The 120,791-nt window shown below is 41.6% G+C and overlaps 2 protein-coding genes and 1 long non-coding RNA gene across 3 annotated transcripts in view; 2 read left to right on the forward strand and 1 right to left on the reverse strand.

Moving 5' to 3' along the window:
- Positions 1-7,029, forward strand: part of LOC117513405 (stonustoxin subunit alpha-like) — a 15,683-nt gene extending 8,654 nt beyond the window's left edge. The window contains exons 2-5 of the mRNA XM_034173589.1: positions 4,177-4,350; positions 4,565-4,720; positions 5,762-5,808; positions 6,506-7,029. Coding sequence (XP_034029480.1) covers positions 4,177-4,350; positions 4,565-4,720; positions 5,762-5,808; positions 6,506-7,029 — 901 coding nt within the window. The remainder of the gene's footprint in view (positions 1-4,176; positions 4,351-4,564; positions 4,721-5,761; positions 5,809-6,505) is intronic.
- Positions 7,030-27,745: 20,716 nt separating this feature from the next.
- Positions 27,746-75,667, reverse strand: LOC117513727 (zinc finger protein 180-like). Its single transcript, XM_034173965.1, has 5 exons — positions 75,591-75,667; positions 62,011-62,255; positions 56,333-56,454; positions 56,074-56,254; positions 27,746-29,184 (listed from the first exon to the last, which is right to left on the reverse strand). Coding segments are annotated over exons 1-5 (1,653 nt in total). The 5' UTR covers positions 75,593-75,667; the 3' UTR covers positions 27,746-28,081.
- Positions 75,668-80,460: 4,793 nt separating this feature from the next.
- On the forward strand, positions 80,461-103,825 carry LOC117513732. The gene is made up of 3 exons (XR_004561694.1): positions 80,461-80,474; positions 96,637-96,643; positions 103,681-103,825. It is a non-coding gene; the product is annotated as an uncharacterized LOC117513732 (long non-coding RNA).
- Positions 103,826-120,791: the final 16,966 nt, after the last annotated feature.

The raw sequence follows: 120,791 nt of genomic DNA on the forward strand, positions 1-120,791 counted from the left end.
TAAATAAAATTAATAGATAGAATAACTCCATTAATGTCAATTCTGTCATTTGTAGAAAGTTAAAATATAACATATCTTTTAATTTTAACCCTATAAAGCCCACCCTGTGAAATAATTGTCAGAAAATTCAAATTTTTTGAAACAAGAGTCTTTATTGGACCTTTTAACAAACCCACCAAAACAAACAAACAAAAAAACAAAAACCTTTTTACATATGTTTTATTTGTATCATATTTGCTACATTGGGCGTTCTAGCATAAAAACATCCATTTTAAATCCAGAGCAAACATAACATTTCAAACCTATAAAATGCTGCATTTTCTTAGGGAAATTACTGTGGATCACTTGTTTCAGGCAGCCATTATGAATGCCTCATCTGAAGGCCCTCTGATGCATAAGATACTGACATCTGGTGATTTGTCTGTGCACTACAAGTATCTCATTGTATACGGTGGGTTTTTTTGGGGAGAAAATATCACACTGATGAAGCAGACATCTCAGAAAATCCTGTATCAAATATGATACACTTGGCGTTATAGGGTTAAATAATGCATAATTCTGAAGTTTTGTAACAGACAGATGCCAAAGGGATTATGGGTAAAATATGCCTCCGCTAACACTGATTGGTTGACTTGTTCATTCTATGTAAAAACAAACACATTAATGTGAGGTGTGTGTTGTTTACATATTAATGTGCTTTTGTAAAATAGGTTATTTTTTGTATTTGTTAAAAAAAAAAAGGCATTTGCAAAACAAAGCCAAGTTGTGATTATATGTATAACCAGTGTCAAAATAAATACAACACTGCCATCTACTGGTGCCCAGACACTTAGTACTTAGGGTGAATACTGCCATGAACACTACTGGCCAGTAGATGGCAGTAGAGACCCTGAAAACTTGCTAAAACAAATATTCTAAACAAATAATCCCTCCGTGTCTGCTACGTTTAAGATGCACGGAATTTAATAAATGCAAACCGAATTTCAGACATCATATATATTACTCTGGAACAAAGAGGACAGTCAGTGTTTGACAAAAGCAAGACGTTAAAGAACAAACATGAAGCATTGCAGCTCACAATGATTCCAATTGAAAATAATGGAGAAGCACCCTGAGCTGCTTCTGGCATTTTTACATAAAACAAACACAATAACAACATTAATAAACCCAGAGAATATATTCACGAGAGCTTTAGGCACAATATACCAAGGGTTTAATGCTGTTGTCTGTGTGGAGCCTGATCAGAGCATCTCAAATGCATTTCTCCTGTCGTGAATGTACTGAGATTACCCATAATGCACTGGATACAGCAGGTCCACACTAAAACCTTCAAAATTAGTGCATTACTTTAAAACTAAAACATATATCAGATGTTTTCACTTTATAAAACTTCAGACGTGACGGTAATTTAGATAACTTGTCAGAAATTAGTTTGGTTAAAATTCTAACCATAAGTTAAAACTGTATGCCTCTGGATGATGTGGGTGATATTGCCAGAAAACTGGTATGGGATTAAAAGAAATGAGGTTTTTTTTTTCTGTGAGCAGTTCTCCTTTCTCTGCAGAGGATAGGGCAGTTTCTTCTGAAACTAGCTCTCCTCTGTTTGCAGAGGATAGAACTGCCCATCTGCTACACTCAAATCTTTGATGTCAGGTTTTATAAATGTTGGCGGTCTAAAAATGATCAGACCAAAATTTATCAGAAGATAATTAGTCCACTGATAGTTTTCAAAATTATCTCAAAAGGTAATCCGATAATGAAAACATTAGCTTTGATAATTAGCGGAACTGTGCCCACCATTGCATTTAAACCATGTGGTCCAGGCTGCTAAGCTAACATTAACCTCTTTATCAGGACCCTGGAATCTGAATGAGACAGAATCAGGGTTGTATCATCTGCAAATATTTGACAAATCATTCACATCAATAAGAAATAATGGACTTTGTATGATGGACACAAAAAAAGGACGGGGTCACCTGGCTGGGTTGTCCAGGTGTGGGTGGTGTTGTTTTGGGGTTTCCCCGATGAAGCAGAGGGCTGCCTGAGTGTGACGTCATGTGGCGGAGAGGAATCTGATTACCGTTTGTGACCTTCAGAGGATCTAGCCTTCTTGGAGACTCTGAGTGGGATCCTGGAAAAGGTTCCTGCTGGAGACTCCTCAGTTCTAGTGGGGGGCGTCAGCGTCCACGTGGATGACGAAGAAGAAACTCAAGAGACTGTTTGTCATGGATCCCCCGGTGCTTCCAGTTTTTAAACATTTGGATTCATCTGTCAGTCACAGAATAAACAGACACACACAGAACACCATGAGTTCCAATCTGGTGGATCCTGACACAGATTTGGAATCAACTGATCAGAAAGACAGACATGGCTGTTCCACAACGGGGTCTGGCACACACGACCTGTCAATCAAAGAGAGACACCCCCCCCCCCCCCCCCCAATTATTCAGAATGTTGTGGTGTGAAATCTGTCAAACTGAAGAAGAATCTTCCCCAGAGGAAACTATCTATAGAGACCAAAACCGTTTTAGTACCAGGCTGTAAATATGTTTATGCTGGACATTTGAACATGGACTTCAATGGAAAGATACTCCTTTTTGGAGCTGAACTCATGTGGCCATTTAAGGAACTGCCAGACTTTCCACTTGACGTTTTCTTCATTTCAGACAGTTGGAGGTTGAGGCTTGGTTCTTGGGTGTTGTGATGTACGCTGCCCCCTCGTGGTTACACTATTTTGAACAGTTGATTAGAACACGTTAAATGCGTGGGACTAATTTAAGATGATCTGATCTTATTTCTCAGCAGATGAAGAGATGGAATCTTCAGGCACCTCATGATTCCATTCAGTTACCATCCAGAGGGCTGTGGTTCAATTATCAATCAGTAATCAATACATTTTGATTGATCTTTTTTCTTTCTGTGTGGCTGCTTGATACTTTTCCAAGCAGAGTTTTGTATGGCTTCACAGTGAATTGATCCCCAGTAACAGCTCAGGAATATTGGCCGCTGTGTGTCATTCAGGAGTTCTAAATCCTAAAACCCAGGGGGTCCTGGGGTTTAGTCCCCCAGTGAAAACTGCCTGTGTGACTTCAGACTGACTCGTGTTTGGAATACTGCTACTCCAGCAACAAAAGGTCACACTCACATCTGCAGCTTCTTCCCGTCTTTATGTGCACTTCATTGTGATGCACGTGCATGCCAGTTGTGCTGCACTCACGCACTTGTGATTTGTGTCAGAATAAAATAATAACGACCAAACTTTGTTGCACGGCTGATTTGCTGCAGAAATGGTGACACCAGGCCTCTGTTCTCTTCTTGTTTCCTTTTCATTGTACTTTGGGAGCTTGATGTTCTCCAACACACTGCTGCACAGCGCACGTTCAAATGGAAATAGTGGTGAGATTTTAGGTAATCTGCCATGATCCACAGGAATCACTGATGTGAATGATTCTTGCCACTTTATGAAACAAAAGAATGAGTCCCCTTACCAAAAAATAGTACTGATAAGTATATAAAAAGTAAACTGGAAGTATACTTGAAACATACTTGCATGTACTACTTTTTGGTAAGGGTCTGCTTTCGGCGGAGCCTTTTATGTGCTGACTCAGTGTGAAGATAAAAACAGAGATTTTGCTGATTGGTGCAAACAAACACACAGTCACACAATTCTTCTGTGTGTGTTTTTAGATTCTGAAGTCCAAACTGTCCACATGCAGCCAGAACTTGTTGCTCAGTGCTTCTTGTCCTGTGGTGTGTCACATTTATCACAGTCTTGTTTGGTCATCAAGCTGCATGGCGTCTCCTCCGAGATTTTGGAACAGACCGGGTGAAGTGAAGGCTGATGGCAAATGTTCTGAAATCAAAAGTTTATTACAGTTTGAAGAAGGACCTGAGTAAAAGCAGAAACAGGTTTCCATCAGGAAGGTGAAAAGTTTAATGGTGGCCAGCAGCCGAATTCCAACTCCCACAACCAACATTTACAAAATAGATGATTGACATTTGAGAATCAGTTTCACAGCACATGACTATAAACATCTAATCCACTGAAGAATCATGTTGGACTGAATAAAAACACTTTGTGTCCAAAGCTGGTTTCTGGATCCTGTCTGAAGTGCAGAACGATCTGAACCTTTGCATGATGACACAAATCTGTTTCTTGTTGATTTTTGTCTTCAGGCTGAGTTTGTGTGATCTGTCAGAGAGAAGCTGTGAAGTTTTGAGCTCACTTCTCAGCTCACAGTCCTCCAGTCTGAGAGAACTGGATCTGAGTAACAACAATCTGCAGGATTCAGTATTGAAGCTGCTGTCTGCTGGACTGGAGAGTCCACACTATCACCTGGACACTCTCAGGTCAGGACTCATCCATGTGTGCAGCAGCTCCATAAATCAGAGTGAAGGTGCAGCTTTGCTCCCTGTCATGTTGTGTGAGTGTTGATAGATCTCAGTGTTTGAACCACAGTCATGAGCTCATCCTGCAGCAGACTTCAGTGTGTCCGTGCTGCTGCAAAGTGGGGACGTCCTGACACTGTCCTCACATTGTGTCTGCTGGTTTGTGTGTCTGCAGGCTGTCAGGCTGTCTGATCACACATGAAGGCTGTGCTTCTCTGGCCTCAGCTCTGACCTCCAACCCCTCCCATCTCAGAGAGCTGGACCTGAGCTACAACCATCCAGGAGACTCAGTCAAGCTGCTGGATCCACTCCAGACTCTGGACTCTCTCAGGTATGGACTGGGTCTGGTGGAGAAGCTCCGTATGCTTCCTGTGGACTTGACACACCGAGCTGATCTCAAACACCTCACACTGACAAACAGCGACTCAGCAAACTCTCTGTGCCGACTCATTGTTCCTGTTTGACATGAACACGTGACAGAGATCCAGCTGATGGTCAGCTGACCTCTAACATACATGTGTGTATGTTCTGCTCACGTGTTTGAGGAAATCATTTGTTAGTCATTCACACATTCTGGTGCAAAGACAAACAAAAACAGTCGATCATTTTCACTGTCAGTCTGTTCAGAGTCACATGTTTCAGACAGGAATTGAGACAAAAAGCTACATTTCTCTGAAGCAGGAGTCACCAACCTCCTCCTGGAGATCACCTGCTGCCTGCATGTTCTCCTTGTGGACCTGCTGCAGCCACAGCTGATGAGTCCAGTCTGGTGTTTCCTCACAGGCGTCACATGAAAGCTTCAGAAAAGCTTCTTCATGGAACATTTCTGAGCTCCAACAAAACTTTGAATTTTTAGGGTGAAGAATTCAAAGTTTGAGGTTTGTGTCTCCAAATTCCTGCAGTTTTTCCAGCTTCTGGACCATTAAAGGTTCACTTGTTCTGAATGATAGAACATCTTAAAGTACCTTCAGTGGTTCTGCAGTAAATCATTAGTTTCACAGCCAGTTTTCTTTGGAGATGAACACATGAACATTTTCTCGGACTTCATTTCCATCAACCCTTCAGAAATCCAGTCTGATACTGTGGAGTAAATCTGATCTGGTCCGTGTCACGTGACCTCCAGCAGCAGGGTTGGTAAGCTCTGATTGGTTAAACCCACTTCAACAGATTTTCACCAGAATCTTCAAACCTGAAAAAGCCAAAAGTTGTTTGCTGCTGATCAGCACAGTTAGAGGTGATCGATAATCAATGATCCATTTGGAGTGATGAGTGTGTTAGAAGAGAAGAACTAAAGTGTGTGGATGAGATCAATGTCATGTTGATGTTTCCATGATTAAATACCATGCGTTGCTCCGCCCCCTCCTCCTTTCAGGGTGGATCCTGGTGGAGTCCGATGGCTGAGACCAGGTCTGAGGAAGTGTAAGTGTCTTTGTACTTTGATACATCTGTTTCCATAGAAACCACCCTCTGTGACATCACTCATTCAAGTCCTACTGACACTGAAGCAGAGTTCAACATGAAGGCTGCTACAAATGATCAGTTGATAATTCCGGCTGTGTCTTCATGTTGATCAATGAAGTGACTGATTGAAAACTCCAGCTGTGTCGTTGTGTCGATTGATGAACTGTTCAATTGATAACTTCGGCTGTGCCATCGTGTTGATCAATGAACCATTCGATTGAAAACTGTCGTGCTTTCGATCGGTAAACTGATCGATTGATAACTGTGTCATGTTGATTGATGAACTGATCGATTGATAACTGTGTTGCGTTTTGTTCCATCAGATTTCTCTGAACTGGTCGATTGATAATTCTGTCGTGTTGATTGATGAACTGATCGATTGATAACTGTGTTGCTACAAACGATCAATTGATAACTCCGACTGTGTCGTCATGTTGATCAATGAACTGATCGATTGATAACTGTCGTGTTTTGTTCCATCTGATTTCTGTGAATTGATCGGTTGATAACTGTGATGTGTTGATTGATGAACTGATCGATTGATAACTGTCCTGTTTTGTTCTATCTGATTTCTGTGAATTGATCGATTGATAACTGTGTTGTGTTGATTGATGAACTGATCGATTGATAACTGTGTTGTGTTTTGTTCCATCAGATTTCTGTGAACTCTGTCTGGATCCAAACTCAGTGAACAGAAAACTCAAACTGACCAAAAACACAAAGGTGGAACATGTGGACAAGGATCAATCATATCCTGATCATCCAGACAGATTTGACCTTTGCCCTCAGGTCCTGTCTTCAGCCTGTCTGACCTGTCGCTGTTACTGGGAGGTCGAGTGGACAGGAGACGTTTTTATATCAGTGACTTACAGAAGAATCAGAAGGAAAGGAGACAGTGTGGACTCTGTGTTTGGATGTAATGATCAGTCCTGGAGTCTGTTCTGCTCTGATGGTTGCTACTTTGTCTGGCACAATAACAGACAAACATTCTGTCCTCGCTGCCCTTCGTCCTCTCACAGAGTCTCAGTGTTTGTGGACTGTCCTGCTGGCACTCTGTCCTTCTATGAAGTCTCCTCTGACTCTCTGATCCACCTCCACACCTTCTGCTGCATGTTCACTGAACCTCTGTGTGCTGGGTTCGGGATCTGGTCTGATCCTGGTTCCTCTGTGTCTGTGTGAACTGTAGGACAAAGAGTCTCCTGCAAACACTTGATCATGAGTGTTTGCAGGAGCGTGTGCAGTGTGCAACTAGTGTGTGCAGTGTTACCACACAGTCCAGAACAACATCTGGACATCGGCAGCTCCGGATACACGTGAGCGACGAAGCCGGCGGAGCTATTCATGGAACGTCCGAAGAGGAGGCGAGGGAAGAGAAGCGAGCTACCAGACCGAAGCTGCCTAGTTTCAGTTCCAGCTGATGTCCACTCCTCGGCTAAAGCCAAATAATTAGCTTTTAACTGCAGAATCAATCACCGTGGAGCTGAGTGTTTGACCTGTTTTTGTTTTTACCAAATAAAGCTACACAGTTTTTATTGTTACTGCTGTAACTAAAAGAAAACTCTCAACTTTAAATAACTTAGATTTTTTTTTTTAATTTACAGTTTTTTAACCATCAAGTAATCAAACAAAATAGCACAGTGCTGTTTCATATGTCTTTATATTTTAAGAAATATATTTCTTGACCCACATCAGAAACATAATTTGCTGAATGACTGAGTGAGTATTACATTACTATAAGGTGACCAAGAATTTTAAAACAGAGATCAAAGGTTGAACAAGTTCATGTATTAATGTGCAATAAATACCCCTATTGTTGCATTGGAATTGATACTGAGGATAATTATTATCTTTGAGGTCTTTGAATTGTCAATTCTTTAACGATGTAGCTTTCTGAACCTGTGTGTGTGTGTGTGTGTGTGTGTGTATATATATATATATATATATATATATATATATATATATATATATACAACCCCTGGCAAAAATTATGGAATCACCGGCCTCGGAGGATGTTCATTCAGTTGTTTAATTTTGTAGAAAAAAAGCAGATCACAGACATGACACAAAACTAAAGTCATTTCAAATGGCAACTTTCTGGCTTTAAGAAACACTATAAGAAATCAGGAAAAATAATTGTGGCAGTCAGTAACGGTTACTTTTTTAGACCAAGCAGAGGAAAAAAATATGGAATCACTCAATTCTGAGGAAAAAATTATGGAATCACCCTGTAAATTTTCATCCCCAAAACTAACACCTGCATCATATCAGATCTGCTCGTTAGTCTGCATCTAAAAAGGAGTGAACACACCTTGGAGAGCTGTTGCACCAAGTGGACTGACATGAATCATGGCTCCAACACGAGAGATGTCAATTGAAACAAAGGAGAGGATTATCAAACTCTTAAAAGAGAGTAAATCATCACGCAATGTTGCAAAAGATGTTGGTTGTTCACAGTCAGCTGTGTCTAAACTCTGGACCAAATACAAACAACATGGGAAGGTTGTTAAAGGCAAACATACTGGTAGACCAAGGAAGACATCAAAGCGTCAAGACAGAAAACTTAAAGCAATATGTCTCAAAAATCGAAAAATGTACAACAAAACAAATGAGGAACGAATGGGAGGAAACTGGAGTCAACGTCTGTGACCGAATTGTAAGAAACCGCCTAAAGGAAATGGGATTTACATACAGAAAAGCTAAACGAAACGCATCATTAACACCTAAACCGAAAAAAACAAGGTTACAATGGGCTAAGGAAAAGCAATTGTGGACTGTGGATGACTGGATGAAAGTCATATTCAGTGATGAATCTCGAATCTGCATTGGGCAAGGTGATGATACTGGAACTTTTGTTTGGTGCCTTTCCAATGAGATTTATAAAGATGACTGCCTGAAGAGAACATGTAAATTTCCACAGTCATTGATGATATGGGGCTGCATGTCAAGTAAAGGCACTGGGGAGATGGCTGTCATTACATCATCAATAAATGCACAAGTTTATGTTGATATTTTGGACAATTGAAAGGATGTTTGGGGATGATGAAATCATTTTTCAAGATGATAATGCATCTTGCCATAGAGCAAAAACTGCAAAAACATTCCTTGCAAAAAGACACATAGGGTCAATGTCAATGAGCAGATCTGATTTGATGCAGGTGTTAATTTGGGGGATGAAAATTTACAGGGTGATTCCATAATTTTTTCCTCAGAATTGAGTGATTCCATATTTTTTTCCTCTGCTTGGTCTAAAAAAGTAACCGTTACTGACTGCCACAATCTTTTTTCTTGATTTCTTATAGTGTTTCTTAAAGTCAGAAAGTTGCCATTTGAAATGACTTTAGTTTTGTGTCATGTCTGTGATCTGCTTTTTTTCTACAAAATTAAACAACTGAATGAACATCCTCTGAGGCCGGTGATTCCATAATTGTTTGCCAGGGGTTGTATATATATATATATATATATATATATATATATATATGATTAAAGTCTGGTAGCACAATAAAAGTTGTGTGAAAAGACTGGTGGAAAAATGACCCAACAAAAAAAAAATTACTTTTTTTTTTTTGGTGGGTAAATAGACCTCAAAATGCACCAGAATGCAGCTGAGAGCTAAAACATTTTTCAATGGCCCACTTTCATCACTGTCTGCTCCCAGGCTAAAGGCTAGAGCTACCAGACTGCAGCTGCCTCGTGATTGTTTCAAGCTGAAACAATCGATCAGTTCACCATGAATTTGAGGATGCAAACACATACACATACGAGGTCTCTTAGATAATAAACCGACCCTTTTATTTTTTTTTTTAACTATATGGATTTGAATGACATGCGATTACACCAATCATGCTTGAACCCTCGTGCGCATGCGTGAGTTTTTTCACGCGTGTCGGTGACGTCATTTCCCTGTGGGCAGGCCTTGAGTGAGATGTGGTCCCGCCCTCTCGGCTGAATTCCTTTGTTTCACACGCTGCTCGAGACGGCGCGCGTTGCTTTATCAACATTTTTTCTGGACCTGTGAGGAATATCCGAGTGGACACTATTCGAGAAATTAAGCTGGTTTTCTGTGAAAGGTTTAACGGCTGATGAGAGATTATGGGGTGTTTCTGTCAGTGTAAGGACTTCCCACGGAGCGGGACGTCCTGCAGCGCTTCCAGGCGCTGTCGTCGGCCTGTTTCGAGCTTAAAACATCCTAATTTAAGGCTTAATTCACCCAGGACATCGTGAGAGAACAGAGAAGATTCAGAAGAGGCCGGCATGAGGAATTTATGCGGACATTCCACTGTTTAAGGACATTTTTTTAATGAAAGACGTACGCGCAAATTCGCCGAGTCGTTTCCGTGACGACTCGGCAAATCTGTGTGCGCCGCGACAGGAAAAACACCTCCGTGTTGAAAACCATTTGTAGAATTCAGGCGGCTTTTAATGGCTTTCAACAAGTGAGTAACTGAGAAATTGTTTAACAGCTTGGGCATGTTCCAACTTGCCCGTTAAGATTTCCAACGGAGGTGTTTTTCCTGTCGCGACCCCCCGCGGTCGGGTCCGGCCCGACATGCGACTCTGCCCGCACGTTCTTTCATTACAAAATGACCGTTAACAATGGAATGTCCGAATAAACTCCTCATGCCGACTTCTTCTGAAAGTTCTCTGTTCTCTGACGACTTACTGCGTCAACAGAGCCTGAAATGTGGAAGTTTTCAACTTGAAATGGCGAGACGCTGCCGCCTCGAAGCGCAGATCGCCGTCAGGCGCCGTGGACCGTCCTTAAAGCGACTCTACCAGACCAAAATCTCTCATCAGCCGTTAAAATTTTTACCGAAAACCAGCTGAATTTATCGAATGGTGTCCACTCAGTTGTGCCTTACAGTTTTGAAAAAAATGTTTATCAAACAAAGCAACAGTCTCTGAGCCATTCCTAAACAATGAAAAAAATCGACGAGCGGGTGGACGACTCCTCACTCAAAGCCTGCCCACAGGCGAATGACGTAACCGACAGGCGTGAAAAAACTCTTGCATGCCCACGAGGGTTCAAGCATGTCTGATGTAATCACACATGATTCAAATCCATATGGTTTTTGAAAAAATAATAAGGTCGGATACTTTTCTAATAGACCTCGTAGTGTTGAGAAACCACATTTTTGCTCTGCTCCTGAAAAAAAAAATCAGACAATTGTGAAAAACAGATAAAGAAACCATTTGGCTGTTTACCTCTTAAAAAATTTTGTGATGGATAAGTTTGAGGATGCAAACAAGCGTGTGCGCGTACACACACACACACACACACACACACACACACACACACACACACACACACACACACACACACACACACACTGTGCTGAGAAACCATGTTTCTGCTCTGGTCCTGAAAAAGTTCAATTTTCAAAACAGAAAAAAAAAAAAAAACATTTGGCTGTTTTCCTCTTTGAAAAATATTTCCATGAAAGAGAAATTTGAGGATTCAAACACACACACACACACAGTGTTGAGAAACCACGTTTCTACTCTGCTCCTGAAAAAAAATTCAGAAAATTGTCATAGCAGAAAAAGAAACCATTTGGCTGTATACCTCTTAAAAAAAGTCTTGTGATGGAGAAATTTGAGGATGCAAACACAAGCACACACGCAAATGCACACACACACTGCTGAGAAACCATGTTTTTGCTCTGCTGAAAAAGTTAAATTTTCAAAACAGAAAAAGAAACCATTTGTCTGTTTTCCTCTTTGAAATATATTGCCATGAAAGAGAAATTTGAGGATTCAAACACAAGTGCACATGCACACATGCACACACAGTGTGTGTTGAGAAATGTTTCTGCTCTGGTCCTGAAAAAAGTTCAGACAATTTTCAAAACAGAAAAAGAAACCATTTGTCTGTTTTCCTCTTTGAAATATATTGCCATGAAAGAGAAATTTGAGGATTCAAACACAAGTGCACATGCACACATGCACACACAGTGTGTGTTGAGAAATGTTTCTGCTCTGGTCCTGAAAAAAGTTCAGACAATTTTCAAAACAGAAAAAGAAACCATTTGGCTGTTTTCCTATTTGAAAATATTGCCATGAAAGAGAAACGTGAGGATGCAAACAGACAGAGACACACGCACACTGTGTGTGCTGAGAAACCATGTTTCTGCTCTGCTCCTGTAAAAAAAAAAAAAAAAAAAAAATCAGACAAAGAAAGAAAGAAAAAGTTCAATTTTCAAAACAGAAAAAAAAAAACATTTGGCTGTTTTCCTCTTTGAAAAATATTGCCATGAAAGAAATTTGATTCAAACACAAGTGCACATGCGCACACACACACACACACACACACACACACACACACATACACACACACTTTTTATATAAAGCAGCATCCAGCAGCACACAGCATGGCATCCAGCGGCTCCCATTGGCCTGGCAAATTATGCGGCAGTGTGGGGGTTAAATGAGTCATGCCGCTCTTATCATCCAGCCAGCCTGACTCGAGTTCGGATATCGGATTGGGGAATGATTTGTCGTCATCTTCTTTTAAGTGGGCAGCGTAATCTGTTGCCTTGCTCTGTTGTGATACAAATCAGTGCGTTTTATCCCACCTGTGTTCATTATTCATTGATCCAAATCCCAGACTCATGTGCCTATAAACCTAATAAATGACACAGAACATGCAGGGAAACGTGCCAGGCAGTTACTTCATGATTATTTACTAGAGACACCATTCAGCTGCCATTCACCAACCAGATCCATGATTACTTGTATTTTATTCTTCACAAATTATTTATTTATACTCTCGGAAATACAAATGTAGTGTACAAGATTTACAGAGGTCCGCAAAGCGAAACAGTGATCAGCTGATTCTGTATTTATGAATAGACACTGCCTGGGTCAGCAGTGGGTCGAGTCGGGCAAAACCTGAATTTTCAGTTCTTGTGCAACATAAGCTTCAGTTTTTCTTCCTTGGACACCAATACCATGTTTTCACAAAACGTCTTTCAAGGAATCAATGCTCCAAGAGGAAAAATAATCAAAGTGGTGGTTCTTGGTCCAGTGAGACATTGGCATCAATTTGACCAGTTAACGCTCAGCCTCGGGTCGTGTGTCATACATCACACTGACAAAGTGAGGAACCTTGGGGTAATTTTTGATCCTTCATTGTCCTTTGGCCTCCACATTAGAAATATTACTAGGACTGCTTTCTTCCACCTGCAAAATATAGCGAAGATTCATCCCATCCTGTCTATGGCTGATGCTGAGACCCTGATCTATGCATTTATCTCTTCTAGATTGGACTACTGCAATGTTCTATTTTCTGGTTTACCGCAGTCTAGCATTAGGGGTCTCCAACTGGTTCAAAATGCTGCAGCCAGACTTTTGACACGAAGCAGAAAGTACAACCACATTACACCCATTTTGGCATCCCTTCACTGGCTTCCTGTCCCAGTGAGATCAGATTTTAAGGTTCTGCTACTAACCTATAAAATTATTCATGGACTGGCACCTCCCTACCTAGCTGACCTAATTAAACCTTACGTACCGGCCCGGGCTTTACGTTCTCAGGGTGCAGGACTACTTTGTGTCCCTAAGGTGAATAAGAAGTCTGCGCGTCACAGAGCTTCCTCTTATCATGCCCCTGTTCTGTGGAATGATCTCCCTGTGTCAATAAAACAGTCAGATTCTGTGGAGACTCTCAAGTCCAGACTTAAGATGCACTTATTTCCCCTTTCATATGGCTAGCATACTGGTACAGTTTTGTTTTACGCTTTTTACTCTTTTAATTCATTTATCAGTAATTGGAGCGGGCTGCGGCCTCAACTTTACCTAAATTCTGGGTCTTTTAATGAAGTTTAGGGCTAGTGGCCGGGATCACCTTGGTATTCTGTTTTTCTTGTTGTTTAATGCTTGCAAATTATACAGTATTTTTTGTCTTTCTGATGCCTGATTCTGTTTTTTCTCTCTGTTTAAGGTGCAGCTTCATCCAGAGATGGGAGTTGTATTTGTGTTGGTGACCCTCCTGTCCTGTGTGCCAATAGTATTTCTTGTATATTCGTCCGTGAATTGTTCTGTGAATTGTTCTGTAATTTATGTTTGTAGCATGATCCAAGCAGAGGGTCACCCCTTTGAGTCTGGTCTGCTTGAGGTTTCTTCCTCAGAGGGAGTTTTTCCCTTACCACTGTTGTTCTAAGGGTTGGTAAGGTTGGACCTTACCTGTGTGAAGCGATTTGAGGCAACTCTGTTGTGATTTGGCACTATATAAATGAAAAATAAATTGAAAGTCTCTGTCATTCTCGCTGCCATCACAGTCAGTCATAATGCCTCAAGACTGCAGTTTACACCTCTTGCTCTTTGACCTCGCACATCAGACCCAGAAGAGAGCAGGAGTGTGAAAAGGCGTACTGAGTTCAGCGATGTTTTAATCGAGAAAACCCGCCCCCTCGAAGCTTAATGCCCGGATGGTTGACCTTGAGATATATATAAAGAACATACGATTTTTTTTTTCATCCAGTCTCCTGCTCTTCATATTGACTTGTATCTCTGTTCATCTGTGCAGTTGGAACATCAGCAGTTTCCTTCAGGATAAATTAAGTCTTCTGATTGTTGTTGTGTGTTGGGGGGGGTTTGGCTGGACAAGGTTGGGTTGTTTTGTGTTTATTTTCCTTCCCAGGTGATTTGGGGCTGTTCTCTGAGGAAAATGTGCTGCAGAAGAGTCTCTCTCCTCTGTTACGATGATTGGCTGCACCTGTTGCATTCTCGTGCGGTTCTCTATCAGGACAATCCACGACACCTGTGATGTTCACGTGCAGATCTGAGGACTTCCAGCTGGTACCAATGTAGTGATGAAGAACTACATTTAAACCAGCAGTGAGTTGGATAAGATTGCCGGAGAATACGACCTTGTGACGACCGTGTGGGGACGCTGAGGGCCGTTTCAGAGTCTGACATCGCGCCTGTGAAGGAGGACGAGGGTGAGAGGCAAACGCTGTCAGCACATGACAGAGGTGAATATTCTGAAAAGTTTATCCGTGAATGTAAATTGGCGTTTATACGCAGCTATAAGTAATTATTGGTGGAAATTGTTTGGCGTGCTCCTCACAGCAGTGGCGTGCGGATTAATGATCCTCCACTAGCTGAGCAGCAGCCTCTTTGAACTAAGTTTTGAAACCAGACCTAAACTGCTGATAAGTTTGCCTCTAAACAATATTTCGTAGTAATACGTGTTGAATAATCTCATCTCTGTTCCTCCTTCGCAGAGTACAGTCTGGGAAAGTCACCTGGGGGGGTGTTGGCGGAACTCCTGAGTCCTGAACGTTCGGACTCCGACTGTTGAGACGCTGAGAGAGCGTGCCGCCTTTTCACCTCACCAGAACCCTAATTATTTAGTATTTCATGTATAGCACAAAGGGAGAAAAATAAATGTGCTTTCTTTTTGGAACTGCTTCTGATTATTTCATGCTGGGTTCAGTCAGATACTGGACCGCTCCTCAATCCGCGTCTTATCCATAACAATTGTAACTGGTTTGAGCAAAACCTTGGTGTTGTACTCCGAGTTCAGCAGTTTGGAGTCATGATGTTGCTTCAGATTTTATGAATTGTATGTATAGCTCCATTTTTGTGTGTATAAAATGAAAAAAACTGTAATTGATAGTATCGATTGATCAACTTCAACAGTCCATCACCAAGCTGAACTGTCCTTCATTTAACATCATAAAGCACACTTTGGCTTATTTATTTTTGCTGCTATTTGGTGTTTAGTCTATCATAAGAACGCCAACACAAACTAACAGCTATCATTTGGATGTGATGGAGTTGGCCTGAAATAAAGTTTACTGGACAAATCTGCTCTGGATCAGCAAACTTCAGGCTTGAAAACAGCATCCAGCACATTGACTAGTTTCTTCTCTTCTTTACATCCATTTGTTTCTTCTTGCTGCTCTGCGATGTGTTTGTTTCTACCAACTCAATTATCTCAGCATTAGCAACAGTTAGCCACTGTTTCAACAACCTTCTCACCTGTTTCACCTTTTCGCACTAACTTTGCCTTTTCTTCTTCTTCCAGTTTATTATTGACCTTTGTGCTTCTGGAGCTCTTCAAAAAACATACTTGAGGATCACAGAGTGAAGTTTGATGAAGAATTTCCAGCGTCTCCAGCTAAAGCCCCGGTCACAACCCACCGTGCGTTTTTTTTTTCGCCGTATGTTTTCTGCGGATGCCACGGCCACTACGTTTTTGTGAAAACGTACAGAGGCAGTAGCAAGAGGAGGGAGGGAGTACGTTCAACGCACGTCTCTAGGAATGTAACGATAAAGAGAGATGACAGTAATGCAGTGTGTGTGTGTTGGGGGGGGGGGGGGGGGGTGTCGTTTTTCTTTTTTTATGAGCGGGACCGGAGCGGCAGGTGTTTTTCGGCGTCGGCGATGCATGAGCATGTCCAGCCTGCAGTGGTCAGTTGTACGAGTGTTTACTTGCCTTGAAAAGTTACAGCTAGTTAACAGACTGAAGCTGTGGAGTGTGTGTTGCTGACGTTTGGAAATAAAGTCCAAGTTCAAGTGAGAAGCTGCGTTGCGCATGCAAGTCTGTCGGCCTCCAAATCCGTACTGCCTACGTACGGATTTGGTTAATTCAATAGTAATTGAATGAAAATGTGCTGCTTTGAATCCGTACTGAGGCAGTACTCACAACGTGCGTCATCTGTACTGCTGGTGAATCCGCAGCCTGACCGCAGCGAAAGTTCTGCATGCACTAAAACCTCTACGGCGTGTCTGCGTGGGCTGCCTGCTCCTAAATTCGTACTGAGGCAGTACTTACGAAGTACGGATCTACAAATTTAGCCCACGTTTTTGCAAGTAGACTGCACGCACGTGCAAGTACGGCGGGTTGTGACCACAGCTTAACTAACCTTAACCTTTGGCGCTGACGGAAAAGGTCGTCTTCATTGCATTTAAATGCCGTTGACAAATTTATTGTTGCATTACTGCTCCCTGCTGGACTGGATCATAGACAAGAGATTTGCAAAGATGAAAGAAAGAAAAACCTATATTCTCTCATCAATCCTGTAATTCTAAGATGTTGAACTGCTGGGTTCTTCAGTGTGCTCTTCACACTGCTGTCATTGTCAGAGTGCAGCAGATAAGCAATAGATGACTGTGACTTTGCTCCTGTGAGCAGTTTTCTTGTCAATCAATCAATCAAATCACTTTATTTATCCCCGAGGGGCAATTTTAAAAAGGCACGACAGTAGCTTGGAAGACTCTAAAAATAAATAAATAAATAAATAACATACACACAATACACAACCATCAACAATACACAGACCATGCAACCACATTTAGCAGCTAAAAAGGTTATACGTGCTGGATTATAAAGTGCTTTTAAATAAAGTGCTATTAAAATGTGCTTCAAACATCATTTTCAAGCCATGAGGAGGTTAAAGTTCAGCGTTTAGGAGCTGGACAGCCCTGGGGATAAAGGTTGTCTTTCTCTTCTAAGTCCGACAGCCTGGACAACAAAGTCTGCATCCTGAAGGGAGCCACTCACACTCTGAAGAAAGCACATGAGTGGAGTCATGTAATATTTTAAGAGCAGTTTTTACAGTGAGTTGATCACATAATGAGGTGAGAGACCGAACAGGCTGCCCAATGATTTTAGTCCTGCAGAGCTGAGCCGTGCTGCTGAGTGTTACTGGAGAGCAGAGACAAGAGGACTGTGTCATCAGCAAATTTCACAAAATGACAGTTTGGCTTGGTGGATCTGCAGTCATCAGTGTAGAGAATGTAGAGAAGTGGAGCGAGGACACAACCCTGCGGAGAACCGGTGGAAGTGGAGAGAGTGTCAGACAGGATGTGATTCAATCAATCAATTCAATCAATCAATTTTATTTATATAGCGCCAAATCACAACAAACAGTTGCCCCAAGGCGCTTTATATTGTAAGGCAAGGCCATACAATAATTATGTAAAAAACCCCAACGGTCAAAACGACCCCCTGTGAGCAAGCACTTGGTGACAGTGGGAAGGAAAAACTCCCTTTTAACAGGAAGAAACTTCCAGCAGAACCAGGCTCAGGGAGGGGCAGTCTTCTGCTGGGACTGGTTGGGGCTGAGGGAGAGAACCAGGAAAAAGACATGCTGTGGAGGGGAGCAGAGATTAGTAGAATTTTAAATTCTATTCTAGAATTAACAGGAAGCCAATGAAGAGAGGCCAATATGGGTGAGATATGCTCTCTCCTTCTAGTCCCCGTTAGTACTCTAGCTGCAGCATTTTGAATTAACTGAAGGCTTTTCAGGGAACTGTTAGGACAACCTGATAATAATGAATTACAATAGTCCAGCCTAGAGGAAATAAATGCATGAATTAGTTTTTCAGCATCACTCTGAGACAAGACCTTTCTAATTTTAGAGATATTGCGTAAATGCAAAAAAGCAGTCCTACATATTTGTTTAATATGCGCATTGAATGACATATCCTGATCAAAAATGACTCCAAGATTTCTCACAGTATTACTAGAGGTCAGGGTAATGCCATCCAGAGTAAGGATCTGGTTAGACACCATGTTTCTAAGATTTGTGGGGCCAAGTACAATAACTTCAGTTTTATCTGAGTTTAAAAGCAGGAAATTAGAGGTCATCCATGTCTTTATGTCTGTAAGACAATCCTGCAGTTTAGCTAATTGGTGTGTGTCCTCTGGCTTCATGGATAGATAAAGCTGGGTATCATCTGCGTAACAATGAAAATTTAAGCAATGCCGTCTAATAATACTGCCTAAGGGAAGCATGTATAAAGTGAATAAAATTGGTCCTAGCACAGAAACTTGTGGAACTCCATAATTAACCTTAGTCTGTGAAGAAGATTCCCCATTTACATGAACAAATTGTAATCTATTAGATAAATATGATTCAAACCACCGCAGCGCAGTGCCTTTAATACCTATGGCATGCTCTAATCTCTGTAATAAAATTTTATGGTCAACAGTATCAAAAGCAGCACTGAGGTCTAACAGAACAAGCACAGAGATGAGTCCACTGTCTGAGGCCATAAGAAGATCATTTGTAACCTTCACTGATGCTTCACCAACACCCTCTGAGTCCTGTTGGTGAGAAAGTCTAAAATCCATCAGATGAGTTTATGGTTCAGATGGAAATGTGAGATGAGCTTTTCAGCCAGGATATGAGGCTGCATGGAATTGAATGCTGATGAGAAATCTGCAAACAGAAGTCTGGCAGAGGAGCAGATGCTTGTGAATGGTGTTGAGTATAAATATTTTTGCATCGTTGACACCTCTGCCAGTCTGATATGCAAATTGCAGAGGGTCCATCATTGAGCTGGTTGCCTTGGTGATGTGATCTTTGATGATCCTCTCCAAGGCTTTCGTGACCAGACCAGAGAGGTGAGAGCCACAGGTCTGAGTTCATTTAGAACCTTGGTGGTGCCCTTCTTCAAGATAGGAATCACTGTTGAGTGTTTCCATATCATGGGGACTGTGCTGCTGGTCAGAGAGCCCTGGAACACACCTCCCAGCTGCTCAGCACAGTGCCATAGGGTCTGCCCACAGATGTTGTCTGGCCCTGGAGCAGTGTTTTTCTTGGTCTTTTTCAGCACTTTCACTGCTTTCACCACCTCTGATATGCAGATGGTGACGACAAGATCGCCAGCTCTGAGATTGGAGACAATAGATTCCACCTGGGTGCAGTTATCCCTTTCAAATGTGGTGAAGAAAGAGTTGAGGTAATTCGGGAGGGAAGTGAAACTATGACCTTCCACCTGGATGGGCTTGTGGCTTCTGCAGCCATGTTTTTGAGGCCCTGCCAGGCTGTGTGGAGGTTCCCTTTTGCACAGCTCTGCCCACTTTGTTCTTATATTTCTGTTTAGCAAATTTTATGGCTTGTTTGACCTCTCTGTTGACCTTCTTTTTCTCATCTTCAGAGCCAGTTAAAGAAGAAGTTCTTTAACTTGATTAATTATGTAATCATTCTTTTGAAATTATGCTTTTTTCCCACATCACCTGCCTTTTGTGCTTTGGCTGCTGGGATAAGCTCCAGCTTCCCCATGACCTCTGATTGGAGTAAGCGGGTATAAAAAATTAATGCTCACCACTGTATTAGGCTAGACTTCCTCTGAAAAACATATGTACATATTAGGGATGAACGAGTACACCACTATCTTTATCTGTATCTGTTCAACCATCTAAATTATCTGTATCCGTATCTGTACTCATAGTGGGCGGGGCCTAAACCGGAAGTGGGCGTGCTTTAGCCTGAAATGGCTGGAACTTAAATCAGTACATTATTTTAAGTCTGAAATTGATATGGATTGATCAGAAGTTGTTATATTTATTGTTTGTTTGAAAACTATTTACAGAACAGCCTCAAAATTGAGATTCAAATCAATGTTTTTGAACTTGAATATTCTTAAGTGTATGAATGAATAACAGAACAGCCTCAGAATTGACATTCAATGTTGTAGGAAATTATGAACTACTAAGTATACATGAACAAGAGTTGTCATACTCAAAACAACTTTCTTTTTTTAATTTTATGATCAAACTGTGATTTTTTTTTATTATTTATTTATTTTTACTACCTGACGTTCTTGGGATTTTTTTCACACAAAGTTAACAATATTGATTAAGGTGTGTGTGTCTGTGCATGTATGACTGTCTCTGAGCACATGACTGTCTGTCTGTGTGTGCATGTGTGTGTGACTGAGGGAGAGAGGTTGTTCGACTGACCAGTTTATTTTTATGAACTGCAGTGGGAATGTGTCAGATACTGCATGCAGCCACTTCAATAAAAATATTAATATAGGCTACTTTGTGTGTTCAGCAACATGTGTGTATGTGTGTAAGTGGTCTGTAAGACTATTTATTAATGATCTGTGTGAACTTGGTGATTCATGTAAACATCCAATGATGGCAAACAGGGAAATAATATGTCAGCCTTGTTCACTGTATTCTTCTCAAAAGCACCGCGTTCAGTAGGAGCAAAGTTTTCCAACTGACTTTATATCACCAAGAAAACGAAGAGCAAACAAATGGTTAAAAAATAAATAAATAAAAAACCAGACCGAAGGCAGGGACCGACAGGACAGGAGTAGTTTTCAGCTCTGTCTTGTTAAAAGCACGACGTATGATATGAAACAAGTTCACCAAATAACTTTAAATATCAGACAAACCGAAAAAGAGGCAAGCTGAAGAAAACTTAAGCTAGGCAAGAGTACTGACAGAGCAACATGAGGCAGAATCCAGCCAAGCACAGAGAGAGATCCTGTGTGTGTGTGTGAGAGAGAGAAGCTGCAGTGAGACGTGTCTGTGTATAGGGTTGGCGCTGTGTGACTGGCCAATCACAGAGCATGAAGACAGTCAGTTAGCCAATGAGATTTTTATTTCAGCATGAGCACAGATATTGAGTTTTATTCGGCTCATGCTCGTGCTCATCAAAAATGCTTTATCTGCAGTCGTAACAACACTAGTACATACCAACTGAACTATGTCTGAGGAACACACATTCTCACCATGTGTTCTTTGTTGAAGAACTCTGTATGTGGAAAAAGTGCACTCATTTTTCTGTGCATATATATTTCTTTAATGCGGGCCCTACAATTGTATCAGTGCTAACATTGTGCCATAGAAGTAGAGAGATGGAATCCCAACTTCTGATCTCGGGGGCTGAGGTTGTGCCGCGCATCCGCGAGAGGACTTGGGGGTACTTCACTTCCGGTCTTTTGCTCTGCAGCCAGCGCTTCGTTCACAGGTATTATAACCACAATATTCTGTTGGGAATCGACAATATCAAACATCACAAAATAAGGTTAATGGGTTTGATCAATTAATCTGAATAATTTACTGAGCCTTACATTTTGTAGCTGCCCTGATTATCACTCACAAAGTCACTCTGCTCTCAAAATGAAAATGCTTCATTGGTACTGAACTGTTATTGCTGCAAAGGTTTGGAAACAACCGGTCAAGTTGAAAGATCAATATATAGCCCACGTATCAGGAATTATTCAGATACAATATATCTCATATAAAATATAGAGCTTGTGGTCAATTAGCAACAAGGCAAGTTTTAAAAGAAAGGTAATTTTATTCAGTCAACTAAGGGAAGAGGAATGCCACCCTTGTCCATTTTCTTGTCTGAAACTTGGTGCAAAATTTGTTGTCGTCTACACTTCTACAGGGATACAGTTGCTATTTATTTTATTAAGATTTTATTTGATTTTAATTTTTTTATTATCCAAGTGTCGCCCATTGAAAATGTGTGGCGCATTATGAAGCGCAAAATACAAGAACAGAGACCCCGGACTGTTGAACAACTGAAGTCGTACATCAAGCAAGAATGGGAAAGAATTCCACCTACAAAATTTCAACAATTAGTGTCCTCAGTTCCCAAATGCTTATTGAGTGTTGTTAGAAGGAAAGGTGATGTAACACAGTAGTAAACATACCACTGTCCCAGCTTTTTTGAAACATGTTGCCGGCATCCATTTCAAAATGAGCAAATATTTGTACAATACTTTATCAGTTTGAACATTATATACCTTGTCTTTGTGGTGCAAATCATTGTATTCTGTTTTTTACATTTTATACAATGTCACAATTTCATTGGAAATGGGCTATATATATATATATATATATATATATATATATATATATATATATATGTCAAGGTTCTAGCTAGCGCAAAGTTGCGTTACAGCCCATTATGCTATAATTTTGGACCGTTACGATTTTTAATACAGAGTATGTAATCAACCGTTTCTGCAGCGCGACTCCAGTTTGAAGCGTGAATCAAAGCAATGCTTCGATTCAATGGTTCGTGGCCCTTTGATTCGCTGCTCTTCAGAAGCGGTAAGTCCGCTTCTTAACCCCTCTGAAAGCCATTAAAATATCATGAGTCACTTTTGTGTGGATTAAAGTCACTAACTGGGACTCTTGTCTTGTTGTAGTCGAGAAACGAGAATCGTCCTCCGTTCCGTTGGCACAGCTTTAACGCTGCGCGGCTCTCTGCTGAGACAGAGTCCGGTCAAAACGAATTGCCGCTTTAAATAAAATGACACCTCTTACAAACGTTGTAAAACAGATAAGAAACTACAATCGACTAAAACGTTTTTTCCTCCCAAAATGAGACATCTTGCATTCTTTATAAACCTGAGCTCATAGGTATTGAAAGACATTCATGCCAATAATGTCTGAAAGGAAATGCTTTTGAGAAAAACAGATTTTAATTCTGTTTATGTCCAGAGATCAAGGATCCACCATGTAGAGTTTATTATGAGCAGAGTTTAAGGATCCAGTAACCAATTTCATATTTATTTACTTTAAGACTCAATAAAATGTTGTTCAATTTCAACTTAATCAGCTTATAAAGTGCCAAATTACAACAAAAGCCATCTGAAGGTGCCTCACACAGAACAGTTCAACATAAAATAAATAAAAAAAAAAAAAAAAATTCAAATACCTAATTAAAAACAGAAGTAAAAGAATAAAACATAAAATAAAAACTACTCATAAGAAAGAGAATTGGTGAAAAAACAACTGCTGGAGCAATTATTAGAAAATGGAAGAAGCTAAACATGACTGTCAGTCCCCCTCAGACTGGGGCTCCATGCAAGTTCCCGCCTTGTGGCATATCAAAGATCCTAAGAAAGGTGAGGAATCAGCCCAGAACTGCACGGGAGGAGCTGGTCAATGACCTGAAGAGAGCTGGCACCACTGTTTCCAAGGTTACTGTGGATAATACACTAAGACGTCATGGGTTAAAATCATGCATGGCACGGAAGGTTCTCCTGCTTAAATCAGCACATGTCCAGGCCCGTCTTAAGTTTGCCCATGACCATTTGGATGATCCAGAGGAGTCATGGGAGAAAGTTATGTGGTCAGATGAGACCAAAATAGAACTTTTTGGTGTTAATTCCACTCGCCGTGTTTGGATGAAGAAAATTGCTGAGTACCATCTCAAAAATATTGTCCCTACTGTGAAGCATGGGGGTGGAAGCATCATGCTTTGGGGGTGTTTTTCTGTACACGGGACAGGACGACTGCACTGTATTAAGGAGAGGATGACAGGGGCCATGAATTGCGAGATTTTGGGGAACAGGCTCCTTCCCTCAGTTAGAGCATTGAAGATGGGTCGTGGATGGGTCTTCTAACATCATGACAATGACCTGAAGCACACAGCCAGGATAACCAAGGAGTGGCTCCATAAGAAGCATATCAAGGTTCTGGAGTGGCCTAGCCAGTCTCCAGACATAAACCCAATAGAAAATCTTTGGAGGGAGCTTAAACTCCGTGTTTCTCAGCGACAGCCCAGTAACCTGGCTGATCTAGAGAAGATCTGTAAGGAGGAGTGGACCAAAATCCCTGCTGCAGTGTGTGCAAACCTGTTGAAAAACTACAGGAAACGTTTGACCTCTGTAATTGCAAACAAAGACTACTGTGCCAAATATTAACATTGATTTTCACAGGTATTCAAATACTTATTTGCAGCAGTAACATACAAATAAATTATTAAAAAATCATACATTGTGATTTCCAGATTTTCTGGAAAATGAAGATGAAAACTTCAGACCCCTCCATGATTTCTAAGTGGGAGAACTCGCAAAATTGCAGGGTGTTCCAACTATTTTCCTCAGTGTGTGTATATATATATATATATATATATATATATATATATATATATACACGACCCCTGGCAAAAATTATGGAATCACCGGCCTCAGAGGATGTTCATTCAGTTGTTTAATTTTGTAGAAAAAAAGCAGATCACAGACATGACACAAAACTAAAGTCATTTCAAATGGCAACTTTCTGGCTTTAAGAAACACTATAAGAAATCAAGAAAAAAGATTGTGGCAGTCAGTAACTGTTACTTTTTTAGACCAAGCAGAGGAAAAAAAATATGGAATCACTCAATTCTGAGGAAAAAATTATGGAATCACCCTGTAAATTTTCATCCCCAAAACTAACACCTGCATCAAATCACATCTGCTCGTTGATATTGACCCTGTGCCATGACATTGACCCTATGTGTCTTTTTGCAAGGAATGTTTTCAGTTTTTGCTCTATGGCAAGATGCATTATCATCTTGAAAAATGATTTCATCATCCCCAAACATCCTTTCAATTGTCCAAAATATCAACATAAACTTGTGCATTTATTGATGATGTAATGACAGCCATCTCCCCAGTGCCTTTACCTGACATGCAGCCCCATATCATCAATGACTGTGGAAATTTACATGTTCTCTTCAGGCAGTCATCTTTATAAATCCCATTGGAACGGCACCAAACAAAAGTTCCAGCATCATCACCTTGCCCAATGCAGATTCGAGATTCATCACTGAATATGACTTTTCATCCAGTCATCCACAGCCCATTGTAACCTTGTTTTTTTCTGTTTAGGTGTTAATGATGGCTTTCGTTTAGCTTTTCTGTATGTAAATCCCATTTCCTTTAGGCGGTTTCTTACAGTTCGGTCACAGACGTTGACTCCAGTTTCCTCCCATTCGTTCATTTGTTTTGTTGTGCATTTTTCGATTTTTGAGACATATTGCTTTAAGTTTTCTGTCTTGACGCTTTGATGTCTTCCTTGGTCTACCAGTATGTTTGCCTTTAACAATCTTCCCATGTTGTTTGTATTTGGTCCAGAGTTTAGACACAGCTGACTGAACAACCATCTTTTGCAACATTGCGTGATGATTTACCCTCTTTTAAGAGTTTGATAATCCTCTCCTTTGTTTCAATTGACATCTCTCGTGTTGGAGCCATGATTCATGTCAGTCCACTTGGTGCAACAGCTCTCCAAGGTGTGATCACTCCTTTTTAGATGCAGACTAACGAGCAGATCTGATTTGATGCAGGTGTTAGTTTTGGGGATGAAAATTTACAGGGTGATTCCATAATTTATTCATCAGAATTGAGTGATTCCATATTTTTTTCCTCTGCTTGGTCTAAAAAAGTAACCGTTACTGACTGCCACAATCTTTTTTTCTTGATTTCTTATAGTGTTTCTTAAAGCCAGAAAGTTGCCATTTGAAATGACTTTAGTTTTGTGTCATGTCTGTGATGTGCTTTTTTTCTACAAAATTAAACAACTGAATGAACATCCTCTGAGGCCGGTGATTCCATAATTTTTGCCAGGGGTTGTATATATACACATACACACAGGCCAGATTTCTTTTCTCCCAAAATAGAGTTTATTCATGTTTGAGAGGTCAAGCTCGCAATTTTGAGGTGCAACACTGCAGATATGACTTAAGAAAATATTTTTTCAAATACAGTTGTAACTTAGTGGAACAGCCTCAGTTCTATACTGTTATATTTATGATAGATAATCTTTATTTAAATGCCTTGCATACAACAATGCCCAGCCCCCATGGGCTTATAGGACACTCCAAACAAAAGTGAATATAAACACAACCATTTCATATGTGCGAATACAGCTGTCTCCACCGTAGCTGCCACGCTTTCTCCAAAAATTTACCCAACGCAAATACCTCTTCTTCAAACAGCCAACTTAGCATATTAAATTCGGACAACCAAAACAAACCAGGATTCCTGGCTTGTATTTTTTTCAAATAAAACATTTCTTAAACTAGCATACAATGGACAATGGAAAACAAAGTGTAACTCATCCTCCACATTCCCTAAATCACCTAAAATACACAAATGTTGATCCTCTGGTATCCCTTACCTACCCACCTCAACTGCCAGGGGGAAGACACCAGCTCTCAATTGGGCACAAAGGGATCTTTGACCTTTCTTCAGATTGGATACAGTGCCATAACTGAACATAATTTCTTAGCTTGGGTTTTCTCCAAATGTCCACCTCCCACTGCTACTGACATTTAATTGCCAATTTCTGTTTAATAATGTTTATACCACACTGTAAATTATTCATAAAATATATACTTGACCCAGTACTAGAAAAAAGAGACTTCCCTTATCCAGGGATGGTTGTACATTCTGCTCCAATTAAAAATCTTTCTAGTGGGCCTTTCCTCTGGCAGTTGGGTTAGGCGGTTCCACAATCCGACCACGTCACATCTGTTTTGTTAAGCAGCTGTCCCATCCCATATCCCCTTCAGTAGCTAACTTGGTAGTGTACTTGTGCACTCCAAGGAAGCACCTTATGGCCCGAGTCTGAGTGGCCTTACATTCTTTTGCCTCCTCAAAGCCCCATAATCCTGCTGCATACAACAAAACTGATTCAACATACAACTATACAATTTTGTAAATGTACCAAAACTATGATCTGGGCATAACTTGGTTTTACTCAACACAGCTCCCAGTGCTCTACCCACAGAGTCTGATAATGCTTTCCTTCCTTCAGAAAAACTACAAAATTCATCAAAAACCCAAGTACTTATAAGAAGATGTATACGTTTTGAGTTATAAGATTTATGGGTTTTACTATGATGCTTTTTTAAAATGCTGAATGATGTGTGCTTTTATTGTCGTTTTATACACGTTTTATGAATAATTAGCGATAATTAACCGTGATTTTTGCCTCAGTTGCTGACAGTCTGCATGCTCTTATCAATAATATTAGCACGTTTTGTTCTGAATATGATTTAAATTCAACAAGAACTTCATTCAAGCTACACTTTGAACATACTTCGAGGGGATAACTTGCTGAACCCATGGCAGAAAATGCAAGAAACACGCAGAAAGTGTCCTTTACAAATGCATCTGGTGATATTGCTGGCAGATGACCGGAAGAAAATTACCCCATCTCCCGTGGCCGAGTGGCTGAAATCTCGGCATCGCAAGCTCACAAACGGAACACAATGAAATGAGATCTTGAGTTAGCTTTCCAATATCTCTACTTCTATGCATTGTGCCAAATCAAACTGTAAATCAATACCAGATCTACTGTGGCGACAACAAGCAAAAACAGAAGCAACAAAGGACAGATGTTCATAACATGAAACCCAGATTCATAGTTGGTCTGAAACTTTTATTAAATACCGAACAAATAGTTTCTCTTTTGTATGAATTATCAACATGGGAAAACAACATGTACACAAGGAAACATTGTACAGTGCTATGTGTGTGGTGGAGTTACAGATGTAGGGTTTAAGAGCCACATGATTTTACTCTTTCATTCCATTTTCTTGGGGTTTACTTTTAACAGAGTGCAACTGGCCCCAGACTTGAGGTCTGCAGTTGCTGCCATTATGTCAGAGATGTCTCTTCCAAATGGTGACCTTTTCCTTCAACTGCCGATAACTGCACCTCATGGACACATGGGCAATAAGGAATCCTATTGTTTTGTTCTTGTATGAATTCTCAAGTGTCTGACCAAATCACACTTGTGTGGAAATCTTTTATCACAGACAGAACAGTCAAATATTTTCTCTCCTGTGTGCATCCTCAAGTGTGAAATAAGTTTGCTCTTTTGTCGAAAAGTTTTTCCACACTCAGTACAGCCATATGGTTTCTCTCCTGTATGAATTTTCATGTGGAAAATAAGATGGCTCTTCCGCACAAATCTTTTATCACACTCACAACAGCTAAATGGTTTCTCCCCCGTATGAATTCTCATGTGTGTGATCAGACTGCTCTTTTGGCCAAACCTGGTACCACATTTAGAACAGTCGAATGGTTTCTCTCCGGTATGAATTCTCACATGTGTGATCAGGCTGCTCTTATGGGCAAATCGTGTACCACATTCAGAACAGTGAAATGATTTCTCTCCCGAATGAATTCTCATGTGTGTGATCAGACTGCTCTTTTGGACAAATCTTGCACCACACTCAGAACAGTGGAATGGTTTCTCTCCTGTATGAATTCTCATATGTGTAATAAGATTGCTCTTCCATCCAAATTTTGCACCACACTCAGGACAGCTAAATGGTTTTTCACTTGCTTGCATTCCTTTCTGTTGTTGTGAGTCATTGCTATTTGTCTGACTGTTAAAACTTGAATGATGTTTTCTGCTCTGTTTCCACTCACACATGTTATCGATGGCAGCTACAGAACTGTCTGAACTCCTCCTATTGGTATCTGGTTGTACAAAACTACAGGGACCTGAGTTGCTTGCTGGTCTTCCACTGTCCTCTTCATCAGCTTGTGCCATCAGTGTCCTGTGTAAAGTTGAGCTGCTGTGTACAGGCTCAGCCTCTCTGTGCTCATCACTTCGGATTTGATGAACATGTGATGACTGGGGTTTTTCATCATTTTCAGTCTTCAGAGGGACAGCAGCAAAAAGGAATTTGGTGACATCAGCCTCCTCCTGCTGGTGAAGCTGCTCTCTCTGCTGACTTACCCAGAGTTTCTCTTGATCCTCATTTATGTCCTTTTGGTCACTCATCAGATTCCATTCATGTTGCTCATGGAGAATTTCTTCTTTAAACTGCTGTTTATCTGCAAATAATCAATTAAAGTGATAACATTTGGAACAACAATCATTAAAATAAAGACAATGCTGCAGAATAGCGAATGTGACCTGACTACAGTAACTTTTTACAAGGGTGGAATGGATTGTATGGATAGCAATTTTTTTATTTCACGTTATGCATTTTTACATCTTTTTAGATTTCTTTGTTTCATGATTGTCAGCACGATCAAAATTTAACATTCTGATCATGGCTGGTTTTTAGTTATTTTACACTGGTATGTATCGTGTGGTTCAATTCAAGTTAGGAGCCAAATGCAGCAGTCCTTCATTACTTATAGCTGGCGGGAACTTAGTTGCAGTGGCCTCTTGCCTCTAGTGTAGTGCATTTTGAAGTCAACTGGCCAGAGATCAAACTTAAAGTGCATATCACTGATAAATGAAATGCCAAATAAGATGACTATTCTAAACAAATAAAGAATTATGGAAATTTTGTTTGAATGTGTTTTATTTTTGGTGCCATATACAGTAGTGTTCAGAATAATAGTAGTGCTATGTGACTAAAAGGATTAACCCAGGTTTTGAGTATATTTCTTATTGTTACATGGTAAACAAGGTACCAGTAGATTCAGTAGATTCTCACAAATCCAACAAGACCAAACATTTATGATATGCACACTCTTAAGGCTATGAAATTGGGCTATTAGTAAAAAAAAAAAAAGTAGAAAAGGGGTGTTCACAATAATAGTACAACCCCTGGCAAAAATTATGGATCACTGGCCTCGGATGATGTTCATTCAGTTGTTTAATTTTGTAGAAAAAAAGCAGATCACAGACATGACACAAAACTAAAGTCATTTCAAATGGCAACTTTCTGGCTTTAAGAAATACTATAAGAAATCAAGAAAAAAAGATTGTGGCAGTCAGTAACGGTTACTTTTTTAGACCAAGCAGAGGAAAAAAATATGGAATCACTCAATTCTGAGGAATGAATTATGGAATCACCCTGTAAATTTTCATCCCCCAAACTAACACCTGCATCAAATCAGATCTGCTCGTTGACATTGACCCTATACCATGACATTGACCCTATGTGTCTTTTTGCAAGGAATGTTTTCACAGTTTTTGCTCTATGGCAAGATGCATCATCATCTTGAAAAATGATTTAATCATCCCCAAACATCCTTTCAATTGTCCAAAGTATCAACGTAAACTTGTGCATTTATTGATGATGTAATGACAGCCATCTCCCCAGTGCCTTTACCTGACATGCAGCCCCATATCATCAATGACTGTGGAAATTTACATGTTCTCTTCAGGCAGTCATCTTTATAAATCTCATTGGAACGGCACCAAACAAAAGTTCCAGCATCATCACCTTGCCCAATGCAGATTCGAGATTCATCACTGAATATGACTTTCATCCAGTCATCCACAGTCCACGATTGCTTTTCCTTAGCCCATTGTAACTGTTGTGAAAGTGTAGGTACACGGACCCACAACAGGGGGCGTAATGAACGGACAATGGAGAAAGGTGAATAACAAGTTTACTGTTGTGAAACGTGCACAACGAATACAACAATGAACAATTTGGGGTCGAATCCGCTGGTGTCGTGTGGGCAGGCTCGAAGGTAGGAGACGTCCGTCTCAGTCGAACCGGAACCACCCAGATCTCCTCTGCCACCGAACCCTGGAAATACTGGAACCGCCAACTCCCGAATTCCCAGGTGGCCACTGCCTCCGCTCATCGGATCCGGTACTGCTGGCGGGAGAGAGCAACAACACACAGGTGTGGATGCGACAGCACCCAGTAATGGAGAGGGGAGAAGCCACCTCCACCTCTTGATCAATATATAACAGGAAGGTGAGTACTTATCCAAGCAATTTAGCTATCAGTAGTCAGCAGTCCTGAAAAGGTTTAACAAGTTTTAGCTGGTTATTCAGAATATGAATGCAGAGAACGTTACCTCAGTCTTAAGGCGATATCTCGGCACTGAGGTGGAGACGCCGTCCTGATGATATACCCCCGTGCTGAGTGGAGTCAGCTGTGTCCAGTAATGGGTGACAGCTGTCACCCTGACTGCTCTCGTAAGGCGGCGGCGCCCTCTGGTGCCTGGAGCCCGCACTCCAGGCAGGGCGCCCTCTGGTGGTGGTGGGCCAGCAGTACCTCCTCTTCAGCGGCCCACACAACAGGACCCCCCCCTCAACGGGCGCCTCCTGGCGCACGACCGGGCTTGTCCGGATGGCGACGGTAGAAGTCGGCCAGGAGGGCCGGGTCCAGGATGAAGCCCTTCTTCACCCAGGAGCGTTCTTCTGGGCCGTACCCCTCCCAGTCCACCAGGTACTGAAAACCCCGGCCCATTCGACGGACGTCGAGGAGCCGGCGCACGGTCCAAGCCGGTTCCCCGTCGATGATCCGGGCAGGAGGTGGTGCCGGACCCGGGGTGCAGAGGGGTGAGGTGTGATGGGGTTTTATCCGGGAGACATGAAAAACTGGATGAATCCGCAGCGAGGCCGGAAGCTGGAGCCTCACTGCGGCGGGATTGATGACTTTGAGGATTTTGAAGGGACCAATGTATCGTTCTTGGAGTTTGGGGGAGTCCACTTGAAGGGGAATGTCCTTGGTGGACAACCACACTTCCTGCCCAGGACGATACTTGGGGGCCGGGGCCCGCCGCCGGTCTGCATGGTTCTTCGCCCTCGTCCGGGCCTTCAACAAAGCAGAGCGGGCGGTACGCCACACCCGACGGCACTTCCGTAGGTGGGCCTGGACCGAGGGCACACCGACCTCTCCCTCGACCACCGGAAACAAGGGGGGCTGATACCCCAAGCACACCTCAAACGGGGGGAGGCCGGTGGCTGATGACACTTGGCTGTTGTGGGCGTACTCGATCCAGGCCAGGTGGGTACTCCAGGCCGTCGGGTGCGCGGCTGTCACACAGCGTAGAGTCTGCTCCAATTCTTGGTTGGCCCGCTCTGCTTGCCCGTTGGTCTGGGGGTGATACCCGGACGAAAGGCTGACCGTGGCCCCCAGTTCCCGGCAGAAGCTCCTCCAGACGTGCGAGGTGAACTGGGGACCGCGATCGGAGACGATGTCTGATGGTATTCCATGCAGACGGACGACGTGGTGGACCAGGAGGTCCGCTGTCTCCTGGGCCGTTGGGAGCTTCGGGAGGGCCACGAAGTGGGCCGCCTTGGAGAAACAATCCACTATCGTGAAGACGACGGTGTTTCCCTGGGACGGCGGGAGACCCGTGACAAAGTCCAGGCCGATGTGGGACCAGGGGCGATGAGGCACGGGCAGTGGCTGTAGCTGCCCTGGGGTCTTTCTATGGTCGGCCTTGCCCCTGGCGCAGGTGGTACAGGCCTGGACGTAGTCCCGGACGTCGGCCCCGAGGGATGCCCACCAGAAGCGTTGCCGGACGACTGTCACGGTTCTTCGCACCCCAGGGTGACAGGAGAGTTTGGAACCGTGACAGAAGTCCAGGACTGCAGCCCTAGCTTCTGGTGGGACGTATAGTCTGTTGTTTGGTCCGTTTCCGGGGTCCGGGTCACGGGTCAGGGCCTCCCGGACGGTCTTCTCCACGTCCCAGGTGAGGGCGGCCGCGATAGCGGACTCCGGGATGATGGGATCCGGGGGATCCGACGGTTCCGTTTTGACTTCGTCTTCGTGCACTCGGGACAATGCATCCGATCGTTGATTCTTGGTCCCGGCACGGTAGGTAATCCGGAAGTCAAAACGGCCAAAGAACAGTGACCAGCGGGCTTGCCTGGGGTTCAGCCGCTTGGCGGTCCTGATGTACTCCAGGTTCCGATGGTCAGTGAAAACCGTGAATGGTACGGCTGTTCCCTCCAACAGATGTCTCCACTCTTCGAGGGCCTCTTTCACAGCTAGGAGTTCCCGATTGCCGACGTCATAGTTCCGTTCAGCGGGGGTCAACCTGCGGGAAAAATAGGCACACGGGTGAAGAACCTTATCGGTCTTCCCGCTCTGGGAGAGCACCGCTCCTATCCCTGAGTCCGAGGCATCCACTTCAACCACTAACTGGCGGCTAGGATCGGGCTGCACCAGAACTGGTGCAGACGAAAAGCGCCGTTTCAACTCCTTGAACGCGGCTTCGCACCGATCCGACCAGGTGAAGGGGACTTTTGGTGAGGTCAGGGCTGTCAGGGGGCTAGCTACCTGACTGTAGCCCTTAATGAACCTCCTGTAGAAATTAGCAAAGCCGAGGAACTGTTGCAGCTTCCTACGGCTTGTGGGTTAGGGCCAATCTCTCACCGCCGCAACCTTGGCCGGATCTGGGGCGACGGAGTTGGAGGAGATGATAAACCCCAGGAAGGACAAAGAAGTGCGGTGGAATTCACACTTCTCGCCCTTCACAAACAGGCGGTTCTCCAACAACCGCTGCAGAACCTGACGGACATGCCGGACATGAGTCTCAGGATCCGGGGAAAAGATGAGTATATCGTCCAGATACACGAAGACGAACCGGTGCAGGAAGTCCCGCAAGACATCGTTTACCAGCGCTTGGAAAGTCGCGGGAGCATTAGTGAGACCGAACGGCATGACCAGGTACTCAAAATGGCCCAACGGGGTGTTAAATGCCGTCTTCCATTCGTCTCCCTTCCGGATCCGAACCAAATGATACGCATTCCTAAGATCAAGCTTGGTGAAGATTTTGGCTCCATGCAAGGGGGTGAACACCGAATCCAACAAGGGCAACGGGTATCGATTGCGAACCGTGATTTCGTTCAACCCCCTATAATCAATGCATGGACGAAGCCCGCCATCCTTTTTACCCACAAAAAAGAAACCAGCACCCATCGGAGAGGTGGAATTCCGGATCAACCCGGCAGCTAATGAGTCCCGGATGTAGGTCTCCATTGATTCACGCTCCGGCCGTGAGAGGTTGTACAGCCTACTGGACGGGAACTCACTGCCTGGAACCAAATCAATGGCACAATCATACGGGCGGTGGGGAGGAAGCGTGAGAGCCAGATCCTTGCTGAACACGTCAGCGAGGTCATGGTACTCCGCCGGCACCGCCTTCAGATTGGGCGGGACTCGGACCTCCTCCTTAGCTTGGGAGCCGGGAGGAACCGAGGAACCTAGACACTCCCGATGGCAGGTTTCGCTCCACTGAACCACTACCCCGGACGGCCAATCGATCCGGGGATTGTGTTTTAGCATCCAGGGAAAACCCAAAACCACACGGGAGGTGGCCTGAGTCACAAAGAACTCGATCACCTCCCGGTGGTTACCTGACACCACCAGAGTTACTGGAGGTGTCTTATGCGTGATTGGCGGGAGTAGGGAGCCATCTAGCGCCCGAACCTGCACAGGCGAGGTAAGAGCCACCAGAGGGAGCCCTATCTCCCTCGCCCATCTGCTGTCTAGCAGATTCCCCTCAGAGCCCGTGTCCACCAGTGCTGGGGCCTTCAGGGTTGAATCCTCAAACAGGATTGTGACTGGGAGTCATGTAGCAATGTGGGTGTGTCCCACGTGAATGTTTTGGCCCACCCCTGGCCCAGTCTCTAGGGGCGGGCGTTGGAGTTTAACCGTTCGGGGCAGTCGTTTGCGAGATGCTCACTCGAGCCACAAACAAAACAAGCTCCGTGGGCCCGCCTCCTTTGTGCTCCAGGTGCCCTAAATGTTGCCCTGCTCGTGTCCATAGCTTCGTCAGCAGGGGGAGCCATAGGCGCGCGGAGCGCAGGAACAGAGGAGCGTGGGGAGGGCGGAGCTCGATCGGACCCGGAAGGGAGAGGGACGACGCGTGCCTGGCCACGCCCTTCGCCTCGTTCCCGACGGCGTTCTTCTAACCGGTTGTCGAGTCGTATGACCAGATCGATGAGCCCATCTAAGTCCCGCGGTTCGTCCTTCGCCACCAGGTGCTCTTTTAGGACCAGTGACAGTCCGTTTACAAAGGCGGCGCGGAGGGCAGTGCTATTCCAGCCGGATCTCGCCGCCGCGATGCGGAAGGCGACTGCATAGGCAGCTGCGCTCCGACGCCCCTGTCTCATTGACAGTAGTGCGGTTGAAGCGGACTCTCCTCTGTTGGGATGGTCGAACACCGTTCTGAGCTCCCGTACAAACCCATCGTATGTATGAAGGAGCCGTGAATTCTGCTCCCAGAGCGCTGTAGCCCAAGCGCGTGCCTCCCCGCGAAGCAGATTTATTACATAAGCTACTTTGCTAGCATCAGTCGCGTACATCACGGGACGCTGTGCGAAGACGACCGAACACTGCATCAGAAAATCCGCGCACGTCTCCACACAGCCTCCGTACGGTTCTGGAGGGCTTATGTATGCTTCTGGGGACGGAGGAAGGGACCGTTGAACGACCAGTGGAACGTCACTTTCACGCGCAGGGTCCTCAGGAGGGAGAGCCGCGGCGGCGCCCGGAGGGCGCGCCTCCACTTGTGCGGCGAGAGCCTCCACCCTGCGGTTTAGGAGTACGCGCTGCTCGGTCATTAAATCGATCCGAGAGGTGAAAGCGGTGAGGATCCGCTGCAACTCACCGATTACCCCTCCCGAAGCCGCCGACGCGCCTTGGTCTTCCATTGGCCGTTCAACAGCCGGTTGACGCCCCTCGGGGTCCATGACGCTGGCCGAGATATCCTGTTGTGAAAGTGTAGGTACACGGACCCACAACAGGGGGCGTAATAAACGGACAATGGAGAAAGGTGAATAACAAGTTTACTGTTGTGAAACGTGCACAACGAATACAACAATGAACAATTTGGGGTCGAATCCGCTGGTGTCGTGTGGGCAGGCTCGAAGGTAGGAGACGTCCGTCTCAGTCGAACCGGAACCACCCAGATCTCCTCTGCCACCGAACCCTGGAAATACTGGAACCGCCAAGTCCCGAATTCCCAGGTGGCCACTGCCTCCGCTCGTCGGATCCGGTACTGCTGGCGGGAGAGAGCAACAACACACAGGTGTGGATGCGACAGCACCCAGTAACGGAGAGGGGAGAAGCCGCCTCCACCTCTTGATCAATATATAACAGGAAGGTGAGTACTTATCCAAGCAATTTAGCTATCAGTAGTCAGCAGTCCTGAAAAGGTTTAACAAGTTTTAGCTGGTTATTCAGAATATGAATGCAGAGAACGTTACCTCAGTCTTAAGGCGATATCTCGGCACTGAGGTGGAGACGCCGTCCTGATGATATACCCCCGTGCTGAGTGGAGTCAGCTGTGTCCAGTAATGGGTGACAGCTGTCACCCTGACTGCTCTCGTAAGGCGGCGGCGCCCTCTGGTGCCTGGAGCCCGCACTCCAGGCAGGGCGCCCTCTGGTGGTGGTGGGCCAGCAGTACCTCCTCTTCAGCGGCCCACACAACAGTAACCTTGTTTTTTTTCTGTTTAGGTGTTAATGATGGCTTTTGTTTAGCTTTTCTGTATGTAAATCCCATTTCCTTTAGGCGGTTTCTTACAGTTCGGTGACAGACGTTGACTCCAGTTTCCTCCCATTCGTTCCTCATTTGTTTTGTTGTGCATTTTCGATTTTTGAGACATATTGCTTTAAGTTTTCTGTCTTGACGCTTTGATGTCTTCCTTGGTCTACCAGTATGTTTGCCTTTAACAACCTTCCCATGTTGTTTGTATTTGGTCCAGAGTTTAGACACAGCTGACTGTGAACAACCAACATCTTTTGCAACATTGCGTGATGATTTACCCTCTTTTAAGAGTTTGATAATCCTCTCCTTTGTTTCAATTGACATCTCTTGTGTTGGAGCCATGATTCATGTCAGTCCACTTGGTGCAACAGCTCTCCAAGGTGTGATCACTCCTTTTTAGATGCAGACTAACGAGCATATCTGATATGATGGAGGTGTTAGTTTTGGGGATGAAAATTTACAGGGTGATTCCATAATTCTTTCCTCAGAATTGAGCGATTCCATATTTTTTTCCTCTGCTTGGTCTAAAAAAGTAACCGTTACTGACTGCCACAATCTTTTTTTCTTGATTTCTTATAGTATTTCTTAAAGCCAGAAAGTTGCCATTTGAAATGACTTTAGTTTTGTGTCATGTCTGTGATCTGCTTCTTTTTCTACAAAATTAAACAACTGAATGAACATCCTCCGAGGCCGGTGATTCCATAATTTTTGCCAGGGGTTGTAGAATCTGCTTGCTGATGCTACAAACTCAAAACTGTTATGTTCAAACTGCTTTTTAAGCAATCCTGTGATTCACTAAACTAATATTTAGTTGTATAACCACAGTTTTTCTTGATTTCTTCACATCTGCGAGGCATTAATTTTGTTGGTTTAGAACCAAGATGTTTCTGGTTTACTCGTGTGCTTGGGGTCATTGTCTTGTTGAAACACCCATTTCAAGGGCATGTCCTCTTCAGCATAAGGCAACATGACCTCTTCAAGTATTCTGACATATCCAAACTGATCCATGATACCTGCGATATATAGGCCCAACACCATAGTAGGAGAAACATGCCCATATCATGATGCTTGCACCACCATGCTTCACTGTCTTCACTGTGAACTGTGGCTTGAATTCAGAGTTTGAGGGTCGTCTCACAAACTGTCTGCGGCCCTTGGACCCAAAAAGAACAAGTTTACTCTCATCACTCCACAAAATATTCCTCCATTTCTCTTTAGGCCAGTTGATGTGTTCTTTGGCAAATTGTAACCTCTTCTGCACATCTTTTATTTAACAGAGGGACCTTGCAGGGGATTCTTGCAAATAAATTAGCTTCACACAGGTGTCTTATAACTGTCACATCACTTAAGCCATGGTCACAACCCGCCATACTTGCACATGCGTGCAGTCTACTTGCAAAAACGTGGGCTAAATTTGGAGATCCGTACGTTGTAAGTACTGCCTCAGTACGAATTTAAGAGCACGCAGACACGCCGTAGAGGTTTTAGTGCATGCAGAACTTCTGCTGCAGTCAGGCTGCGGATTCACCAGCAGTACAGATGACGCACGTTGTGAGTACTGCCTCAGTACGGATTCAAAGCGGCACATTTTCATTCAATTACTATTGAATTAACCAAATCCGTACATAGGCAGTACGGATTATGGCACTCACCACATACTATGGAGGCCGACAGACTTGCATGCACAACGCAGCTTCTTACTTGAACTTGGACTTTATTTCCAAACGTCAGCAACACACACTCCACAGCTTCAGTCTGTTAACTAGCTGTAACTTTTCGAGGCAAGTAAACACTCGTACAACTTACCGCTGCAGGCTGGACATGCTCATGCATCGCCGACAGCGAAAAACACCTGCTGCTTCGGTACCGCTCATAAAAAAGAAAAGCGACCCCCCCCCCCCCCCCCACACACACACACACACTGCTTTATTGTCAACTCTCTTTATCATTATGCTCCTAGAGACGTGCATTGAACATACTCCCTCCCTCCTCTTGCTACTGCCTCCGTACGTTTTCACAAAAACGTAGTGGCCGTGGCATCCGCAGGAAACGTACGGCAAAAAAAAAAAAAAACGCACGGTGGGTTGTGACCGGGGCTTTACAGCTAACTCCAGACTGTCTTTGATCATCCTGGAGCTGATCAATGGGTGAGCCTTTGCCATTCTGGTTATTCTTCTATCCATTTTGATGGTTGTTTTCCGTTTTCTTCCACATCTCTGTTTTTTTTTTGGTCCATTTTAAAGCATTGGAGATCACTGTAAATGAACAGCTTATAATTTTTTGCACCTGCATATAAGTTTTCCCCTCTCCAATCAACTTTTTAATCAAACTACGCTTCTGAACAGTGTCTTGAACGTCCCATTTTCCTCAGGCTTTCAAAGAGAAAAGCATGTTCAACAGGTGCTGGCTTCATCCTTAAATAGGGGACACCTGATTCACACCTGTTTGTTCCACAAAATTGACAAACTCACTGACTGAATGCTACACTACTATTATTGTGAACACCCCCTTTTCTACTTTTTTTTTTTTTACTAATAGCCCAATTTCATAGCCTTAAGAGTGTGCATATCATGAATGCTTGGTCTTGTTAGATTTGTGAGAATCTACTGAATCTACTGTTACCTTGTTTCCCATGTAACAATAAGAAATATACTCAAAACCTGGATAAATCTTTTTAGTCACACAGCACTACTATTATTCTGAACAATACTGTACCCTGAGAAATTTAAGTCATGAACATGGGGAAATTAGCCTGATATCATCTGCTGCTCAGAACTGTTTGCGAGAAATATTGACTTCGGTGACACTTTTGGAACCACCCCCCCAGATCCATTTGCCATTTCCATTGAAAACGAATGGGTAAACTACAATTGTTTGCAGCTTGAAATCTGTGTGTTTTTGTGGACTCTGACAGTGAATACATTGAAATGGTAAATAGGTCTTTTTTTTTTACAAGGCACAGCAATACCAGTCATGATTTTTCTTAGTTGTAGAGTTTTGCCACAGATAAGCTTTCTGAGGTAGAAGTGGGTTGTACATTCCTCCCAGAGACCGTGGAGAAATTGCAACCGAGCATAGCATGAGAAAATGGGTTTCAGAAAACTCCATTCTTGAGGCCAGCAGAACTAAACATGTCGCTGCTCCCAAAAGGATGGAACAGAACGTGTTTTTTTTGTTTTTTTTGCCACTGTTGTGGAAATATCTCTGTCTCCCACACATCGCCAGGAGCCATGATGCAGACACCGGACCAAAGGTGAAATGTCTCTCCCACGCTATGTCTGGAACCGTGAATTGTAGAGAAAGAAGAATTTCATTTGTGTGTTTATGAGTGTGATCATGAAGACTGAGAGAAAGTGATTGCTGTTTTAATCTACTGTGACATGGTGTCGACACCAGACCAGCTCCCAGCATTTAATGGTGTTAACCAACCAGATTAAAGACCATGGACGATCTGCAATTGGATCTTTATTGACACTTGTGTATTTATACAATTTGGAGGTTTTGAAAGGAGGTAACTATAGCTTGTTTATATATGGAGCTGTGTGGAACCAGAGCAGGAGTGATTCTACATGGCTGCTGTGTGCCAACCATCGATTTCAATTTAATATGCTAGATGGTGGACACAGCCTGTGAGTTGTTGCCAGGAGGCAACCGCCATCTTGCTTAAAGTTATTACGTATCATCAGGCATTAAACAGAAATCGATGATTCGCTTACTTAAACTTGGGTTAACGTGTTTGCAGCAACAAGATGACAAAGGATTATGGAGTGAGTTTTCAGGAGTATTATATGTAATAGTAATGATGTGGGGAAATTACTAAAATTGCTGAATCAAGGTTAGAAAATGATTTATTTTTGTTGTGTCTATCTGTATTCTGTAAAGTAGACTTCAATTTTACTGCCTGAATGCTTTGTTATGAGAAATAGCTCACCATTCATTTAGCGATTCAATTAGAAGTCTCACTTTCATAAGTCTCAATTTATGCCTTTTTAATTAGCCTCTGTTTTTTTCTTCACATCAGGTTTTCCATCCTGAGCTTTTCTGTAAGAGCAAATTCATAGAATGGAAATGTTTTTTTCTCTCAATTTGGTGGGTGACATGACAGTGGCTAATCAACTTTGACATTGTATATTTTGCTACTCATGTAAGAATATACACAAGTGCGATTAATTTCTGTCTGATATACTTCATAATCATTCCCAATGTAGTGCTTTCAGATTTCTTTCAACTTGGTCTGGAAATTATTTCCCATCTTTATCTTATTTTCATAATGAAATTAATTCAGGACTTAGGCTGAATCTCAATTATACCATTTGGCCCGTCCCCTTCCCCCCCATTTTACGTGGGCAGGAGAGAGAGAGGTATCCCAATTCTCTTTCTGGAGTGACGCGGAGGGGTAGGCAGAGGGCTACAAACCTCTTCAAACGGAGTGAATCTGGATGCACACTCCGTTTAGAGGGGTAGGAGGAGCTCGAAAAAACACCGTGGCCGCGCGGCACCAGCGCACTGCAGATCCATCCCGGTGGCAAACAACACAGGCTAACATCGGCGATCGACAAGCTGCTCATAAGCCGACCATGGGGCCTAAGAAGGTTCTGACAGCGGAGGAAGGTGACGATATTAAAAAATCTCTGGACTTTCTATCAGAGGAGATTTCTGTTGTGAAGCAGCAACAGAAATCAATCATGGATCTGGTGGAGGAGGTGAAGGCATTACGGCTCCAGAACGCTGAGAAAGACCGGCGTCTGGTGCAGCTGGAAAATAGAGTGGCTGAATTGGAGCAGTACACCAGAATTAACGACGTCATCATCAAAGGTCTTCACATCAAACCACGGTCCTACGCACGGGCGGTAACAGATGAGAGCGGAGGGGAGCCCAGTGAACAGGAGGTCAGCTCTGTGGAAAAACAGTTTGCTGATTTCCTCCTATCTAAAGGTATAGAAATGGATTTAAATAACATTGAAGCGTGCCACCCTCTGCCCCGGAGAAATGACGGTGATAAACGAACCGTCATCATGAGATTCATCAACAGAAAACACAAAACAGCACTGTTAAAACAAGGAAGAAAACTGAAAGGGACAAACGTATTCATCAATGAACATCTCACCAAACGGAATGCCGACATCGCCAGGAAAGCACGCTTCTTAAAGAAACAGGGAAAAATCCAGCACACATGGACTTCAAACTGTAAAATATTCATCAAACTGAACGGATCACCAGAACAAGCAAAGGTTATGGCAATAAGGAACATCGAGGAGCTGGACAAATATGAACAATAGGTATGAGGACTCAAACACATCACAGCACCATGATGCAGACTGGAGCAACCCACTCATCCACATCATCTACACCCGGAGACAAGAAAGACATAATGACTAAGGATAATGATCCGTTTATTTCTGCCCAGGAGCTCTGTCTAGATACATTTAATTATAATAACTCTGCTAACCACCCCTTCGAATCTTCAGTGAGAATATTGTGAGACAGTGCAAATATTTTACAGAAGAACAATTCAAAAATTATAAAATCAATGATGAAGATTTTTCAATTATACATTTCAACAGCAGAAGTCTTTCTCGTAATCTGTCCACTATTAATGATTGTTTGAAAACATCCAAAAAAACGTTTTTCAGTTACTGCAATTTCAGAAACATGGTTAAATGAGGATAATAAAGATCTGGTATATCTTGATGGTTATGAATTGTTCCTGGTCAATAGGCAGACGAGAAGGGGCGGAGGTGTTGCATTGTTTGTAAGGTCAGATTATAACTGTAAACTCATTAACAACATGTCATTTACAGTGGACAACATCATGGAATGTGTTACCATAGAAATTACATCTATAAACTCCAAAAACATAGTTGTTAGTTGCATTTACAGAGCTCCTGGGACAAATATTGACACCTTTGAAGACATTATCTTAGGAATGTACAACAAAATCAACAGAAATAAGCATTTATTTGTCTGTGGAGATTTCAATATAGATTTTTTAAACCCTCACAAGCATCCACAAATTACCTCATTTATAAACACCTTGTACTGTTTAGGACTGTTTCCAACCATCATTCATCCTAGCAGAATAACTATGGACTCAACAACTCTCATTGACAATATTTTAACTAACGTTATATCCGGTAATCTTAGTGGGGGACTACTGGTCAGTGATATCAGTGATCACTTGCCAGTTTTCTCAGTCTTTGCATTGGAGGGTTGTTGTATGTATCGAAGCAATATCAAATTCATGAGTAGAAAAGTAACACCTGAAACAATTGATAATTTAAGGGAGGATTTATCAAGTCAGAATTGGTCAGATGTTTTTGTTGATGATGTTGACAGGTCATATGATGCTTTCATTTCCATTTTTTCCAGTTTGTATAATAAACACTGTCCATTTGTTGACAAAATATATAGAAATCAATATAGCAACAAACCATGGATAACTAAGGGACTTCAGAGGGCATGTAAAAAGAAAAACGTACTATATAAACAATTCATAAAACTACGAACTAAGGAAGCTGAAAGTAAGTATAAAACATATAAGAATAAGTTAATCAATATCATGAGACTCAGTAAAAAAAACATAATGAGTTACTTGTCAAAAATAGAAATAACATCAAAAACACATGGAACATATTAAATGAAATAGTAAAAAAGAATAGAGTAACTAGAGATTAACCTTCATTTTTTCAGAGTAACAACTACATCACGATTGATAACAACGAGTCTATTGCTGAACACTTTAATGAATACTTCGTTAGTGGGTAAAAAATCTTGCCAGTAAAATTGACTCATCAACTAATAACGTCTGGGTAAATAATTCAACGTTTAACAAATCTGTTTCAATGTTCATTGGTGGTACTCATGAAAGGGAAATACTTGATCTGGTTCATGGTTCAAAAAGTAATAAATCGACTGATTTTAATAATTTGGATATGGCTTTATTAAAAAAAGTTATTGATTGTATAGTAAAACCGTTCAATTATATTCGCAATATGTCACTAAGTACTGGCAAATTTCCTTCTCAAATGAAAATAGCCAAAGTAATTCCTCTGTTTAAAACTGGTGACAAACACACATTTTCTAATTATAGACCTATATCACTCCTGCCACAATTTTCCAAAATTTTGGAAAAAATATTTGCTAAAAGATTAAATGATTATTTACTGAAGCATAACATCATTTGTGAAGAACAATATGGATTCAGAAGGTCTCGAACTACATCACATGCTTTGATGGACTTTGTGGAAAGTATAGCAACTGCAATTGACAATAAACAATACACAATAGGTGTTTTTTTTTTTTGATTTACAGAAAGCGCTTGACACAATTAACCATGGAATACTATTAAGTAAACTGCAGAAATATGGAATCAGAGGTCTGGCATATGAATGGATAGCTAGTTATTTACAAGGCAGATTTCAGTATGTTCAATTCAATAATACAAATTCTGAACTCAGGGATGTCACATGTGGGGTGCCGCAGGGCTCAGTGCTGGGTCCTTTGTTGTTTATAATCTATATAAATGATATAAGTTGGGTGTCGAGTTCACTGAGATGTGTCCTTTTTGCGGATGATACAACTGTGTTCTGTAGCGGTGAAAATCTTGAACAGCTTCTGGACATAGTGGAGAAAGAACTGGAAAAATTTAAGGTTTGGTTTGACGCTAATAAGTTGTCACTCAACCTTGGGAAAACTAAATGTATTATATTTGGAAATAAACAGGCACCCAAATGTAAAAATTTTACTATAAACAATAAGGAAATTGAGTTAGTAACAGAGAATAAATTTTTAGGTGTTATAATTGATAATAAACTTAGCTGGAAACCACATATAAATTATGTGAAATCAAAATTGTCAAAAACTGTAGCCATTTTGTATAAAGCCAAAGACCTACTGCCGCAAGAAGGATTACTTACTTTATGGAAACACTTACAAATCAAATACCAATCCAATATTCCTTTTGCAAAAACGAGCCATACGAATCATCTGCAATAAACAATATCGTGAACCAACTCATTCTCTATTTGTGTCTTTAAATTTATTAAAATTCATTGATTTGATCGATTACATTACAATTCAAACTTTATTTCGAGCGAAAAACCAAGCCTTACCGAGACATGTCCAGAGTCTGTTCCGATTGAGGGAATCCAGATATAGTTTAAGAGGTTGTGCAATTTTTATGAAACCACCAGTAAGAACAAATGTAAAGGGTTTTTGTGTGTCTGTGGTTGGGGTGAGGAAATGGAACAAATGTTCAACAGAGGTTAGAATGAGTAGTACCTTAGTGAGATTTAAGAAACTACTCAAAAAGAACATTATGTCTAAGTATCATAAAGAAGCAAATATAATTTGATTTATATGGAATGTTCAATTTATAAGTGGGACTTATTGTATATTTGAATGTGTGGGTATGTATATGCGTATGTAGATATATAGATATGGGTAGATGTATATGTATATAAGTGACTGTGTATATGTATGTATATATTTATGTTTGTAAAGTATATACGTATGTATATAGGTATATATGGCACAGCCCAAGCAGAGGGTCACCCCCAAGAGCCTGGTCTGCTTGAGGTTTCTTCCTTATAGGGAGTTTTTCCTCACCACAGTTGCCTAGTGCTTGGGGGTTGGTAAGGTTAGTCCTTACTGGCGTAAAGTGCCTTGATTCGACTTTCTTGTGATCTGATACTATATAAATATAATTATAAGTGAATAGTATATTGATGTGTATGTCTGTGTGTCGACATGTAGTAGTGAATTTATATTTATGTAAATATGACTGATTAGAATTGTTGGACTTGTACTAGCAGGGGTGGGCGCTAATAAGCTTTGCTTCAGCCCACACCCTTTCGGACTCACTAGTTTTGTCTGTTTGTTTGTGGAATTGTTCATTTTTTTTCTATCTGAATATTTTGTGTGCCGAATAAAAAACTTTGTCACTTTGTCACTTACTGCTGTCTCCACAGAAACAAACATGGCGCCGAAAGAATCACTCAAATTTAAGTGGTAGTTTTTTTTTCTTCCCTATGGCGGGGGGTGTCTCAATTCATAGGGCTAGGGGCATACCCCTTCGCCTTACCCCCTGTTTTAAAGAGGTAGGCGTAGGGGTAGGAGCACAAATGAGAATTGAGATTGGGCCTCAGACTAGTATCGCATGTTGTTGCAGACATAGTGTGTTCAGAAATGTTTCTGTTTGATAAATTGTTACTGGTATTACTTTCAATGATAAAGACAATGACATCAGTGGTACGGATAGTATAAACAAACTTCATAACTCCAGGTGTACTCTTCATAACATCTGGACTGGGACTAACAAATGCATTCAAGTCTCTCTCTTGATATATACAGTGGGGAAAATAAGTATTTGACCCCTTATCAGTTTTGCAGGTTTTCCCACCTACAAAGAATGGAGAGGTCTGTAATTTTTATCGTAGGTACACTTCAACTGTGAGAGACAGAATCTAAAAAAAAAAAAAAAAATCCAGAAAAAAAAAAATCACATTGTATGATTTTTAAATAATTAATTTGCATTTTATAGCATAAAATAAGTATTTGACCCTCTACCAACCAGCTAGAATTCTGGCTCTCACAGAATTTTCTTTAAGAAGCCCTCTTATTTTGCACACTTTACCTGTATTAATTGCACCTGTTTGAACTTGTTACCTGTATAAAAGACACCTGTTCACACACTCAATCAATCACACTCCAACCTGTCCACCATAGCCAAGACCAAAGAGCTGTCTAAGGACACCAGGGACAAAACTGTAGACCTGCACAAGGCTGGGATGGACTGCAGGACAACAGGCAAGCAACTTGGTAGAAGACAACAACTGTCAATTATTTATTAGAAAGTGGAAGAAACACAAGATGACTGTCAATCTCACTCGGTCTGGGATTCCATGCAAGATCTTACTTTGTCGGGTAAGGATGATTCTGAGAAAGCGCAGAACTACACAGGAGGACCTGGTCAATGACCTGAAGAGAGCTGGGACCACAGTCACAAAGATTACATTAGTAACACATGATGCTGTCATGGTTTAAGATCCTGCAGGGCAGCAAGGTCCCCCTGCTCAAGCCAGCACATGTCCAGGCCCGTTTGAAGTTCACCATCAGTGACCATCTGGATTATCCAGAGGAGGCATGGGAGAAAGTCATGTGGTCAGATTAGACCAAAATAGAGCTTTTTGGAATCAACTCCACTTACCATGTTTAGAGGATGAGAACAACCCCAAGAAAACCATCCCAACCGTGAAGCATGGGGGTGGAAACATCATACTCTGGGGGTGCTCTTCTGCAAAGGGGACAGGACGACTGCACCATATTAAAGGGAGGATGGATGGGGTCATGTATTGTGAGATTTTGGCATACAACCTCCTTCCCTTAGTAAGAGCATTGAAGATGGGTCACGGCTGGGTCTTCCAGCATGACAATGACCCCGACCCAAACACACAGCAAGGGCAACTAAAGAGGGGCTCCGTAAGAAGCATTTCAAGGTCCTGGAGTGGCCTGGCCAGTCTCCAGACCTGAACTCAACAGAAAATCTTTGGACGGAGCTGAAACTCCAAACCTGAAAGACTTGGAGAAGATCTGTATGGAGGAGTGGACCAAAATCCCTGAAGAACTACAGGAAATGTCTGACCTCTGTAATGGCAGACAAATGTTTCTGTACCAATTGTTAAGCTCTGTTTTTCAAGGGGGTCAAATACTTATTTTATGCAATAAAATATAAATTAATTATTTAAAAATCACACAATGTGATTTACTGGATTTTTTTTTTAGATTCTGTCTCTCACAGTTGAAGTGTACCTACGATAAAAATTACAGACCTCTCCATTCTTTGTAGGTGGGAAAACCTGCAAAACTGACAGGGGGTCAAATACTTATTTTCCCCACTGTGTGTGTGTATATATATATATATATATATATATATATATATATATATATATATATATACATACACATACACACACACACACACACACTAGCTGGGGTACCCGGCACTGCCCGGGTTAACCTGTTTTAGACATACGTAAGCCAAATGCCAGTCATTTTAATCAAAACAACTGCGCAACATTGGTTTTTGTAATGCTGATGTCTTAGAAATATAATAGTTAATGGGCTAAAGTCTTTGTTTGCAGACTGTTTTGCAATCAAATTTATTAGAAAATTACACACAAAAGGTAGGTAACAGTAAATGTAAATATCAATGAATCAAAATTGAAGTAGTGATGTATTTCACTGTTTTTACATTGCAAGTTTACAAACATAAAATGAATGTATTCAGACAGGAAGGCAAACTGGGTTGTACATGACAGTCAGGTGCTTAACAGTTGAGAACATAAAGTAGCTGAAGGAAGGGATTAAATAACAGAGATGGCCAACACATATACAGGACTGAAAATTTGAATCTGCCTGGTCATACCCACAGCCGGCTATTTTGGGGGTAATTTTCAATTCACCTTTTAAAAAAATGGTACCAGTTTTTTCCCCATGTCATGAGGATTCAGAATATATATATAGTTTTTAGGGCTACATATTATAGTTTGAGAGTTTATCCCGGACAGACAGAAGCGGCAGCATGAAAAGGACATGGTACAACACTGTATGGTCTCATAAAATGGCTATTTTGGGGGTAATTTTCAGTTCAACTTTTAAAAAATGGTACCAGATTGTTCCCCACGTCATGAGGATTCAGAATATATATAGTTTTAGGGCTACATATTATAGTTTGGGAGTTTATCCCAGACAGACAGACATAGCCCTTTATGTATGTATGTGTGTGTATATATATATATATATATATATATATATTTATATATATATACACGAGGGCTGTCAATAAAGTAACGGTTCTTTTTATTTTTTTCAAAAACTATATGGATTTCATTCATATGTTTTTACGTCAGACATGCTTGAACCCTCGTGCGCATGCGTGAGTTTTTCCACGCCTGTCGGTGACGTCATTCGCCTGTGAGCACTCCTTGTGGGAGGAGTCGTCCAGCCCCTCGGAATTCCTTTGTCTGAGAAGTTGCTGAGAGACTGGCGCGTTGTTTGATCAAAATGTTTTCTAAACCTGTGAGACACATCGAAGTGGACACGGTTCGAAAAATTAAGCTGGTTTTCAGTGAAAATTTTAACGGCTGATGAGAGATTTTGAGGCGATTCTGTCGCTTTAAGGACTTCCCACGGTGCGAGACGTCGCTCAGCGCTCTCAGCCGCCGTCATCAGCCTGTTCAAGCAGAAAACCTCCACATTTCAGGTTCTATTGATCCAGGACGTCGTGAGAGAACAGAGAAGTTTCAGAAGAAGTCGGTTTCAGCATTTTATCCGGATATTCCACTGTTAAAGGAGATTTTTTTAATGAAAGACGTGCGGACGGGTCCGCGCGTCGGGACGCAGCCGCCGCGACGCTCCGCCACAGGAAAAGCACCTCTGTTGAAAGCCTTAAGGACAAATTGGAACATGTCCTGCCTGTTAAACAATTTCTCATATACTCACTCCACTGAAAGCCATCAAAAGCCGCCTGGATTTTACAAATGGTTATCAACACGGAGGTGTTTTTCCTGTGCCGCCGCACAAAATATATATATATATATAGTCTGATCAATTTCTGCCTTTGTTTTGGTAAATATTGGCTGTACAAATGTGGGGCTGAGTTTGAACAAATGTAACAGCACAGTAACAGCACAGAAAATGCAGATGTTTTGTGAAACTCTTTAAAACATTGATAATGCCCATTGATTTCTATTCATGCCAGGGGTGGTTCCAGAGTAGCATATATACGAGAGAATCTCGTAAGATGCATGGAAGTATATTTAGGTTTGAGACGTCCCACGCGAGTTGCAGGTAGCGGACATGAAATCTTTGATATTGCTGGAACAGCCAATGGGCCATCCTCAATTTCAACATCATCCAACGCAGTAATGGGTATTAAGTTTGCAAAGCATATCCCTCTATGATTTTTATGGGCACGTCTATGGAATTGAATGCACTACTCCAAGTGCTGGTGCTGCAGACTGAATGGTCTCCCCTAAAAATTGGTCCACCCTGCCTTCACTGCACACGTGTCATTATTTTCCAAGACCACCACCTCACAGTGGCGTTGCTGTATCCTGTTAAGGAATAATGGCTTGTTTTTTGTGTGTGCAGAGTTGAGCTTAGCTCCTTTCAACTGCTTCACTGCTTATGTAGTAAACAGGAGCTTCCAGCAGTGGACAGGGCGCAGAAAGACAGAAGTGCTGACTCATTTTTGGGTTTGTGGTTGCCTTTGATGCTACCAGAAGCGATCGTGGTGTTAAAACTCAAAATCAGCTTGTTAGTAGTTCCAAGTGTACTAATTTTTCTTAGTCCAGTTGAGAGGAGCTCAACTACACACACACACACGCACAAATGTCATTATTCGTTAACCGCATATAGCAGTGCCGCTGTGAGGCAGAGGTCTTGAAAAATAAAGTTCTGACTTATGGTTTTGATTTATAAATCAAATTAATCCACATAGAATAACTCCATTAATGTCAATTCTGTAATTTGTACAAAGTTAAAATATAACACATATCTTTTAATTTTAAATAATGCACAAATTCTGAAATTTTGTAACAAACACAGACAGACGCCAAAGGGATTATGGGTAAAATGAGCCTCCACTAACACTGATTGGTTGACTCATTCATTCTATGTAAAAACCAACACGTTAATCTGAGGTGTGTGTTGGTGTTTACATATAAATATGCTTTTGTAAAATATGCTTTTTTTTTATTTGTAAAAAAAAAAAAAAAAAAAAAAAAAAGCCATTTGCAAAAGCCAAGAGCCAAGTTGTGATTAGACAACCGTCTGATATAACCGGGTTCAAAATATATAGAACACTGCCATTTACTGGCGCCCAGACGCTCAGACCCTAACCCATAATCCTTTGCACGCCAGAGAGTTGCTGCGGTTTAAACAGCACAGAGAGAAAACACAACGACAATTGTAAATGAACATTATACAACCAAAATGTACATTTTTAGTTCTTTTCATCAGCTGCAGCAAGATGCTGCAACAACTCTCTGGTGTGCAAAGGATTATGAGATATCACAATACTTAGGGCAAATACTGCCATGAAGACTACTAGCCAGTGGATGGCAGTTGAGACTGTGAAAACTTGCCAAAAGAAATATTCCAAATAAATAACCTGTGCCTGCTATGTTTAAGGTGCGTGGAATTTAATAAACGCAAACTAAATTTCAGACATCTTATATATTACTCTGGAACAAAGATGACAGAGAGTGTTTGGCATAAGCAGGACGTTAAAGAGCAAACAGGAAGCGACTGCAGCTCAGCGACTCAGCTGGAGCCTGATCAGAGCAAATGCATTTCTCCTGTCGTGACTGTAATGAGATTACCCATAATGCACTGCAGACAGCATGTCCACACTAAAACATTCAAAATTCGTGCATCACTTTTAAACTAAAACATATATCTGATATTTTCACTTTATAAAACTTCAGACGTGAAGTTAATTTATAGAACTTGTCCAAAATTAGTCTGGTTAAAATTTTAACCATAACTTTTAACCATAACTTAAAACTGTATGCCTCTGAATGACTAAAGTGATATTGCCAGCAAGTCAGCATGGGGTCAAAAGAAATTATCTTTTTTCTCTTGGTTTCTTTTTTTTCTGTGACCAGTTCTCCTTTGTCTGCAGAGGATACAGTGGTTTCTCCTGGAACTAGCTCTCCTCTGTTTGCAGAGGATACAACTGTGCATCTATTACAAAACATTTAACAGGTAGGTACTCAAATCTTTGATATCAGACTTCATAAATGTTTGTAACTGTTAAGCTTTGTTCACCACGCCTGCAAAAATATGTTAGTGGTCTAAAAATTATCAGACCAAAATTTATTGGAAGATAATTAGACCGCTGATGGTTTTCAAAATTATCTGAAAAGCTAATCCGATAATGAAAACATTAGCTTTGATAATTAGTGGTTAGCAGATTAGCGGAACTGTGCCCACCACTGCTCACAAGTTTGGAAAACAAACATATGTCATTAATATACAAAAGAAACAACAAAGGCCCAAGGACTGAGCCTTGGCGCACCCCACAAGTACACCTCAAAAATTCAGAATTTATCCCACCAACATGAACACACTGATACCTATTGTGCAGATAACCTGCTATCCAATCATGAGCTAATCCTCTGATACCATACTTCCATAGTTTATCCAGTAATAAGATGTGATCTATGGTATCAAATGTTTTCTGTAAGTCGAAAAAACCCCTACAGTATATTGCTTGTTTTCAACTGCATTCGTAATATGTTCCACAAAATCAATTACCGCCAATGAAGTAGTCGGATTTTTTCTAAATCCATACTGCTGCTCATTTAGTATGTGATATTTGGATATAAAATCATTTAACCTCTTAAGGATTCATCATTTAACCTCTTTTTGAAATCTTAGGTAACAATGAGACTGACCTGTAGTTTGAAAAAACATGTTTGTCACCAGATTTGAACAGCAGTATTATTTATTTTGGAAGGATATCTCCCAGTCATTAATGACAAATTACAAATATAAGTTAAAGGCTTAGTGACACAATCAATAATAATTTTTATCAAAAACATGTCAAAATTATTGCAATCAGATTTTTTTCCCCTTTTAGTTTATGAACTATATCAATTATTTCATATTCATCAGTTTCTCTGATAAACATTGAATCCAAAGGGTTATTTCTTGTTGTACTGTTATCCCAAGTACACATATTAGATGGTACTATTGAATTTGTGAAGTTGTTCCCCACATTTGCAAAATAATCATTAAAATGATCTAGTATGGCTTTCTTTTCCTTAAAAATTGTTTCAGTATTTGTGTAAAAATATGCTGGAGAATCTTTGACAACTTTTTTATTTTTGATGATTTCATTTAATAGCTTCCAAGTACCTTTAATGTTTTTTTTTTTTTTTTCCAGTAAATCACTCTAATACTGCCTTTTGCAAGATCTCATAATATTGGTTAGCTTATTTTTATGTCTTGTATTTATTCTCAGCTTCAATTGCTCTGAGTTTTAAGAATCGCTTGTAGAAAAAAAAAAAATTCTTACATGCATTCAGCAGTACCTTTGTGATCCAGGGTTTAGTGGTATTTCACTTATTACCAAGTTTTAACATCAGTGGAGAATGTTTAACATATAAATTGGAAATAATGGAGATAAATGATTCATATGATTAATCAATATCCTCGGTATAAATATCACATCAGTTTTGAAGCATTAAATCTGTTTTAAGATTTGCCATAGTTTCCTCTGTTATTTTCCTTTTGAAATTTGTAATTTTAGTATGATAAATTTTATCAACTAAGGAATTGTAAGCAGCGAAGTAAGTATATTTTATTGATACTAAATCATTCTTAAGTCAGAATTAAGCAGAAACAGGGCCGTTTTAAGCAGAAAACAAGGTGATAATCGGTGAGTCGTTACTGACACTCTGAAATGATGTAGGCTTCTGCTGCGCTCTGATCGGTCCTCCGTCTTTTATTGTGAAATAATGCTGAATTTATCTGTTGTACAAAAGTTTCAGGTATCTGTCGCTGAGATAGATGATGACTGGAGTGCAATTTTAAGCAGAAACGAGGTGATAATCAGTGAAACGTTAGTGACGCTCAGCAATGATGATCAGCCATTAAACCTTTCACCGAAAACCAGCTAAATTTCTCGAATAGTGTCCACTCAGATATTCCTCAAAGGTCCAGAAAAAATTTTGATAAAGCAACGCGCGCCGTCTCGAGCAGCGTGTGAAATAAAGGAATTCAGCTGAGAGGGCTGGACCACATCTCACTCAAGGCCTGCCCACAGGGAAATGACGTCACCGACACACGTGAAAAAACTCACGCTTGCGCACGAGGGTTCAAGCATGATTGGTGTAATCGCACGTCATTCAAATCTATATAGTTAAAAAAAAAATAAAAGTGTTTCGGTTTCTTATCTAATACACCTCGTATTTCTTATTGTTACATGGGAAACAAGGTACCAGTAGATTCAGTAGATTCTCACAAATCCAACAAGACCAAGCATTCATGATATGCACACTCTTAAGGCTATGAATTGGGCTATTAGTAAAAAAAAAAAGTAGAAAAGGGGGTGTTCACAATAATAGCAGTGTGGCATTCAGTCAGTGAGTTTCTCAATTTTGTGGAACAAACAGGTGTGAATCAGGTGTTCCCTATTTAAGGATGAAGCCAGCACCTGTTGAACATGCTTTTCTCTTTGAAAGCCTGAGGAAAATGGGACATTCAAGACATTGTTCAGAAGAACAGCGTAGTTTGATTAAAAAGTTGATTGGAGAGGGGAAAACTTATACGCAGGTGCAAAAAATTATAGGCTGTTCTTCTACAATGATCTCCAGTGCTTTACAATGGACAAAAAAAACAGAGACGCTTGGAAGAAAATGGAAACAACCATCAAAATGGATAGAAGAATAACCAGAATGGCAAAGGCTCACCCATTGATCAGCTCCAGGATGATCAAAGACAGTCTGGAATACCTGTAAGTGCTGTGACAGTTAGAAGACGTCTGTGTGAAGCTAATTTATTTGCAAGAATCCCCCGCAAAGTCCCTCTATTAAATAAAGGATATGTGCAGAAGAGGTTACAATTTGCCAAAGAACACATCAACTGGCCTAAAGAGAAATGGAGGAATATTTTGTGGACTGATGAGAGTAAAATTGTTCTTTTTGGGTCCAAGGGTCGAAGACAGTTTGTGAGACGACCCCCAAACTCTGAATTCAAGCCACAGTTCACAGTGAAGACAGTGAAGCATGGTGGTGCAAGCATCATGATATGGGCATGTTTCTCCTACTATGGTGTTGGGCCTATATATTGCATACCAGGTATCATGGATCGGTTTGGATATGTCAAAATACTTGAAGAGGTCATGTTGCCTTATGCTGAAGAGGACATGCCCTTGAAATGGGTGTTTCAACAAGACAATGACCCCAAGCACACTAGTAAATGAGCAAAATCTTGGTTCCAAACCAACAAAATTAATGCCTCGCAGATATGAAGAAATCATGAAAAACTGTGGTTATACAACTAAATAATAGTTTAGTGATTCACAGGATCGCTAAAAAAGCAGTATGAACATAATAGTTTTGAGTTTGTAGTGTCAACAGCAGATGCTACTATTACTGTTAACACACCCTGGTGTGTTAACAATAATAGTGTGTTAACACACAAGGGTGTGTGATGATTTAAACACACAGTTTCGTTATTCAGGTCTGTGATGACCTGATCAGGTCCGTGATGACCTGATCAGGTCCAATCAGCAGACCTGATCAGAAAGCAACCAGCGCTTTAAAAGTTTGAAGAGACACAGCACTCCATTCATTCACGACAGCGTTTACGACAGCAAGTCGACTCATCAGCATTCTATACACAATGAAAATGGTCCACCAAGATAAAAAAAAAACAAAAACAATGTTAAATTACTCGGTTTCTGACCCGCACCACACCGTGCAGTACTGACCCGAACCACTCGGTGGAAACGGGGCTGTCGGCATACGCTGGTTAATTGTCAAGGTGTGACAGCTGCATTAATTTATTAGACGTGTGGCAGCGTGTGCCAGCATTTTTAATATGGTCGGCATACGCAGGCTAAGTCATTGAAGTGTGACAGGGCCTCTACTTCATCCACATGTATGGTGTTGTGTGTTTTAGATTGTCCTGTGAAGCTTTCTATAAGTCATGTAACCCTGTAATAGCAAAAATACGAGTGCTCTGAGAGCACAATATCCTCCGCTCACAAATGCTGCTTTGGTACACCAACTCATGAAACTGGCAATGTCTACATTTGTTAATTAAGGGCCATAACTCTGGTAAAATTAGCCCAATTTGAATGATATGAAAATACGCACATTACCAACCTATAACAAGGACTTGTACCAAGTTTCATGAACTTTTGACAAAAAATGTGAGTTGATTTCAGAATGCAGGCACCCACTCATGAAACTGACAGAGTCTAGATTTGTTAATCAAAGGCCATAACTGTGGTAAAATGGGCCCAACTTGACAGAAAATGATAATATGCATATTACCAATCTATTCAATTCATTAAACTTATAAAGCGCCAAATCATAACTGCATCGTCTCAAGTCGCTTCACATAAAACAACTCGACAATAACTCTAACTCTATAACAAGGACTTGTACCAAGTTTCATGAAATTTTGACTAAAAATGTGAGAGGAGTTGATTTCAGAACGCTTATAACCTTTTCAGGATGGACAAACAGAGAGACAGAGACGGATGGACGGACGGAAATCGCCACAACATAATCCCCCTTCGGCCAACGGGGGATAAAAAATTGTTTCCATTCCACTGTTTTTTCATTGCCTGAAAAACCACCTCATGAGAACATAAAAGCTTTTTCGCAATGAGATTCAAAATACTTGTGTTCCCACCAAGCGAATTTTCAAATCGCTTCATCAATTTGTACAGTTTGGAGGCTAATGGAAACCCACCTATTGTGTGAATAGTCAAACTCTTACCAGTATCTGGTAGTAAATCTGAGTCTCTGGCTGGTTGTGATCCTCCACAGTCCTCTTCATTAGTTCCTATTTGCAGTGTTCTGAGTTCAGTTGAGTTTCTGGAAAGAAACACATCTTCTGTGCTTTCATCTCTTTGGCTTTGATGTAGCTCTGACGACTGTAGTTTTTCTTCATCTTCACTCTTCACAGAGATGACAATGAAAGGGAACTTAGTGATATCAGCCTCCAGCCCATGAACCCGTGATGCCTCCTGACTAACCCAGAGTTCCTCTCGTTCCTCTTTAATGTTTGGAGGTTCCGAGTCCTTTTGGGCCAGATACAAAGTCTCTTTCTGCTGCACAGGGAGAACATCTTCTTTACCCACGAACTGCTGCTGCATGTCTGCAAGGAATAATTTAATTGGATAAAAGTATGAACAATATTCATCATAATAAAGAAGCATAGTGGTGTGTTTGTGTGTGTATTGACGACAGCATGCTATTGTCCTGAGGAGTCAGGTCTGAGATCATGTGCTGGTGTTGTATGTTGCTGCTTCAACTGTGCTGGGTTGCGATGAGCCATGTGGTGCTTTTACTGTCACAGCTCATGGCCCAGTCACACAGCATACGCGAATTCCTGAATGAAGGAAAAAAAGTAAAAAGGTCACAATTTGTTGAGAAAAGGTGGACAAACGAGCTTTATCACCGAACAGCCTATGAACCAAGAGCACAAAAGGGACGAAAAGAGAAACAAAATGAAACCAAAGCTAACGTTGATCTCCATGCTTTAAACAAAATGCGCCTGGAGCCACTGCTGGAGCAGTGTGCGCCTGCATCGCTGCGTTCCAGGACTGGGCACTGGGACGGAGCTCACACCACCCGAGTCCTGGAGAAACTGCAAATAGAAGCTGTGGAGATCTGTGCGAACGTCGGTGGACACACCTGCTCTGGTTCCTCATCCAGAACAAAAGAGGGATCATCTCGTTCATCATCAGAACACTTACTGACGACATGCTACGCGCTACGTCTTGCTCTAATTAAAAAAACAAAACAAAAAAAAAAAAAAAAAAACTCTGGTGTGCCGTGGTGACTGCTGTATCATGCTACTAAGCCATATATATTGATTTATAACAGAAAGAAAGGGGAATAAAAATAAGTGTAAAGATGATTAAATATATCAGAGCATTGACTCCCCATGTGCGGTTATTTCCAGCTGCCAGTCATCCAGAAAGTGAATTCTGCTGTCCAGAACAGCTCTTTATATAATCATCTGAATCATCTACCTGTTGCCACATGTACATAAGGGCTGGATTGTCATTCCTACACTCTTATTGTTATATTTAATGAAAAATATTAAGCGCACGCAGGAGCTGCTGCTGCTGCCACTGTGTTCAAGTACCATTGGAAATTACACAACTTTTATGTTGTGTCAAATTCAGCAGTTGCTTATGGCAAAATAATTAATTGTATCCACACAAAAGATTCATTCTGGCCAATATAAGGTGCCTGAGCCTAGTGAAGCTGACCCCCACCCAGATAAAAAAAAAAAAAAAAATCCAAGCAAACAGGCTGAGTTTGCCCTGTAATTTCCGACACTACATGAATGCAGAGGCAGCAGCAGTGCTCAGAAGTGCTTCTGTACTGCGTGAAAACATTCAGCTGGTCGAACGAAATCAAATTAAATGCTGACATTACAAAAACTAAGCAAATGATAAAAAACCGTCAAGAACGACAGCAAAACGAAATACGGACAAACTGAGGTTTTCAGGGACATTCGTTCAAATTTTTCAACAGTTTAAAAATCCTGACGAAGCGCCAGGATTTTTCAACAGTTTAAAAATCCTGACAAAGCGCCAGCTGCAGGAATGAAGCTGGGCTAGGTTAAATAATGCCAACGAAAGTCAACCAAAGTCCAGATTTCTTGTTTCGTTTGGGCTTCGTTGCCCTTTGTTAAGTGCTGTGTGACTGGGCCATAAGATTCTGAATGGAGTTTTTATTTATTTATTTTACTATTATTACAAACACAAATAAATAAAATAATAAAATAAGTTCTGTACCATCACTGGTGTTAGTACCCCCTCCCCTACCAACATTTCACCATGTAGCAGCAAACAAAATGAGTGGAAACATCGAAGATGGTGACCTCCCTTTCCTTGAGCAAAAAATGATCCAATTTTTATATACAACCCCAATTCCAATGAAGTTGGGATGTTGTGTCAATACAATGATTTGCACATCCTTCAATTGAATACATCACAAAGACAAGATATTTAATGTTCAAACTAGGGATGGGTATTGATAAGATTTTATCGATATCGATACCATTATCGATTCCGCTTATCGATCCGATTCCTTATCGGTTCCCTTATCGATACCTCTTGCGAATTTTCTGTGTACTAAAAGTAGGCTTTACAGGTTTTCTATGTCAACAACATTTTATTGAGTCTTAAAGTAAATAAATATGAAACTGGTCACTGTATCCTACATCTCTGGACATAAATAAAAATAAACAAAATCTTTTACATTATTACAGACCCTGCAGGGGTTCTGTAATCAACATAGAAACATGATCATTTTCCTGACAAACACCCCCAAAAACAATGGCCACTCTGAAGGAACGATAAGGGAATTATTAAGCAAAAAGGCTATTGATGTCAGTGGCTTGAATCATTTCTTAACGATACCCAAAAAGAACCGGTTCTCGATACCCAACATTAGTTCAAACTGACAGACTTTTTTGTTTTTGTGCAAATATCTGCTCATTTTGAAATGGATTCCTACAACAACACATTTCAAAAAAGTTGGGACAGGGGCAACAAAAGACTGGGAAAGTTGATGAATGCTCAAAGAACACCTGTTTGAAACATTCCACAGGTGAACAGGTTAATTCTAAACAGGTGAGTGTCATGACTGGATATAAAAGGAGCAACACCAAATGGCTCAGCCGTTCATAAGCAAAGATGGGGTGAGGGTCACCACTTTGTGAACAACTGCGTGAAAAAATAGTCCAACAGTTTAAGAACAATGTTTCTCAGCGTTCATTTGCATGGAATTTAGGGATTCCATCATCTACAGTCCATAATACGTATAATCAGAAGATTCAGAGAATCTGGAGAACTTTCTACATGTAAGCGGCAAGGCCGAAAACCAACACTGAAGCCAGTGACCTTCGATCCTCAGGCGGCACTGCATTAAAACCGACATCACTGTGTAAAGGATCTACTGTGTGGGCTCAGGAAAACTTCAGAAAGGACATGTCAGTTAGCACAGTTCATTGCTACATCTACAAGTGCAAGTTAAAACTCTACCATGCAAAGCGAAAACCATACATCAACAACATCCAGAAACACCGCCAGCCTCTCTGGGCCTGAGCTCATTTGAAATTGACAGACCCAAAGTGGAAAAGTGTGCTGTGGTCTGATGAGTCCACATTTCAAATTGTTTTTTGAAAATCATGGACATTGTGTCCTCTGGACAAAAGAGGAAAAGACCATCCAGATTGTTACTTGGGCAAAGTTCAAAAGCCAGCATCTGTGATTGTATGGGGTGTGTTAGTGCCTATGACATGGGCAACTTACACATCTGTATGGCACCATCAATGCTGAAAGGTACATCCAGGTTTTGGAGCAACATGCTGCCATCCAAGCGTCATCTTTTTCAGGAATGTCCCTGCTTATTTCAGCAAGACAATGCCAAGCCACATTCTGCACGTGTTACAACAACGTGGCTTCATAGTAAAAGAGTGCAGGTACTAGACTGGCCTGCCTGCAGTCCACACCTGTCACCCACTGAAAATGTGTGGCGCATGTATGTAGCAGAAAATACGACACGGAGACCCCGGACTGCTGAACAACTGAAGGTCGTACATCAACAAGAATGGGAAAGAATTCCACCTACAAAGCTTCAACAATTAGTGTCCTCAGTTCCCAAATGCTTATTGAGTGTTGTTAGAAGGAAAGGTGATGTAACACAGTGGTAAACATACCACTGTCCCAGCTTTTTTTAAATGTGTTGCATGCATCCATTTCAAAATGAGCAAGTATTTGCACAAAAACAATAAAGTTATCAGTCTGAACATTAAATATCTTGTCTTTGTGGTGTATTCAATTGAATATAGATGAAGAGATTTGCAAATCATTGTATTCTGTTTTTTGTTTGTTTGTTTTTTACATTTTACACAACGTGCCAACTTCACTGGAATTGGAGTTGTATCGACAGTGCATCTGGAAAGTATTCACAGCACTTCACTTCTTCCACATTTTGTTATGTTACAACCTTGTTCCAAAATGGATGAAATTCATTTTTTCCCTCAAAATTCTACGCACTATATCCCATAATGACAACATGAAAAACGTTTTTGAGATTTTTGTAAATATATATATATATATATATATATATATATAGATAGATATATAAAGAAATCATATGAATCCCAGAGTATTCACAGCCTTTGGCATGAAGCTCAAATTTTAACTCAGGAGCATCCTGTTTCCACAGGTCATCCTTGAGATGTTTGAGTATACCTGGGGTAAATGCAGTTGATTGGACATGATTTGAAAAGGCACACACCCATTGACATATACGTAAGGTCCATCAGTTGACAGTGCATGTCAGAGCACAAACCAAGCATGAAGTTAAAGGAATTGTCTGTAGACAGCAGAGACAAGATTGTCAAGAGGCTCCAATCTGGGGAATGCTACAGAAACATTTCTCCTGCATTGAAGGTCTCAATGAACACAGTGGACTCCATCTTCCGTAAATGGAAGTTTGGATCCACCAGGACTGTTCCTAGAGCTGGCTGCTCATCTAAACTGAGCGACTGGGGGAGAAGGGCCTTAGTCAGGGAGTTGACCAAGAACCCAATGGTCACTCTGTCAGAGCTCCAGCATTCCTCTGTGGAAAGAGGAGAACCCTCCAGAAGGACAACCATCTCTGCAGAAATCCACCAATCAGGCCTGTATGGTAGAGTGGCCAGACAGAAGCCACTCCTTAGTAAAAGGCACATGACAGGCCCCCTGGAGCTTGCCAAACGGCACCTGAAGGACTCTCAGACCATGAGAAACAGAATTCTCTGGTCTGAAGAGACAAAGACTGAACTCTTTGGTGTGAATGCCAGCCACATCATGTTTAGAGAAAACCAGGCACCATCCCTACAGTGAAGCATGGTTGTGGCAGCATCATGCTGTGGGGTTTTTCAGCGGCAGGAACTGGGAGACTAGTCAGGATTTAGGGAAAGATGAATGCAGCAATGTACAGAGACATCCTGGATGAAAGCCTCCAGAGCGCTCTTGACCTCAGATTGGGGCGACAGTTCATCTTTCAGCAGAACAATGACCCTAAAGCACACAGTCAAGATATCAAAGGAGTGGCTTCAGGAAAACTCTGTCAATGTCGCTGAGTGACCCAGCCAGAGCCCAGACCTGAATCTGATTCGACATCTCTGGAGAAATATGAAAATGGCTGTGCACCGACGCTCCTCATCCAACCTGATGGAGATTGAGAGGTGTTGCAAAGAGGAATCGGCAAAACTGCCCAAAGATAAGTGTACCAAGCATCATATTCAAGAAGACTTGAGGCTGTAATTGCTGCCAAAGGTGCATCAACACAGTAATGAGCAAAAGGTGTGAATACTTACGTACACGTGGTTTCTTGGGTGTTTTTTATTTATAAATTTGCAACAATTACAAAAAAAATTTTCATGTTGTCATTATGGGGTGTTGTGAGCAGAATTTTGAGGGAAAAAATTTATTTACTCCATTCTGAAATAAGTTGTAAGATTTTTAAAAAAAAGTGTAAATGGTGTGAATACTTTCCAGATGCACACTAAATTTTATACATATCTTTTTCATGAAATCATTCTCATTTTGTTGTGCAAGTATTCACGAAATTACCCGATTCAGAAAATATTTGACAGTTACATGCTATGAGGCATAAGTAATACAAAGTTTTGTGAACAAACCTGCTCTGTTTAAGTGAACTTGAGAACTAAAAACAGCCTCCAGCACTTGTCCTCCTTTCTCTTCTTCTTTTAAATGACAAATTTCTTTTTCATAATCTGCAATCATCCCTTTGTAGTCGGCAATCATCCCTTCATAATCTGCGATGATTCCTTCAAACAGTTCAAATATTTGTTTGTCAGCAGCTGTTAGCTGTTGCTTCAGCATGTCCCTCAGCTGGTGGACTTTAGACATGTTTGTAGAAAACCTTAAAAACAACACACACAAGACACAAAGAGTCATTTACCAAGTGAGTCACCGAACCAGTGAACCATCAAGGAGAGAACTTGTGTAGAGATCGAGGGAGCTGAAGATTCGGTTCAGGAGAGTGCAAGAACCACTGAAAACAGGCCGGTTGATGCGACTCTGCCTGACGCGGGTGATCAGTCACAAATGTGACAAAAACTCCATTTCCCTGTGCTCTAACAGATGTTTTAAAGCAGAAGTCACCAGCACTGCACTGTTTTTCCTTGTGGCCCTGCTGCAACCCTGATTAGCTGTGCATACGAGTGAGTGAGCTAATTAGCAGTGGTTGGAGGGGAAAGAGCCAGAGAAGGTGACCTCCAGGAGCAGGGTTAGTGACCCCCTCCTAAAAACTATTTTTCTTCATTTCTTTGGGCTGCTCTTCTCACCACAGTGGATCATCCATGTCTAAACCTGTATAGAATATTAGTTAATTTTGCATAAGGTTATAAAACAACAACAGCAACAACAAAAAACACCTAATACAATCAGAAGCCCTTCCTGATGCTACTCCAGATGTTCAAGGAGAAAGAACATATGTTTTGATGTTGGGAGGAAACCCACATAGACATGGGGCTGAGTGACGACTCCAAATCATGATTCTAGCAAACTTTTACCTCACTTATAATTAAAAATAAAGATTTATTTAGATTTATTTAGCCCAAAGGAAAGAGCAAACAGTTAACAACAGTTAAATACACAATTACAGAAAGTGTTAGTATTAAATATAAATCAATCAATCAAAAAATGTTTGTTTTTTATAATAAGTACAAATTTATGTAAAATGACTGGAAGGTATATTGCACAAGATGTTTGACAATATTGCACATAACTCTGAATAACTCTGTTTGTTATGTATTCATCTTGCACAAGTGGGAAGAATTATACAGTCTGATTGCCACAGGTAGGAAAGACCTCCGGTGGTGTTCTGTGGTGCACATCGGTGGTCTCAGTCTACAACTGAAGGTGATCTGACAGGACAATAATCTCTGATTATTTATTTTACTAGCTTTTTGTGCGCTACCCTCATCTTCTCCGTAGGGGTGTCAGAGTTCACAAAACCCACAGTTCAGATCAGATACAGATTTTAAGCCAAGGATCCGATAATTCTTCAGATCAGCAAAAACAAAAACAAAAAAGGTATACTACTTTGCTTTCAATTAAAAAAAAGCAATGAAAACAAAGAACTTTTGCCTGTGGTCGTGAATATATACTCAACAAAAATATAAACGCAACACTTCTGGTTTTGCTCCCATTTTGTATGAGATGAACTCAAAGATCTAAAACTTTTTCCACATACACAATATCACCATTTCCCTCAAATATTGTTCACAAACCAGTCTAAATCTGTGATAGTGAGCACTTCTCCTTTGCTGAGATAATCCATCCCACCTCACAGGTGTGCCATATCAAGATGCTGATTAGACACCATGATTAGTGCACAGGTGTGCCTTAGACTACCCACAATAAAAGGCCACTCTGAAAGGTGCAGTTTTGTTTTATTGGGGGGGGATACCAGTCAGTATCTGGTGTGACCACCATTTGCCTCATGCAGTGCAACACATCTCCTTCGCATAGAGTTGAAGAGAACACCTCTCCAACATGCCAAACGCCAGCGATTGTGAGCATTTGCCCACTCAAGTCGGTTACGACGACGAACTGGAGTCAGGTCGAGACCCCGATGAGGACGACGAGCATGCAGATGAGCTTCCCTGAGACGGTTTCTGACAGTTTGTGCAGAAATTCTTTGGTTATGCAAACCGATTGTTTCAGCAGCTGTCCAAGTGGCTGGTCTCAGACGATCTTGGAGGTGAACATGCTGGATGTGGAGGTCCTGGGCTGGTATGGTTACACGTGGTCTGCGGTTGTGAGGCTGGTTGGATGTACTGCCAAATTCTCTGAAACGCCTTTGGAGACGGCTTATGGTAGAGAAATGAACATTCAATACACGAGCAACAGCTCTGGTTGACATTCCTGCTGTCAGCATGCCAATTGCACGCTCCCTCAAATCTTGCAACATCTGTGGCATTGTGCTGTGTGATAAAACTGCACCTTTCAGAGTGGCCTTTTATTGTGGGCAGTCTAAGGCACACCTGTGCACTAATCATGGTGTCTAATCAGCATCTTGATATGGCACACCTGTGAGGTGGGATGGATTATCTCAGCAAAGGAGAAGTGCTCACTATCACAGATTTAGACTGGTTTGTGAACAATATTTGAGGGAAATGGTGATATTGTGTATGTGGAAAAAGTTTTAGATCTTTGAGTTCATCTCATACAAAATGGGAGCAAAACCAAAAGTGTTGCGTTTATATTTTTGTTGAGTATATATATATATATATATATATATATATATATATATATATATACACACACACACACACACACACACACACACACACACAGTGAGGAAAATAAGTATTTGAACACCCTGCGATTTTGCAAGTTCTCCCACTTAGAAATCATGGAGGGGTCTGAAATTTTCATCTTAGGTGCATGTCCACTGTGAGAGATAATCTAAAAAAAAAAACAAAAAAAAAAAAACAATCCAGAAATCACAATGTATGATTTTTTTTTTATAATTTATTTGTATGTTACTGCTGCAAATAAGTATTTGAACACCTGTGAAAATCAATGTTAATATTTGGTACAGTAGCCTTTGTTTGCAATTACAGAGGTCAAACGTTTCCTGCAGTTTTCCACCAGGTTTGCACACACTGCAGCAGGGATTTTGGTCCACTCCATACAGATCTTCTCTAGATCTTTCAGGTTTGGAGTTTCAGCTCCCTCCAAAGATTTTCTATTGAGTTCAGGTTTGAAGACTGGCCAGGCCACTCCAGGACCATGAAATGCTTCTTACGGAGCCCCTCCTTAGTTAATGCTCTAAAGCAAGAGGGAGAACCCGAAGCAGTGCTCGCAGCAGCAAGGGTCCTTGAAGCTGCAGTTCTGGAACAAGAAGAGTTTGTGGAGCTACCAGGCCCTTCTACTGAAATGGACAGGGCTCTGAGTCACACTTAGAATTATGTAGAAACCCACTTCCACCAAGAGACTAATATGGAAGTCGAATCTACTCACGGTCTAGAGCAAAAATATGATGTAGACAACTCCGATAACAAAGAGGTAGTGATGCCTACAGCAGCTGCGCATCCATACAAATGCCCCATCAGCTCTCCACCTGTTAGTCAACCCAAAGTTCAACCACCTCCTTCGTCTAATCACTGCAGACTGGATGGTGGCCTACCTACACCACCACGTCAACAGACTGGTATATCAGACCTTGCTGCCCTTCTCTCAAGTTGTGACCTTCTCACAGCAAGGCTAACAGTGTTTGATAATAAGCCAGAAACCTACATATCTGGTAGATCTATGTTCTGCAATGCCACTCAAGACCTAAACACAATGAAGAGCTCTATTTACTCACCAAATAGCTTTGTGGTGAGACTCTCCAGCATGCCCTGAGAATTAGAGCTGTTCACGTTAATAATCTAGAGGCAGGTCTTCAGCATTTATGGCAAAGATTAGACAGGAGTTAAGGCTCATCAGAAGTTACTGAAGCTTCAATGCTTAAACGCAGAGAGAGCTTTCCCACAATCACTCCTAAAGACAGCCACCTTCTACAAGAGCTTGCAGATCTCCTTTCAGAGCTTCTTGCAGCAAAAAATTAAGCGTATATAGTATATACCAGGACCTTAGCTTTATGGACACTCCGAGAGGAATAAACCCAGTCACTGAAAAGCTCCTGGACAGCCTGCAAGGGTCATGGATCAAGCAAGGATTTAAGTATCATAAAAAAATACAATGTTCACTATCCACCTTTCTCCTTCTTTGTCCAGTTTGTGAATGACCATGCTGAGATGAAGACTGACCCCAGCTTCAGTATACAAAACTCTAGCATTACTCACATTAAAGAAGAAAGGCCAACAGTGAGAAGAACAGGCTTCAGAGGCCCCCTCACAGCAAACAAAACATGCCAGGTAAATCGCCCAAACGAAGCACCTTATGCCCAACAGCTTGATCTCGGGTGGGTAATCATCGGAGATGTCTGCATCTCAGGAGCTCACAGACCCACAGTGAACTCCTACAAGACACACAAACTTGAAAATGGCCACCCTAGCTTTCGCTCTCCCAGCAAAAACAGAATCCACGCAAAGGAAAGGTTCACAGAACAACCCCCTTTTGAGAACACACAAGGCAAACAGGAGCTTGGCATTAGCATATTCTTAAACTAAACACAGACGATGATAAGCCGGGATTCTCTGTCGAAGACAGTCATTCCTGAACATTATGAACAACGGGTTCACTAAAGATGAGGCAAATAATTGGGTGGCCCCTCTCCCCGTTCGTCATCCTCGCCAACGCCTGCCTAACAACAGAGCGCAAGCTTTCAGCCACCTCATGTCATTATGCAAGACATTAACTCGTTTTGCCCCACTGGCAACAATTGTTGCCGAAGTGTATCACTGTCATTTTCTACTCACAATGAAAAAATCTCAAAGGTACTAATGCAACATTTTCCACTTATAAAAAAAAAATCTGGGCATAAACGGGTTAAAAAGGAAACCAGAGATGAAAGATCATTATATGGAGTTCATGAGAAACATCTTTCATAAAGGACATGCGGAAAGGGCTCCTCCCGTCAAACCCCAATAAGAATGCTGGTATCTTCCTAGCTTTGGTGTTTACACCCCCAAAAGCCTGGAAAAATCAGAATAGTCTTTGATTCAAGTGCCCAGTGTAAAAACGTGTCCAAATCAAATCAAATTTACAAATTTATATAGCGCCAACTCACGATGGGGTCACCTCAAGGTGCTTCACACAACACAACTTAAAAAGACAGAGCAAAATGAATTAAAAGATTAAAAAGCATAATAAAAGAATAAAAACAAAGTAAACGAATAAAAGAAGACAGGCAATAACATAAAATACTAGTAATAAAACAGGGAAAAGAGATGTGTCTTCAGTCTAGATTTAAAAATCTCCAGAGTCCGACTGCCGTATCTATGCAGGGAGACTGTTCCACAGAGCCGGGTATGATAAGAGAAAGCTCTATGACATGCAGATTTCTTATTCACCCTAGGGACACAGAGTAGTCCTCCACCTTGAGAACGCAAAGCCCGAGCCGGTACGTAGGGCTTAACCAGGTCAGCCAGGTAGGGAGGTGCCAGTCCATGAACAATTTTTTAGGCCAGTAACAGCACCTTAAAGTCCGACCTCAGAGAGACAGGAAGCCAATGAAGGGATGCCAAAACAGATGTAATGTGGTCAAACCTTCTGCTTTGTGTCAAAAGTCTGGCAGCAGCATTTTGAACCAGGTGAAGACCCTAATGCTGGACTGTGGTAAACCAAAAAAGACAGCATTGCAATAGTCCAATTTGGAAGAGATAAATGCATGTATCAGAGTCTCAGCATCAACCATAGACAGGATGGGATGAATCTTTGCTATATTTCGCATATGGAAGAAAGCAGTCCTCGTACAACCCCTGGCAATAATTGTGGAATCACCGGCCTTGGAGGATGTTCATTCAGTTGTTTAATTTTGTAGAAAAAAAGCAGATCACAGACATGACACAAAACTAAAGTCATTTCAAATGGCAACTTTCTGGCTTTAAGAAACACTAAAAGAAATCAAGAAAAAAAATTGTGGCAGTCAGTAACGGTTACTTTTTTAGACCAAGCAGAGGGGAAAAAAAAATATGGACTCACTCAATTCTGAGGAATAAATTATGGAATCACCCTGTAAATTTTCATCCCCAAAGCTAACACCTGCATCAAATCAGATCTGCTCATTAGTCTGGGAGAGCTTGGAGAGCTGTTGCACCAAGTGGACTGACATGAATCATGGCTCCAACACGAGATGTCAATTGAAACAAAGGGGAGGATTAGCAAACTCTTAAAAGAGGGTAAATCATCACGCAATGTTGCAAAAGATGTTGGTTGTTCACATTCAGCTGTGTCTAAACTCTGGACCAAATACAAACAACATGGGAAGGTTGTTAAAGGCAAACATACTGGTAGACCAAGGAAGACATCAAAGCGTCAAGACAGAAAACTTAAAGCAGCATGTCTCAAAAATCGAAAATGCACAACAAAACAAATGAGGAACGAATGGGAGGAAACTGGAGTCAATGTCTGTGACCAAACTGTAAGAAACCGCCTAAAGGAAATGGGATTTACATACAGAAAAGCTAAACGAAAGCCATCATTAACACCTAAACAGAAAAAAAACAAGGTTACAATGGGCTAAGGAAAAGCAATCGTGGACTGTGGATGACTGGATGAAATTCATATTCAGTGATGAATCTCGAATCTGCATTGGGCAAGGTGATGATGCTGGAACTTTTGTTTGGTGCCTTTCCAATGAGATTTATAAAGATGACTGCCTGAAGAGAACATGTAAATTTCCACAGTCATTGATGATATGGGGCTACATGTCAAGTAAAGGCACTGGGGAGATGGCTGTCATTACATCATCAATAAATGCACAAGTTTACTTTGATATTTTGGACACTTTTCTTATCCCATCAATTGAAAGGATGTTTGGGGATGATGATAATGCATCTTGCCATAGAGCAAAAACTGTGAAAACATTCCTTGCAAAAAGACACATAGGGTCAATGTCATGGCCTGCAAATAGTCCAGATCTTAATCCAATTGAAAATCTTTGGTGGAAGTTGAAGAAAATGGTCCATGACAAGGCTCCAACCTGCAAAGCTGATCAGGCAACAGCAATCAGAGAAAGTTGGAGCCAGATTGATGAAGAGTACTGTTTGTCACTCATTAAGTCCATGCCTCAGTGACTGCAAGCTGTTATAAAAGCCAGAGGTGGTGCAACAAAATACTAGTGATGTGTTGGAGCGTTCTTTTGTTTTTCATGATTCCATAATTTTTTCTTCAGAATTGAGTGATTCCATATTTTTTTTCCCTCTGCTTAGTCTAAAAAAGTAACCGTTACTGACTGCCACAATTTTTTTTTTCCTGATTTCTTATAGTGTTTCTTAAAGCCAGAAAGTTGCCATTTGAAATGACTTTAGTTTTGTGTCATGTCTGTGATCTGCTTTTTTTTCTACAAAATTAAACAACTGAATGAACATCCTCCGAGGTCGGTGATTCCATAATTTTTGCCAGGGGTTGTAATGTCTCTAATGTGGAGGTCAAAGGACAGAGTAGGATCAAAAATTACCCCAAGGTTCCTCACTTAGTCCGTATGATGTCTAACACATGAACCTAAGCTGAGTGCTAGCTGGTCAAATTCATACCGCTGTCTCGCAGGACCAAGAACCATCATTTCAGTCTTATCAGAGTTTAAAAGTAGAAAGTTACTAGATATCCAGCTTCTCACTGCTGCAAGGCAGTCTTCTAAAGATTTTATGTGGCCAAGATTACCAGCAGTTATCGGCATGTACAGTTGAGTATCATCAGCATAACAATGAAAGGCAATCTCACAATGCTGAAGTATATGTCTCTCAATGAAGTGCTGTACAAAGGTCTCGATCTGAATAATAGTCTTGTTGGTGTGCTCCTTCAGTTCAGAGGCGACTCGTATGCTGTGATGGCTGATGTGGAGCAAATGTTCCACAACTTCATGGTCAGCGATGACCATCGGGATTATTTGCGCTTCCTGTGGTTCTGCAATCATGACCTAGATGGAGAAGTGGTTGAGTTCCGCATGACAGTTCATGTTTTCGTAAATTGTCCATCACCCTCAGTCGCCATTTATGTCTCAAGAGAACTGCTGTGGAAGGAAAGAGACAATATGACAGCGACGTAAGAGAGCTCATTGAGTGTCATTGTTATGTAGATGATGGGCTAAAGTCATTTGTCTCTGAAGCTAAGGCAATAGCCATTCTGCAGATAACACAAAAAATGCTGGCCCAGTCTCACATTCGTCTCCACAAAATCTCATCAAGCAATCCTGCAATCAACAGTTCCTTCCCAGGCGAAGATCTAGCCACAGGTCTTCAGGGACTCGAATTTGGACAACATTCACCGCCCATGCAACACAGCCTTGGGTTGGCTGGAACCTATCCACCGATTGATTCTCTTTTCAAGTCGAGCTCAGCAATAAACCTTTCACTAAATGTGGTGGATTGTTAGTTATAAACAGCTTGTATGACCCACTCAGCTTTGCAGTGCCTGTAAACATTGAGGGCCCCTACATCCTGAGAGAGATTTCCATCAACATCAGCGATTGGGATGCCCCTCTACAAAGGAGAAACAGAAAAGGTGGTAACAACGGAAAGATTCTCTGCAGCACCTTCTACAGCTCAAAATTCCCCGCATGTACATACATCCATCTCTCTGTCTGAGGCACAAAGAAAGGAAATGCATGTCTTCTGTGATGTATCCACCAAAGCTGTTGGGACCGTTGCGTACCTGAAACTTACAAATGCCAGTGGACAGAGTGAAGCTGGCTTTCACTTCGGCAAGGCCAGGTTGTCCCCAAAACCAGACAGCACTATTCCAAGGCTTGAGCTGTGTGCTGCTGTGTTGGCTGTAAAGGTGGCTGAAATGGTCCATGAAGAGCTCAACACCAATATAGATGAGGTAGGGTTCTACACAGACTCTAAAGTAGTGCTCGGCTACATTTTTAATGTAAAGAGATGCTTTTATGTGTACGTTCATAACCGAGTTGAGCGTATCAAGCGTTCTACGCAGACCCAACAATGGTATTATGTGCCCACTCAACCCAGCTGACCATGCCACATGAGCACTCCCTGCTGAGCATCTGGCTTCCTCTATCACAGTGGAAGAGGGAGTACCTCAGCAGATTATGTGTTCGTTGCAAGAGGAGGTTGCAGAAACCTAATCTTCAGATTGGAGACATTGTCTTGCAAAAGGACGGGCAGGAGAAGAGGAATAACTGGCCTGTCGGGTTGATTATAAAGACATTTCCCAGCCAAGATGGAAAAGTAAGGAAGATTGAGGTCAAACTCATCTGCAACGATGAACAGGGACTGTACCTGAGACCAATCAGTGAAGTTGTCCTCCTGGTGTCGAAGGATCACTCCTGAGAGAGTCCTCATATCCTTTTGAAACTGTGGGTTGAGTCTTGTTGATATGACATCTTACAGATATCAGAAAGGGAGTATTCTGTCCCTCACAGAGGTTAGGGGTTTGTATTTTGTTTGTTTAGTGGGGAACACTACTGGTCATTTAGGGGTAGTAGCAGCCTGTTGAATATTAGAAGTGCACATTTCCCTCTAAGCACCTGTAATGGACCATTACACGAGCCCTGTCTCTGCCTTTACTGCATTTCTTCTCTTTCAGAAAGCATAATCTGTAAGTTTTTTCTAAACATTTGCATATGTTGAAGCCTAAGAAAGCAAAGTACATGATTCTTTATTTGTTGTTATATATATTCTACCTCTTATTCGGCAGAGGCTTCCCTGTTAGCTTGTTGTCATAGCAGTTAGCATTAGGAACACTAAAGTATAGCTCTTGTCCTTTCATTTATGTGCATGCTATGTTCTTTCTGTTGCTATGTTTGTGATCCAGAGGTCATTGTTTACATTGTTTACAAGTTTTACAAACAACACAAGTGGAAATGTTGTACGTCAGTAAACAACACTAAATGGATACGCCTCCTCAGTTCTTACTGAAGCTGCATATTAAACATATGCAGCTTCACGGCTGAATAAAGACATTTAGCCAAGGTGCATCCCTACATGTAACTGAAGAAACCATAAAATGTAGATTTAGCAGACTAACATATCATGGGTACATGGAAACAGTTTGAAGTAAGTTCATCCCAAAGACAGATTTTGATTTGTGTGAAACGATTATAAAAAAAAAAGAAAAAAAACAGTCGCGTTCGGCGTTTTGGTGCTTTTGAATTTAATCCTAATGAACTTGAAATTTTCTCCATGCAGGAGAACAACGTTTCATCCATTCATTTGTAGTTTCAACACAACGCAGCGTTCACGGTAAAATCTGCAAGGACGTCTCACATTTGCTGCTGTGTGGACAGATAAGAATGTGAAAACGTGAGACTTAACATTCACTGTGGCATCTCAACAGAGACGTAATCAAACGATTTTACAAATGCAAGCATCAGGAAATCAGACTAAATCTGATGCACACCAGAAAAACAAAATAAACCGTAAATGTCTGCCATAGAAGTAAACACTGAGGTTTCCGGGAATTCCCAGAAAACTCCAATTACTGTAGAACTGAACTCAAAATACCATGCTACATAAAGCTCTCTTCAACCTGTTTTCATCTATTCTAAGACGCTGTGTTATTAGGCAGGTCACATGACCAATATGTCAGATGTCCAACTTCTTCCATTGAGGAAGTTGGTTGCATTTAAATACCCGGAAGTGATGTGACATCCATGTGACATAAGCACCGGAGGAAATGCTGTATACATACAGTATCCCGGCTTTCTAGAATTTTAGTCCCTTTTCAGAGAGTTTGGTCTGAGTTAGGAAATCCACTTATTCTTCAAAGAATACACAGGAAGAACATTTTTCATGTTTTGCTGTTCTGTGGAAAAAAGGGTAAATAGAACTGAAAGGTTGCTCTTCTGCCACCATTACATTAGGTGTTGACCACCGTGGTAAAGTGTTTGGACTTTGATATGGGAAATGCTGCTTCACGGGCCCACTCTAGCATTTTTTTTGTTTTGCTCTTTCCCAGAGGACCATAATGGAAATAGGTTTTATGTTTTACAGTACTATCCTTGGTATGGTTGTTTTATGTACATGTATTTTTATTGACAAATAAATCCAATTAAACCTTTATTTAACCAGGTTAGTCCTATTGAGATCGAGACATCTTTTGCAAGGGAGGCCTGGACAATTACAAAGTTTCCAATTCACCAAAATTGCATGTCTTTAAATGTCTTTAACATGGGGAAAACATGCAAACTCCATATAGTAAGGCCACAGGTGGGAATCAAACCCATGACCTTCTTGCTGTGAGGCAACTGTGCAAACCACTAAGCCACCGTGTTGCCACGGCTTGTTAAGTATGATACCTAAAGGGTTTGTCCTTTCAATGCCAGACATTTAAGTGCAGTTAGTAAAGTCTTTTAGTGCATACTCTCACAATTAAAACAATTCCACTTACAATATAGGGTGTGTCCTTGATGATATTTGATTATCTTCTGAAATAACCATCCCTTCTTAAAGGCAAACTCTACAATGCTAAATACTCACATACTGATTACCCCGTGCCAGATTAGTATACTCGCTATCTGTGCATGCGCAAAAACCAGGAAGTTTGTTCTGTACCAAGTTTACCCTGTGTGCGGACTAAAATCAGGTTTCATGTGAATGAATTCCGCTCGTCTGCTAACTGGAGTACAAAAGAGAGAGCATATTACACCTATCCTAGCCTCCCTCCACTGGCTGCCTGTGCAGTTTAGAGTTCATTTTAAGATTCTTTTGTTTGCTTTAAAATCTTTAAATGCCCTCACCCCGTCCAACCTCTCTGAGCTGCTTCACCTCTATACCTCTGCACGGTGCCTCCGGTCAGCTGATCACCTTCTCCTTGAGGTACTGAGATCCAAGCGAACACTCAGAGAGGATCGAGCATTTTCTGCTGCAGCTCCAAAAATTTGGAATGCTTTACCTGTGCACATTAGGCAGGCCTCTTCAATGTCTGTTTTTAAAGCAAATCTTAAAACCCACTTTTATTCAGTGGATTTTAACACAATATGAGACTTTGCTCTGTTTTAGTTGTTTTGCTCGTTTATTGCTGTTTTTATTGTTGTTGGGTTGCTTTGTTGTTTTTATGACCTTCATGTACAGCACTTTGTTTCAGTTTTGGCTGTTGGAAAGTGCTCTATAAATTAGGGATGTCCCAATCCGATCACGTGATCGGAAATTGGGCCTGACTTTCAGACTTGATTGAAATCGGACGTTGCATCCCGATCAGGAATCCGACATAGGTTTTATCCTCATTATTTTGATCAGCGCTATTTCAAGCTCATTATTGCAGATTAATGGGCCTTTCACGCGTCGAAAGCGTCATGAGACATGTTGCTTGAGGTGTCAGAAGCGTCGCATCAAAAGCCGAGCTAAAGCGATGCTTCTGACGGGAGCGCGCATTGCCGCTTGTCAGCAGGCTGACGCAGTCAAAGTTCAACCCAATCTTATTTTTATTTTTTTTTTTTTTATTGAACAAAAGAAAAAACATAAGTTCAACCCAATCCAACTTTCGACGCTCTGAGCTGTGACGTAGCTTTGCGCTGTCCAATAGGAACGATGCGTCGGGCCAAAACACGGAAGACAAGTGGCAGAAACCACTGATCTCTACAAAACAGATTGGTGCAGACACCACTTATCTGTACAAAACAGATCGGTGCAGAAACCACTGATCTGTACAAAACAGAAACGTGTTATAGGACTCCTCATTTATAGAGCAGTTTTCTGAAGAAAAATCCTTGGAAATGTTTTTTGTTGCTGTTGTTTGTTACCTCAAAATTTCTGATTACTGTTTTAAAAAGTTAGAACACTTGTAATTAAAACAGATAAATCAATAAATGGTTCTTTCGAAACCTTTCATCTGTAAATTAAAACCACCTGTTATTTCAGATTAATTTCTTGTTTAACATAAGGAACCTTGGACATTTATTTTTAGACAAATAAAATAATATGGAAATTTGTACATTTTTTAAGTCTGGTAGATTATTACTTGATTGTTCAAGCTACCTCAAGGAGAAGTGCACTGTTTAAGTGATAAATAATAAAATAAGGTGATTAAAATGAAAATATTATATATTTAGCATTTGTTCATTGTTCATTCAGTTTTTTAAAGCATCGGATCGAGACTCTGTATCGGCAGATACTCAAAATCAGATGACTTGGAATCGGATCGGGGCCAAAAAAAAACCTGATCGGGACATCCCTACTATAAATATCGTGTGGTATGAAGTATGACGTTTGAGCAACCGTGATGATTTCCATGATTTTCCTTTATAAATCATTGGTTGCTTGGCTCAGCAATTTCAGTTAAATATATCATATAGCAGACAAACACAATGATATTTGATAAGTGAAATTAAGTTTATAGGATTTACTTAAAGTGTGCAATAATTATTTAAATAAAATTAGGCAGGTGCATAAACTTGCATAAACTTTATCATTAGTTGTCTGGATCAGAAATCCAGACAACCAATGATAAATGATGATAAATGCTAACAACCAGTACCTCTTAATTACCGACAGTTAGCCGCTGTTTAAACCACCTTCTTAGATGTTGGACTCTGTGCGGTAACTTCGTGTTTTCATCTTCTTGCGGTTAATTGGCAGTTTCTGTGATTCTGTGGCTTATGTTAAGAAACATAGAGACTTACATAGTGAAGTGTAATCTGTGTCCGACGAGCTAGCTGTAGCATCCGAAGCCAACAGGAAACCACCAGTCTTTTTTTTCCCCAAAGGAGGACATCTGAGATTACTGCCGCCTATTGGCTGGAGTGGGGATAGTATTTTACAAGGGGAAGTTTTGTTTTTTATTCTTTTTAAATATTTTATTTTTTCCTTGAGATATTCTTTAAAGTTTAGTTATATTTTAATTTCAGACTTACGTGTTTAACTGTGTTTCTGTCCTGACAGTTCTGCCTCCACATTCTGTTTTCGAACTAATGTTGATATTAAATCACGACTGGGTCTCTGATGTGCATTCAACTTAATATTTCTTCCACCTTGCTCATTCCTCCAAATCCCCTCGTTGTCTGCATTCTGTTTTCTTTTCTATCACGTCATTCATTGTGGAAAAAAGTACATTCTTTGTGTTTCAGGTTAAACTGCTCCACACATTAAAATACACAGCGTGACACAGGAATGATTAACAACAAATTATAAAACATTGAATTTTCCACAAAATATGACATCAGAAGCATATTTGTATATTTACCCGGGGGTGGTGGCCAAGTGGTTCGTGCACTTGGTTTCAGTGCGGAAGGTTCCTGGTTCAAACCCCACTCCTGCCACATTTTCTCCATGTAACGTGGAGTTGTGTCAGGAAGGGCATCTGCATCAAACCTATGGGCCTTTCAGATTGAAGGCGTCAGACATGACAGTTAACGCCTCCCAATGCGTCAGTGACATCAGATGCATTATGTCGAAAGTGATTTGCTGTGCGCGCAACCTAAATTCAGACGCACTTCAAAAACTTCCAGTGATGAGCTGAACAACATGAAGTCCAGTTGGAAGAAAACATCTCTGCTCTTCAAAATGGGAGAAAAGTGTCTTCAACAACTCCACAACAATCTAAAACATTACAGCACATTTAGTTATGTCCACTTGCTACGTCTCTTTAACATAAAGTTGAGTTCAGTTGTAAAATTGAGTTCAACATCCAAAACTTGCAAGAGCTCTTCATGTTAAAGAGAGGTAGCAAGTGGACAAAACTAAACGTGCTGCAATGTTATAGAGTGCAGAGGTCAAAGCTGGTTAAATGCCACGAGAGTCCAGAAAAACAACACCTGCTTCTACATAAAACAAAGGCTGTTTAAACAGCAACTATTTCATTATTTTTTAAAAAGCTGTTTCATTTTATATTTTAACATTAAATAAATGGATCATTAAACATGTCCATGAAGTCAAAGTTCAGTCAAAAAGACATTTGCACATGTAGAAGCCCCGCTCCTATTGTGCACAATTTTAAAACCTTCACATTCGCTAGTCAAATTCATATTTTAGAAATTACTCTGTCCTGATAACAACATTGAAGGCAAACACATATTTTGATGTAATTACAAGTTGAAATGACTCAATTAAAAAAATGATTTCATCATGAGGTTTATGTCACATAATTTACAATCACACTGCAGTCATTATTAAATCATCTCCTGTTCCATTTATAATAAACATTTGTATTTATTTACAGTGTCTAATTTTCTGGTCAAATGAGATATGAATAATCTACCAGACTATTTTAATTGTCTAAAAATAAATGTCATAAAAATTATGTTAAACAAGAAATCATCTCATCTGAAATAACAGATAAGTTGTGGTTTTAATTTATAGATGAAGAAACGTTTCTAAAGAATCTTGTATTTTTTTTTACTATTTTCATTGTAAGTATCCTAATGTAAGAAACGTGTTGTGGTTAGAGGTATGGATAGAACCGAAGTGATACAGGCGATGGACTCAAATGATAGAAGCAAAGAAGAGAACTGGTTGTGAACAAAAACAGATTTATTTACAATAAATGTATAAATAAATATGCTGTGCTGTAGAGGGCTGCAGAATGGAGACAGGGCCCGCTTGTGGCGGTGGAACTTAGGGAGCTGCAGGTTCCCAAGTCAGGCTTGTAAGTTGAAGAAGCGAACTGAAATCCTTGAGTATATGGAACTGGAGCCGGAGCCAAGCAGGATGCACAGAGCCAAAGATGAGGAACTAGGAGGACAAGCAAAACAGAAGGTGAGTGATTGCACTCGTAACACTGGAAAGCAGGAATGTTCACAGTTCAGGAAATAAAGTTCACTATCTACGAAATAAGGTTCGCTGTTCAGAAATTGTTCATAGTTTATGAATTATCCTCAGAGGTCAGATGCTGCGTGTCTTGTGATGCAGTTCCAATGAAGGAGGACTTGGGTGCAGAAAAGATTTGGAAAGTTCTTAGTGGTTCAGCATCAGAGTTCATACAGTTCTTAGAAATAGTTTTTGGAAACAGTTCTAGGTCATAGTTCTTGGTAACAGTTCTTCGAAATAGTTCTTGGTTATGCACAGTCACAAACAAGAGCAGGGTAAGAGCAGAATTTCACACACTCAGAGTCATGCAGGAACTTGGGTGAATGTGGCAGAGCTGTGCGCTCTGAGGTTGAGAGCAAAAGAGTTCCAAAGTGACGTTGTGCAGATAGTGGCATGGGAGCCAGGAGCAATGGTAGCCATACAGGAAGGCATCTGAAAACACCAAAAGATCAGTGAGCTCTAATACGGAAATTAGAGGTAACCAGATTACCTTGAGATGAGCTGAGGGAAGCTCAGATGTCAGAGCGCATGGAAGCATCAGCTTAGACAAGGTCATGGATTTCTCATGGAAGCTCATGGAAGAATCTGGCAGTCAATGAGCTCAATGCTGGGGTTTAAGTAACCCGCTCCTGATCAGGAGGTCATGAGCGTCAGGTGCGAGTGATGATGGCAGCAGGTGTTCCGCGGCTCTGCAGCGTGCCACTTGGAGGGAAAACAGACAAACAGCACACAAGAGGAGATAGAAGCGAAGGGGAGAGAGGCTTGCAAAAGGCTGGCCACAACAAAAAGTTTTTTTTTTTTTTTTTACAGTACTCAGAAATTAATTTTGAGGTACAATAAAAAATGGTAAGGATTTTCTTCAGAAAACTGCTGTGTATAAATGAGCAGTTCTGTGATACGTTTCTGGACTGTAGTATCCTGTGTTTTGGCCTGATGCCTTGTTTCTATTGGACAGCGCAAAGCTACATCACAGCGCACAGCAGCAAAAGTTGGATTTGGTTGAACTTTGACTGCGGCAGATTGACGACAAGCAGCAATATGCGCTCCCCGCGAAACGTTGCTTTAGCTCGGTTTTTGACGGCGTCGCGTCAAAAACGCAAAGTGTCTCTTTGAAAATAACACATTTTAGACCAATTCATGATGCTTTTGCCGTGGCTGGCGCTTTCGGTGTAAAAACCCCATTACACGGATTCACCTCAGAGCTGCTGTGGCATCCCCAAGTGAAAACAAGGGAGAAACTAAAGGGACATAGTAATGAAGTTGGATGGAGGTTATGTTTTCACCCGTTTGTTTGTGAACAGCCTGGAACCCACAATTTTTCATATATCATTATGAATTTATTTTACAGAAGATTCATATCCTGATACGCAATCTGACAAAAAAGCAATGTGACAACTTGCCTGTTGTTTCTAAGCAAGAATATGCAGCTATAATCAGTAATGCACACAAGACCCAGCAATGATTGAATAATGTTAGTGTTTTCAGACTTGAATGAATAGTGTCTTACCTCATCAGTCAGCCCATGTGACCCTTGAAGTGTCTGAAAGGATGTGTCATATAAACTATAAGGGCCAACAACTGCTTCCACTTCATCATCTGAAGCCCAATTCTTTTGGGCCGCAATAAAAAAAAATAATATCTCAATGCTAAAATAACCTCAACTGTATGAGCATTCTCTTTATAATTTGCAGTTGTTTAATTTTTAAGATCCTATTGTGTAACATATAATTTGTACATGTTCAATAAAGACCCTCTATCAATCAATCATAAACAATATTTATGTTTTAATGGTGTCTGCAGGAGGGTGTGCATCTGTGTGTACAGGAGCTTTTGACAGGAGCAGAAGTTGTGCAAATCAAGGAATATTTGTAGATCACCCTCTGTGCATTTGCAGGTATTAATGAGACATTTAATTCCATAGGAAGTTAGCGAGAGTTAGCGTGCACGATAACAGGAGTATTCATGCCAAATTTGGTGCTTGCATCACCATTTGAAGGATTCCTCTGTAAATAGTCTATTATCTGCTGCACTGTCAAAGGCCACGGGGGCTGGAGCCTATCCCAGCAGTCATAGGGTGCGAGGCACGGTGGACAGGGCGCTAGTCACACAAACACATCCACACTCCTACGGTCAATTCAGAGTCACCAGTTCACCTAACCCACGTTTTTGGAAGTGGGAGGAAGTCAGAGTACCCGGAGTGACCCCATGCAAACAAAGGGAGAACATGCAAATTCAACACAGAAAGGACCAGGAGGTAAAGTGATCCTACCAAATTCTTGCTATAAGGCAACTATGTTCACAACTAAGCCACCATGCTGCCGATATTATTGCCCTGTGATACGAGGTCCTCAGGACTAAAAATTAATAAATAATTGAAAAAAAAAAGTCAGTTTGATCATAAAATTAAAAATAATAAAAATGGAAGTTGTGTTGAGTATGACAACTCTTGTTCATGCATACTTAGTCATTCATAATTTCCTACTACACTGAATGTCAATTCTGAGGCTGTTCTGTTATTCATTCATACACTTAAGAATATTCATGTTCTGAGTTTATTAAAAAAAAAACTTGTTCTGTAAAATGGTTCCTTTACTATTGTGATCAAAAACACTGAATCTCAATTCTGAGGCTGTTCTGTAAATATTCATTCATACACTTAAGAATATTCATGTTCTGAGTTTATAAAAAAACTTGTTCTGTAAAATAGTTCTTACTTTTGTGATCAAAATCATTGATTTGAATCTCAAATTTGAGGCTGTTCTGTAAATAGTTTTCAAATAAACAATAAATATAATAAATATAGCAACTTCTGATCAATTCATATTAATTTCAGGCTTAAAATAATGTACTGAATTAAGCCCCACCCATTTCTGGTGAAACAACGCCCACTTCTGATTTAGGCCCCGCCCACTCCGAGTACAGATACAGATAATTTAGATGGTTGAACAGATACAGATAGTGGTGCACCACGCCTCGCCCTTCCGTCGGCTGCTTGGGGTTGGGCCTCACACATCACACCCTTTTAATGCAGTTCACCAGCTCAGTACAGGCACGCACATCATATTGGGTTTTAAGTAGCACATTATAGGGTTCAAATAGATTTGCGGTCAGGTGTTGGGGATGGGTTTGAAGGGCAATCTGTGGCGCAGCTGTGCGCTGCAGCCTCCCACAGCAATCTCCATCCGCCTTTCCTGAGCTGCCATTTTAATGCACACACATTATTTCTACACATTTAGTAAACACAGTCATTAAGGCGGTGGCGGGTTTGCAGTATAGGCTGTGGTGCAGCGGTGTGCCACGGCCTCCCACGGCAGTCTGCCACTTGCCATCTCCTGCCCTGCTTTTAATGCAACACTATCTTTGCTCACTTAGCGGGTTGCACACAGCAAGGGAGATTAATTAAAACAACTATGGTGGGGTTGGTAGGTAGGGTGAGTGTGGCATGTGAGGTTGGCCCAGGGTGGCTGTGGATGTCTGGGGCTCTGGGGTGGGGGGGGTCTGCCTTGCCAGTTCTGCCATGGTCTTGGGGATCTATTCTGGGGCTTGTGGGGCCAGGGTCCTGCGGCCCATTGGGGAGGTGTGGGCTGCTGTGAGGCGCAGGTGTTGGCACTGGGGGGTGGATGGCTGCTGAGGGGTTGGGGGTCGTGGTCTCCGTGGGGTGGAGTGTTGCCCCACTCTTGCTTGGGCGATCTCCTGATCTTAGGCTTTTTGGGGTGGGGTCCGGAGCGAGGGGGTGGATTGGGGCTGGAGTACTTTGGGGGGGTCCTGCTGGCTGTGCTGGGGGAGTCTTGGGTGTTGGGGGAAACTCGTGTGCTTCCTGGCCTGGGGGATTAGGTCTCGCCTCTTGTCTGGGGGCCAGGCCCTGATATGGCTCGGTGGTCCCTGCCCGCGCCTTGGGTTCGGTTGCAATGGCTCCTTTGCTCCCCGCCGCTGCTCGCTCCTCCCTTTGGGGGCAGTGGTTTGGGTGGTGTGGTTCTGGGGCTTCCCCTTTTGTGGGCCCATGCCGGCACCCTGCGTGTTTCCCTTGAGTATGGGGTTGCTTCCTGTGCTTCCGTGGGGGGTGCATTCCAGCGGCGCCAGGCCGTTCCCCTGGTGGTTTGTCGTGCTGCCCTAGTAGCTCTGGTGGCTGCCCTTTCTGGCCCCTGTGCCCTTCCATTGCCCTTTTTCTCCTGGTTTCTCCTTGGGCCCTGCATCCTGGACCCATTTCCATTGTTGCGTGAGCCTGGCTGTATGGCTTCTGACGTGCCAGAGTGGTCCACGTCATATGGTAAAGGTCTGTACTTTTGTCTTGGCCCAACACACCAGCCACAGTAGTGATCGGATATTTAGCTGTGATCTGGGTCTTTGTGTGTGGTTGTGCGTTTGTGGCCGTCACCACAATTCAGTTTTGGGTGCTCTCAAGGGGATCAAAACTCTGGTGTCCTAGATTAAGGTATGGATGCTCAATAATTAGACTGTTGCTGTCACTACTTGTTAGTGTGTAGTTGTTTGTCCTGGTAAGTTGGTTGGCTGGGGCCCCGTCTCCTTGGTGTCTCACTTCTCATCACTTCACAGTTACTGTCGTCACCACTTGTCTTTCATTCTTGTCTGTCTTTGTGTTGATTTGGTGATCGGCCCTTTCTGATAGAAGTTGTCGGTTGGCTTTGAGTAGGATGGTGTAGGCTGCTCGGGAAGGGCAGATGGGGGTCACACACTTACACCACGTTCACTCACGCACGACATACCTTCTGTCTTGCAAGAATAAATTGCATATATGTGTGTATTAATGTACATAAATGGTTGTGCCAGTGTGGCATTTACCATTGAATGAAAACTGTTTATTTCGAACATTTGATACAACAACAATTACAAGATAGATCAGTAAAGACAACAACAAAAAAGTTCCTACTGTGTACCCAACATGTCCGAAAAGGGGTAGGGTGAAGCATCAGCTTATTTATCCCTACCCCTTCTTCCCCACAACCAGTAATACCCTTTGCCACATATACACAGATTCCTACACACCTAAACCGATATCAATATATATATATATATATATATATATATATATATATATATATATATATATATATATATATATATATATATATATATATATATATATATATATATATATATATATATATATATATATATATATATATATACATACACATACACATACACATATATATATATACATACACACATCAACATACATACACATGTACATATATACACATATATACACAAACATAAATATACACCTACACATACCTACTTACATACAAAATACTATATATTTACAAGCCGAAGCAAAAAACAAAAACACCCTAACCCTCATTACCCTTCCTCCTCCCTATACCCAGAAAAAAACATATTTTTGTACCGCTGTTTGAACTGGTTCATGCTTGGACATTGCTTGAGCCCCACTCCCAATCTGTTCCACATCCTCACCCCACAGACAGAAATACAGAAACCTTTTAATGTTGTTCGTGCCCACTGATGCTTTAAATTAAATTTCCCCCTCAGACTGTAATCCCCTGATCTGTTAAAAAACATATTTTTAATATTTGCTGGAAGTAAATTGTTTATTGCTTTATACACAATTTGTACTGTTTGAAAATGAACCAAGTTTGTGAATTTTAAGAATTTGGATTGTAAAAATAGTGGATTTGTATGATCTCTATAGCCAGTATTATGAATAATTCTTATAGCTCTTTTCTGCATTACTGATAGTGATTGTGTTGTACCTTTATAAGTATTACCCCATACCTCTGCACAGTACTGTAAATATGGTAAAACCAGTGAGCAGTAAAGAATGCGGAGTGAGTTGTGGTCCAGAATATGTTTCGCTTTGTTTAGAACTGAAATGCTTCTTGACAGTTTACTTTGTATATGTTTTATATGAGTCTTCCAGTTTATCTTATCATCTATTATCACCCCCAGAAACTTATTTTCATGTACCCTTTCAATATCTACCCCCTCGACTTGTAACTGAACCTGTATGTCTGTATTACAATAGCCAAATAACATGTATTTTGTTTTACTTAAGTTTAATGATAATTTGTTTCTGTCAAACCATATTTTCAATTTTCCCATTTCTATACTGATCCTCCTCAGTAACTCCTGCAAATCCCCCCCTGAACAAAAAATGCTTGTGTCATCTGCAAATAATACTAATTTTAATATTTTGGAAACATTGACAATATCATTTATATAAATTAGAAACAGTTTTGGACCCAATACTGACCCCTGTGGGACGCCACAAGCATTGTCCAAGCATGATGATGTATATTCCCCCAACTTCACAAACTGTTTTCTGTTACTTAAGTAGCTTCTCACCCAGTGCAACACCAACCCCCTAATCCCATACTGTTCAAGTTTATTGATTAATATGTCATGATTAATTGTATCAAAAGCCTTTTTAAGGTCTATAAATATTCCAACTGAATGTAATTTGTGGTCTATGGCATTTGTAATCTCCTCAACTGATTCTATTAATGCAAGTGATGTTGAACTATGTGCTCTGAATCCATATTGACTATCAGTAAGTAATTTATGTTTATTTATGAATTTGTCTAATCTATTATTGAATAACTTTTCTAATAATTTGGAAAATTGTGGAAGCAAAGAAACAGGTCTATAATTTGTGAAGTGGTGTCTATCCCCAGTCTTATACAGCGGCACAACCTTAGCTATTTTCATTTGATTGGGAAATTTACCGGTTTGAAATGATAAGTTACAGATGTATGTTAATGGTTCTACAATCCATTCAATGACCTGTTTTACCACCACCATATCAATTTCATTTAAATCGGTAGATGTTTTATATTTACAATTATTCACAATGTCTATAATTTCATTTCCATCCACTGCTGTGAGGAACATTGAACAGGGATTTCTTTCTATAAGATTATTATCCCAATCCTCAGATTGGGAATCGGGAATTTTTTCTGCCAAGCTTGGTCCAATATTTACAAAAAAATTATTAAAACCGTTGACTACCTCATCCTTATTTTCCTTCTTGACATTATTATCAATGAAATACTGAGGGTAACTCTGTTTTTTATTACCATTTTTGATAATGCTATTTAATATATCCCATATTCCTTTAATATTGTTTTTGTTATTATATAATATGTTACTATAATATTCCTTCCTACATACCCGTATAATATTAGTTAATCTATTTTTGTATTTCTTATATCTATTTTCTGCCTCTTTAGTCTTTAGTTTTATGAATTCTCTATACAGTGTATTTTTCTTATTACATGCATTTCGTAACCCTTTCGTCATCCATGGTCGAGCTTGGATTTTTTGTTTTCTGTAGTCTTGTTTAATTGGACAATTTTTATCATATAATGATGTAAATATTTGTAAAAAAGTTTCATATGCACTATCAACATCACTTTCACTGTATACCTTTTCCCAGTTTTGCTCCTGTAAATCCTTCTTTAGTGTGTTCATGTTTTCCTCTGTCCGCACTCGCCTGTATTTTATTTTCTCCTCTGGCTGATTCCACCAATGGTTTCTATTATAAACGATGAAAACTGGTAGATGATCACTAATGTCATTGATTAATAATCCACTCACAGTGTTATTCTCAATATCATTGCTGAATATATTATCAATTAAGGTAGCACTATGGGATGTAATTCTGCTTGGCCTGGTGATTTTTGGATATAAACTCATACTGTACATTATACTGATAAATTCATCTGTTATTTTATGCTTATTTGGATTGAGCAGATCAATATTTAAGTCACCACAAATGAACACAGTTTTTTGATTAGTTTTTGAGAACATTTTTCCCATACAATCAGTGAATGTTTCAATACTAGATCCTGGTGCTCTATATATACAGCTGACTAATACATTTTGCTTTTTTCTTCACATATTTCAATAGTTATACATTCTAATAAGTTATCAATCACAGTTGTCATATTGTCTACTATTTTATAATCCATGTTCTTATCCACATACACAGCCACTCCTCCTCCACTCTTATTTTTTCTGTTTACACAATTAAATTCATATCCATCCAGTTCAAAATCCATTCCTTTATCTTCATTGATCCATGTTTCTGATATAGCAATTATGTTAAATATTTTTTTAAACTGACTTAAATATTCTTTAATGTTGTTAAAGTTTGCATATAGACTTCTGCTGTTGAAATGGATTATTGATAATTTGTTATCCGTTCTAATGATCCGATTAAACTGTTCATCTGTATAATAGCAACAACTGTCATTGATATTTGAGAAGAAATTATTGTCCGGGTCTATATCGTGCTCCAAGTCCAGTACATTGTGGTCTGTGTATTTAAATGTTCTCAGTTCTACTTTTCCATGATCAGCAATCCTTTGAGTTATATCCTTCTTGTCTCCAGATGTAGATGAATAGGTAGTAGATGAATAGGTTCCTCTGGTCTGTGTCATGGTGTTGTGATGTGTTTGTGTCCTCATACCTTATTGGTCATATTTGTCCAGATCCTCGCTTTAAGAAACACTATTGTTCATATTTGTCCAGCTCCTCGATGTTCCTTATTGCCATGACTTTTGCTTGTTCTGGTGATCCGTTCAGTTTGATGAATATTTTACAGTTTGAAGTCCATGTGTGCTGGATTTTTCCCTGTTTCTTCAAGAAGCGTGCTTTCCTGGCGATGTCGGCATTCCGTTTGGTGAGATGTTCATTGATGAATACGTTTGTCCCTTTCAGTTTTCTTCCTTGTTTTAACAGTGCTGTTTTGTGTTTTCTGTTGATGAATCTCATGATGACGGTTCGTTTATCACCGTCATTTCTCCGGGGCAGAGGGTGGCACGCTTCAATGTTATTTAAATCCATTTCTATACCTTTAGATAGGAGGAAATCAGCAACCTGTTTTTCCACAGAGCTGACCTCCTGTTCACTGGGCTCCCCTCCGCTCTCATCTGTTACCGCCCGTGCGTAGGACCGTGGTTTGATATGAAGACCTGTGATGATGACGTCGTTGATTCTGGTGTACTGCTCCAATTCAGCCACTCTATTTTCCAGCTGCACCAGATGCCGGTCTTTCTCGGCGTTCTGGAGCCGTAATGCCTTCACCTCCTCCACCAGATCCATGATTGATTTCTGTTGCTGCTTCACAACAGAAATCTCCTCTGATAGAAAGTCCAGAGATTTTTTAATATCGTCACCTTCCTCCGCTGTCAGAACCTTCTTAGGCCCTATGGTCGGCTTATGAGCAGCTTGTCGATCGCCGATGTTAACAGCCTGCGTTGTTTGTCACCGGGATGGATCTGCACTGCGCTGGTGCCGCGCGGCCTCGGTGTTTCCGCGCTGATGGATCCGCGGTGGCTGCACGAGGCCTCGGGGAAGCGGCACTCGTGACGCGCGGCTCTAATGACGCAGCGCGCGGCCTCAGTGAATTCACCACGTTGGGCGGGCCTCGGACGTTGTTGCTGTCCAGTCGCGGGGCTAAGTTGCCGGTTGAGGTGGTATTCCCACTGTCCGGGTTGGCAAACACCGGCGTGGCAGATGGCAACCACAAACACCACTTCTGAAAACTCAGGTACAAACTTTTTGCAGCTCACTCTGACGACACACAGCCCATTACTATATATGCAGACGGGGTGAAGACCAGATAGTGGTGTTCTTGCTCATTGTTAACAAAAACCCAATCTGTGGCTGCACAGCATGAAATAAAAAAATCTCATCAGAAAAGACTGCTAATTTCACTATTCATCTTGTCTACAAATGTTTCAAAGATCTGTATTTTTTAAATATTTGGAAGAAGCCAAGAGCAAAAAGCTCCTTTTGACTGTTCTACAAACCAAATTAATGATCAGAGATGCTGAAGAGGAATTATATGAAACAGGAGATGAAGATCCACAGGTTAATTCGGAGTCGTAAAGGTAACATGCTAAGATAAGATGGAATCCAGTGTTGGTGCTGTGTTTTCCTTCAGCCGATGGCTACTAATCAACGTGCTCAATAAAACCAAGATACAACAAGACGAATTCGTGTACAAAGTTCAGGTCCTCTTAGTCAGAAAGTCTGTGATTCTGAGTCTTTCCATGACATATCACAGGCTGTCAGTGTCAACACCAACCACACTGATAGATGATATGCAAAGAATTTCTAAATCAAAGCCAGCACAATACCACAACTTAAAACTTGATACAGATACCTAGGAAAATTTACACCATTTTCAATACCATGGTGGGAAATGACCCCCCCCCCCCCCCCCAAAAAAAAAATAAAGATTACAATAATACAAACAATCACATCAATGACAACACAATTTTTAGGTTGTCTGGCAAAGTCACTCATTCATCTTCAATCACTTATCTGAGATCGGGTCGCGGGGGCAACAGGTCCAGCAGGGGACCCCAGACTTCTCTTTCTCATACCACATTGACCACCTCTGACTGGTGGATCCCAAGGCGTTCCCAGGCCAGTGTGGAGATATAATCTCTCCACCTAGTCCCGGGTCTTCCCCAGGGTCTCCTCCCAGGTGAACGTGCCTGGAACACCTTCCTAGGGAGGCACCCAGGAGGCATCCTTACCAGATGCCCGAACCACCTCAGCTGGCTCCTTTCAACGCGAAGGAGCAACGGCTCTACTCAGAGCTCCCCACAAATCACCAAACTTCTCACCCTATCTCTAAGGGAGACACCAGCCACCCTCCTAAGGAAGCCCATTTCAGCCGCTTGTACCCACAATCTAGTTCTTTCGGACATGACCCAACCCTCATGACCGTAGGTGAGAGTAGGAATGAAGATTGACCAGTATATCGAGAGCTTCGCCGTCTGGCTCAGTTCCCTTTTCGTCACAACAGTACGGTAGAACGAATGCAACCCCACCCCTGCTGCACTGATTCTCTGGCCAGTCTCAAGCTCCATCGTCCCCTCACTCGTGAACAAGACCCTGAGGTACTTGAACATCATCTGGTAAAGTGCAAAACAAAAACACAGCAAAATAACTGCAAGTCATACATACAGATGTGTATGTGGCTTTGTAATATACAAGGTCTGTTAGAAAAGTATCGGCCCTTTTAATTTTTTTCAAACACCATATGGATTTGAATCACGTGTGATTGCGTCAGACAAGCTTAAACCCTCTTGCGCATGCGTGAGTTTTTTCATGCCTGTCGGTTGCGTCATTCGCCTGTGAGCAGGCTTTAAGTGAGGTGTGGTCCACCCTCTCGGCGGATTTTTATTGCGAATAAATGTCTGAACAATTTGGATCTTTGCTGCATCAATTTTTTTTTCCAGAAACTGTGAGAGACCTCCAGGTGGACACCGTTCGAAAAATGAATATGGCTTTCAGGGACAATTTTATGGGGATTAAACGGATTACGGGGTGTTACTGCCGCTTTAAGGACGGCCCACAACTGCTGAGAGCGAGGCGCGCTCCCAGCCCCCATCGACAGGCTGACACTCCGCTGGAACAACCAGATCATTTCCAACGTGAAGGCTTTGTTGATCCGGGACCTCGTCTGACTTTCACAAAAAGGCTGAAGATGTGGACATCAGCACTTTTTGGTACATTCCACCGTTACAGGAGATTTTTCATGGAAAGAAAAGCGGAGGGACGTGCCACGGAGCCGTTCATTACGCGGGCCAAACCACCTCGGCGTTGGTCTCACAGGATGGCTTTAAGGTGGATTTCAGATGGATTCCGGTTGCTTTTCAGTTGTGTGATTATCCGATTGTGATTGTGCATGAGCTGGACCTGCCAGAACATGTCCTGGAAGGCTTCATCACGGCGTTGCTTTGCACCATGCAGCTCCACCGCGATGCGCGGAATTCCTCCGCACGTCTGTCTCAATGTGCTGAAAAAATGCTGAGGTCCACTCTTTTCACAATTCCTGTGCTAGTCAGACGATATACCGGATCAAGACAGCGTCCAGTTTAGAAATGAACGGCACATTCCACCATTACAGGAGTTTTTTTTTCATGGAAAAAGAAGCCGAAGGATGCGCCACCATGCCGCTCTTGACACGGCACAAAACCACCTCGGTGTTGGTCTCTCAGAACGGCTTTCAGATGGATTCCGGTTGCTTTCCAGTCGTGTGAATATCCGATTGTGATCGTGCATGAGCTGGACATGCCCAAACATGTCCTGGAAGGCTTCATCACGACGTTTCTTTGCACCGAGCGGCTGCACTGCGACGCGCGGAACTCCTCTGCACGTCTGTCTTAATGTGCGGAAAAAGTGCTGATGTCCATGTCTTTTCACAATTCCTGTGCTAGTCAGAGGACATACCGGATCAAGACAGCATCCAATTTAGAAATGAACGGCACATTTCACTGTTACAGGAGTTTTTGTCAGGCAGAGGAGTTCTGCTCATCGCGGCGGAGCTGCATGGCGAAAAGAAACGCTGTGATGAAGCACCACAGGACATGTTCTGGCATGTCCAGCTCATGCACAATCACAATCGGATATTCACACGACTGGAAAGCAACCGGAATCCATCTGAAAGCCGTTCTGAGAGACCAACACCGACCACACGGCTCCGTGGCGCGTCCCTCGGCTTCTTTTTCCATGAAAAAAGACTCCTGTAATGGTGGAATGTGCCGGAAAAAGTGCTGATGTCCACATCTTCTGCCTTTTTGTGAAAGTCAGACGAGGTCCCGGATCAACAAAGCTTTCACGTTGGAAATGATCTGGTTGTTTGTGCGGGGTGTCAGCCTGTCCATCGGCGCTGGGAGCGCACCGCGCTCTCAGCAGTTGTGGGCCGTCCTTAAAGGGGCAGTAAGACTCCTTAATCAATCAATCAATTTTTTTATATAGCGCCAAATCACAACAAACAGTTGCCCCAAGGCGCTTTATATTGTAAGGCAAGGCCATACAATAATTATGTAAAACCCCAACGGTCAAAACGACCCCCTGTGAGCAAGCACTTGGCTACAGTGGGAAGGAAAAACTCCATTTTAACAGGAAGAAACCTCCAGCAGAACCAGGCTCAGGGAGGGGCAGTCTTCTGCTGGGACTGGTTGGGGCTGAGGGAGAGAACCAGGAAAAAGACATGCTGTGGAGGGGAGCAGAGATCGATCACTAATGATTAAATGCAGAGTGGTGCATACAGAGCAAAAAGAGAAAGAAACAGTGCATCATGGGAACCCCCCAGCAGTCTACGTCTATAGCAGCATAACTAAGGGATGGTTCAGGGTCACCTGATCCAGCCTTAACTATAAGCTTTAGCAAAAATGAAAGTTTTAAGCCTAATCTTAAAAGTAGAGAGGGTGTCTGTCTCCCTGATCTGAATTGGGAGCTGGTTCCACAGGAGAGGAGCCTGAAAGCTGAAGGCTCTGCCTCCCATTCTACTCTTACAAACCCTAGGAACTACAAGTAAGCCTGCAGTCTGAGAGCGAAGCGCTCTATTGGGGTGATATGGTACTACGAGGTCCCTAAGATAAGATGGGACCTGATTATTCAAAACCTTATAAGTAAGAAGAAGAATTTTAAATTCTATTCTAGAATTAACAGGAAGCCAATGAAGAGAGGCCAATATGGGTGAGATATGCTCTCTCCTTCTAGTCCCCGTCAGTACTCTAGCTGCAGCATTTTGAATTAACTGAAGGCTTTTTAGGGAACTTTTAGGACAACCTGATAATAATGAATTACAATAGTCCAGCCTAGAGGAAATAAATGCATGAATTAGTTTTTCAGCATCACTCTGAGACAAGACCTTTCTGATTTTAGAGATATTGCGTAAATGCAAAAAAGCAGTCCTACATATTTGTTTAATATGCGCTTTGAATGACATATCCTGATCAAAAATGACTCCAAGATTTCTCACAGTATTACTAGAGGTCAGGGTAATGCCATCCAGAGTAAGGATCTGGTTAGACACCATGTTTCTAAGATTTGTGGGGCCAAGTACAATAACGTCAGTTTTATCTGAGTTTAAAAGCAGGAAATTAGAGGTCATCCATGTCTTTATGTCTGTAAGACAATCCTGCAGTTTAGCTAATTGGTGTGTGTCCTCTGGCTTCATGGATAGATAAAGCTGGGTATCATCTGCATAACAATGAAAATTTAAGCAATACCGTCTAATAATACTGCCTAAGGGAAGCATGTATAAAGTGAATAAAATTGGTCCTAGCACAGAACCTTGTGGAACTCCATAATTAACTTTAGTCTGTGAAGAAGATTCCCCATTTACATGAACAAATTGTAATCTATTAGACAAATATGATTCAAACCACCGCAGCGCAGTGCCTTTAATACCTATGGCATGCTCTAATCTCTAATAAAATTTTATGGTCAACAGTATCAAAAGCAGCACTGAGGTCTAACAGAACAAGCACAGAGATGAGTCCACTGTCCGAGGCCATAAGAAGATCATTTGTAACCTTCACTAATGCTGTTTCTGTACTATGATGAATTCTAAAACCTGACTGAAACTCTTCAAATAGACCATTCCTCTGCAGATGATCAGTTAGCTGTTTTACAACTACCCTTTCAAGAACTTTTGAGAGAAAAGGAAGGTTGGAGATTGGCCTATAATTAGCTAAGATAGCTGGGTCAAGTGATGGCTTTTTAAGTAATGGTTTAATTACTGCCACCTTAAAAGCCTGTGGTACATAGCCAACTAACAAAGATAGATTGATCATATTTAAGATCGAAGCATTAAATAATGGTAGGGCTTCCTTGAGCAGCCTGGTAGGAATGGGGTCTAATAAACATGTTGATGGTTTGGATGAAGTAACTAATGAAAATAACTCAGACAGAACAATCGGAGAGAAAGAGTCTAACCAAATACCGGCATCACTGAAAGCAGCCAAAGATAACTGTAGCAGGATGACCGGCGACGGAGTGGCCAAGAGACAGTTTTCCCAACTAAAAACGTTTCTTTTATTTTTCTTCTTCCAAAAATGCAGATATTTACAGTGCATCCCAAGATGTACATCAAAAACAAATGAGCAAGAGCGCCAGACTATATCTATCAAAGACTCTGGGCCACTACTTACATACACGTTCACTGAAACACAACCTTCCCCTCCGATGTTCTCCCCGCAACTGAGGCTCTGAGCCCTTTTCAGAGTAACAGCCCCTCCCACAGGTAAATTCCATTCACAAAATAAATCAATCAACTAAATAACAATAACATAAGCACAAAATAACAACCCAAAGACATACACACAAAATATATAAACACCCAACACCATTTCCTTTAACCAAAACTCCCTCTAAGCATAATAAAATGGAATATGAACATGACCAGATAAAACACCCCTGTCTAAAATAGTTCACTCCGCCCAACCCCGGTATTTACACTGAATGGACCATTCACTCAGTTTGCCCTAAACAAGGAAGCGCCTGCATACCAGCAACCCTGGTGAGTAAGCTTAAACTGTTACAGAAATGTTTTACCAGTGTTTTAAAGATCACTAAAACAGATGAACTTTGGTAATGAGTAACGGTATAAAATACACGTTTTGAAACGCAGTGAAAACAAACACTTTGCAACATGAGATGCCGGTAGGCCTTTCCCTGCACTCTTAGTCACAATACTAGATAAAAGTTATGGCAATGATGATTACTGACAATAAATAATGAACCAGGAAAATGAGAACAATACATACAGCTGGATGACCTGTGAAACACAGTCAGCGTCCATGCAGCATAGTTGTTAACTACCAACTAATTGCTGCCCACACGCTATTGACTGCGTAAGCGTCACAGCTCAGTCTGTGACATTTCCCCCCCCTTCTAAGGATGCCCCCATGACGCCCTAGAAAGGAAATCTGCAGTAGTATTCAACCTCCCAGATCTGTACCGCACTTCAAAATCAAATGGCTGTACAGCCAGGAACCACCTAGTGATCCTGGAGTTGGTATCCTTCATGCGCCCTAACCAAGACAATGCCCTATGGTCAGTCTCTAAAATAAATTTCCTCCCCAACAAATAGTATTTAAGAGAGTCCAACGCCCACTTAATAGCAAGGCATTCTTTCTCAACCGTGGAGTAGTTACACTCCCGCGGCAACAGTTTGCGGCTGATGTAAGCCACAGGTCGCCAATGTCCATCATCCTCCTGCAGCAACACCGCACCAAGGCCCCGTTCTGAGGCATCAGTTTGAACAGTGAAAGTCTTGCTGAAGTCCGGGCTGAGCAGCACCGGCTCCCTACACAAGGAGTCCTTCAAACCCTGAAATGCCGCCTCACACTCTTCAGTCCATGCCACCTTGTTAGGCTGACTAGTATGTGTGAGCTCAGTCAGTGGAACCGCTCTCTCCGAAAAGTTGGGTAAAACGTCTATACCACCCAACCAAGCCCAAGAAAGAGCGCACTTGTTTCTTGGTGGCGGGGCGCTCAACAGCCTTGATGGCCTCAACTTTCCCAACTTGAGGCCAAATGACACCCCGGCCCAACATGTAGCCAAGATACGCCGTCTCCTCCCTGGCCAGCATGCACTTTCCAGGATGGATGGTCAGGCCCGCCTCCTTCACCAAGGAGAGGACCAGTTGCAGGTGTTGCAAATGCTCCTCCCACGTGGAGCTGTATATACAAATATCATCCAGGTAGGCGGCGGCAAAGCCCTCAGTCCCCCTGAGAAGCCTGTCCATCAACTTCTGGAACGTCGCAGGCGCTCCGTGCAACCCAAAAGGGAGCACCGTGAATTGATAATGGCCAAAAGGTGTCCTAAAGGCAGTCAGCTTCCTGCTGTCCTCAGCCAACGGCACTTGCCAATACCCCTTGCACAGGTCAATGGTGGTCAAGTACTTGGCTTTGCCAAGACGCTCGACCAAATCATCAACCCTCGGCATGGGGTAAGGGTCAAACTCAGACTGGGTGTTGACCTTCCTACAGTCCAAGCATAACCTCAGAGTGCTGTCCTTCTTGGTAACAAAGATGATGGGACTGCTCCACTCACTGGCGGAAGGCTCGACCACCCCCAGCTCCAGCATCATGTCCAACTCATCCTTCAACACGGGCAGCAGGCTCTCTGGAACCCGGTAGCATGGCTGTCTCACCGGCCGCTGGTCTTTCAGGGTTATGCGGTGCACCACCATCTCCGTCCGTCCCGGCCTCTCCACGAAGAGACCCTCGGGTAAGATGGCGGTCAACTCCTGCTGACGGTCATTAGGCAAATGGCTCAAGTCCAATGTAGAGCCTTCGCCCCAGCACGGTAAGTACTGCTCACTGTGCTCCTCCTCTTCCTCAATGGCACGAATGAACAGAGCAGACACCTCCGGCTGTTGCTCTTGACGCTCAGTCTACTTCTTCAGCATGTTCACATGGTAGACTTGGTGCTTCTTACGATGATCTGGCATGTGAATCTCGTACGTCACCGGTCCCATCCTCCTGGTAACACTGTATGGCCCCTGCCACTTTGCCAGCAGTTTGTTCTCGGAGCTAGGCAGCAGCAACAGGACCTTGTCACCAGCCTGAAAACAGCGTGCTCTGGCCGAACGATCGTACCATGCCTTTTGTCTCTCTTGTGCCTTCTGCAGATTCTCCCGTACCAGAGCAGATGCAGCAGCAAGTTTCTCCCTCATCTTCAGCACATACGAGATGATGTTCGTACCAGCGGACATCTCACCCTCCCAAGTCTCTTTCAGCACATCAAGGGGACCTCGAACCTGGTGTGCATACAGGAGCTCGAAGGGGGAAAATCCTGTTGACACCTGGGGGACTTCTCTATAAGCAAAGAGCAAGTATGATAGCCACTGGTCCCAGTCCTTGCCAGAATCTTCCACAAACTTCCGAAGCATGTTGAGAAGGGTCTGGTTGAACCGTTCAACAAGTCCGTCGGTCTGTGGATGGTAAGGAGTGGTTCTGATACGCCTAATGCCCAGGATATCATAAACCTGCCTGAGGGTTTTACTCATAAAGTTGGGGCCCTGATCGGTAAGCACTTCACGGGGTATCCCTACTCTAGAGAAGAGCTGCAGCATAGCTGCCGCAACTCGCTTAGCTGTAACATCTCTCAGGGGGAAGGCTTCGGGTATCTTGTGGCATAATCACATATCACCAGGATGAATCTATTCCCTGACTTGCTCTTTTCAAGAGGGCCTACCACATCAACAGCTATCCTCTCAAACGGCGTGTCAATAACAGGTAAGGGGATCAATGGAGCACGGGCAAGGTTTTTACCTCCTGACAACTGACACTGAGGACAAGACTTGCAAAATTCTTTAACATCAGAGAACAACCCTGGCCAATAAAAACGTTTGCTTACTCTCTGTAATGTTTTTAAAAAGGCCAGGTGTCCAGCCCAAGGTATAGTGTGACCCAATTCCAGTACCTGCCTACGGTACTTCTTTGGGATCAACAATTGCAGTCCATCCTCACTCTGTCTATACAGTAGCTCATTTTGCACAGTATAGCCCTCCTTACCTAACATAGGAACATAACCTACGCCTTCCTCTGCTCTCTTAAAACTCTGTGTCAGTGTAGGGTCTGCCCGCTGCTCCTCTGCCAGATTACCAGTAAAATCCCCATCTATCAATTCAGGGGGTCAATATTCTCTGTCCGCAAGTGTCTTCAACAGTCTGTCTACGCCTATCACACCTCTGCTGCTTAGTCAGTGTGGACTCAACAGGAACCTCCTCGCCATAATATGGCAACTCTGTCAACACTACTTGCTGCTCCCGAGCCTGTGCTCTTGTTACACCACCACACAAAGCAGTTCTATTCACCAACTCAAGTAACACTGGAAGATCCTGGCCTAACAACACAGGATATGGCAACTTAGACACCAGTCCTACCCTTAACAAGTATGTCTGTCCCTGCACTCTGACATACACATCGGCTGTATCATGCTCACTTTTATCTCCATGTACACAAGAGATGGTCAGCTTTTCATTACCATTGCGGAACTCTAGGGGGATTAGGTCAGCTTGCACAAGTGTCTGTGAACATCCAGTATCCACCAATGCTTTAACAAATTTACCATTTAACTCAATGGTGATAACAGGATCTCTACTCTCCAAAATATTTAAAGGAGTGGTGGGGTGGGGAACATAGCATAAATGGCTGTACTTTGACTTCCTCACGGGGCAAGCAGGGCTCTTATGACCTTCCTGGCCACAATTATAACAGGAAATGCTCTGGGGTCTAACACGGTCTGTGGGGGGTGGTAGCGGGGCTCTACCAAGGCTATGACTATTAGCCGTACCAGAACCAACTCCCCTCCCAAACCCAACAGACTTACCCCCAATGCTCTGCTCCAGCACTCCAGCATAGCGGTAGCCTCGGGGACCTCTGTGCGCAGCGACATAGCTCTCCACCAGTACTGCGGCTTCTGCTGCAGTCTTCGGGTTATGCTCCCTAACCCAGGTCCTCACATCCGGATATAACACACGTAGATACTGCTCCAGTACCAGCATCTCCATCAGGTTCTCTTTACTACTCTTCTCATATCCGGTCCACTTACAAAACAGGTCCTTCAGTCGGACATACAGCTTCTGCGGCGTCTCAGTCGAACTGATGTCCAGGGCTCTGAACTGCTGCCGATACGTCTCAGCATTGATTTCATATTTCTTCAACACTGCCTCCTTCAAGCGATCGTAGTCGGTTGTGTCCTTTGGGTTCATGGCAACGAAAGCACTGCGGGCCTTCCCCGTCAACAACGGGATGAGATGCACGGCCCAGATTGCTCTGCTCCAGCCACAAACTATGGCTAGCCTTTCAAAAGTAGTCAAGTAGTGCTCAATATTATCAGCTTCTTCCAGCTTGGCCATTTTTGGTAGATGCCCCTCGGTGGTCACAGTGGTCACTGGTGGTGGTTCAGGCGTTAAAGTGTCCAGGGATGGTGGCAGGGTTGTGGATTGGCCTGACTTCAAGTCCAGCTGCAGCTGCGTCACCTGATGCGTCAGAACCTTGACCTCCTGGGCTTGCTTGGATGCATCTCTCTCCATTCGCTCATCTCTGGCACGCTGCACTTCCATAAACGACTGGAACATCATGGCAAGTCGATCGATGGCTATGTCTATTGTGGCAAGCTGTGGAGTAGACACTCCCGTCTCAATGGCGCCCCCTATTGCTCCATCTTCCTTGCCTTCAGTAGCCTTCTTCCTGGTAGCCATCTTGTCAGCTGTTTTAATTGGTCTTCTCTCCATCTCACTCCGCTACCCACGCTTCTGACACCACATGTAGCAGGATGACCGGCGACGGAGTGGCCAAGAGACAGTTTTCCCAACTAAAAACATTTCTTTTATTTTTCTTCTTCCAAAAATGCAGATATTTACAGTGCATCCCAAGATGTACATCAAAAACAAATGAGCAAGAGCGCCAGACTATATCTATCAAAGACTCTGGGCCACTACTTACATACACCTTCACTGAAACACAACCTTCCCCTCCAATGTTCTCCCCACAACTGAGGCTCTGAGCCCTTTTCAGAGTAACAGCCCCTCCCACAGGTAAATTCCATTCACAAAATAAGTCAATCAACTAAATAACAATAACATAAGCACAAAATAACAACCCAAAGAAATACACACAAAATATATAAACACCCAACACCATTTCCTTTAACCAAAACTCCCTCTAAGCATAATAAAATGGAATATGAACATGACCAGATAAAACACCCCTGTCTAAAATAGTTCACTCCGCCCAACCCCGGTATTTACACTGAATGGACCATTCACTCAGTTTGCCCTAAACAAGGAAGCGCCTGCATACCAGCAACCCTGGTGAGTAAGCTTAAACTGTTACAGAAATGTTTTACCAGTGTTTTAAAGATCACTAAAACAGATGAACTTTGGTAATGAGTAACGGTATAAAATACACATTTTGAAACGCGGTGAAAACAAACACTTTGCAACATAAGAGATGCCGGTAGGCCTTTCCCTGCACTCTTAGTCACAATACTAGATAAAAGTTATGGCAATGATGATTACTGACAATAAATAATGAACCAGGAAAATGAGAACAATACATACAGCTGGATGACCTGTGAAACACAGTCAGCGTCCATGCAGCATAGCTGTTAACTACCAACTAATTGCTGCCCACACGCTATTGACTGCGTAAGCGTCACAGCTCAGTCTGTGACAATGACGATACGTCTTTGGGATGGTTATGAGTAATTTTTTCTCTAATAGTTAAAATTTTGTTAGCAAAGAAAGTCATGAAGTCATTACTAGTTAAAGTTAATGGAATACTCAGCTCAATAGAGCTCTGACTCTTTGTCAGCCTGGCTACAGTGCTGAAAAGAAACCTGGGGTTGTTCTTATGTTCTTCAATTAGTGATGAGTAGAAAGATGTCCTAGCTTTACGGAGGGCTTTTTTATAGAGCAACAGACTCTTTTTCCAGGCTAAGTGAAGATCTTCTAAGTTAGTGAGACGCCATTTCCTCTCCAACTTACGGGTTATCTGCTTTAAGCTACGAGTTTGTGAGTTATACCACGGAGTCAGGCACTTCTGATTTAAAGCTCTCTTTTTTAGAGGAGCTACAGCATCCAAAGTTGTCTTCAATGAGGATGTAAAACTATTGACGAGATACTCTATCTCACTTACAGAGTTTAGGTAGCTACTCTGCACTGTGTTGGTATATGGCATTAGAGAACATAAAGAAGGAATCATATCCTTAAACCTAGTTACAGCGCTTTCTGAAAGACTTCTAGTGTAATGAAACTTATTCCCCACTGCTGGGTAGTCCATCAGAGTAAATGTAAATGTTATTAAGAAATGATCAGACAGAAGGGAGTTTTCAGGGAATACTGTTAAGTCTTCTATTTCCATACCATAAGTCAGAACAAGATCTAAGATATGATTAAAGTGGTGGGTGGACTCATTTACTTTTTGAGCAAAGCCAACAGAGTCTAATAATAGATTAAATGCAGTGTTGAGGCTGTCATTCTCAGCATCTGTGTGGATGTTAAAATCGCCCACTATAATTATCTTATCTGAGCTAAGCACTAAGTCAGACAAAAGGTCTGAAAATTCACAGAGAAACTCACAGTAACGACCAGGTGGACGATAGATAATAACAAATAAAACTGGTTTTTGGGAATTCCAATTTGGATGGACAAGACTAAGAGTCAAGCTTTCAAATGAATTAAAGCTCTGTCTGGGTTTTTGATTAATTAATAAGCTGGAATGGAAGATTGCTGCTAATCCTCCGCCCCGGCCCGTGCTACGAGCATTCTGACAGTTAGTGTGACTCGGGGGTGTTGACTCATTTAAACTAACATATTCATCCTGCTGTAACCAGGTTTCTGTAAGGCAGAATAAATCAATATGTTGATCAATTATTATATCATTTACCAACAGGGACTTAGAAGAGAGAGACCTAATGTTTAATAGACCACATTTAACTGTTTTAGTCTGTGGTGCAGTTGAAGGTGCTATATTATTTTTTCTTTTTGAATTTTTATGCTTAAATAGATTTTTGCTGGTTATTGGTAGTCTGGGAGCAGGCACCGTCTCTACGGGGATGGGGTAATGAGGGGATGGCAGGGGGAGAGAAGCTGCAGAGAGGTGTGTAAGACTACAACTCTGCTTCCTGGTCCCAACCCTGGATAGTCACGGTTTGGAGGATTTAAGAAAATTGGCCAGATTTCTAGAAATGAGAGCTGCTCCATCCAAAGTGGGATGGATGCCGTCTTTCCTAACAAGACCAGGTTTTCCCCAGAAGCTTTGCCAATTATCTATGAAGCCCACCTCATTTTTTGGACACCACTCAGACAGCCAGCAATTCAAGGAGAACATGCGGCTAAACATGTCACTCCCAGTCTGATTGGGGAGGGGCCCAGAGAAAACTACAGAGTCCGACATTGTTTTTGCAAAGTTACACACCGATTTAATGTTAATTTTAGTGACCTCCGATTGGCGTAACCGGGTGTCATTACTGCCGACGTGAATTACAATCTTACCAAATTTACGCTTAGCCTTAGCCAGCAGTTTCAAATTTCCTTCAATGTCGCCTGCTCTGGCCCCCGGAAGACAATTCACTATGGTTGCTGGTGTCGCTAACTTCACATTTCGCAAAACAGAGTCGCCAATAACCAGAGTTTGATCCTCGGCGGGTGTGTCGTCGAGTGGGGAAAAACGGTCAGAGATGTGAACGGGTTGGCGGTGTACACAGGGCTTCTGTTTAGGGCTACGCTTCCTCCTCAGTCACCCAGTCAGCCTGCTTTCCCGGCTGCTCGGGATCTGCCAGGGGGTAACTAACGGCGGCTAAGCTACCTTGGTCCGCACCGACTACAGGGGCCTGGCTAGCTGTAGAATTTTCCACGGTGCGGAGCCGAGTCTCCAATTCGCCCAGCCTGGCCTCCAAAGCTAAGAATAAGCTACACTTATTACAAGTACCGTTACTGCTAAAGGAGGCCGAGGAATAACTAAACATTTCACACCCAGATCAGAAAAGTGCGGGAGAGACAGGAGAAGCCGCCATGCTAAATCGGCTAAGAGCTAGTAGCTACGCTAAGCTAGCGGATTCCTAAAAACACGCAAAGTGAATAATGTGTAAATAATTTAGAGGTGATTCAGCAGAAGGAGTGCTTTAGTTAAGGCACGTAATAATTACACTGGGAAACAAATCGTAATCTAGATAACTAGATCAATCTAACTGCGCAGATTAAACAGCTAACAGATACAGAAAAACACCGCTGTGCTCCGGAACAGGAAGTGATACAATATGAATGTTCTACCTCCCCTCCAGTTGTTTATCTCCAACATTGTATTTTCTTTTAATGCAACTGTTTTTTTCAAGGACTTTCCTTTTATGATTTTGGCCTCCCATAAATGTTGTCATTTGGGAGATCTCTGCTGTTAGATGGCTGATTCTCTGTTGTCTTTTTCCATTGACACAGTATTCCTCTTCCTAAGTCTTGTTTGTCTTTTCTCCAGAAATTCTCAGACTAATTTAGTCCATAATTGACATGGTTTAATGTGGTCAGTGTGGTTCCTTCAGGGAGCAGTCTAGCCAACCCTCGGTGCCAGTGGCTGTTCTACACTGAATTACTCCCCAGGTGAGATCCCCTCCGAGCGCCAACTCCCCCCCCCCCCCACAAAAAAAAACACTGAAAAAATTTTGCACAAACAATCATTTTATTTTTAATATTTTACAAGTGCCCTGAAATTGCAATTGAAATTGACATCAAAAGACTGCAGGCTACAATATAACTCTTCAACAAAACATCCATGAACTGCAAATTTGAATCAACAGGCCGTTACATGCTAAATGTCTGTCATTAGACGCTTTATTAATCTTTCTTTCAGGGTGGAACAATTAGCTCTTTGATTGTGTACATTTGTCTCAACATTTAGCTAATGATTTAATTAAAGAATTTAGCTTGATGTTTGTAAATATTAGGGTAAATGTATAAATACTGAGCATTAATTAATCTGCAAAAGTTTTAGGTTTGACAGAAATTTGATCATGTACTGAACTGAAATGTTACCAGCATTCCCATGTCAATGAAATCAAATGTGATTCTTTTTCTCTATCAAATAAACCAGTTAATTATCAAGATAAGCCTCATTTTAAATTTCATTATTATTTTGTCAGTGTACATGGCAACAAAAAGAGTTTTCAGCTGCTGGAAAATTATTGTAAAAATTGGATAGCACACACTCTTGCAGGCACAAAAAAAAAAAAGGTCAGACTCAAGTCACTTGAGCTAGAAATGTGAACAGAGCTCCAGTCCTCCCCTGTGCGATTCAAACCCGTTGTTTCACCCTCTCTGTCCGCTTTCAAACGCCTTTTATTTCATAAACTAGCTACCTGCCTCGTTTGCTGGATGAATCCGCAGAGAAATATGTCACAGAGTTCTGGTGCTGCTGCATCCTAAGTGGACTTAACTCTATCAGAGAGGAGACTCTATCCGGAGCCGTGGAGCACAGCGCACGGCTTGGGGAGGGAGCGCGCATGTCCCCGGTTACGCAGTAGTCACCCACCAAACCTGTCACTGCTTCTGTGTGTGCACATCAGCACACAGGGAAGCCTGCCTGCAGCTGCGGAGTGCTGCATCAATTTGCCAATTCCTCACACAGTGATATGATAGCTGCTTTGTGGTGCAGAATTTTATTTAAGTCCTTCTTGTGCTGCCCACTTATATGTCATGAAAAAAATGTGCCGCAGATAACTGCCCAGTTCACCCGCACCAAAAAGCGCATCTGCTCAGTTAACTTTCTGCAGAATACTTTTGAACATTTTATCCTCCTTCAATTTGATCAGTTTAGGATGCTCCTGCATGTCCATTATTCTTGTTTCCTCAATCTTGTTGGCTAATTCTTCTTCTAATTCCCGCTGCTCTGGGTCTAAGTACATCTGTGCATTGTTTTGTGGTTGGGGTGATGAATGACTCCTGATTTATTGGGTTGGTGAATAACTCCTATTTCTCCTTTTGTGTGAGAGGCTGACTGGTTTCTGTTGTTCTTTGCCAAATATGTGTTTGCTGATGAGGGTTATTGTTGGTGATTCAATGGTCTGTGTGAGAGGACAAACACTGTATGCTGTCCTTGACTATTTGGTTAATTTCATTTTACATCGCTTGTATTTCCTCATTCATGAAGTACTTTAGTGACAAAACTGTGTCTTTGGGTGGCGAGTCACCCTCTTGGCTGGTCTTTCTTACTTGGGCAGCAGTGGTGGAATATTGTCTGTCATTCTCTACATCTTTCGCTGGTTAGTGTATTTCACTTTGGTATATTCCATTGCCCACAGCAGTACTCACTCTTCCTCCCTCTTCCAATGACTACTCTCACAAGCTACTTGTTTCCCCTCCTCTACTGCCTGGTGATTGTTCATTGGTTTTTCTTGGGCTTCTTCCTTTATACGTTCCATTTGTTCTGCTGTTAAATATTTTGGGATTTCAGAGGCAATCAGCTGGAGTTTTGCAGTTGTGGTATCTTCTGTCTTCTCTGCTGGTGGATCCATTTCTTTTATCCTTTCCCCCAAATACTGCTTTTTTTCCTCTGCCCCACTTCTCATATCTTCAGGAAGCGAAGCAGAGAAAGAACTTTATCTCCTCCTCAATGGACCAATTTACAGTGTTGTAGTTAGGCTAGTTTCTCTTGGCCCTTTGAGGCTGTTCAGGTCCACGATCAGCACTTTGGTGATCTGGTGGGATATCCAGTTGAGTTCTGGCACAGGAGAGACGTCTCCCTGCAGCACTGGCAGAAGTTGTATGAATTCTCATGTGTCTGTTCAGGCTGCTCTTTAGTCCAAATCTTCGATCACATTCAGAACAGACAAACGGTTTTTGTCCTGTATGATTGTTCATGTGTCTGTTCAGCTGGCTCTTGTCTCCAAATCTTCGACCACATTCAGAACAGGCAAAGTGTTTTTGTCCTGTATGATTTATCATGTGTGATTTCAGGTGGCTCTTTTGACTGAATCTTTGACCACATTCAGAACAGACAAATTGTTTTTGTCCTGTATGAATTATCATGTGTGTTTTTAGGTTGCACTTTAGTCCAAACCTTCGACCACATTCAGAACACCCAAACTGTTTTTGTCCTGTATGAATTATCATGTGTTTTTTCAAGTTGCTCTTTAGTCCAAATCTTCGACCACATTCAGCACAGCCAAACTGTTTTTGTCCTGTATGAATTATCATGTGTTTTTTCAGGTTGCCCTTTAGTCCAAATTTTCGACCACATTCAGCACAGCCAAACTGTTTTTGTCCTGTATGAACTATGTTTTTGTTCAAAGTGCCCTTCTGTTCTTGTCTTTTACTCCAATCAGAATGGCTAAGTAGTTTTATACTTGCTTGCCTCCCCTTCTGTTGCTCTGAGCTGTTCATGTAGCCAGATGCTTTTACATGTTTAGAGCAATTAAATGGTTTCTCAGCAATGTTGCAATTGCTTGAACGAACAATACTGATATTTGTTTGAAAGTTAAAACAAGTCTGAATTTTTCTGGTCTGTTTCCAGTCAGAACTGTCATCAGTCTCAGTTCCAGAACTGTCTGAACTCCTGCCACTGGTATCTGGTTGTAAAAGACTGTTTGGACTTGAGTTGCTGACTGGTTGTGGTCCTCTATTGTCCTCTCCATCAGCTTCTGCTGTCAGTGTTCTGTGTACAGATGAGCTGCTGGCTACAGGCTCAGCCTCTGTGCTCTCATCACTTTGGCTTTGATGAAGCTGTGATGACTCTGGTTTTTCATCATCATTTTCACTCTTCACAGGGACGGCAGTGAAACCAAACATGGTGAGATCTGCCACCTCCAGTTGCTGAAGCTGCTCTCCCTGCTGACTTATCCACAGCTTCTCTTCTTCTTTAATGTCCTCATGGTCAACACTCAGATTCCATTCCTGGTGTTCAGGGAGAGCTTCTTCTTCTTTAATCACCAACAACGGCTGCATGTCTGCAATGAAACAATTAAATTAACAGTAAATGTTAGAACAACACTCATTAAACTGAAGTAGCAGAGTGATGAGTTTGACCTGATGACAGTAAGTTATTGCACTGATGGAACTGATAAAGCTGAAATGGACATGAGGTGGATTTGTTTTACATTTCACACATACTTTAGCTGGACACCAACATAATGTCAAAATTCATGGAATATGACATGGACACATCTACAGTGACATTACAACTCATTAAAATATACATGCCAGCTATTTTAATTCATATTTTATAATGTTGCTGATTTCAACACAATGTTAATCGACTTCACTTCAACAGCACTTTTTACCATCTGATAAACATGCTCAAAGAGCTTTACAGTGATGTCTCATGTAAATCATCACACTCATGAAGTGGAACAATTTGGTGTTTAACATCCTTTGTGATTTGTAAATCTGACAGGGAAATGAGGATCGTCTGCTCTGACGTCTGAGGCTTTAAACTGTAGACCCTGGTTTCCAAAACTGTGGAGACTGAGGGGGTGTGCAAAAGAAAATTTATGATCGTGTTCACAAAAATATATTATTAAAAAAATATCTACGGGTGTTTCACACATGGAAGTTTAGAACAAGGTTTGTACAGTTGCAATTATCAATTAAACTTTTTCAAAGAGCAAGATTCTGCTTTGGATGACTCCTTCATGAGTTGAGTGACACATAAAATGAACACACAAAAAATGCATGATGTAGTATTTGTGTGGACTCCCAGACTGAGGGAGTGGAGATGCCAGAAGGTAGGATAGGGGACATACAGGACAGCTACAAGTACCTGGGAATCCCACAAGCCAATGGGAACCATGACGAAGATGCAAGAAGGTCAGCCACAGCCAAATACCTCCAGAAGGTAAGAGAGGTGCTGAAAAGTCAGACCAATGGTAGGAATAAGATCCGAGCCATCAATGCATATGCCCTACCAGTCATCACAGATGGGATAATAACTTGGCCACAGGAGGAGATAGATGCTACTCATGTCAAGACACGAAACCTCCTCACAGTGCATGGAGGTTTCCACCCAAAGTCCAGTACCCTGACGCTCTATAAGCAACACAAGGAGGGAGGGTGAGGATCTGTGAATGTCATGACCCAAGTTCAGAGAAGAAAACCCACAAAATAGAATCGGAGACCTATTTTAGCCACATGGGGTATGCAGCAAGTACATTCTGAGTGCCAGTCCCAAGCACAGATGAATGTGTAGGGTTGTGTCAGGAAGGGCATCTGGCATTAAAAAAAAAAAAAGCCAACCTAACAATGCAGACTAAAAATCAAATTTTTTTTACTGGATTGGTTGAGGCCCAGGTTAACAACGACCGCCACGGGTGCTGTTGCCCAGGGTGCTGGCAAAAATTGGGCTACCGCTGGGTGAAGAAGAAGAGGAGGAGGAGAACGTGTCCACAGGCAATGGCAGAAGAGGAAAACTACAACTCAATGGATGTGCTGAGGGAGCATATGCAGGTGGGTGGTGTGACAAAGGAAGGTACAGAGGACAGGATGAGATGGAAATGACTGATCTGCTGTGACGACCCCTAACGGAAGTAGCCAAAAGGAGGAAAAAAAAAAGAAGAGCCACAATCCAGTATGAGACAAGGATCATCCATGAATACATCAAAAGGACAGCCCGCTGAGATCGGCTGCTGCAAGAATGCCTCAAGCATCTCAAGACAGACGGTGTCAAGGAACAGGAGGAAATGTGACCTATGACCAAGCCACTCCATGGGATGTACCATCGACAGATAGAGGAAGTGGCTGGCATCAAGAAGATCTCCCAGTGGCTAGAAAAGGCCGGTCTAAAGAACAGCACAGAGGCTCTGATCATGGCAGCACAAGAACAAGCCTTAAGTACCAGATCCATAGAGGCAGGAGTCCACCGCAGCCAACAGGACCCAAGTTGCAGGCTGTGCAAATGTGCCCCAGAGACAGTCCAGCACATACAGGAAGAAGAGCCTTTATTGTCATTGTACATATATCCCCCCCCAAAAAAATAAATAAATAAATTGTCCTCTGCATTGAAACCATCCTAATTACAGTGAGAGACAATCCAGCCACTAGGAGCAGAGGGCTGCCACAGTCCAACTTCAGATGTAGAGACGCTACCTTGGTCAAGGACAGAGAAGGAACAGAACCTAATTAAGCATGTTTTGAGTGTGGGAGGAAACAAGAATGCCTGGAGGAAACCCCCACAGACATGGGGAGAAGACGCAAACTCCACACAGAAAGGGCAGGAAATGATCCCACGACCTCCTTGCTGTGAGGCACCAGTGCTAACTACTAAACCACCGTGCCACAGGATGCAAGATGCAACCTGGGACAGCGTGCACTGGGAGACACAACCAAGTGTTAGGAATCGTGTACAGGAACATATAAATATCAATCAATAAATATCAATATACGTATGTAGTGCCCTCTAAAAGTATTGGAATACTTGGTATTTCACAGCTTTTAATTTGTTTATGCCAGTGCTGTCCAAAGACATTACAGAAAGGTCCAAGAGGGTGCAGGTTTTCTTTGTAGCCACTCACTCCAGCAGGTGATTTCACTGATTAACTGATCCTGTCTGCTCAAAGTGATGTTAATTGGTGAAATCACCTGCTGGAGTCAGTGGCTGCAATGAAAACCTGCACCCTCTTGCACCTTTCTGATTTAAACCATTTCAAATACAAAAAAATAAACATTTAAATAATTATCTTCCTTAAACTCAAACTAAAAGCAAAACTCTACAACTTGATATAAATTTATTAAAAATATAAAAGCCAAGATGATGAGTTGCATAAGTAATGGCCATTTTGGAATAATACCTGTAAATAATTAGTTTTATTGCCAGTTTTCTTGAGACAAGTCAGGGGATGGATACATGAACATTTCCAAGTCCCTGAATATGTCTTGGACTTTATTTACATCAATTATGATGAAATTCAAACAGTATGACACTCTATGGTAAATCTGTGTGGAGTAGACAGTTCACAAAAACTGAGTGACTGTGCAAGAAGAAGAAGAAGAGTGAGGAAAGCCACCCAGACAGCCCAGAAGAAGTTATAGGCTTCTCTGACTGTGACTGGAGAAATTGTGCACAGTGCATGTTTTGCATTTTGTATGCCCAGTTTTACAGCCTCATGATGAAGTGGAATCAAGGAGGAATTTCTTTTCACCAAAAGAACAAATCCTGGCTTGCGTCTCAGATGCATAATAAATTAAATTTATCATCTTATCCAATGAAAACAAGATTTTGTTCTATGTTGTAGTGCTCAGAAGCAATGTTGACAAAATACCAATTGACCAAAAATAAAGTGAAATCAGTTATTATGTCCTCTTGGCAGACACTGTGGGACACAAACACAACAAAGTGCGTGAATGTGCTGAACGTTAGCTTCCACGCAAAGACGCTGTGGTGAGCAGCTACATGCACACATCAAGACATTTGGAAAGAAGCTGCAACTTTTCGAAAGACACGTTTCTAAAGTCACAGATGGAGTACAGCACTGCACATTTTCCATCTTTGCATGAGGTCATGGACAGTTTTACTCAGGACAGCATCAGTGCACAAACCAAGAGGTTTACAGCAGCTGCTGCATCTCTGACAGCCCAGTTTAAACAACACTTTCAGGTGTGGTTTCTTTGTGGTCGGGCTCAAAACTTTTCATTCACCCTAAACATTTGTGTGAGCAGCTACGAACTTTAACAAGAACGGCTTGAAATCAAGACTCAGTGACTCCCCTTGTGTGATATTTTACAAGCCTCAAATACTATCAAAACAGACTTAGGGCATCATGTACAACAACTTATGTGGATATCCAACTGAAACATGACGTACGCTAAAACCCAGAAACTGTTGTACACACAAAAAAAAATTCTGATTTATCAGTGTGTATAAGAATGGATCCAAGCCCGTTCCTTTTGCACATCCCAATCAACGTGGAATTGAGTGCACATGCAGAAGTACCAAACTCCTCCCTGTCCACGCCCCCATTTAAATGAAAAGAAAGCCCACTGATAAAATACAGCTGGGGAGCTAGACTGTGCTATAAACTAAAGGTTGATGCGTATCAATGAAAATAAGAAGCTCTTACAACTGAAATATCCGCCTCGAAAGTCGGCATTTAAGCAGAATTCGACAATTTCATAAATGGTGCCACTGACAACTTTAACCAATCAGAAAAACCCCTCGGATCGCTTGTGGAGGTGCTGTGATGTAGTATGGCCACAGAAAGTCACAGGTGGCCAACAGGCAATGAGGTAAAAGTCCTCTCTCTCTATCGCCCCTCTCTCACTCTCTCTGTCTCTCTCTCCCTCCCTCGCTCTCTCTTCCCGCCTGTTTTCCTGCTGATGCAACACACGAAGCCTTTCAACTGTAAAATAAACTAAATTCATTCATTCCTTTGTTTACTTCCCAATCAATGTGGAATTGAGCGCACATGCAGAAGTACCAACCCTCTGCCTGACCATTCCACATGAACAAAAGAAAATAAATTATGCTGGAGTATGAGATACAGGTTGAATGGAAATGAAGGTGGAGACACAAAGGGATATTTTATGTGGTACCCTGTCAAACGGAATAAATATGAAATGGAAAAGAAGTGTGTGGGAGCGTGTGTGAGGACATAAACCACTGTGAGCTCAGAACAGCACACACATTGCAGTAAAAAAAAGTGTGCGGAGGCTGATAGTGTGTGACATTCACAACTTTACACACCGTTTATTGACAAATACTGAACACAGGGAGACAATCAAGGGACTGTTAATAAACTCTTCAGCTGTAGTTTTCACCATCAAGGCAAAAAAAAAAAAATGTTGGGGCACATTTCCACATCATTTCACTTTTGATACATCTGAACGTTAACGCGGAGAAGGATGTACGCCACGTTTTTTGTCCGTATGTAGCATTTTGTACAACCCCTGGCAAAAATTATGGAATCACCGGCCTCGGAGGATGTTCATTCAGTTGTTTAATTTGTAGAAAAAAAGCAGATCACAGACATGACACAAAACTAAAGTCATTTCAAATGGCAACTTTCTGGCTTTAAGAAACACTATAAGAAATCAGGAAAAAAAAATTGTGACAGTCAGTAACGGTTACTTTTTTAGACCAAGCAGAGGGAAAAAAATATGGAATCACTCAATTCTGAGGAAAAAATTATGGAATCATGAAAAACAAAAGAACACTCCAACACATCACTAGTATTTTGTTGCACCACCTCTGGCTTTTATAACAGCTTGCAGTCTCTGAGGCATGGACTTAATGAGTGACAAACAGTACTCTTCATCAATCTGGCTCCAACGTTCTCTGATTGCTGTTGCCAGATCAGCTTTGCAGGTTGGAGCCTTGTCATGGACCATTTTCTTCAACTTCCACCAAAGATTTTCAATTGGATTAAGATCCGGACTATTTGCAGGCCATGACATTGACCCTATGTGTCTTTTTGCAAGGAATGTTTTCACAGTTTTTGTTCTATGGCAAGATGCATTATCATCTTGAAAAATGATTTCATCATCCCCAAAAATCCTTTCAATTGATGGGATAAGAAAAGTGTCCAAAATATCAACGTGCATTTATTGATGACGTAATGACAGCCATCTCCCCAGTGCCTTTACCTGACATGCAGCCCCATATCATCAATGACTGTGGAAATTTACATGTTCTCTTCAGGCAGTCATCTTTATAAATCTCATTGGAACGGCACCAAACAAAAGTTCCAGCATCATCACCTTGCCCAATGCAGATTCGAGATTCATCACTGAATATGACTTTCATCCAGTCATCCACAGTCCACGATTGCTTTTCCTTAGCCCATTGTAACCTTGTTTTTTCTGTTTAGGTGTTAATGATGGCTTTCGTTTAGCTTTTCTGTATGTAAATCCCATTTCCTTTAGGCGGTTTCTTACACTTCAGTCACAGACGTTGACTCCAGTTTCCTCCCATTCGTTCCTCATTTGTTTTGTTGTGCATTTTCGATTTTTGAGACATATTGCTTTAAGTTTTCTGTCTTGACGCTTTGATGTCTTCCTTGGTCTACCAGTATGTTTGCCTTTAACAACCTTCCCATGCTGTTTGTATTTGGTCCAGAGTTTAGACACAGCTGACTGTGAACAACCAACATCTTTTGCAACATTGCGTGATGATTTACCCTCTTTTAAGAGTTTGATAATCCTCTCCTTTGTTTCAATTGACATCTCTCGTGTTGGAGCCATGATTCATGTCAGTCCACTTGGTGCAACAGCTCTCCAAGGTGTGATCACTCCTTTTTAGATGCAGACTAACGAGCAGATCTGATTTGATGCAGGTGTTAGTTTTGGGGATGAAACTTTACAGGGTGATTCCATAATTTATTCCTCAGAATTGAGTGAGTCCATATTTTTTTTCCCTCTGCTTGGTCTAAAAAAGTAACCGTTACTGACTGCCACAATTATTTTTCCTGATTTCTTATAGTGTTTCTTAAAGCCAGAAAGTTGCCATTTGAAATTACTTTAGTTTTGTGTCATGTCTGTGATCTGCTTTTTTCTACAAAATTAAACAAGTGAATGAACATCCTCCAAGGCTGGTGATTCCATAATTATTGCCAGGGGTTGTATATGAAGCCCCTGGACACTGAAAGCCAGATATCAGGATCACCAGACTCTTTAAGTGGGAACTGGAGTGAATTCACAGGAGCATCTCAGAAAATTAGATCAGCGTTAAAAAATTCAATATCTTTTGTCAGGTTTTTTAGGTATTGAGGTTAGTTTCAGTGCATAGAAACTAGAATCTTTCATTTTTTTCTTTAATTTTGATAATTATGGCCTACAGTTACAAAAGGTTGCTTAATGTGGCGTCATGACGACGCAGGAATGTCTGCGACAGATGCGCGCAGCAGGGGAGCAGAGAGGAGGTGAGGACGCAGAGGAAGACCTGCAGGCAGACTGTGCACTCTGATTTCTCTTCTCGTTTATAATTTTTCTTGGGCAACGTTGCAGGTCTGCACTCTGATTTCTGTTATAGTTTATCTTTTTTCCTGTGACCACAAGCTGCAGCCTGCGTTATCACGTGTCCGTGAGTAGACTGGAGATGCCCGGAGTTATACTGGATGTGGACATGTCCTGTCTCCGGCAATCAGTCTGTGAGCAGGACTTATGGAACTTATTTAACACAATCGTGAGAGAACTTGACAAGGTGAGCGTGATGAGCTGCAGTCACGCTGCAATCTGAGCATTTTTTTTTTCTTTTAATTGTTCACGTGCGTGCGGGAACGAACCGTCTGTGAGTGGACGTGGAGATGTCTGGAGTTACTGGATGTGGACATGTCCTGTCTCTGGGAGTCAGTCTGTGAGCAGGACTTAAGGACTTTATTTAACACTCATGAGAGAACTTCAGGAGGTGAGTGTGATGAGCTGCAGTCATGCTGCAATCTGAGCATTTTTTTTCCATATATGCTCTTTGAGCGGTGTAGTTTTACAGCATTGTGTACACTGTACAAAAACAATCCTGCATGATTTATACTTCTGCAACAATGGAGCACAGTAGGAATCATAAACTGGTGTTGGGTAACGTTGTGTTGTGTGGGTGTGCCATCCAGTCACGTTGAGTACCGTTAAGCTGCCTCCACTTGCGAGAAAACTACTTCCTTTCTGCGTCCTGTGCTCGACGCAGAAAAAAATTAAACATGTTTAATTTTTGGCGTCTGATTCACTTCGCCATTTGCATCCCTTACAGTGTTGTGGCATTGAGCTGCATCATCTTAGCACAAGGTTGCATCAATGTGACGTCGCCATGACACCGCATGACGCAACTCGAAGCAGGACCAGTGTGAAAGGGGCTTTCCTCAGACCTTTGAGCTTTATTAATCTTTTGTCATTCAGACTATGAGCTAATGTGCTGGATTGGACCTCACAACTGCGCAGCCCAATAAGAGGCTGAAAATTAGCACACCAGGAAAAATTAAGTTTTAAATATGTTCAAATTTCAGGGAATGTAATTATTTGATTGACTGATTTACACGCAACAATTAATCAGAATGTTTTTTGTTTTGTTTAATTCACTTTGGAATTATCCATAGTGTCTGTGGATATTGGTGCATCTCTCATAGGTTTGTCAGTTACATGCACCAAATACAGAGCTACCCTCACCACACTAGTTCAGTTGCAGACTCCCTCAAACTTTATTCTTTTTTACAATCCCAATTCCAATGAAGCTGGGATGTTGGGTAAAATGTAAATAACAACAGAATACAATGATTTGCAAATCCTCTTCAACCTATATTCAATTGAATACACCGCAAAGATATTTAATGTTCAAACTGATAAACTTTATTGTTTTGTGCAAATATTTGCTCATTTTGAAATGGATGCCTGCAACATGTTTCAATAAAGCTGGGACAGTAGTATGTTTACCACTGTGTTACATCACCTTTCCTTCTAACAACACTCAATAAGATTTTGGAACTGAGGACACTAATTGTTGAAGCTTTGTAGGTGGAATTCTTTCCCATTCTTACTTGATGTATGACTTCAGTTGTTCAAGAGTCCAGGGTCTCCATTGCCGTATTTTGCGCTTCATAATGTGCCACACATTTTCACTGAGCGACAGGTCTGGACTGCAGGCAGGCCAGTCAAGTACGCACTCTTTACTACGAAACCACGTTGTTGTAACACATGCAGAATGTGGCTTAACACTGTCTTGCTGAAATAAGCAGAGATGTCCCTGAAAAAGATGTTGTGTATGGCAGGATGTGTAGCTCCAAAACCTGGATGTACCTTCAGCATTGTTGATGCCATCAGGTGTAAGTTGCCAATGCCATGGGGCACTAACCACCCCACACCATCACAGATGCTGGCTTTTGAACTTTGTGCTGGTAACAATCTGGATGGTCTTTTTCCTCTTTTGTCCGGAGGACACAACATCCTTGATTTCCAAAACAATTTGAAATGTGGACTCATCAGACCACAGCACACTTTTCCACTTTGTGTCTGTCCATTTGAGCTCTGGTCCAGAGAAGGTGGCGGTGTTTCTGGATGTTGTGTGTATCGTTGCTTTGGCTTTGCATGGTAGAGTTTTAACTTGCACTTGTAGATGTACGCGAACTGTGTTAACTGACAATGGTTTTCTGAAGTGTTCCTGAGACCATGCAATAAGATCCTTTATACAATGACGTCAGCTTCTAAAGCAGTGCCGCCTGAGTGATCAAAGGTCAGGGAATTCAATGTTGTTTTTTGGCCTTAACGCTTATATGTAGAAAGTTCTCCAGATTCTCTGAATCTTCTGATTATATTATGGACTGTAGATGATGGAATCCCTAAATTCCTTGCAATTGAATGTTGAGAAACATTGTTCTTAAACTGTTGGACTATTTTTTCACGCAGTTGTTCACAAAGGTGGATCCTCGCCCATCTTTGCTGAGAACAGCTGAGCCTTTTGGGGATGCTCCTTTTACACCCAAGCATGACACTCACAATTAGTATCTTCAGTTCCCAAACGCTTATTGAGTGTTGTTAGAAGGAAAGGTGATGTAACACAGTGGTAAATATACCACTGTGTTACAGGTTTTTGAAACGTGTTGCAGGCATCCATTTCAAATGAGCAAATATTTGCACAAAAATAATACATTATATCAGTTTGAACATTAAATATCTTGTCTTTGTGGTGTATTCAATTGAATATAGGTTGAAGAGGATTTGCAAATCATTGTGTTCTGTTTTTTATTTACATTTCACACAGCGTCCCAACTTCATTGGAATTGGGGTTGTAAGTTATCTGCATCAAAAGTGGAAAATAAAATGTGGTATTTCCACATTACAGATACTGTACTGATTTACACTACAATTTATGTCAAGGACTAAACATTTGATGAAAGTACAGCTGAGTGTTATAAACTCTTATTTGTTAAAAAAAAAAAAAAAAAAACACAGATATTAGCTTACATGTGCTTCGTCTTGTCTTGATGGGTGTGTGTAACTATAGTTAAGTGCATCAGTTCTAAACCGGTGATGCTTCTCTGCCTGACGTGAAGATGGCTGCTAGCACCACTCATGCTAAAGGCTAAACTGACTGCTATCACAAAACCAAAGATAGTTGTTATCAAAGACTGTTTCTGGGCCAGAATTTCATCACAGCCTGTCTTTCTCCCTCTATCTTCTTTTCCCTATCCTCTTTGCAACCCACATTTCTGCACACTTCCACATTTACTCTATTCGGGTTGACATGTCACATCTGGTAGCAAAGCCACTATTAATGCTACCAAGTTATCAAAGAAATGGAAGAAAATATTTGACTGTTACAAAATCAGTAACACAAACTAACCTAAGTGAACAAACCTGTTCTATAGAAGAGATTTGGAAGATTAAAAATAGCATCCAGCCTTTTACCTATTTTGTTCTCTTCTTTTAAAAGACACATTTCTTCTTCCTGGTCTGTGTCCATTCTTTCATCAGCAGGTGTTAGTTGTAGTTTCAACATGTCCCTCAGCTGCTGGACTTCAGACGTTTGTAGAAAGACTTTAAAACACGCAAAAGAAAGAGAGAGTCAACGACCAAGTGGAGGAAAGACTAAAAACAGGCCGATTTAATCATCTGCTGCTGCTCTGCTGCCCAGGCTGACCAATCACAAGTGTGAGACAACACCAAAATGTCCTTGTGCTCAATCAGACATCCTAAAGCAGAGACACCAACCCTGATCCCAGAGATCACCTGACGTGCACGTTTGCCTTACGTACCTGCTGCTACCAGCCGATTACAGAGAGAGAGAGAGAGAGAGAGAGAGAGATATGAAATTAATGTCCGTAACATGTTTGTTTAAATAAAACTAAGATGGTGACAAAATAAAATTGTTCTGAACTTACACAGTCAGTTATCAGGAAGAGAAAAGAAGAAAATGAGACAATGTCCCCATTTTGTGGCAAAGTAAAAGAACAATTTCATTTACAATACGACACTTGCCAAATTTTGTGGCAACAAATTTAGAACATTACACAAAATCTCATGTTTAGTTTTAATTAAGATATATTTTATGTTTAGTTGCCTCAATGGTCAAACTTGCGGCCATGTTGAGTGAATTTAATTCTAAAGGTTTGTTGAAAAATAACTCAACTTGTTTCAAGCCATATGGCCAAAAATATAATCACTATTTTTTCCCATATTGATCAATTTTGATATTTACTATGATACATAATTTGACTGAAGCCTGAAGAAACCATGTCAGATTGAAATACACTCTCAAAGTATTTTGTAACTTAATGATTTGGTACCAGTGTGAGAGATGAGGAAAAACACTCTGAAGCTCTGATCTTGTGCCAAACATCAGGAAGACTCCTTCTGATTTAAATCTGACAGAGATAGATGTACATACAGTACAGTACATTGAACAGCACAGTACATTCAGGAGCAGTAAAACAGCCGAAGCGCACATAAAAATCAGACAGCAATAAAATGCAGCAGCCAATCACATCTACTGCTCACACCAAGCAACAACAAAGACAACTGATGATGTTATGTAGCCTCAAAATTAACCATTAGACTCTATAACACCTCCCTCTGACACTCATTAACATAACAGCTGTCCCCTTCGTCTCACTGTGTCTCATCAGTCCTTTTATGTTCCTCAAATGTCCAATAATAACATGTCTGCAGCTGCTCACATGTCCAACAACTCTTCCACTCAGAATGTGTAATAAATCATTTGTATGTGTGATATTATCAACACTACCAAGAGCCATAATTCACCCTCAGTGTTAAAGAGGTTTTTAAATTCGTCTTATCTGGATAGATGCTCAATTTTATTTTCTTCTAATATGGATATTTTTATTACAGGGCAGCGTGTGCTTGCTTCCAAACCAGAAGGTCACCAGTTCAAGACTACCTGTGCATTCTCCATTTCATGTGGATTTGTGTCAAGAAGGGTATCCGTTGTAAACCTTGTGCCAAATCAACATACAGATACATATCTGATAAGCTGTGGTGACCTTGAGCAAAAAGGCAGAAGCTGAAAGAACTTACGGCAGTTATTTTTCTTATCTAATCTCCTGCTCTTCATGTTAACTTGTATCTCTGTTTCTAACTGATTATCAGGGTGCTGCATTTTGAAGCTCAGTGTTTCAACAACAAAGTGAACAAAGTTTGATTCAATAATGCTTTTTATGTTCAGAGGTTCACATCACTTATTTAGAATGTTTGATTGAAACCATGGTGTTGTACTCAGAGGTCGGCAGTTTGGAGTCATGATGTTGATACATGAGCTTCAGATTTTACGAATTGTGTGCATAGTTCCATTTTTGTGTGTAAAAGGGAAAAATTGTAATCGATCGTATCACTGATCGGTTTCATCAGTCCATCACCAAGATGAACTGTCCTTAATTTATCATCATAAAGTACAGTTTGTCTTATTTATTTTTGCTGATGTTTGGTGTTCAGTCTATAATGAGAACTCCAACACAAACTAACAGCGTTTGGATGTGGTAGTTTAGTGTTTAAACCTGCTCTGGATCAGCGAACTTCAGGCTTGAAAACAGCATCCAGCACGTTGACTAGTTTCTTCTCTTCTTTAAATCCATTCGTTTATTCTTGCTGCTCTGCGATCTGTTTGTTTCTACCAACTCAAATATCTCGGCATTAGTAAGTTAGCCGCTGTTTCAACAACCTTCTCAGCTGTTCCACGTTTTAGCGCTAACTTCGCCTTTTCTTCTTCTTCCGGTTTCCTGTCGACCTTTGTGCTTCTGGAGCTCTTCAAAAAACATATTCGAGGACCACAGAGCGAAGTTTGATCTGTTCGGAAAAGAGTTTCCAACGTGTCCAGCTAACTAGCTTTAGCCACGGAAGCGAACAGGAAACAGTTCTTCTTCGTTGGATAGTTTTGAAGGTTGGCAAAACAACTTGTAGCATTACCGCCACCTACTGGCCCGGAGTATAAACACGATGTTGACGAATTAATGGTGGAACAAATACACACTGCCTTCTGTTTGTTTGGCTGGCAAGAAAACTGCTCACAGGAGCAAAGTCACAGTCATTTATTGATTATCTGCTGCACCCTGACAATGACAGCCGTGTGAAGAGCACATTCAAGAACCCAACCCAACCCAACAGAACGGGGAGGAGTTGGAGCTGGTATCTCAATTTAAATATCTTGGAGTTATCCTGGACTCAAACTTGTCCATCAAAAAACAAATAAAAAAATTCAAAAATACAGTAAATTTTAATTTACTAAATTTTAAACATATACGTCCCTCTCTAACAACTAATGCAGCCAAAACGTATCTCTTTTGCATGGTTTTCTCACATATTGACTACTGTTGCAGCCACCTTGGTATTAAAATCCATAGAGCAGCTGTATAATACAACAGTTAAGACATATGATAGACAATCTAATTCTTATCATCACTGTAAGGTTCTGGAAAAGCATACGTTTCTAGACTTCAAAAATCTGAAGGTATTCAAATATGCCTGCTTCATACATAAATGTTTACATGGACCAGCACCAACTCCTGTTAAAGAATTCATCCACATAAAAAGATTCACAGGGTATGGTACAAGATCTGACACAAGAGGCGACTGTGAGATGACTCATAGAATGACCACCTTTGGTCAGAACGTATTATCCATAAAAGGTGGGCAAGTTTGGAACAACCTCCCAGTCCCAATCAGGGAGAGCACCACTTTCAGAACCTTCAAAGGACAGTTCAAAGCTTGGTTACTGGCAAATCAGATATGCAACCATCTGTAGCCTAACTGTGGAGGCACCACTCGAGTTTTTTTCTCTCTCTTTTTTTTGTTCAGTTATATGTACACAATGCTCTTGTGTACTTTATGTTAATAAATGGTTTAGTAGTCTATACACAATAAACTTGTGTAGGACACCCTGTGCAATATTTACACTTGTGCACGTGCAAATGAGTGCATTGGGCAACGTGCAGTACAACCCAGTACTGTAATACGCACTTCAACCAGGCACTGAAGCACTTTGCACGTAGCACTTGTCACTTTAATGCAGTACTTTTGCACCTCAATCACCCATCATCATAAAACTCTTTTGGTTCCTCCACCTGTCGGCTGCTTATTAATGATCAATTGTTGCTACTTTGAATTTGTAAATATTTGTATTTATATTCGGTTTTAATTGTTTTCTGTCATGACTGATTTGTTTTGGTATGTTGTGTGTTCTTAGTCTGTTTCTATGTTACTGGGACTACGGATGGAAATTAGCATCCTGCTACAATCCGACATATTAATTGTAACATTAATATGCATTGTCCCATTTCAAATAAACGTGACTTACCAGTTCAACACCCCCACTTGCTGTGATACTGATACAGAAAACACAAAACAGCACTGTTAAAACAAGGAAGAAAACTGAAAGGGACAAATGTATTCATCAGTGAATATCTCACCAAACAGAATGCCGACATCGCCAGGAAAGCACGATTCTTAAAGAAACAGGGAAAAATCCAGCACACATGGACTTCAAACTGTAAAATATTCATCAAACTGAACGGATCACCAGAACAAGCAAAAGTCATGGCAATAAGGAACATCGAGGAGCTGGACAAATATGAACAATAGGTATGAGGACTCAAACACATCACAGCACCATGAAGCAGACTGGAGCAACCCACTCATCCACATCATCTACACCCGGAGACAAGAGAGACATAATGACTAAGGATAATGATCCGTTTATTTCTGCCCAGGAGCTCTGTCTAGATACATGTAATTATAATAATTCTGCTAACCGCCCCTTTGAATCTGAAAATGATCCTGATACATTTTTCAGTGAGAATATTATAATATACAGTGCAAATATTTTACAGAAGAACAATTCAAAAATTATAAAATCAATGATGAAAAATTTTCAATTATACATTTCAACAGCAGAAGTCTTTCTCATAATCTGTCCACTATTAATGATTGTTTGAAAACATCCAAAAAGTTTTTCAGTTATTGCAATTTCAGAAACATGGTTAAATGAGGATAATAAAGATCTGGTATATCTTGATGGTTATGAATTGTTCCTGGTTAATAGGCAGACGAGAAGGGGCGGAGGCGTTGCATTGTATGTAAGGTCAGATTATAACTGTAAACTCATTAACAACATGTCATTTACAGTGGACAACATCATGGAATGTGTTACCATAGAAATTACATCTATAAACTCCAAAACATAGTTGTTAGTTGTATTTACAGAGCTCCTGGGACAAATATTGACACCTTTGAAGACATTATTTTAGGAATGTACAGGAATAAACAGAAATAAGCATTTATTTGTCTGTGGAGATTTCAATATAGATTTTTTTAAACCCTCACAGTCATCCACAAATTACCTCATTTATAAACACCTTGTACTGTTTAGGGCTGTTTCCAACCATCATTCATCCTATCAGAATAACTATGGACTCAACGGCTCTCATTGACAATATTTTAACTAACGTTATCTGGTAATCTTAGTGGGGGACTACTGGTCAGTCATATCATGATCACTTGCCAGTTTTCTCAGTCACTCACAGTCTCATTCTTTATTATTACTAAGGAATGCTCAGTCAAACAATACCACACATACAGTCCGACACTGTCACCCACCACACACACACTCCCACAACCGCTCCAACTCTCACACATATACAAAATAAATTACAGATTACATCAATGATTGCAATTACAGACAAGTGTTTTTAAAGAAATGAGAGGCACAAACACTGAAAAGAAACCAGTCAGAGAGAGACAAATATATATATATATATATGCTCTGCGCAGAGGAGGAGAACAATGAAGCAGCTTGTAAGTGCTCAGCTACAAAGCTCTCCTAAAATCCCCTCCTCTGGCCCAGCCTTTATTTAGTTCATCAACAGAAGAA

The sequence above is a fragment of the Thalassophryne amazonica genome, chromosome 7, assembly GCF_902500255.1.
Source record: "Thalassophryne amazonica chromosome 7, fThaAma1.1, whole genome shotgun sequence".
In the NCBI taxonomy this organism is placed as follows: domain Eukaryota; kingdom Metazoa; phylum Chordata; class Actinopteri; order Batrachoidiformes; family Batrachoididae; genus Thalassophryne; species Thalassophryne amazonica.

Excerpts from the sequence above, each read along its gene's own strand:
- LOC117513727 (XM_034173965.1), bottom strand. Across the intron at positions 56,455-62,010 it reads AGTTCACTTAAACAGAGCAG|ACATGCAGCAGCAGTTCGTG; the intron begins GTTTGTTCACAA and ends TATTCCTTGCAG. Across the intron at positions 29,185-56,073 it reads AGATTTACTACCAGATACTG|ATAAACAGCAGTTTAAAGAA; the intron begins GTAAGAGTTTGA and ends GATTATTTGCAG.